General features: G+C 43.2%; 2 protein-coding genes across 4 annotated transcripts; one reads left to right on the top strand and one right to left on the bottom strand.

Moving 5' to 3' along the window:
* Window positions 1-637: 637 nt before the first annotated feature.
* Window positions 638-19,570, bottom strand: GPALPP1 (GPALPP motifs containing 1). Its single transcript, XM_005147684.3, has 8 exons — window positions 19,479-19,570; window positions 13,418-13,559; window positions 12,344-12,439; window positions 8,443-8,551; window positions 4,803-4,937; window positions 4,424-4,588; window positions 3,908-4,006; window positions 638-2,193 (listed from the first exon to the last, which is right to left on the bottom strand). The coding sequence occupies exons 1-8, from the start codon at window positions 19,561-19,563 to the stop codon at window positions 1,975-1,977; spliced, it is 1,050 nt and encodes a 349-aa protein (XP_005147741.1). The 5' UTR covers window positions 19,564-19,570; the 3' UTR covers window positions 638-1,974.
* A 150-nt stretch (window positions 19,571-19,720) lies between these two features.
* NUFIP1 (nuclear FMR1 interacting protein 1) lies at window positions 19,721-45,209 on the top strand. 3 transcript variants are annotated; one of them, XM_005147709.3, is made up of 10 exons: window positions 19,721-20,016; window positions 20,254-20,342; window positions 22,933-23,037; window positions 23,706-23,768; window positions 24,083-24,159; window positions 31,420-31,512; window positions 34,970-35,232; window positions 38,740-38,868; window positions 40,602-40,834; window positions 44,057-45,209. In XM_005147709.3, the coding sequence occupies exons 1-10, from the start codon at window positions 19,776-19,778 to the stop codon at window positions 44,396-44,398; spliced, it is 1,635 nt and encodes a 544-aa protein (XP_005147766.3). In that variant the 5' UTR covers window positions 19,721-19,775; the 3' UTR covers window positions 44,399-45,209. The 3 variants fall into 3 exon arrangements, with proteins under 3 accessions (XP_005147766.3, XP_030903612.2, XP_030903613.2); XM_031047752.2 differs by having other exon boundaries at window positions 19,721-20,004; XM_031047753.2 differs by having other exon boundaries at window positions 20,008-20,072.
* The last annotated feature ends 97,417 nt before the right edge of the window (window positions 45,210-142,626 follow it).

The following is a 142,626-nucleotide window of genomic DNA, read 5'->3' on the forward strand; positions in this document are numbered from 1 at the left end:
GCCAACATTTCTGCAGAAACGCTTTACAGCTTGTCCAAATTGTAGAGGACAACCCATCTTTTCCCACAAAACCTTACAGAGCTTGTAGTTTACCGAGTTATTGCTTGTTCTAATGACAGTTGGAGGGAATGAGTTTGCACCAGTAAAAATATTAGTTTATGTATTAATGCAATTCAAAAGTCCACTCAATTTACACAACATAATGAAAAGCTTAATCTGAACTCTCAAGAACTCCATCTTCCCCCTATCTCAAGTTCATAACAGGGATTTCATTGAGTCATTGCTTCAGAGCGGAGAAAAAAAGATGAAGCAGATAAGAGAAAACACATTCCCAGCTCACATCAAGGCTTCACTAATTAGAACCACATGTCCCACATACAGGTGTAACCTACTGCCACACAGCTGTGAAGGATCTGCCTGCACTCCTGTTACTACAGCTCCCCTCTCAAGCAAGAGCACAGAGCCTCCACTCCATCACATCCTTGGAGAGGGCAGGAGATCACGATGGGGTCAGGAAGGGTAGCAAGCAGACAGCAGGGATACAGCTGGAGAGCAAGGCCTGGCCATTTGCCACATGTGATGACCAGTCCTCAGTCTGGAGGGGGAGAGACTAAAGAACAAAAATGGAAACACAGAATGTAACAACAACAAAATTTTAATACAAACAGCCCTCATTCCTGCTACAGACTTGTCTGAATGAGGGATGCACAATGTCTGAACTGCACAATGTGCTCACGAAAGCAGCTCTTTCAGCATAAGGCAATGCTTGATAATTTATTTCTCAAGGCAGCAGGGTACCCAAAAGTGTATAAGGATCATTTTTGTCAACCATGGAGATTTAGCCAATCATGTGATGCTCACACTGGCATTGCTTTAGTTGCCAAAAAGACTTCCAAATATTCCTAATAGTGCCTTTCCAGTTTAGGAATCTACATTTGCTGAACTGCTAGACATGTTATTTAACCCCCAGCTGCAGAGGAGCTCCCAAAAAGGGGAAGGCAACAATCCACAAGGAAAAAAAACTTAGCAAGGCCTTGCTTGCTGGGCTAAAATCATGGGGCACTAGAGAAGCCTGTTTTATGGGAGGAAAACTAAAAGGTGCTTGTTTAAACCTTCCTCTTGCCTCAAAGATAAAAGACTCAAGAACTCAAAGCTGATTAAAACTAAACCTATTACAAAGCCAGTCACTCTTCTTCCTGAAGGCGGCAGATTTTTCAGGTGGCAAAATGAATTGTCTACTTAAAAAAAAAGCACAGAACCTAAATATATTTTATGTAATCATTGATTTGTGATACTGAACATTCTCAGACTTTGCAGCACATGAAGACTGTGCCGTGGGCTCATGCACATGGGCAATAAAATAAGACCAACTTTTTAGCCACTTATTCCTGGGGCTTGTGGTGCCACTGCTCCATTAACACAAACCAATCCAGACACCATCTGTCACAGTAGCCTTTTTACAGTGAATCTCATAGTATTTAACACACAAAATATGTCACATTTCTGAACAAGTTAGCATCTCTCATGTAAGACTATTTTCATACACAGATACTCTCAGTAACTCCTCAGAATGGATCCCAAACATTACTCAAGAGAAAAAGGATGTAAGTGTAAGTCTAATTTTAAATAAGTAACACAACTCTCCCTTCAACTTTGTCACATACACACAGGAGCTAAAGGAATCTAAGAATCAAATGTAGAGCTCCTTAAAATAATACCTATGCTAAGTATTCCTATGCTAGCAAAAAATATATTTCTCAATGTTTTAAATTAGCAAATTTACATTACCTTTTTTATACTAGGATTTTCCTCTACCAGTTTAGCTTTAGTAGAGATGATCCTCCCTAACAGAATATTTACAGACAAGGAAAAATAATTAAACATGAGGATATTTATTTTGCATACAAATATTTACAGGAAAATACTTAAAAAATTAAGTATTCAAAGTTTCCAAAAAAGCTTCATGCTTATATGCTATAAAAACATATTGCCTTTACTGTGCTCAAATTTACTATTCAGATCTCGGGATTTTCTTATAAGAGCTTTCTTTTGTGCTTCATCAAATCGATGAACTTTGAGATCCTGGTCCCGGTCAAAAGGCCTTCTTTCCTGAGGTTTGTTCTTTTCTTCAGATGCCTTGCTCTTTAGCTTTTTCTGATGTATGTCCATCAGAGATTCCGATCTCTTTGACTCCTGGAAAAATTGGAAGAAGAGGAAGTTAGTAGTACAAACTGCAAACTGTGGAGATAAATTATAAAAATAATACAAAAAGAAATACAAAAGTTGCTCTGTCATTCTTAGAGTCAAATGCAGACAACATGTCAAGAGCACAGGCTCAGTTTCTCATACACTTCCCCAGGCATCTGCATTCGCTCACTGCTAGGGGCAGGAACAAGCTAGATACCCTTTTGATCTTACTCTCATGTGCTATGATGTTTTAAGGTGTGCTCTTTTCAGTATTTGAATTACCTGTTGCAAGCCTAAGGGCAGCCACAGGTTTGAGCTAGAGCACATTTTGCCATGTCAAATACTTTTGTTCCATTTATTAAGCACACAATCCAGCTCAAATATTACATAAAACTTTTGATGATTTCACACAGGAGCAGAATAGTTCCCACAAGGCTATGCATCCCCTCCTTTACCTACATGTATTTGTGTACCTCACAGCAGCCAATTTCTCAGACTCTCAAACCATTACAGACCATCCAAAAGATCAGTCTGAACCAATTCTCTCATGATAAAGAGCAAAAGGTTATCAGCTCTGTTTTCTCACGTCTAGAAACAAGACATCTTTATTCCAGAAGTTCACTTTCCCTCACTCCCTGTGCAAACACTTCATCCCACATACAAATAATTCATACATAGCATAAGAAATGAAAACAGAAAATGGGTAATATTTATTCATGGTGTAACTGCATCAGTGCTGACAGCATTGCACTAGAGAATGTATATGGCAGCAGCACTGAGTAAACTAACTGTAAGAAACCAGTTTAAGAACTAAAGCTCCTGAAAAGAACTATATTCAGAATGATAGTGGAAACAGACAATACAGAAGGAATTTCAGGCAGTATGCTAATAACTCTGGATTTGCCAGCCTCTAAATGAAGAGGCACATGTGATTTAAGGTATGACAATTGAAAGTGCCAGATAAACTTAAATCATGTAATATAAGGCAAGGCTGTGATTCTCAAGAATTATACTCTCAAGAGACCAGACTGACTTGCAGAAGACATCAGGCCTTAAATCAAGGACGAACAGGAATGAACAGCTGTAAGACACCAGTCCATATTCTCTGGTGAACAGGGCTGGCAGACAGAGAAGTGGGAGGGAAGCTGACACGGAGTTCAGATTTCTAGTAACCAACATCAGCCTGTGAAAATGGTCTGCTTCTCCAGAGACTGAGGAAAAGTTCAAATAATAATGTTGTTGTAATGAGCAGTTAATGTAATTAATTAAGAAGTATAATTAATGCACTGACCTGCTTGGCCTACCAAGCTTCTTTTGGGTTAATGTATATTTTGTCATATAAGTTAAACTTTTACTACTGTTTTATTCCTGGAAAGCTGGTAACTTGGTGGAGCAAGCTAATATCTGAATGAAGGTTGTCTGCAACCATGTCCTGATGTGAGGATGATTTAAGGAAAACCCACCTAAAAACCAAGACAATACACACAAACCCCAATTCTGTAACACTGTTTTCAGCAGCCGTTGGCAGACCAGATCCCGCTCTTCTTGAATTCAATGGCAAATGTTCTAATGACTTAAACAGCAATAGGTTTGGACACTATAAGGGAAGACTGTAGTAGCATCATCATGGAAACCAGCAGTGCTAGGAATGAGAACCAGAAGAAAGTATGAAGAATTAAAAGAAATGCAGGAAGAGGAAGTATTTTACTATCACACTTACATTGTATGAAGTCACCTGCTCAACAAGCCTCTTATCTCTCCCAGATAACACGATTTCTTCATCATCCTTACTGGTTGACTTTTTTGCCTCTTCTCTTTCCTAATGAGTAGAAGCAATCACATGATACAGTAATCAGAATGTCCAAAGAAAAAAGTAAGGAAATGTATATTTACTTAATTAAATCTGAAGGTTAGAGGCCACAGTAGAGGCCACCAGCTGTTTTTTGCTCAGCTTGATAAAAGAAGAACACCACACTGTAACTGGAAATTGAATGATCTGATATAGAGTACCTGACTACTACAGAAGGAAGAGGGAACGAGTGTCAGTGTTACTTAAAATTGTTATTTCCTTGCCTTTATCATTAAGCCCCAATTAGTAAATTTTGGAAACAAAAGATAAACTCAAAACAAACAAAAAAAATTAATTGACCAGCTCAGGGAATCTTTACTTTGCTTTCACAGAATATCAACAGCATCCATACTGCCCACAGGTGTACATGGATGAGTAAACGCTCACCTTGGCTTTTCTCTCTCTGTCAGCTGGAGTATCTGTCCAAATAGATCTATCTCCTGATTTGTCATCAGCTCTTCTCTTGAATGTTCTTGGGCCAAATCCAAAGCTTTTCAATTCAGGTGGAAGCTCTGTCATCCATGATTCCCTGGTAATCTGCTTGGGTTCATCCTTTATGAAAGAAATAGGTGCAGAGGCAGAATAAAAAGAGCATAATCAAGAATTGCTCTCTGAATCTCTTGGCTTCCAGAAGAAATAATTAATTTTTCTTCAAACATTTAGTGTCCTGAGCAGAACTCCAACTGGGTTCACACAGAAATAGGCAAAGAAAAAGCACAAATACACTCCAGCAACAAAGTACTAGAAATTAAGAAATGCAACTTACGCTGTCTGCTGAAGTAAGTTTTTCCTTCATTCTCTGAGCTCTGCGTTCAAATTCTTTGGTGACATCAGACTCCACTGGTCCCTTTGCAGGCATCGGGCCTATAATTTCATCTTCTTCCTCACTACTATCTGTTACCTTCCAAAAATAAAACACTTCTCTCAACCAAAGCTCTAAGATCATCAAGAAACACTTTAGCTTCACAGGATTAGAATGATTTTATAAACCTAATGCAATGCACCTGTCAGACAACAAAAACCTGGATTAAAACTTTAGATTAGACTTGTTCTAGTACTTTAACATGGATACTTAGTGTCCATGTTACCAAAAGCATCATTTCTTGTCTAAAGCAAAACACCTGGTTAACAAGTGGCAAAGTCCTGCTACTTTATGTTGCTCTGCATGCACGCAGCCCCTGTGGCCCCAGATAAAGCAGCAACACAGAAACTTACATGTTTGATACTTTGCGCTTCACCATCATTAGCAACATTTGGATCCATCTCTGGAATAAGGATCACAAACTCTCACTGCAAGAAGAACTGTCTCAAGCCTAGATTCTGTAAGGGTGCTAGGAAGAGCTACATGCAAGTTAGGGCACAGTGATATGCATGGTACTGCACTCCTGGGTGTATAGTAATCTGCCAGTCTCATCTCTTGGTTGTTACTCTCTTCTTCAAACCCTTTCAACATCACATTCTAAGCAATTATTTGGAGAATGGCTAAAAAAAAATCCCCAAACTTTGAAAGGGACTAGGTATTAATAAGAACCTTTATGGATGCCAGAGATTGTACTGAAAGTTCACAGGTCCCTCCAGTTAAAACAGCACAGATATGGATAGAGGCAGAATTAGACATGAAATGGTGACACCACAGTGCCCTGGAGGCAAAGCTGAGGTGCCCAGTACCTACAAAAGTGAAAAGATTCAGCTACACCCTGAATGTGTGTAATAAAGCAACAGGAGTAGGATGAGGACAAGGCTGTATAGACAGGAAGCAGAGAGTGTTGTTTCAGAATATAAGCTGGTGGTAAGTAAGTTTCAAATGAAAGATGGCTGGGGGGAATGGCTTGCTTTTCTCATGCCAAACTTTGGTTACCTGGTAGGCATCTCAAAATCAAGATAGGACATTATCAGAGGATGTAAGAGCTCAAGAGTGATGAGCAATGGAAAACAAGTATCAGTATCCCTCTGCATAAAATAAGGCTCATGAGGCAGAGGTGACCCAGTGGAGGATACAATAACAGAGTACAGAACCTCAGTGGAAGAGTTACCTAATAGGAGTATGGGGAATGAAGGATGAGTGAACAGAGGAGGAGAGAAGGAAAGTTATCCCTATACTGAGTTCAAGCCTAATACTTCAGGCTGCTCATAGCTGGCATCTCTCTGCTGCAGAAGGATTTGCACTAAGGAAGACAGGAGGTGTGAAATTAGCCACTTCACTCCTGTGTGCCATTTGCAACATAAACACTGCTCCAAGCTGGTGAAGCCAGTTGGCATGTCTGCCTTTCAGAGTCAACGAAGGTACGAACAGTCAGGAAGGCAAGCTTCAGGGAGCAAGAGACACAGCTTCATGTGGCTGTAAACCACAAGGTGCAAGAAGAGGCTTGGCAAATTTAATGGCTGTATGACCAATTGCATGAAATGGATCTGAAAGACTGAGAAGGGTAATAAATAGATGCTCACTTACAAACACCATCAATGCAGTGTGGTAACACCAAGTTCTCTCATGATTTTTCTCAAAAACATTTACATAGCCAAGCTTTCGCTGATTATCTACCACTGCAATATTGCTTCAACTTTTAGAGCATGGGATAACTGCATTTTCTCTTTTTAAAGAAGGAGCAGGTGGGGAAAAAGAATAACCGTCTGGAGAAACTAACGTAGTAAACCACTTCCTTCTTCTGTGTACAAACAAATAAAAAATGCAAATATATAAGACTTTCACAAAAAATTGTAGTGTGAAGTAGTTGAGAATGAAAGACAAATCTCATGCTGAGTTTTAATTGAAGTGTGTCTCATTTCCTTTCTTATTAGTCTGAAGTTCAATTCACTCCATTACCACCTGCTTCAAACAAGATGAAATTAAACAAAGATTTAAAAATACTGCCTTCAAGTTTGAAGGGGAAATCAATAGAAGGTGAAAAGTCAGCACAGAATAAGCTGCTTCTAAAGATATGCTAGAATAGAAAATAAATAAAAATAAACAACCTCACTCATATTCAAAGGTAAAAGATACAGTATTATTAGGAAGAGAAAAAAATAAAGTAAGCCATGTTCTGTAATAGCTGTAACAAAGCTGATACTAGATCTAGTTAGGATTAAAAGAGACCTCTACATTTGCAAAATACATGAGCAGACCAGTTTTGACATCCCTGCCTCAAGAAATCCGTCATTATGATAAACTGTGTGTTATTTGGAGTTGCAAGACGATGAGTATCTTCAAAATGTCAGACAATCATTCTTCATGAAGGATTATGACAACACTTTGTTGTAGGAGGCTAGAGAATGATGCACTGCACAACTTCTAACTAAAAAAGTAAAGTTCCAGAGCAGCCTTTGCCTCATTCCTCCCTAGCATGTCTCATAGTGGTTGGGAGTTAAACTTTAAAAAAATAATTGTTTTAAAAATAAACACAGTAACAGTTAATTCCCACAAGGAATTAATATTTAATTATAGCATGACAGAGATTCAATTGCCTAAATGCTGGTATCCAACACGATTTTTGATGTCTTAGAGCATCCTGCCTGGCTTCGACATCCTGCTCAAGAAGGATGCAGGCTCCTCTCTAAGGTGCTACTCCCTATCTCCCAGGCTGCTGCAGACAATTCACATCCTTTGGAATGGTGCTAAAGGCCCCTGTTTAAGGGGCTGGATCTTCCCCATACTTCTGGCTGTATTTTATCACAGATCTTAGTTCTGAATGTTCTTTAAGGAGTACATGCACCATTTTGTGGCTAGGGCTTATCAGCTATAAGACTTCTAACCAGTTTTTACCCAACCTGATGAGAACAGTCAAAAAATATGACCCAAAAAATTGCGTCAGATTCACTGTCCTGCTCTACTTCACTCCCAGTTACAGGTATCACCTTACTATTGATAAGAACAGTTAGCGACACTGTGGCATCATTCTTGATTGCATTCTTTCAGATACACTTAGGTAACACATCTACTAATAAACATTTTTTAGGAGGTGAAGAGATGCGAAATATTCAATCATTTTGGTCCCCATCAGCAACAGAGTAAAAGCTTGAATTACAGGTAAACATTTTCATTTTAACAGCTTGCATTACTTCTTTCATGCCTTTAAAAATCTGAACTTTGCCAAGATGTTCACTTGTGAAGGACATCACACCAAAAGAAGTAAAAAAAGCACTAGGAAGTGTTAGTGTGACTGCAGTTTAGGATGCTTACATCTCTTGTCTTCACCAAGTGCATCATGTCAAACAGCAAAATCGCAACAAACCAGACAAGCCTTTTTCTTTTTCAAGGCTTATTTATGCTCCACTATTTGACTCAGGCAAAAAAATATGCCAGACGCTTTCTGGTCTGAAGTTAAACTGTCATTGAGAAGTATGTCTAGTTGACTTTTTCAGGCTCCTACTGATAGCTTGTATTAAAACAAAAGGCTTCTGTTTCCACAAACCTGGGTATGGAATTCCGATGAAACAGATGGTCCTATGGGGCATCTGCTATTCCCTGTGTCCTGTGAAGGTCTCCTAAAGCCAGGAGGTAATGCAGGACCTATAATGGGCCTTGAAGGAACAAAAAAAAAAAAAATTAATTTATCTTCAACTGGGAGGCAGGAAAAACCCAAGAAGCAACATAACCAACAGGGACAGTACACTCAGTGACAGCCTTCCACTGTTTGCTGCAGGAAAACATCTAATAGATTAATATAAAAATCAACTGTAGATGAGAAACATTATTCTCCTTCTTCCCTGTGCCAAGTGTTCTCCCTATGCACACACCCTAGAAATAACTGAGTAAGAAGAGTTTCTCTGTTCTCCAGAAGGACCTCTGCAGATAGTTGGGATGCAAGAAAACCAGGAAAGTTGCAGCATATACTCAAGGGAATCCGCATTTCTCTTCCTTCAGCAGATTCAAGAGCCACGAAAGGTGGGAGGTCAGATACACACTACTTTTTCCCTAGCAACAAAAGCAATATTGTTCATTCTTGTCTTGCACTGGTTTTGCTGCCCTTCAATAAACAGATTCAGTGAACTGCTCTGATTTTGAATTTATTTTCTCCTGGAGTGGGGATGAGAGAAGAAGTTTTGTGATCCCAGGTAACTTCACTGGTTTGGTTTTTTGCCACAGCTCAGCAAGCAAGATAATTTGATTTTCTCCAGGAATACAGAAAGGTAAGAATCTCTTTTCAGTCATGAAAACAGTTCAAAGTATACTACAGACTGTGTTTGCAGCACTGAAAGACTTTTTTTATACAAGTTCCTGTTAATAATCCACCAAGATATTCTTTACAGCTAATTAACCCCCAAACAATTAACACCTGAAGAGATATCTAAGTGGCAGTATCCTCACAATGTATCAGCAGAGACTTTATTATGATCTTCAGTTTCTGAGCTTTAGGGTGATCAAACATAACACAACATGAACTGAATTATGCTAATTATGGTCTTCTACTAAATCCTGCATAATCTAACCAGTACAGCCCTGCTGTAGTGATATTATTTTCAGGATTTGAAGAAGGGAAATAAAAAGGAGGAACTCCTGTCAGAAAGCAAATTACAGACAGACACAAGCAATAAACGTGCACTCAGGACAGGACAAGGGCACTGGTGAGGTTTCAAACCCAGACAAGAGATCTGGGTTAAATTTGAAGTTCCACCCCCACCTAGCTGCTGCAAAAAAGAAGCAGCTTTTACTTTCCTCCGTTCCTTTCTGACTACTTTCTTGTTAGTGCCGTATTTTAAAGTCCCATTATAATTTAAAGAGACTGAATTTAAATCTATGCAGATACAGCCAAAATAATCTTATTTTAGCACACAAGTATGAATGGAGAATGAGAGACATTTAAACCAAACTATAAAAAAGCTTTCTACTAAAATATATGAGAACATCAACGTTGTGGGCTGTATCTGTGCAACCTGTGAAAAAGAGTAGATGTCAAATACTCTGCCTTGCTTCTGTTGCAGCCCAAAGGCTCTTCCAAAGAATGGAAAAAAAGTTCTCATTTTCATCCCTCCCACACTTGCCATTTCTATGCTTTTGTTTTCCACATGAATAACCCTGTTGCTTGGGTCTTCCCTCAGCAACACACGGCCAACATGATTCTTGACAGTTTCCTGGATGTCCAAAGACTCTCTGAATGGGTAAAGTGAATCTAAAACTGTGAAACATATTCTGCTGCAGTTGGCAACTTTTCTACCTATATATACATGTTTAAAAAAAAAAACTCAAAAAATCTTAGCATGAATTAAGCTCTAATTTAAGGAATACTGGATTTCATATATGGCAAAAACCTCTTCCCTGTTGTTGGACTTGCAGTCCTTGCTAAAGGGTGTTTCAAGATGGGCATTTCAGCATTCCTCCGATGTATAACAATATTCTTTAAGATAACTTTTGCTCTTTAGCTTGATGTGTGAACACTTAGGAGTGCCACACTTCTGTCTAGCACTGCTAAACAGCAAAATCCTTTCCAAAGTTGAAGGAAAACCATTCATGTATATATTTTATGTTGGAATGATTCAAATAATCTTTAACAAGCTGCGAATTCCCACATGAGCTGCTCCTAAACATGAATATGTTGCTTTGGCAACTCTGGAGAAGATGTAACAGAACAAAAGCTTTTCTAAAAGAACAAGTATGTCACACACAGCTAATAAACATTTTGTCTATACATGAAAACAAACAGCTGGCATTTGCTTCTATTATTCACGGTTAAAGGGTGAGCTACCTAGCTGCTCAATGCTCACAGCAATGCAGCAGGGAGACAGTTAACCGCACTGTGTCTACACCCTGCACAGCTTACATGCCTCAGTGTGTCAGACTACCAGGTGTATGGGAGTGGAAGACAGACAAAGCTCTACCTACACATCACACCTTTCCCACCTATTCAGGGTGCAGAATGGCTCTGCTCAATCTGCCTTCTGTGGGTGTGCTGGGAGTAACTGTATGGAGAGCTAAGACAAAAAAACCCTAGCAAGCGCCTTTTACTGCTTTAATCTTTCACATTCTAGACACAGAGCAGACTCCTGCCCCCTGAATGTAAATGCCCCCTGAATGTAAATGCAAGTTACCCAACATTTTGGGAATAAACTAAGCGGAAGTTGGGTGAAGATACAAAAAAATAAGATTATATGAGGGGTCACCACCTGTGTTACTGCTCATCTCTCTAACCTCCAAACTACAAATTGCCTCTTTTCCTTTGCACACTTTGACATAAAATTTTACCACAGGAGGGGTCCTGTCAAAAATCAAGAAAGCAAGAAGGCTACCACTGCTGATATTAAAAGCTAGAAGTATTTATTCGCTTTAGTGGAGACCACATTAGTTTAGTGATTTCCTAGATTTTATGATAAACAATTATGCATATGAAACAGAAGAAAAAAAAATATTACCCTTGGGACCACCAAATGAGCCCACTGAGTGTGACAGCCACAATTAAGAGTTGGTCAGTTACAGCAAAGTGTAACCAAACAGATACAGAAAGGATGCTTACACAGCTCAACAACAAATTGAGTCCCTTTCCTAGAACTGAAAACTACCTGATAGGCAAGTATGGATTCATTTTATCTACAAGCTCTTTGTTGCTCTGAGCAAGGTAACAGTGATCAAAGAACTTTCTTACACCTTCCATCAATAAGTGTCCCCTTGGAAGGGCCAATTTCACAACAGATTATCATTTCAAGTTATAGAAGGAAGTGCACAGATTAATGTAAAGACTAGAATGCTGTGAGACATGGTTAAGTTCTGCACAGAAAATCCATAAACAGTTGTTTGGGGTTTTTTTGAGGGGGAGGAGGGAAAGTATTTTATAACTGCATGCAAACTGACAGAAAACTTCCTGATAGAGGCTACATATAATGTTTATTTACTTAGACCTGAGCTCTTGCTTTCTAGAAACCTACACTGTTCAGATTAGTTTTGTACCTGGAGACTCAAAAATAACCCGATGCATTAGCAAATGACAATCCCAATAACCTCCATTGCACTGCACCACACAAAAATTAATTGCCTTACTCATTCAGCCCAGAATTAAATACGGACCTGAGTCCTTGCACCCGTAATTTGTTTTTTCTGCACTGATCTGAGACCTACCATAAGAAATAGATTTTGAATGTCAAATTTCCTCTAACTCTGACAATTCATATTTTTAATTTTTCTCTCCACTCAGGACTAGGAGGGCAGTGTGCTCTATTTCAGAGGAATGCTGTTCTTGTTCTCAGAATGTGGAGAAAGCAATTCTAATCACCTGAACCTGAAGTGCACAACTGGAAGTGTTCTGTAATAGCATGACAAAATATTTTACCTTAAATAACCATGTTTCAAGGAAAAGAGTCTGAAAATAATTTAACTTCAATTACCTCTCTGGAGAATCATCCTGTTTTTTAAATCCAGGAGGAAGCGCAGGCCCGAAAAAGCCATCATCATCATCATCTTCCTGATTTCTTTTTGGCTTTCTGCAAATAAAAAGATTTCATTTAATAATTACCTTGACATGCACAGCAATTATCAACATTTTAAAAAGGAAAAAAAATCCATGAAATTATTCCAAACAGTCCTATGTACTAAATATCCTGTTGTTACCAAGGAAACAGTACAAAAGGATCCAAAATAATTTGAAGCAATTAAAGAACTGGGAGCATAAGCTTCACTCCAAAAATGCTCTGACATTTGAAAAAACATGAAGAATGCTTTTGCTGTAGATGGAAGAGTAGTGTAATGCTGAAATACCATTTTCTAGTCACAAAATAATTTTAAATTCAACACCTTTTTCTGCATTTTTATACACTGTCTGCATTCTGACTAGTAATTTCCCCAGTTCAGTTCTAATTAACTGAAAAACTGTTAAGACAAGAAAAAAGTAATATTTACTCTTAAGATGGCATAACACCCTTCAAGTGCTTTATACAAGGTCTAGCACAAACATATACAAGTTCTTAACACAGCAGCTGTAAGTAATCAACCCCACCAAATGAAAGTATATGCACACTCCTGTTATTTGCTAAACAACCCATGTTTTTTCATTAGAGTTGACTTATCGGAATAAATTCATGCCCATAAACAGTTCTTATGACCTTTCAGTGAGAAGTAGTATACCAGAAACAGGGTAAAATTCAAGTACCAAGTACATACATTATAAGTGGTGTCTGACCTTAGTATAAACCAAGCAAAATATTAAGGATTTTATTACTTTAACAGCAGAGTTAATGTAAAGACAGAGATCTGATTGCCCTAAATAACTTAATTCCACTGTAGGGTGTCAGACAGGTCAGCTGGACATTCTTGACCACAAAGAACATGCAGAACAGGTCATGAAGTTTCACACAGGGTTTAAATTTTTATTTATATAATACTGTCATTGTCTCATAATTTATACAGAAATATTTCATTTGCAATACAGTGTCAATATACAAATAACCTAGGAATATACTCACTTGGGTGCAGGATCTCCTGTCTCCTCTTCAGAATCTCTGTTTGTATCTCTGGGTAGAGGAACTGATTCTGAGTCATCATCGCTGTCAGGAGTTTCTGAGCTACAGCTGCTTTTATAGCCTGGAGGCAATGCTGGTCCTGCAACTGAATATCCCATTATTTGGGATACTTAGTAAACATTGCAAATAAGTATGATCTATTTTGGTATTCCCAAAACATCTACCTGGAATTAAGTTTATCCAATCATTGTTCTGTCTAGCATTTAGAGAAGACAAATAAACAAACTTCTAGAAGTTACTCTTTTCAGCATCATATTTCAATGAACAACCCCCCTCAACTAATTTAGTAAATTACTAATCCATTACTATATGAGTGTCTTCTGGAACAGGACTAGAAAGCCATTTTATCTAGCAACTGATTTACAATACATATGGCATGAATTGGTATACTTAAACTATCACCTTAGTAAAGCATTTGAATATTACTGGTGAAGAATCACTCCATTTGTGCATACACAACACAGGAGACCATAGATTAGTGGAATTGAATTGCCAACCTGCTTTAGAAATGGTTTAGCAATTACAGTTATTCCCAGTTCAGCTAAGCATGAACAGCAAGCACAGACTTAAGTACTCTGCTGACAAAAGGGATGATTTAGGCATTCAAATTTCAAAGAAACACTACCATCAGAAGGCTGGGGCAGCAGATGGAGCTCTTATCATCCAGTCAACCCTCTACACTCTGGAGTATGAGGGGGAATATCCCAGCAAAAGAAAGAATTAGATGCCAACACTGCTAACAGGCCTGAGCCATTTCTGGCACTGTCTCCACAAGCAGGCATGCTCTTTACACTTACTTGGATATAGTGCCATGTAAGCTGGGTCCAGAAGCAGCTTAGCCACTGATCCTAACACCAAATGCCCCCCAAATGAGACACTGTGTTAACACAGACACCCCCACAGGCTCAATCAAAACAGAGCCAGTTGGAGTAAGTAAAGACAAGCAATGGCCCCAAATAAGAGGCCTTCCCAGACCCAGGGCCAGCAACGATTTATACAAACAATACAAAAAGACATCTGATATAATGGAGATTTAATACTACTGAAGACTTAGCATCCAGAAACACAGGCACTGTTCTTCCTTTTAATATTTCAAGCACCAAGTCCAAGACTGACAGGACAGAAAGATGCTTTGGTGAGAAAAGACATTGTTAGCTTTATGAACTGTCAAGGGTTAGATGAAATGATGAGGTGCAATAAAACTACACAAATGAAGGGTACCAGGAAATTACATCTCCAGATAAAGAACTACGACTATTTGATGGTTCAAAATAAAACCTGATACAGACTATGGTTCCATTGTTAGCTGACAAAGGCCAAGCAGAAATTGAGTCCTTTGAGTGCACTTCATAAAGCTTTTACTGATCTTTAGCACAAGGCACAGAACAAGGTCAGTCTATTAGTTACAAAGCATCCAGACAGATCTACCACTTATTTTGTTTTCTGTTTTATTGGGAAAAAACTTTAATCAGGACATATAAATCTAGTTCAGCATAAGAAAGAAAAAAACCCTGCAACACCCCAGCCTATAAAGGTAAAGTAAGTTCAAGATGAGAGGGAACCAACAAATCAAGGATAAATAGGAATAAAGGCTGCTATTAAGAAGTCTCCCATCTTGGTATGAGAAACACCACTGGATAAAGAGCACTTAAAAAACAAAGCCTGAACAATGGCTTTCTCCAGCCATCTGGTGCCTTGATATCATGAAAGCAGAGCTCTATTTGTTCTGAAAACAGACGAGTGAGAGAAGGCCTTGGACTAAAAGGAGCAAACTGAGAGATGCAGTTTGAGGATTCTGACACTGCAGAGGAAGAGAAAGATAGGGAGCAGCTTTGTGAACTGAGAAGAACTCATAAAACCAAAACTATTTAAGGAAGAAGACTGGTCCCACTGACATGTTGGCTAACATGAGGGTTAACACACATGCTTCTTATCCCAATTCCTCTCTGTTTTGACGGCACAGCCCTTTGCGTGGGCTATGAAATAAACTGGCTCAGGGAACTTAAAAGGCATAAAAATAATACTGCAAAGTCCAGCACTCCCCTGAAAGAACTATTTGTTCGTGGAACTGCAGCCTAAGCAGAACTAACCAGAATCAAAATAAGAGAACAAAGAATGGTTCACAAAGGGAAAATGGCATTTAAACCCTGTGGAAGAAAAAGTCCTTGGATATAGTGAAAGAAGTGGTGGAGAAAGAGACTTGGGAAAATGGGGATTAAAAATTACTATTGTCCTGGTACTGACTGAGACTCTTATTGATTGAGACTCTTAATCAGTATGGGTAAGAATACAGCAATGGATCAGGGTAGGGAGCCAAGGAAAGAGTAGAGAGGAAGGAATGGGAATTGCTACGCATAGGTTCTAGAGGCAAAGAAAGGAAAGGGTAAAGAGGGAGGCCAAGATCTAATGGGAAGTTTGTGAATGAAATTCCCTGGAAGACATGGAAAAGTGAAAAGATACAGACCAAAGGAACAGAAAAGAGCTCAGACCCACAGCTTACTACAGCCTCCTTTCAGGCAGTTGCAGAGAGCCATGAGGTCCCCTTGAGCCTCCTCTGCTCCAGACCACACACCCCCAGGTCCCTCAGCTGTTCCTCAGCACACTTGTGCTTCAGACCCTGCACCATTTCATTGCCCTTCTTTGGACCCGCTCCAGCACCTCAATGTTTCTCTTGTAGTGAGGGGCCCAGAACTGAACACAGGATTCAAGGTGCAGCCTCACCAGTGCCAGTACAGGGGGATGATCACTGCCCTGGTCCTGCTGGCCACACTATTTCTGATACAGGCCAGGATGCCGCTGGCCTTGGCTGCCTGGGCACAAGCTGGCTCACATTCAGCTGTCAATCAGCACCCCAGGTCCTGTTCCACCAAGCAGCTTTCCAGCCACTCTTCCCCAAGCCTGTAGAATTGCATGGGGATGTTGTGTCCCAACAACCCCAACCAGCATTTTGCCTCATTGAACTTCATACCACTGGCCACCCATCAACCCAGCCTGTCCAGATCCCAGATCCAGAGCCTTCCAGCAGATCAACACTCCCTGCCAAATTGGTGTCATCTGCAAATTTACTGAGAGTGGAACTCAATCCCCTCATCCAGATCATCAATGAAGATATTAAAAAACACTGACCCTAACACTGAGCCCTGAGGAACATCACTAGATGTGATGCCGTTTACCACCACTCTTTGGACCCAGACATCCAGCCAGTTTTTAACTCAGTGAAGAATCCACCTATCCAGGCCATGAGCAGCCAGGAGAACACGGTGGAGACATTGTCAAATGCTTTACTGAAGTCCAAATAGACAATGTCCACAGCCTCTCCCTCATCAACCAGGTGGGTCACCTTGTCACATTTGGCACCGAAGAGGGCAAACTACATCCTGGGGTGCATCAAACACAGCACAACCACTGAGATGAGTTAGTGCAGCCTCACCTGGAGCACTGTGTGCAGCTCTGGGCCCCACAATTTAAGGACATGAAGGTCCTTGAATGTATCCAGAGGAGGACAACAAAGCTGGTGAGCAGGTGGGAAGAAATGTCAGTAGGAGTAGCTAAGGACTTTGGGCTTGTCTAATTTGGAGAAAAGAAGGCTGTGGGGTGACCCCATCATTCCCTACAGTTTCATGAGGGGGGGAAGCGGAGAGGGAGGTGCTGATCTCTTCTTCCTGGTATCTAGGTTTAAAGTTGCATCAGGGAAATGTTAGACTGAACTTTAGTAGCATTTCTTGTCCGAGAGAGTGGTCAAACACTAGAACAGGCCTCCTAACAAAGTGGTGGATGCCCCAAGCCTGTCAGTGCTTAAGAGGCATTTGGACAATGCCCTTAATAACATGCTTTAACTTTTGGCCAGCCATTAAGTGATTTGGCTTGGGGATCATTATAGGCCCCTTCCAACTGAATAGTCTGTTCTATTATCTTACAGTTCCGAACGGAACCTTTTAGACAGAAGTCTAATAATGGATATTCAAAGTCCTATTTTGTTGCTGTTGGCAGGCTAATATTATGAAATTAAAAAAAAAAAACTAAACAAAACCAAACACAAATCCCAGTGTTCTTAAAAAAAAACAAAGGTCATCTCAAGAATAAGCGAGACCACAAGGAAAGAACACATACTGGAAAATTGTTCAGCTTTAAAAGGTGAAGTATCTCCTAAAATAACTAGGATATAAAGGAGATGGTTACAGAACAACTTCTAGGCCCAGCCCGTCTCAAGACCCAGCACACATTACAGCTCAGAAGAGGCTTGTGCCAGCCCTTCTACATGATTTTGCCACTTAGAACCTTCAGGCGCCAGGCTCCATCTGCAGCTTTACCTCTACAGACTGTGTTACACCAAAGTATCTGCTCTTCTCTTCCTCCTCTGCACTGCAGTAGTATGCCTCCTGTGTTAAGCAGGTACACCACATTGTTAAACGAAGCTGTTCTAAGTCAGGATAAGCTTACAGAAGTTATAAAACCAAATAAACAACACCAACCCCCACCCCCCCAGTGTTTGGGGTTTGGTGGGTTTTGTTGTTTGTAGCTTTTGGGGGTATATTTTAAGGCAAATAAACTCCTTCACCCACTTCACATATAAATCCACAAGCAGATCTGCTACTGTAACTGCGGAGCTGATGTAGACCTGGACAAAATGTGGATACACCAGGCTGAATAACCTAGACCAGTTACTGACAAAACATTTGGTATCACGAAACCACAGTCTAACGGTAAGTTTAACTTATGTTGTTCAGTGAATTTGTACACAACATAGATATCTGTATTGCATGTATGACATATGAGGATGCTGGTGTAAAGAAACTAACTCATCACAACATATATCACTAGGAAAAGCTGCATTATGTCAGACAAGTGTGTTAGTCAGGACTGGAGTAGAAAGCCAAGCTGCAGACCGGAGCTTGATGTTGCTATGGTATTGCTAAGGCAGCACCTCGCTCTTCCTTCCTACTGCTCCCTCTTCTGGATTAAAAAACAAAAAGAGCAAATGAGCACAGCAAACCTTTCTCATTGGAGCTGCACTGTTGGGAATAACTGAATGATCACTGAAACACTGCCAGTAATTGAACATATATACACTAACGACTTGAGGATGGATTAAAGACAGCGAGTACTGACTCTCAAACTGATACTTCCAGACATATTACAGCACGTAAGAGTTCAGAGCAGGGGGATCCAAGCACCACTGCAGTCAGATGGCCCTGGAGCTATCCCACTGCTGTCAACATCAGAGACCCTAGGAAGCGCAGCACCACAGCCTCACTGCTCACAGGCCAGCTCTGCATCCTGAGGGAAACTGAGTAGAACACAGCAGTTTCACCACATGTTTTGGTCTGACACTGGAAAACACGAGGCAAGACCTAATCACTGCCCCGTTTTATTTTTCTACCCACTAACTTCACACTCTGAGCTGCTAATGAACAGGGGCATAAAAATACAGGAAAATCATAAACAAATCCATGCAGCATTAATTAAAATAAGTTTAGACCATTTCATGTCTGCAGTACTACATCACGTGGTTTTTTTTATAGAATCCCAGAATGGTTTGGGTTGGAAGGGACCTTAAAGCCCACCCAGTTCCAACCCCCTGCCATGGGCAGGGACACCTTCCACTACACCAGGTTGCTCCAAGCCCCATCCAACCTGGCCTTAAGCACTGCCAGGGATGGGGCAGCCGTAACTTCTACGGGCAACCTGTGCAGTGCTTCAACACCCTTGCAGCGAAGAATTTCCTACCAACATCTAACCTAAATCTACTTTAAAGCTATTCCCCCCACACGCCCTTGTAAACAGCCCCTCTCCAGATTCCTTGTAGCGCCTTCACCCGCTGGAAGCTGCCCCGAGGCGCTCCGGAGCCCGCTCCTCCCCAGCCCGAACAGAACGCTGGTTTCCCCCGAGGCACTCACTCCAACACCTCCCCGGGAAGCCCAGCACCGATCCCCACGGGCCGAGCCTGCGGCACCGCTGCGGCCCCGACCTCCGCGGCCCCGAGCCCTATCCCATCGCGCCTCACCCTGGCTGAAGTCCTCATCCGGGTCAGCCTCTGCGCAGCGCTGGAAACCGGGCGGCAGCTGAGGGCCGATGAGCTCGCGAGCCATGGCGAGGCCTGCGCAATGCGCAGGCGCCACAAGGCCTCCGCCTCCCCTCTCCAGCCCCGCCCCTCCGCCGCCACACTTCCGGCGCTGCCCTCCTCGCGAAGACTTATGGAGGGAGGCCGAGGCCTGGAAGTGACGTGTTTTGTAGCGGCCGCTGGGTCGGCCCCACGTGGTGGCGGGAGCACACCGCGGAGCAGGGAGCTCTCCTGCCCGACATGAACCCGTTCCCCTGGTTCCCCCCGCCGGGGTTCCCTCCGCCGCCGCCCTGGGGCCCTAGCCTCTGGGCTCCTCCCGCTGCCTTCCCGCCGCACGGCCACTATCCTTCTCCCGACGGCTACTCGCAGCCGGCCGAGAACTGCCCGCCAGCTGAACGCTACTCGCAGACAGAGAGCTACGGGCCACCCGCTGCCTGGTACACCCCGGCCTACAGAGAGCAACGGCAAGGCCCGTACGCTGGTGAGGGGCGAGGGGGAAGTAGTCTCCTGGGCCCATGAACTCACAGTCCCTCACTGGTAGGGACCTCTCTGACCTTTGGAGAATGGGGGACTTCCCCTCTGAGTGCGTGGCCTGCTGTTCTTGCTGGCTGTGCAGCCCTGGTTTGTCTTTCAGGCCCTTCCCTGCCACAGCAGGGGCTGTGTTTTACCAGCTGCATGTATAACCTGCTTTTCTTAATTAGTATTGTTTTTTTGGCAGGTGGAAATGGCAATTTCTCCCAGAAATGGCAAGGCGAGCAAAGGCCTGGATCCGGCAAATGTTATCCAGAAGAAAAGAACAAGCCAAAGGTAGGGACTGGATTCCCTAGCACAAGAAAGATAGGGACCTGTTGGAGTGGCTCCAAGGAGAACCACAGAAATGGTCAAAAGGCTGGAACACCTCTTCTATAGAGACAGGCTGAGAAAGCTCGAGTTATTCAGCCTGGAGAAGAGAGAGAGCCTGGAGAAGGCTTCCAGTATCTAAAGGGGGAATGCAAGAAAGATAGAAAGGGACTGTTTACAAGGGTATAGAGTGACAGGACAAGGGGGAATGTCTTTAAACTGAGAGAGTGTAGTTTTAAATTAGATATTAGGAAAAAATTCTTTCCTGTTAGTGTGGTGAGGCCCTGGCAGTTTGCCAAGAGAAGCTGTGGCTGCCCCATCCCTAGTAGTGTTCAAGGCCAGGTTGGATGGGGCTTGGAGCAACCTGGTTTAGTGGATGGTGTCCCTGCCCATGGCACATGGCTGGAACTGGATGATCTTGAGGTCCTTTCCAACCCAAACCATTCTGCCATTCTGTGATGGTGTCAGTCAGGTGGGACTTGCTCTGTGGTACTACAGAGACCTCTTAGTCTTGTCTAATATGCCTACCAGTGTGATGTACTCTAGGTTACCCTGCTCTTGCAGGGGGGTTGGACTAGATGATCTTTCGAGGTCCCTTCCAACCCTTGGGATTCTGTGATACCATTACAAGATAGCAAGCATATGACAGTCAGTCTGCAAATCTTGAGGTCATTGAAAGAAAGATACTTTACAATCAAATTCTAACACAAGCTTTCTTTGGAAAAACCCTTTCCATAGTGGTGCCTGGTGCCTCAATTACGTTAGTGCTCTACTGTGTTTATTATAGAGCACGGATTAGACAGCCAGATCACCTTGATGTGCGTAGTAAGAGATTGAAGGATCTCTGCTGTCCTGAGTGCTTACATGTCATGTGAGATTGGGTGTGGCCTGACTTGATAGGGAAGAACCTCTGGGCTGTAGCTTAGCTCTCCTCCCAGCTCTCAATAAATCTGTGCCAGTCTGGTACAGTCAGTCTCATCTCTGTGCCTGGCAAAATCTTGGAGCAGATTCTCCTGGAAGGCATGCTAGAGCACATGAAAAACAACAAGGTGCTTGGTGACGGCCAGCATGGCTTCACTAAGGGGAAATCCTGACTGACCAATTTGGTGGCCTTCTATGATGGGGCTATGAACTGATAGACAGGGGTAGAGCAGTTGATGTTATCTACCTGGACTTGTGCAGAGCGTTCGACACTGTCCCACATGACATCCTTATCTCTAAATTGGAGAGACATCAATTTATAGGGGGACCACTTGGTGGGTAAAGAACTGGCTGGATGGGTGCACGCAAAGATGGCCAGTGTCCAGGTGGAGACCAGCAAGGAGTGGTGTCCCTCAGGGATCAGTGTTGGGACCAGTCTTGTTCAACATCTTTGTCGGTGACATGGACAGTGGGATTGAGTGCACCCTCAGCAAGTTTGCCGATAACACCAAGCTGCATGGTTTCGTTGATAGGCTGGAGGGAAGGAATGTCATTCAGAGGGACCTTGATATGCTTGTGAGGTGGGCTGATGCCAACTGCATGAAGTTCAACCAAGCCAAGTGCAAGGTCCTACACCTGGGTTGGGGCAATCCCAGGCACAGCTACAGGTTGGGCAGAGAAGAGATTCAGAGCAGCCCTGCAGAGAAGGACTTGGGGGTGTTGGTTGATGAGTAAATGAACATGAGCCAGCTTCAGTGTGTGCTCGCAGCCCAGAAAGCCAACCGTATCCTGGGCTGCATCAAAAGGAGAGTGACCAGCAGGTCAAAGGAGGTGATCCTGCCCCCTACTCTGCTCTCATGACACCTCACTTGGAGTACTGTGTGTAGTTCTGCTGTCCTCAACATGAAAAGGTCATGGAACTGTTGGAACAAGTGCAGAGGAGGGCCACAAGGCTGATCAGGGGACTGGAGCACCTCCCGTTTGAAGTCAGGCTGAGAAAGCTGGGGCTGTTCAGCCTGGAGAAGAGAAGGCTGTGTGGAGACCTCATAGCAGCCTTCCAGTATCTGAAGGGGGCCTATAGGGATGCTGTTGAGGGACTCTTCATTAGGGACTGTAGTGACAGGACAAGGGGTAATGGGTTAAAATGTAGACAGGGGAAGTTCAGATTGAATAGAAGGAAGAAGTTCTTTACTGTGAGGGTGGTGAGGCCATGAAATGGGTTGCCCCTGGAAGTTCTGAATGCTTTGTCCTTGGCGGTGTTCAAGGCCAGGCTGGATGAAGCCTTGGATGACATGGTTTAGTGAACGTGTCCCTGCCCATGGCAGGGGGGTTGGAACTAGATGATCTTAAGGTCCTTTCCAGCCCTAACTATTCTATGATTCTATGGTATGTTTGCAGAAATTACAATTGATGGAAAGATGGTAGTGGAAAGAGCTGAGTGCAGATTGCTGTGTTTGGAAGAGAGGTGATTTGAACTTCATCTTTGAAACTGTTGAAACATGTTTTATTAACATGCTTTATTAACAAAAATACTTGTGGAAGTGTTTTGCACCTAATTAAAGCCATGAATACCTTGTTGTCTTGTAACTGTTCTTGACATGACCTCGTAATTTTTTTACTTTGTTTTGCTTTGCAGAACAAAAAGAAAAAAGAACCTGTCTTCACTCATTATTGTGATACCTGTGACCGTGGCTATAAAAACCAGGAGAAGTATGATGAACATATTTCACAACATAAACAGGTTGATGAGTTTGGCTTGTTTTATTTATGCATTGAGTTTCGACTCTGTCCCTGATAAGTAGTTAGCTGTAGTCACTCTTTGAATGAGTCTTTGCAAAGAGATTCCAGAGCTGCAAAAAATTTTAGTATGAGATTTTTTTTCTGAATGTTGTGTGTAGGGGAGGTCTCGGTTGTATTTTTGGTTTTATTGCTCAAGTTTTTTTATGTCTCTTGTGGATCATTGCTGAATGGTAGGAATTAAGTCATTGACATTAGTGTAGCATAAAAAAATTTTGTATGAGAAGACTTTGTGGAAAGCATATTTTAAAATCCATTCCTTTACTGCAAACTATCAACTGCAAGTATATATATACTTATATATATATATATATGTACTGCAAGTATCAACATTTGAAATCGGAGTCTTGCATATCCTTCTCTTAGGTTAACATTCTCTCCAGTTTTCAGATACACTGGCTTCACTGGTTATTTTAAAATTGGATGAAATTTAAAGTGTGTTATCCCTTCTGACTGTTTTTACAAACACCTTTGTTTTGAAACTGTAGCTTAAAAGTTCTGTGTAACTAAATGTACAGGAGTCTGGCACTGATTTTGAAGTGTCCTCAAATGCTTGTTTGTAATTTGATTACATAACTTGGTGTGTCTCAAGTTCATCACCTTATCTTGCAGTGCACAGAAGAAGGTTGCAATTTCAGCGCACATGAGAAGATAGTTCAGATACACTGGAAGAATGTAGGTATCCCCCTGAGTCCAGAATCTGGGTCTGTGCAATGTTTGCTGTAGACCCTTTTGCTCTTCAGAGGCTTGCTTTCATTCTGCTGGAAGGCAAACATATCACCTCTGACTAGAATCTGTTGTAAGACAATACTGTGGATGAGAATATGTTGAAAGCTATGACTTTCTTAAATTGATTTATTATCACTGTGTCTCTCCAATTTTGGAGATGTAAACAGTGCAATACTGCTATAGTTTGAGAGAATGATGCTTTTTTTCATGTATGCTTTTTCCTTCCCCTTCTAAACACCTATGAAATACTTTCTTCTTAGGCACATGCACCTGGTGCTAAAAGAATAAAATTAGATAGTCCAGAAGAGATTGCTAAATGGAGAGAAGAAAGAAAAAAGTGAGTAAGGCTTATACCTATGAATTTGTTTTACTGTATTTTCCCTGTGTGATTGTTAGATGACAGCTGAAGGGCAGTAACAGCACATGCTGGCTTCTGCTGTTCCTTGGTCTCTGCAGAACTGTGGTAGTGTTCTGTGTCAGAATGCTTGAGCCAGGAGGATGTCAGCTGTAGAGACTATAATAATTTGGATGGTTATAATAGAAGGTCAGATACCAACACCTAGGAAGTAGATTTCCTAGATGTTTGATTTGGTACCGCAGGTAAGGTGAACATCTCATTCCTGTTAGCTTGATCTCTGAGACGTTTTAGGTCAGAAATGTGTGTGTTTGCTTGGTGGATTTTTAATAGCTAAGAAGCCTGGAACTACTACATTGGTTATAATTGCAGTACCTCCAGCTGTGTGTAGCTTGTTGCAGGTTCCTTGTTGTGCAAGTATACCCCAGCAGGGAGTCTTCCTAATTTTCAAGATTTTTCCATATTGCTTATTTGTTTTCTACTTGAAAGAGAACAGCATCTGTGAATGATGCTGTTTCCCGTACTCTTAATTTACATTGTACCTAGGGTGTAAGGTAAAGTTACAGTGTAAACAGTATTTCTCATCATTTTTCATTCTGCGATGTCATGGTGGTATAGCTTCTTTCTGTTGACCAGTGTTGAAGTGTTAAAAAAACACACTGTACTTCCATAAGCCTTATACCTCTATTTTTTTTATGAGTTGAACAGATTAAAATCTACCCTTTTCTAGCAGGTGAAAGATGCTGTAGGCTTTCCTTACTACTTTTCCTGACTTAGAATATAGTCTTGTAAGTGATCCATACAGAGGCTTTGTTTTTGTGTGTAGAAGTCCTATCTACACAGTGGGACGTGATGCAAACTTAATTTCAAGGGTTTCTTCTAAATGAAAATAAACCTAGTTGCCTGATGCAGTCATAATGCATTCTTCCTTTGAACCTGACTTCTAGAAACATAGAATACCAGGTTAGTAGGGACCTCAGGTCACCTGGTCCAACCTTTCTAGACAAAGCATGACCTCAACAAGATGTCCCAGCACCCTGCCCAGCTGAATCTTAAAAAGTGCCCAGTGTTGGGGAATCCACCACTTCCCTGGGGAGAATGGAATATTATGTTACAATAGCTGATTGTTCTCATTGTGAAAATTCTCAATAATTCTCTTTATGTTTTTACATGGTAGCTTTGACAGAAAAATGAGTGGATTGTATGGTAGGAGACTTCTTTTATGGCCTTGTGTCACTTTTTGCTGTACTGAGAAGCAAAATTTTTCCTCATGTAAGTTGATCCTTGTTTTAACTTCGGACATGGCTTCAGCTTTTTCAGACTTCCCATGTTTAGACATGGTTAACCTGCTATAGTTAACCAGACGAAAATTGCTTGTGGTATGTGCAAGTGTAACTTTGGAATAAGGTTTTTTTTTTGCGCCAGGGTTTCCTTTTATTCATAACATACTTGAGGGCTTGGATTTTATATGCATGTGGTCTACATATTGTTATCCTTTCCCCCCCCAACAATGATAATTGCCACTTCTATTACTTACAATATGAAGTGCTAACAGGGTTAGCAGAAACCCAAAATGTCTTTAGATTTGTCTGTCTGATGGCGTACATTTAATTTCCTAACAATAGCTCTAAGGAAAAACATTGCTTGCATGCAGAGTCTTTGCTACTCGTTTTCAACTTTTAATACAATTTTCTGTTTTGGGAGGCATTTGGGAAAGTTCCTCTCTAGTGGCTGATGCTAAGTTTAACTGTTGAAATGATGTGTAAGGTGTGCATGTCAGTACATGCACTACTATATAGTAGAACATTAGAGAAGCAGTATCTGAATGTACAGTCATGTTTTAGATACTGTTGGGGAGTGTGTTCTGCAAATCAGAGCAGCATTTTATCTACAAATCAACATTTATCTACAAAGCAACAGTTATCTACAGTTAATCATAAGGATGATGCTCTGTCTGAGATTCTTTTTGTCGAGTTTCTGGAGAATCTCATGGTGGATACCACTGTTTTTTTTACAGGTTAGTATAATTTGGCTGCAGTAGAACAGTGCTGAAAGCTTTTATTTGCTGCAATGCAGTAAAATCAATGGAAATAAAGTCCAATAGTCATAACCAAAAACCAAAAAATGCAGTATAGGATTGGTACCTTTTAAGCCAGTGCCACTAGGTGGAGTAATTGTGGCTTATATTGGTACTTCAGTCCTGTGGGCATCTTATTTAGCTGTAATGGATGGGTGTAGAATGAGTACCTGGGTGTCTTTTGTTAGTCTTTGTACAGCAAGAAAAACTCTACTTGCATCCTGCCTTTTTCTTTTTTTTTTCCCTTTCCTTTTAATTAAAAAGGAAAAGGGAGAGAGAAACCCAGCTGAAACCTTTGTGAAGCGTTAATTGGGTCGCCAGCAAAACATCAGTTTAGTACTGAAGGTCTGTTGTTGACTTGTAAACATTGCATTGTACAGGAAGAAAGGACACCAGAGGGAGTCTGAGTTATTAGGTGGTTTTGGTTTATGGTGACAGGAAAAAGCCTTTTCCTTTCAAGAACCTCCAGTCAGAGCTGAGAATGAATCTTTTTAGGTCATTAGTAGTTTGTTTCTAATTAGGTTACTGAGAATTAACATGTGTGTTTCCATGCTGCATCGCTAACAATCTTGTCTTGTTCTTTCTGTTATAAATAATTACTTAGTGTTGAGATTTTTTTTTCTCCTTCTTAATTAGCTGCTGTGTTGCTCAGTTGTGTATCCTGCTTAAAATCTTTTAGAAAGAGCCTGTGTTTAAAGAGCAGCCTTACTGATGTAAAGTGAAGGGAGAGAGCTGGTAAGGAGCGGGTATCTCTGGATGAAGTATGCTGGGCTAGAATGCTGTTTGCCTGTCTGTACAATGTCCTGTTCATTGCTGCAGCCTTCATGCCTCTGCTTACTTAAAAGATTCTTTAATGGTTTGTGGCCTGTTGAACCTGCTGAGCCAGGCAATCTAATTAAGCCAACAGCAATAGAGATGAAATTCTGCAGAATCTCAGGGTTTCCCTGTGTTTTGCAGACAGATGGTTGTGAAGTCTGACATTAACTTCGGTGATTACAATCAGTTTTCATGTTTTGATTTGTCCTATCCCTTCCAAGTGTTGAGAAATGTGCTGTTTTCAGCATATTTTTTCTTAAACACAAGCTTGAAGGGAAGTATCTACAGTGCATTTCCTTGATGTGTCAGAATGAGGTGTTGCTGTCTTTGCTTTTTCCCAAGTGAGATCTGTGTCTTTCTAGCCCATCTGTTTCTAATCCAATTCTTCTTGAGCAAAGGTTATTAGAATGTGGCAAGGCTGCTCTGGTGTTGAAGTGAATCGTTAAACTTTCTTTTGTTCAGGTCCTAATATAACATTGGAGGATCTTTTTGATCTTGCGTGCTGCCTGTAAATTCTCCCTCTCTTCACCTTCTCTCACCTACTTGGTTTTCTTTGTTGAGTTGGGGATTGACTGCTGTATTTCCTTGCAATGCATCTCATAGGTTGAGCATGTCCTTAATGAATGAAGGCCAGTACTGTCAACCACACCACTTTTAATTAATTTGTGGTTTTCTAGTTTAATAATGATAATCCTAAAGTAGCTTGGAATCCTCCCTGGTGTAGCGTTTATAGCAGTTAAATATGTAATAAGGAAAATAATTTCTTGGCACCTAGTAAAAGTAGAGAATATGAAGCAAATAGGATGAATGTGTTGGTAGATCAAGGTAAACTTAGATACCGTAAAGTTACTCTGAAAGTTACTGCAGGGATGGATTAGAAGTAAAACTGCCTCAGCAGTAAGATAACTCTAGAGATACAATGCCTGGAAGTCTTAAACCAAGATTTTTATCAGCTATGTGTTGGGCCATCTTTGTTCCCTTTGGGCTGTCATGTCCCCTTTGCTGTTGGTTGTGCTTATGCAATCAAAACCAGCTCAAGAAATTATGGAGGCAATTTGATCTTAGCGCTGTTCCTATAAAGGTGAAAACTTTTATAGGTTTCTACTCAGAAAGTGTGTAAACTGACATAGAAACAAGTCTCTCTTCTGTTACACATTGTCAAAGCTCTGGTTTTCCACTGTTTGGTAAGGGCTAGTTTACTGTCATGTTGATGTGAGCAAGATAGAGTATGCTGACTTGTAAAAAATGTGTAACTTTGGCAAGTGCACTCATTACCAGGGACTGGGGGAAGGAGCACATGTTAGTGATTATGCTTAGTGTCACAGTTCCTGTCTGTGGAAGCTTAGAGTATCCTTTTCCTGCATGTCACTTTGTTGGTGTGTATGTAATGTATTCCTCTTAGGCAGAAAACCATTTTTCTGGTGGTATCCTGACAATTTACACTGAAAACTTTCCAGTTTAGGTAATAGAAGTGTCTATGCTTGGAAACTGCAGCTGCTATGAAATGTGACTGCCTTCTTGGGCAGTACTGGTTCCTTCATGAAATCTAGTGTGTCAGACCATTGCATCCTGGTTTAACTCCCTCTTTTACAATAAGTTGCTTAGGTTCATAAAGCCTTTGTGGTGACTGATGAAGCTGTCTGTAGTCAAGCTCTGACAAGTCATTTGCAGGTTCTAAGTGCTAGGCTACTTCTACTTCAGTGGTGTTTGTAGGTAGCATTTTAAGAACCTAATTTCATTAGGAGAGGAGGAGGGTATGTCTTATGAGAAGGATTCAAACACAAGTCACTTCATCAGATTTTAACATGTGGCCTTTTATGTGGAGAAGTTTAGTATAGGCTCTTCCTTCTGCATTGTCACACCTCTGTTCAGGAGCAGCCTTCCTGAATAAGAATCCTCTGTATATTAAAATAAATAAATTCCTCTCTTTGATTTATGATCTCTCTTGAGTAGTTTGTTGCTGTCCTTAGATAGTGAAAATTGCAAAATCTGACATAGAGTTGTACCTCAAGACCGTAATGTTTCTGTTGTAGGCATCTGCCTCTGCTTAGGGTCCAGCTGCGTTTTCCTGCCTGCATGGGTGAATCTACCTGATGCTAGAAGGTGCACAGACCCTTTGTGCTGGGGCTGTGATACCTGATGGGTTGTGGACTTGCACTGGGGCTGGTACATTGTGGTGGGTGGGTAACTCTGGTCCATGCTTCTCTGGTCCACACGCTCCTTGCAGGACAACTGGGGTTGACTTGGCCAGGATCCACTGGTGGGCTTAGCTTAGGCTCATCCTCACACAGCAGAGCGCCTATTGAGGAGTGAGCCCAGCCTACCTTGAACTGAGGCTGGTGACCTGTGGACTTGCACATCTAGAGCTTACTGCCCACCATGTCCTTAGAAGAATAAACTATCAGGTGCTTGTTTGCTCACTGAGAATGAAATCAAGCACTGCACCTGTGCTGTCAAAATAGATTCAGATTCTGTGCAAGGTAAAGGTAGTTACTAAAATTAACGTTTTACTTCACATTTGAGAAGAGCTGGGGGAAATGAACACAACCACTACCAGTTGCTTCAGATGTGCTTTTGCAGGCATACTTGGACTTACAACTTGAGCTCTCATCAGCTGTTAGTTACTGCCTGTATCAACTAGAAGGGTGGTTTAGGAGAAATCTGTCTGTCTTGGCAATGAATCGAACTGAAAGCATTCATGCCGTCCATTATGGTGGCTTGGTGGAGGGAGTGGTAACTCATAGGAATGAAAGTGGGAGGCAGTTACATCTCAAATCATGTTGTGAGAGCATGTCTGAATATGTCCTTAATCAGCATAACTACAGGAGCACTTTGAAGACTCCTTTGCTCCAGGATTAAGGGTCTTCTCTTATATCTTTAAAAGAAAAAAAGAAATTCTAAGACAAACCTGAGGCTTTTCTGAGCATAACTACTTATTTTGTAGTTCACTCTCGTGTGAGCTTTATTTGTGTGAAGGAAAGCATCTTGTCCAAAAACTGGAGAGATGCCAAGCACAAGGGTCTTTGCTAATGCGGAGCTCTTGAGATTAAAAAATTCACTGCATGCTTGCTGTGTGCTGGGAGTGTAACATCATGAACAAATGTAGCTAACAGGGCAGGGTGGAGGTAAAACATCACATCCCTAGGTTCAGTTTTGCTGTATGGCAGATTTCTGGGAGAAATCAAATGAAAATGGACATTGACAGCCCATGTTCACATCCTCTTAAAGGAAACAAGTTCTGTAGCATGTTTAGGTGTGTCCCATAGGAAACGCTTTCATCTTTTTCCCTTGGTACATGGTTGAAGATGTCTTGCATCGATGCGACACTTAACATTCATGTTGTAAAATGGAGAAGATGCATATGATAAGATTAAATATTAGGAGACAGATGCATGCCCTTCTTGATAGCTGCATACAGTGAGTAGCTGTTCCAAGTTTCTCATTACTCCATTTTAATAGATTTGTCAAATACACACTTTGTGTTTCTATCCAGAAGCTGAGGGAAGTGGTGGTTGTGCATATATGTTTATCATTTGCCACCTTTATCTCAAAGCACTGGGATGTAGCTAACTGATGTTTACAGAGCAACTAGCAGAGCCATTTTTGGGCTTTGACAGTAATTTGCAGCAGCGTTTGCATGCTAGAACCAGTGTGTATTTGTCTGGAGGGAGGGATATGGAGGGAGGTGGGGAATAGAAGGGTGGTTTGGGAGATGGTTGTAACAGTAAATTTGTTTTGATCTGCATGACTTAGCAATTTTTCTTGAAGCTGAATTAAAAAGGGGCAGTTATTTTGGTGAATTAGAGGTCAGTGTGCAAGCACAATACTGAATATTGCTAGAGAGGAAACTTGTGTGCTTTTCACTGACTGATGCATTAGAGGAATCTTGTGCACCCAGAAGCTGTTCTTACAAGCTCTTTTGATATTACAAGAACTCAGCAGTTGCTTTGCTAGAGGCATGTTGTACCTTTTAAAATCATTCAAATACTCCGATTGAAGCACCATAGAAATCAAATTGCAAGATTAAGTAATGCTGTTATATGTAGGGATAGGCAGAGGGTCTGTAAGTGTAACTGCGCTGTTTGTCTATAGCTTGTTTGATGGTTTGGTAGATCTAATCATGCCAATTTGGTATAATTTATTTTCTAATAACCTGAGTATGTAAGCTCAAGAGCACTCAGGTTTCTTTTCCTAACCAGTGCCTTTTTAAGAAGGAAACAGTCTGCTAAACTTCCATGAAATGTTTTAAAAATGTATTATGTTTATAGAGGATGCTGGTTTGGTAAAGGGGGAACTGGCATAGTACAATGAATCGTTTAAGATCCCAGTGAATCTGCTTTTCCTTCTAGAAATTTTCCTACGTCGGCAAACATTGAAAGGAAGAAGGCGATGCAGACGCAGAAGGAAGAAAGGGGAGAAGTGCTGACTACCCAACAGTTTGGGTAAGTATTTTAAAACAAGCTAGTTACTTTGCTCATGAGTGCAGAAGTACACTCTTAGTGTGGTCTCTCAGCACTTACTGCTTCCACTCTATACACTGTCTAGCTGCCCTTTGATAGGAACAGGTCATTTGACAAACTGCAGATGTAATGTTCTTTTGTGTACAGTGCTTCATAGTCCACTTCAGTTAAATTAAACAATCATTGTATTAGAAATCTGGTGTTCTTGCTGAATTCTGTACTCTGGCTTGTTTGAGAAAGCCATGTTCTAGTGGCCATTCATTAGATCAGCGTAACCTTGGTCTCTGAAGAAGGAATAATGGGGACGAAAGTCATGCAGCATAATGAATACAGATGGTCTAATCCTTTAATGCCTGAACATAGCCAAGGGAGATTTTATGAGCGGATTTGGCTTCTTACTCTCTCCTTTCAGGTGATAAATCAATAATCAGGTGAAGAGGGGAGGAAGATTTAACTTAATTTTCATAGCTTAAGTAGTACCACTTCTTTCTTGTACCCTCCATAATCTTTATCTACCTGTTACCTTTGTTATGAGCTTAATACTTACTCCTCTTGAACTTGTATCTGTTCTCTCCCTTTTATTGGGAAATTACTTTCCAGCATGGTCTTTGTTCTTTTCCCATCAGTGTCAACGTTCTTTGGAACCAGCTATAACTTCATTAGCTCTACTTTAGGGCCTGTGGGAAGGCTGTTTAAAAAAAATGTTCACAGAATGTCACCTATTTAAACTAGAACAACTCAGCTGGAAGGCAGGAGCAGACTCAGTCCTAAGGGCTCTTGCTAAATACCATTTACTGCTGCATGGAAGCGAAGCTGGAGCTTGCCTAGGGGCTTTCTTTGGTTGTTTTTTTAATAGGGATGACACCAAAGCAATAAAAACTTGCATCATGGTAAAGTGGTTGAAACAGTGCAGAAGAGGTTTCATGTCAGGCTAGTATAATTTGTTAAATGGTGATAAATGGTAATAATGGTGCAAATTGCATTGGTGCAGTTTGGGTTTCAGAAGATCCATTTATCCACCCCTTCTAGCTGGTTGTCTTTCATGATTTTGGAAGGAAAGATTTATAAAAGTCTGAAGAAAGTAAAGCTTCCTTTATAGGATATAAAGTTGCAGAAGTCCTTTGGGCCCAAGGAACCAAACCTGGGCATTGAGACTAAAGCTGCTAACACATAATATGTTTGGAGATTCTTACAAGCAAAGATGAATTTTGCTTGTCACAGTAACGAACTGGTGTCTACAGGTTTATTTGGTAACTTGTGGCTGTGAGTCAGATGCATTATGTAGTCTTAAATGTCAAATCAGCAACTCCATACTATTATGTTTGTTAGTGACTTTATATCTGGAAAATTGTTTGGAAAAAGAGTCCTTAAAATTATAGGTTGTTTGCTTTCACTCAGTGACCTTTAACACTGGTTGATTCTAGAAATATCTTTTTTTTTCTTTCCCCTGAGCTGCTAGCGGTATAGACTTGATGACTTGTCCAAAGAGCTGTCATTTCGGCTTTGTATGTCAACAGTGAAGATCCTGGAATTGGTGCTTATCGGGCAAATTTACTGATGCATGAGGCAAAAATAGAATACAGCTTATTCTCTGCAAGCTGTACTATTAAAGCAAATAGCTAAGCAAGATTTAGGAAGGATTAGATACTTAACACTTCCACAGTGCTTTCCATTTGTGGTTGTCTGAAGTGCTTTACACTGCTAATTCTCAGCATCCCCACGTGTGAGATTAGGCATGCAGAAGGACCACTTTGGTTGTCTGTCTGGTGTCTTGCAACAGCTGAGTAAGAGCATGTGGCTATTTATCCCGTCTGAATGGGATGTGAAGACTAGTATATCTTTCATGAAGGGAAAGCAGAGGGCACATGCCAGCCTGACATTTGTCAGGATGTGTTTATGACCTTGGAGTTGCCTTCTGGGTGTTTGAGGCCCCAAGGAAATCAAATGGTTGTTTTTAACCCTTGGTCAAGGATGGCACCTCTAGTTGAGTCTATATTTTCTCAATATCTTATAGGTTATGCAACAATATCCGAATTCAGAGTCTGGTTGTACAAATTCAGAAATGCAGTTCTCTGTCTAAATGGAGTTGAATTATGGGAGCAAATACTGATCTCCTTTAGTGGCTGAGAGAAGGTGATGGCTTGCCTCTTGTACCACAGGAGCTCTACAGTGGGTGATGCTCTCAGGGATGAGCAGTCAGTGTTAGACACTGTTATGAAATGACTGGAGAATTTAAATGTGTTTTGCGATATAAAGCCGTTTTGAATGCTATGGCAGGCCCAGTTATTTCAAGAAGGACTTAATTAGGCTGGAAAGGTATGGAAGAGAGGAGTGTTGGTAATAAGAATGTTTCTGTACAAGAAAAGAAGTGGGTAGCTTGGAAGGGCTGTATGATGGAGGTCTAGAAAAATCTTTATAGGTGGGAGGAAGTGAATATAATGCAGATGTGCATTAGGTTTTGGCAGCTTGAAAAGGATGGGAGGTACCAAATGACCATTTTAAACATCAGAATGAAGATAAACTAAAGGAAGTAATTTTTTTACAAAATGTTAGCACCTTGCTACAAGATTTCAGGGATGCCAGATGTTCACGCAGCATCCCACAGAGTGAGATGCAAAACCATCAGGTATCTTGGGAGCACCTCTAGTGAGAGAAAGTCTCTAAGTGGTACACTGCAGAAAAATAGGTGAGGAGAAAAGTGACCATTCGCCCTGCCACCCTGTTTTTATGCTTTTTTTTTTGTAATTTTCTCAGTTGTTCCACTGGCTGCTTCTCAATGAGAATGCACCAGGTTAGAAATACACCTGTGAGACCCTGTGTGCAGGTACATGACTCCAGACCTAGACAGAAATTTCAGTATGAAGCTGTTGTACCAAGTATGGTACAGTTGACTAGGAATAAATGGACCTCTGCCATGCTGTAGGTGAGGCTGAGGGAGAGAGTACAGGGCAGAATGCACCATGGGGCTCATCCAGGATGGTAGATCTTGTGTGTCTTTTGTGTTTGGAATGTGCTGCTGGTGAGATGCAATCTGGCTTTGCTGAATTAAGTTTCTGTTGTTTGAAAATAAGTATTTTCAGGAAGCTTAGGTTATCCCTTCTATATTGGCTTTTCTGTGTAGGTAATGTGACATGAAAACTGAGTGTCCTGACGCCTTAGAAGATCTAGGAACTTGCATAGCCTATGAACCCTTTGCCTTGTTAAAAAATAAGTTGTGAACTTCAAACTCTTCATTTAGGTTCCAGCTTTGTCACATTGTCCTGCCAATGAGATGAGCTGTGACTGCCTGTCTGGTCTGTCACCACATGTTAGCTGAGCTGGAGTAAGTCCTGGCATCATGCTGTGTTGCCAAGTCTTAAATCTAAGCCGTTTGATTATGTCAGTTAAGTTTATTCTCATAGCTTGTCATTTATATGAGCTTTGTGTTTCTATTCTCCAGCAAAATGAAGGGGATGTGGAAACCTTCAGGAAATGAAGAGAGGCTTGAGCAGCAAGGAAGACAGAAGAGAAGACAAAGGCGCCCATTTTGGAAGAAATTTAAAAAGAATGGTGATGATTATAATGTACCTAAAACTGAAAATGAAGCAAATGGGGCAGAAAATGGCATGTGTGAAAAGGAACATGAAAACCAGGATGCGTTGGCATCTCAGCCGTATGTGAAGGATGTAGACCCTCTTGGTCTTCTGGCAAACAGTGATGTTGGTAAGATGAAGGAACCTGGAGTACTTTTATTTGAAGTAGTACTGCTGAAGTGATTTCTGATCTTTATGTAACTAGCAACTTCTGGGGTAGTCAAACATCCCGGCACCTAAAGCTTGCACTTAGAACTTTTAAATGGAAATGCCCCTAAAGTTTGATCCTGATTCATTAGAGTGACAGAGCACTGGAACAGGTTGCCCAGGGGGGTTGTGGAGTCTCCTATTTTGGAGATATTCAAGGCCCGCCTGGACAAGTTCCTGTGTGATGTACTCTAGGTTACCCTGCTGTTACAGGGGGGTTGGACTAGATGATCTTTTGAGGTCCCTTCCAACCCTTGGGATTCTGTGATTCGGGACATGGTCTTCTAAGAAAATTCCCAGGGTAGTTATTGTGAGAGAGTGGGTCAGTGCTTTATCTAAAGAATTCTATACAATTCTGTATCATCTAAGAATGCTTAACCTAAAGGGGAAAAGATGTTGGTAGACAGGATGTTTGTGTGTCTTGGATTTGAAAATTAGCCATGCTGGACACTTATTATATCTTAGCTTTTTGTGTTTTAAAATACACTACTGGCTTTAAATCAATATTTGGCTAACAAACTGGAGAGGTTTTCTAGGCTGTTAAAGGAGCACCTCAATTCTGTCTTTGTTTTAACAAGTACTTTATCATAATAATCTTATTGTACCTATAATCCTCTGATTAGAAATGCTTTGTTGTCCAAAACACTTAGATGGGAGAGGCAGCAAATGGGAAGTGGTTTGGGCCATAGGGAAGTGACAGTGTAGTAACTTCAGGAAGAAGAAAAGAAACAGCATCTGAGTTCTGTGTTTAGATGCTGAAGCTTTTCCTTGCTAGTCAAGGGTCTGAAAGTGTGTACACGAAGTTTGTGTACAGTATTACATGTTCTGACATAAATACTGTGCAACAGTCTAAAGGACATGCACCAGCTTAGATTGCTAAACCAATGTGAAATAAAATCTTTATAAAGCCGGAGGAAGAATAAAGTACTTCAACAATCAAATTATTTTGAAAGACTATGAAATATCCTCTTGTGGTTTTAAGAATGTGAAAACAAATGGATTTACTTGTATGAGTCAAGTGAATTACTTAAAATGTCAGCATTTTTCTTTTAATTCTGCTTTTTTGCTGTATTATTACTCTTGATACTCTCCATATGTGTGTGTTCTTTGTAATATTGCTGCTTAAGGTTTTTTTGGTGAGCATGTCTTGTTTCCACATGCTGGCAGCAGTATGAACTCCAGATATAACTATTTATAATATAGTCAGCAGTGATGCAGTACTCTTAGAATATGGCATGTAAGCTGATTTACACTAGCTATTTTTAGCAACAAGGCTAGAATGCATCCCCTGGAAAGATGTCTGATGCAGAGTTTTTCTTCTTGAAAACATAATCTTCCATTAATGGGAACAAGAACTCAGGATCCCTATGCAATTTGTTTATTTCACTGATCTCTGCATGTTGGCAAAATGAAGTATGCTTAAATATAATCGTATTTCCCCACAGCATCTGTGCTTTACTTAATGTTAAAAAGTCTAATTATACCAAAGTACAGCTAGTAACTGGTGTTGTAATTGATAGAAATGGAATGGGGTACTTGCTTATGCATTATTAAAGCTGGGTGCTGTCTTTATTCTACCTAGATAATAACAAACATGGTGTTAAGTAGAACTTAAGAAAAACCATACAACTGAAATCTATGATTTTCCAGTATAGGTGTTCAAACCTTCCTAACAGCAGCAGCCCTTCCTCTAGAGGAATGTATGTTTTTTTTGTATAATGCATTCACTTAAGTTCTGCTTAGTGGTCAGTTCCTTCAAAGACAAGAAATTGAATGGGAGGTGACAAATATTTTTTTCCTCTTGATTTATAAACAGGAACAAGGTAAGATGATGGACCTGTCAGGCATAAAATTGAGGTGTGTACTGACCAGAAACAGTCAGTTGTATTCAGTAATACCTAACAGTTCCTCCAAATGTGTTACTCTCAAATAGAAAATATATTGCAGTAAATGTGTTTTCCTAATTTGCAAAAAAAACAAATTAAAAGTAATTCATTAAACTTTAATAAGAAGGCACCCGACCACACTGTGCACTCAACATTTTAGATGAGCTAGGAAAAAAGACAGAAATAAAAATTGAATAACTTGCACTAAATGCAGTTTTTATAATCACTTAAGTATATGCAGGTGCTATGTGTTCTCTCAGAAAAAGCCACTGTGTTCAGCATGAGCTTCCAGTGTAAATTGGCATGATTATTAAATTGGTGAGAATCAGCCTTCCTCAGAAAGAGCTCAAAGTTGAAAGAATGAGGTTAAGTAGTTGAGATAAATACACACCTATTTATCTGAAAGTTTTTTTACCCAAAAGTATGAGCTTCAATGAAACAAATTGTAAACTGTTAACGATACATTAGAAGAGCATAGAGAAATATTTGTGGTTTCAAAAGTCTGTATTCAGTAAAATCTTTTTAAGGAGTGTGAGGCAGCTTTCCTGTGGGGCAGGCTTGGACAGAGAGGGGATGGGAGAAGGCACAATTCTTTGTGAAAATAAGATTGCAATCAGCCTTCCCCTGGAAGTTTCAACAAGCTGGTTTGTCAAACTATTTTTGGTAGTTTTGTGTGTGTGTGTATGAAATTTATATGCAAGTATATTAGTGAAAAGCATTTCCTAGTTTTCCTGCTAATTCTAGCACTGTTGATCCTGGAGTATTTTCATGATTTTAGTGCATATGGATCTTTTGCTTCAAACTAAAGCTGTCATAGTTTTGCATGTTTATTTTTAGGAATCTTTTGCTGTTAGGGCTCTGTTTTCCTGGTATCCTCAATTTTAGCATTTTTGGGTACTTGCCTCCTATCTTCCTGACATTCTTTTTTTGGGGTTGTTTGAGACTGTAATACCTCTCTTCTGCATGTCTGTAATGCTCTGCAGGGATTGTCGTATCAAATGTTCTGAAGTACAGCTGAAATTTGATCATTTGATTTGTAACCTTGGTTCTCAATGTCCCCTGTGAAGTCTTCTACTATCAAAAAATTGCTTTGCTATTCAATTCTCACTTTGAATGAGCCTAGTTCTCCCCCGACTGGCTTGTGAATCATTCTCCCCCACCCCTCGCCTCCGCAGGACTAAATCCAATAAGACTTCAAAACATATTATGATATCTTCTCTCTCTCTTTACCTACACTTGATACTAAAAACCTATAATTATGTTTGGTATGTGAAGAAAGAACTAGAAAACCCAAGCTCTTGTTCAGGAAACTTTTTGCTACTGTAGTTTTGCTGGCAGGACTGTAAACCAGAAGGGAGATGACTTTGCTACTGAGTATCTGTAGAGTGTAGGCAAATGTGTGGCTTTCCTGTCAGTCCATGGTGTTGAACAGTGCTGCCCAACGTCAGGCTTCTGTAATAGTGAGATAGGGATTCACCTGCAAGGGTGGCTGTTGGCATGCAGGAGAACTGAAAAAACTCTTCTTGCCTTTTCTTTCCTTGCAGAATCTGACAAGGATGAAGCAGCAGCTGAAGACAAGAGGTTGGGTTTGACTGTTGTTCCCAAGCAGGTCACCTCTGCTCTGAGCTCCTTGTCAGCTAACTATGGCAGCGTGTCTGACAGTGAGCCTGAAGGTATGTAGAAGCACATCCCTTTTTCCTTTTCTACCCTGTGTCACTGTGCTGATGCAGACTGCAAGCAATGATAAAACCTGATCACAAATCACTCTTCTTTGATGGGGCTTCAGCTCTTCTGTGTGTATTTGGTCCTTTGTCAACGCTCATCTTATTGTCCAGCCCATGTGTATTCACAAATACGTCACATATGAGTGCAGTAGCCCTGTGGTAGCTCTTTATTGCTATGTCTCCAACTGCTGAAAGCAGAATCTATATAGTACTTACAAGTTCTTGAGGAAAAAAAAACTTTTAAGAGAAAGCAAGGGTGTTGCAGGAGAAATCACAATGTGTAAGCTGTGGCTTCCATTTAGCAAAGATGTTAAAGTAGTGGCAGTTCAGCAGCTATACCTCCAGAATATTTGGCTATGGAAATGCCTTTCAATTTCTGGCCTGTCTGCCAGCTCTGAATGAGCTGATTTGTATCTGTTGATTTTTAGGCTTGTGCAAGTAAAAAGTGAAAGTTGTTAAAGGTTATGCTTGGGGATGTTGTTGCAGTCTGGATACAGACCCTTTCCAGGTTACTTTCAGTGGCAGCCCATACTAGTACTGGTATAAGCCATGCATAAAGATGGGTTGGGAGGAGTAAAAGGTTATGCTGTTAATCTGCTCCTCTTGTTTCCCCCTTGCTCCCTCCTCCCAGTTTTGAGCACTAGCTAGGGTTGCTGAGTGAGCCATTACATGTTCCCAGTATGGTGATAACTCCCAGTCTCAGAGAAGCACCTGGACATAACACAGCATTTGTGCAGACATGACATGGGATGGCCTTTTCCACTTGGCCTGTATCACATCTCATGTTCCCATTCCCCAACCCTACAGCATACTCCAGAAAGCCTCAGAGTTTACTGGAAGGCTGGGTGGGTTTTTCCCCCCTTCTCTTTGCTTACCTTTTCTCAGCAGCATGTGCTGGATTAAAGGGGGAGTATAAAATGCCTTTGGTTAGTAATTGATGAGTAATTGAATTTCCCAAGCCTTTTTTCCTCTTAGTTGGGAAAATAAAAAAGAAACCTGTCCTCAGTCTCACTTCAAATCCTGTTTGAATAGTGCCAGGAAAAAGCTGTTATGCTCACCCTGTGAACAAATTTCCATGTCCTTAAGACCTTTTTCCATGGATGGCTGATGGGTGTTGCAGTAAGATGTGAACTCTATAGTACTCGAATTTTGTGCTTCTCCTGAATGTATGCACCAGTGTATGGTATGGAAATGCTGCTGCTGCTCCTTGATTTTGCAGGTAGTTACTCTGCTTTATGTGCACTAGATGGCTTACCCAAAGTTACATGGAATATCTAGCGGGCAGAGAATTTAACTTGGGCATTGTCTGCCCTAACTGTATCATGATTTTCTCAGCAGCCAAATTTATGGCAAGGTATTTTGTGAAGCAGGAGTAATGTACTTTCTAAGTAATAAGAAGGCAGAGGTTGGAAAATCTCGTTCAACTCTTATTACTTCTGTTTTTGTATTGCAGAATATAAATATCTTATTTTCTTTCCTGTGAATGTTTGGAGATTATTCTTTGTATTTTAAAAGGAACTCCAAACCAAACAAAACCCTCCCTTCCCTCAAGTAAACCTTGAACATCTTCACATCAGGTTATGTGAGCAAGAAGAGTGCTAACTAACTGCCAGTGCATGGGGATATAATGATGTTAAAAAGGCTTTTAAGTTTGAGATGAAAGTGTGTTCTTTTTCTTTAAGAAATCCCTGTCAAGACTGCAACAAAAACTGAGAAAAACCAGCCTGCGCTCAAAACTGCGCCTCAAACTACTTCTGTTCCTTGGAACCGAAATCCGAAGCAAAAACGTCCAGAACATGCAGGCGCGATGTTGAGAAGCTCAAATTCAAATGCACGTCCCCCCAGAGGGCCTGATAACTGGGGCAAGAAAACATTACCTCTTCTTCCGAAGCGCCGGCCAACTCTGCTGGAAATGGTAACAGTCTTAGTGCTAAAATAATGCCTCCTTGTACCAGAACAGCGCTGTACGTGAGCTGTTCTCCCCTTCCCTCTTGGAAGTCAGAGCAGTCTGTTAGCAAAGGTCCTGTCTTAACAACAGCAGAGTGAGCATTTCACTTGGAGAAGGTGTAGACACTTAAATACACAGGTAGAAGTACCCTAGTGAGCAGGAGATGACAACGTAAACATGTGCCTAAAATGAGCTGCATAAAGGACTCCTACTCCTCCCATATCCAATAGATTTTGTTTTGTGAGTGATCCCATCAGCTTTATTCTGATCCTTCTCCCTTTGCTCCTGACTTGGCTATTCGGCTGCCTTCCTCTGATCAAGGAGCACATAACTTTCTCAGATGCAGTCAATAAGATCCTGCTGGTAAGGGTGTTGGTGTCTTAAACTGTAGAGTGGTGTTGAGCTGCGACCTGCATGTACATCAGGTAGGCATGTTTATATCAATCTGAAGAAGAGACAGTGCTGTTACCTTGAAGAGCTTGTTGGTGTCTCAGAAGGTTAAGAAGAGGTTTATAGTCTGAGGTGTTATGATTCTGTTTTCAGTAATAGTTCAGAGCATCCTATTTGAAAGCTTGGTGGCTTTCTTTGAAGCTTTTATTGCTTTTAGGACTCGGAAGCAGTATCAGATAGTAGGCTACCCTTGCGATTTTGTGAACAGCCTACATAAAGCTCCCCTATCAAGGGAAAACTTGCTCTCGGCAGAACACAGTGGAAAGCAGGGTGCCACTGACATCAGGGCTCTGAAACAGCACAGGATGTTTAGACAAGAGATACCTGATAAGGCAAATCCCAAGCTGCAGATGCAGGAGAAGTCCCTTGATTGTCTTTTTAGCACATAGTGCTGTTTGCTGCCAAGAATTAAAGCTCCTAGTGACTGAAAAGGAAATGTTTGCCCTTTGTGTAGCTCCCTAAGCATGCAGTTGTCTTTATCTCTTGCTCTTCAAAGTTGTTGGTGATCAAAGCAAAACAGGACTCTGAAATAAAGTCAGATGAAGTCCCACAAGCTGAGAGAAGCTGGCAGAACATTGGAAGCCTGAACTGTAGCTTGCCAGTATAGTTAATTTTCAAAACTGTATTTTGGTGTGTGTTTTTTTAATCTTTTAATGTTGCTCAAAACTGTAGTCAAAGGATGTGTACTGTGGCTATGAATCACAGAGGAGTGCCTGAGACTCACAGGTAGGCTGCCACTGTCAGAAATGGTCATTGTGTTAAACCTTTGAGGAAGCAGAGTTGAAATTTTACAGTGAGTTGTTGCTGAGAATTCATCCAAAAAGTGAGGAAGTAGAATTGCTATGGAAAGGATGTTGTGTCAGTGAGATGATACTGTTATTCTCCTACCTCCCCTTTTGCTATAAAAGAGCAGGTAGGAGAACAGCTGCAGATGTCTATTGCAGTCATTCAGCAGTGGGCTTGGGCACTACTAAAGCGTGCTTATTGTAGCCATGCACAGTAATGTGTGTTTAGTCATTCTGAATGCTGACAAAATAAAAGGCTTGGATAGCATCACTCCACTGATACCTATTCCTGAATTAAAAAATATAATACAAAGATGAAGTCTTTGGTAGGGTGATTGTGTATCCAATCTGTGCTGCTATTTGGCCATTTGGGAATTCAGCAGTTCCTCCTAGTCCAGCAAAGAGAACATGGCTATGCTGTCCCATCTCTGCCCCAATGTGCATCTCTTTCTTCAGATGGGAGGTTTCTGAAGACCCATTTTAGGTGTCAGCTGCTTTTAACACCTTGTAGTAACTAGCCTAAATAGAAATATGCACACGTTGAAGTGGTTGGTTAAACCACTGTTGAAACTTGCAACAACAGAAAAGCTTCTCTGTGAAATTACAAGCCAGATTTTGCCAGATCTCCTGCAACGTGTGAAATAATCAGGTAGCTGCAGATACAGCCATTTGCTTTAAACTTGTTTCTACAGAGTACTAGTTCTGCTGACACTCACAATGACAAAAGGTCCTTCAGCCTTCTGGCTGATTCATATTTTTTTAACATCAAGTAAACTTAAGTGAAGTTAAAGGAGATGAAGGATGTCTCTAGCAGTTTAAGATACTGTATTAGTGGATTACAGCCTAAACCAGTTATTGCTGTTTAAATCCAGTCTAGTACTTGATGAAACATGCCCTTTCCTTGAATTCATAACTGTCTTTTACTTAGAGGGGTTTTCTAATAAAAAATGCATGGGATGTTAAATTACAGATACACTATAACCTGGGAAGTGTAAACGATGCTAATAGACTTGCTGTCCTGATGTACTGAAATGTGTGGCCTAGTGTAAGTCCATGATATGAGAACCTTGTCATCTGTGTCTGCACTTGGATAATTGGGGGCGAAATTCTTAATATAAGAATAGGTATATTTAATGAGATTCTCTACCACTTGAGCAAAATGAAACCATCAGCTTAATGCAGAGATACCATCAGAGTTACCAGCTTGTTCTACCTGCCTTAGTACATTAATGGTGCCAAATGAGCAGTGCTTAAATATGTGCACTGTGGGCACATAAGTGGTTTTTGTCTTTTCAGTGGTACAGCTGTGTGCCAGTACTATAGCAAATCATGGCTGTTAATGAGCCTCTATCAGTAGAAATTGTGTTTGACCACTAACCTGTGCTGCTGCCCAGAAGAGCAACTCCCTCCTTGCTGCCTTTTCTCTGAATGCCTGGTCCCACCTCTTTTTCTCTGCTGTTCTGGGCCTTTTGCTGACCCTGTTCAGTTTTTGACACAGATGACCCTAAAAAAAAAACAAAACCCTAAACAAAGAGTAAAAGAACCCCAGAACACCCGCTACTTGCTGCTAGTTGTCAGGCTCATTTTATTCCTGGCAGGTGAGTTGCACTGATGCAGTAAGGGGTCTGTCTGATCTCCCCTTAGCCAAGGGGACAGCAAGCCCTTAGACTGCCCAGCCCAGCAAGCTGTGTGGTAGTGCTGTCAAACACACTCACTGGCTCTGCCAAAGCCTCAGTCAGTAGGAAAACACCAAATGTGGGATTATGTGGCTTTTCTGTGTTATGTCTGGTAAGGTAGTCTCCTGCCCTGTGTATCCAGGACAGGACTCCTGTGAGAAAGCCAACTATTTTAATTCAGAGATGTTCAAAATTACTGACTAGAGCTGTACATCTTCCTAGGCTTATATCAGAGCAACAGAGGGAAATGTGTATCATCATCTTTTCTTTCTTTCCAGTTACTGGCCCAGGACATCCGGCATGAAAGGAATGTGATTTTGCAGTGTGTTCGATACCTCATCCGGAATAACATATTTGGACTTCATTTTAAAACAGAACCACAAGCTGAAACAGAGACTGAACAGCCCTCTACAACAGCTACAGCAGAGTCTTTGGCAGACAAACTCAATGAATTTAGTTGTTCTTGTAGCTCTGACCTTCAGTTAGCAGGAGGAAGAGAAGATGCATTATTAATAGCCCAGGGTGAGAAAGCACCCGAGGATCAGGCTTCGCAGATGGCTCACTTGGCAGATGAGGACACATGGGAAACCCCATCAATTCAGTGTGAACAAGTACTGTAGATGATGTCTGTTCTGGACAGTAAAGCAGAGGCTCATGTTTTCTACCTGACTGATGCTTTTTGAAAAACATCAGTATAACAAAATGATCATTAAATTACATACTGAGAACTGTTAAAACCACTTTTCTGATCTGTTCTGCCTGAGGTAGCAATTTCCTTGTGAAAACATCATCTGCTCTGAGTAATTGCATTTCCTTGTGGCAGAAAGGTAGCACTGGCACAGAGCAGGACCTTGTCTAGAGTAGGTGCAGATCCTCACTTTTGAGCTTCAGAGCTCTGAATGTTTTACCTGTTTAAGAAGTGTGTGTCAGTCTATCACCAGAGCCAAGTAATGATGTGGTAGGGTGGATCTTCGTGTGAAATTGTGGTCTGGTGTGATGTGTCTGGGAGGAACTTTAGTGTCCAGAATTATTTCAGTGTCCTTCTGATTTCAATTCATTGCACATTTTGTTTTTCCCGGCTGTTATTGATGCAATACATCCAATATAAATGCCATATACAGTGAAGAAATTAAATGGAAGATCCAGCTGACCTGGCTCTAAAAGCATTGCTTGCAGTAGGAGTCTCTTCCTCTCTGAACCAACTTACCCAAGCAGAGAAATGAAAATGAGGGTGCAGACTGATGCAAGAAGCATTTTTTTATAAATAAATAAATAAAGATGTGGCTGTTAACTGCTTGCATCACTGCTAGGTTGCTGGTTGACCTCAGGTACCCAATATTAAGCCTTAACTTCTCTTACAGTCATTGCCTGGCAAATCTGACTCTTGAAGCAAAATCTTAGTATTAATACTATTAAAGTTCAGAAAGTTTACCAAGAGTTACTGGTTTGACCTTTTTTAATGTGCATTGGGAGATTATCAGTTGGCCTCCTGGAAGAATTTCTTCCTTGGTGCATTATTACGGTGTTCCTGCAACGTTCAGTGATCTGTTCTGTTTTTCATAGATCTGTGTGTACATCCGTAGTGTTGTGAACACTAAAAGCATCAGCCAAGGTTTAGAAACAAGTTTAGCCCTTTGATTACATTGTGCATTTGTTTGTCAGAATGCTTCTTGTCAAGGGCAGGTGTTAGCTTGTCACATTGACACTGAAAACATCCCACAAAAATAATCTGTTACCAAAACCTCCACTTCAGAGTCTGTTCTTTGTCTCTTAGTCATGGTTAAATCTGGGACATGGTTAAATCTCAGGGACTGCTTTATCTTATTTTTGTTCTTTGATGGAAGTCCAGCCTTCTGTTTCACCATCTAAAATGGGGAGACTCACATGGTTTGTCCATTTTTGGCCTAATAACTGTAATTTCTTTACTTCCTTAACTTGTGCCGTACATCTCATTTGTGGTGCACAGAAACAAGAAATAGTTGAAAATTCTGTCCCACTGCTTTGCTATTTATAGCTACGACTGCATATTGTGTTTGTAATTCACTATCTAAATTTATGGTATTATATAAATATCAATACCCTTGTAGAAGTTGTGTCTCAAGAATATATGTGCAGAATAGAAGCAGTAATGATAAACATTTATATTTTCAAGGCAGATGATTCATTCTTCCCATAATAATCCCACAAGCTATCTCAATCTCACTGGCTTGCTTATGGCTCTTAACAGTTTTACCCTGAGGAAAATAGCAGCAAAGGACTCTAAGCCACAGAGATCTGGCACTTGGGCAGAACCTGATTTCAGAGTGGAGTGGTACTGATGCTGTTGAAAGTGTGGGTAACAGCTGCAGGAAAAAAGTGGATGTTTTAGGATTGCTACTAAATTGCACTTTAAACACTCTTTAACATGCTTCTGTCTTTATCAAGTTGATGGCAGAGATTTCTTTGACTGTACACTCTGACTTTTTGTTTAAAAAAAAGGAAAATAGCCCAAACCTCCTTTAATCTGAATTCTTTTTTTCTGTTGTCATTATGGATGTAAGAATATTAAACTTTCACAAAAAAAAACCCAAAAGCTTTGTCAGAAGAAAATCTGTTATGTTTCATGTAGATAGGAAGAAGTTGGTTTCCTTTGAGGGAGAGCTGTACATGGCATAAATTGGGAGTTTTAACCTAGAGTTTGTATACATGTAGAATTGCTGTTGCTGTTCTTGTAGTGAGTTCTGCCAACTCATTGCAGGCATGTAGAGACACGTTAAACCCTGAATTGTGGTCTGGTCAACAAGTGGAAGGTCTTTTACTTCTTATCCTTTTTCTGTTCTTCCAGACGATGGTCAGACCTCACCTTACCCCCTCCTGTTCTTCAAGAATATGCTTTCTTAGTACTTTGGATTCAGCCTTTGGAAAGGAAAGGTGCCAGAGTGACTCTGGTATGGTCAAGTCCTTATAGGCTTCTCTGGTCCCTGTGGCTTCCCTGTTCTGGGTTGAGAGGTGTGGGTTTTGTTGACTCCTTTCTAATAAGATGCTTCTCTGTAAGGGAAGCCTGTTGCTTCTGACATTCTCAGGAGCCAGTGTCTTGATTAAGCCTCATGTAACTTTTAACTTTCTCATTGTTTTGGTGTGGTGGTAGTTTTGTGTTGATTTTTTTCTTTTTCAGTTTTTTTTCCCCAATGTTATTAGGAAAAAAAATCCTACTTCAGGCTTTGTGACTCACTTCAGATAAAAATATTCCAGTAACAGCCTTCACACTCCTTAAATCTTATTTTTATCTTTCTTCTTTTCTAACTTAACTGCTGAAAATGTAATTGTGGGTGTCTAGTTTCAATTCAGTACCCTTGGGCTTTGGTAGTGTTTTTGTTTTAAATTCATCTCACCTACTGAGCTAGAAGTTGGGGGAAATCAGACTTTACTCTGTTGTGATGGTGCAGCTCAGGCAATCTAGACTTTGCTGTGAGCAATATCACAACTTCCTCACACGAGGGTGAGGGAAACACGTGTGCATTTCTGCTCTGTATAGTATCTTGGTCAGTGAGGTCTTTTGCAGCTGATTTTACATGTTGATGTTTTCATCCTTGCTTTGAGAGCACAGGAGATGGTGGTTTGATAGAGATGCTGTCCCTGCTGTCAGTGCTCTGATCCTTTTTGTCAGCTCTTTATGGCTGGGTGTCCTTCCCCTTGTTCCTGTGACTACTAATCCAAGTTATGTGGTGCAGTCACTATTCAGGAATAATATTCTGCAGTCCTAGCAGATCTTAGATGTTTATCTAGTATTGAGCAACAAATAAAAACTCTTTGGGCCAGTTGTACTGTCTGGGCTGCAATACTGCATTCCCCAAGCTATCTGGAAGTGGTGTTTTGGCATACTGTGGACCTGTGTCATCAAGAAGGGGTATTCTTCAATATCTTTAAAAGCAGCAGGCAATTGGAAAAAAAATCCTGAGGACTGGAAGGAAAGGAAGTAGGAAGTATCAGTTCAGGAGGATCTGGGGACCTAGAGGCTCGTCAGCTTCATCTTGGCCCCAGGGAAGGTGGTGGAGCAGATGAGTGTGGAAACTATCTCCAGACATAGTAAGGACAAGAGGGTGATGGGGTTTAGTCGACATGGAAGGAGAAATGCTTGATCAGCTGGATGGGTCTTCTGTAGTGAGATTACTTGTTTGGTGGCTAAATGGAGGGCAGGGGATGTTGCGTATTGTAGCTTTAGCAAGGCTTTTGATGCTGTCTCCCATAAAACCCTCATTGGTGAAGTATGGGCTAGGTAGGTGGATGATGAGGTAGGCTGATCACTAGCTGAAGTGTCAGGTTCCAAGGGTTGTGATAAGTCACCAATAGGTTTAGGGAGGTGGTCCTGTCTTCTGATCAGCATTACTGAGGTGTATCTGTAGTGCTGGGTTCAGTGCTGGGCTGCCCAGTGCAGGAGAGACATGGACATACTGGAGGGAATCCAGTGCAAGGCCACAAAGATGCTGAAGGGACTGGAGCACCTTTGAAATGAGGGGAAGCGAAGGCTTAGGGGGATCATAGCAGTGTGGATAGATATATGATGGGGGAAGTAAAGAAGGTGGAACCAGGCTTTTCTCAGTGGTGCTCAGGGACAGGACTTGAGGCAAGGAACACAAACCAAAATACAGGAAATTTATTTGAACTACAGGAAGAAATGCTTTAATTGTGAGGTGTCAAACACTGGTACAGGTTGCCCCGAGAGGCTGTGGCATCTCCATCCTTGGGAATATTCAAAGCCCATCAGACACAGCCCTGAGTAGCCTGCTCATGGGCAAGAGTTGTGCTGGGTGATCTGCAGAGGTGCGCACCAGCCTCAGCAGCACTGGGGCACTGTGAGCTGAACAGCATCTGTGCTGCTTGAAATAATTTCTTGGTTTAAGACACCTCTTTGGAAGCTCTGCTCCTACTGAAATGACAGAGCAGGCCAGCCCCACAGGCTGCCCTGCCCACACAAGGCTGATAGGCTGCTTCCAGAGCTGAAGAGAAGATCCAAACTCGACATCCATGACAACAGATGCGACTCCATGGCCTACATTTGTCCATAGCGTTTGCCTTTGCACAACCTTGGACTAAGCTCCGTGTATCAGTTTACAGAGAGGGATGCTAAATCCAGTGTTTTAACTGTCACTGAGATACAATTTGAGATGGATGAATGAAAAATGCTGTGCAAGTGTTGGGTTTTGCTGTTACTTGGTGAGGTGGAAAAGAGTTGTGGTGTTCTGGGTACTCACTGATGCAGTCTGTGAGTGCTCAGTACCTGAAAGAAACTCTCACTCTCCCCCTACTTTTCATCACTCTCTGGCTCCTGCTGTGTGACTCCCTTCCGAAAATGTCCTCTGATTTCTAAATATACCCTTCAGGCGGCAGCTCTCGTTTGGTAAGACAGCTTTCTTGGCATGGTATAGTTCATATACAATCTCCATTGTATATGTAAAGGAAGCTGTATAGACTGTGTATGTGTATGCGCTCATGTATAAAAGCAATACCAGCTCAGTAAAACAAAGCTTGCACACACACTTCACACAGTCCCAAACTGGTTGCAGGAGCAGTTGTTTTGGGTGAGGGGGAATCCAGCACGGATTTCAGCTGAACATATTTTCTCTCAGGTTAACTAATATCATCATCATCAAGATGATATGGACAAGAAATTGGAACAAATTAATAATCGGAGGAATACAGGCTGCTTTGCTGAGGGGCTGCATCTTTCACCTGGGAGGCTGGACCTCTGCGAAATTGAATTAAAAAAGAAAGCAAGCCAAAGGATGCTGGAGAGGTGCATTGTGATGCCTGGAGCACGTGGGGGTCCAGGTCCTTGGGATGGTCCCTTCCTAAGCAAGTGCTTTGGCAGACGTGCCTGCTAATTAAAGCTGTCTGCTTCCTCCTCCTCCTCCTCTGCCTGGGTTGGGGAGTCTGGTCCCTGGTCTCTCGTTTGCTGGAGCTGTTAAGTAAATTCAACCTGAATTTGAAAATAGCAGTGGGATTACTTAAGCCACATTTCTGGGCAAGTTTGCTGTTGCTAGAACTCCATCCTGCTGTACTTAAATCTAACCCCTCTTCATTTTCATTTGCTTTCTCAGCAGAGAGATTTTTTGACTTGTGAGGGCAAGATGTCAGTGTTGTACCAGGCAACATTGAAGGGAGGTGATTGCATCATATAGGGACAAAATGTTATTGCAGCTTCCCAAAAGTGGAGGCTGCTTCACAACCTTTCTATTAAAGCCGATTCATTCTGAATTTCAGTGCCTGTCTGGTGTTTGGTGCTATTGGGTGATACTGTTGGTAGAGGATTTTCTAATTAAAGGAATTAGAGGAATTAAATTTGCCTGCCCTTGCACCACGGAGAGAAAATACCAACACAGAAAAAAGATTCTTTTGTCCTTTGGTTTCATTGCCAGGACCACGTTTTCCACCTCATTTTCAGATGACCCTTTCCAAGAACCTGCTGTCTGTTTGCCTACGGGAGGGCTCCCCAACTTCTGACATTTAAAGTATCTGGGGAATCCCTGGCATAATCAAGCAGCTCACGGTTTCGGTGTGTGTGTAGACAATGATGCTCCATCCTGTGAAGCGGAGGAGGTGAATACATCAGCCCACTGACGCTTCTGGGTCACAAGGCCAAGGCGACATCCCTGTGACCCACTTTGAATTTACCACTTAATTCATCTTCACCAGCACTATAAATAATTCAGCCTGAGGCCAGTCAATGATGATAAATAGGACAATAAACCTTGTACTGCAGTGAAGGCTACAAAGAGAGCAGCGCTTTTTAATTGAGTGCTTCACAGTGACTAGGAAAAGCAGAGAAAACTCACTCAAAGCGCTGCACACAAATGTCATTGAGCACAAGTTCATTTGCTGGCTTTGAAGTTTCGTGGAGTAATTCAGCCTTTAAAAGGACTGTGTTTCACATAATGTTGGAGGCTTGAACCAGGTTACTTGTGATCCCAAAGACTTTGCACAAACTAATTTAACCTCATGGGACCAGTGTGAAGATCCTGGTTTATAGCTGGTAAGGTCTCTCCTCCATCTATTTCATCCAATCTGTCTGGTAAAACCTGAAGGCTGTAGGTGGGAAGGTCGTAGCTTTCTCCATTAAGCCTTGTGTTTAAACCACTGTGCAACACCCATCTCTCAATTAAAAGGCATTTTCTTTGCCCTTGACACCCAACTAACAGTGCTGGGTGTCCGTACAGCCCAGGTGTGAGCCAAAAGCACAGGAACAACAGCAGTGGCTTTGCAGGATTGGACCAGGAACTTGTGCCTGGCTGCTGGTCCTGTTCATGGCTAATTGCCACCAACACCCCTAGTCTCAAGGCAAATACAACCTCCACTGTCCTCTGGGATGCAAGCGAGCCTTGAAAACGGGAGCGAGCTGCAGGATGGTAGAAAGGATAGCACATCCTTGGGTTGCCATGAGAGCTCGCTCTTGTCTGAGCATGGAAAATAACTAGGTGTGCAGGAGGCTGGGTTTTCTGGCAGTGGAGCAGTGGCACAGCAATTGTCCCTGTGGTTCTGGGGAGATCTGGTTAAAGCTCTCTGGCTCACTAGAGCTGCAGTTGCATCGTCTGAAGAACATCCCACGTGTTACAATTTTCCGCTCCCTGGTGGATTAGGCTCAGAGCCTTAGAGGTTTTATTATATGTGCCTATATTTAGCTTAATTTTTAATGGTCTGCTAGACTGCTCAGTAGTTAGCTAATGAGATCTGGTTCAATAGGTTACTGTGCTACATCCGTGTCCGGTTTGACTTGCAGCTATGAAAAAACACTGTGCTGCTCCTGCAGCAGACGTGCCTCCACTCCTTCCCCTGATCCCATCTAAGCATGGATGGCTCGTGATCCCAGGCTGGCTCGTGGGAATGGCCTGTTTAATTTTATAAGCCTGGGATTTCTGCTTAGGGTCATGGGTGGTGGAGATGTAACCAGAGAAGAGCTGAGATCTGGCACAGATCACTTCTTGACTGTTAATGAGTCCAGGGAATAATGATAGTAAAGGCTTCTCCAGCCTGAGTGTTGAGCTCCCCTGAGAGCTGGGGTTGCTGAGTAGCCTGAAATCTGGTCTGCTTCAGCAGGATCATGGCCTCCACTAAGGGAGGCATAATGGGTCAAGAAGTGGGAGAGAAAGGGAGAGAGGAGAAGCAGATGGTTCAGTCTCAATAGCCAGCCAGCCCAGCTCTGATAGGTGGCTTTGGGAATGCATTGCTCTATTAAGGGTAAGCAAATGAGAGGGTGCTAGCTTATAAATACCCACAATTTCTTGGGAGAAAAGACCCAAGAGACAGATGGTCAACCAGCCATCGGTTTCTGATCAAGAAGATGCTGTTTAAACCAGCAGCCAATGACAGTATCTAAATATGTGTCTTATATCCAGCAGTAAGCACCAAAAGGGTTAACCATAACAAAACCCTAGCTTGTCATTCTGTCTTTTCACTGAGAATCACTGAAGTAGAGATTTTCACTCTGACCAGTGTATTTGGGCTCCAGTCACTTGAAGGTCTCTTTAAATTCAGGCCAGCATTCCCTTGAGACAGCACTGATGTTTTCTTATAGCTCTTTCAGATTTGAGTTAAAAGTGCTATACTTAAAGCCATTGTGATCAACTGCTGTTTGCCATGTTCCAAATGAGGAAGCAAGGTTCCACCCCACCTCATTTTGGTAAAGTGAGACAGTTCTGCTCATGGGCTTTTTTTTTCCTTCATGGTTTTAACTGCACCACCAGAGAAAACTTCATTACTGCCTTCAGCTTCATGTAGCAGTAGGTCAGAGGAGCATAAATTCAGCAGGCTAACAGGGACAAAGGGTCACGGGAGTAGACCTTGGCAGATAAGATGATGCACAGAGCCTGGTCAGTACCTGGGTAGGTAATATATCACTGCTGCTGCAGAGAGAGAGGCCACCCTCTACTGCAGCTGAAATGGAAACCCCTGCAGTAATGGAGGTGGGGTTTCTCAGATGGATGGTGGTGGGGTGAGGTAGATACAGGAGGGGGAGTTGTAGGCACTTGCAAGGGCACAGATGGAGGGGCAGTGCCTCTATTTTCTTCACTCAGGTGAGTCTAATCCCAAAAATCGACTCCTGATCTCAACTAGAGATGCCATAAATTCAGTATTAATCTTCAAACAATTTTGTCTCCTCAATGGACAAGCTTTGGTCTCCAGCAGTGTAGGACCTGCTTCTCTTTGGAACAGAAAGGCCAAACCCCTGAAAACAACCATTACCCTGGTCTTTCTCCTGGACAAAGCAAATACCTCGCACTTTGTCTTTCCTGTGTGACGTGCACTCACCCTTCATACATCTTCAGGGGACAACGTGTGCCCCTTTGAGTACCCTAACCTGGAATTCCTCATAGACTCACTTTGGCTTTCAAAACAAGGATCCCTTTTTGCCCTGTGAAGGTGATGACCTTATAGTTCCTGCATTTATGGGTTCTCAGCAACAAAGCTGATGGGTGCTCTGTCAGCACCACTGTAGGCAAGAAGCTCTGATAGGGTGGTGTTGACATAATCTGTAATCAATCACATCATTTGCAAGTGGCTGCGTAGCATTTAGGTCATGGCACCAAAACACTGCCTGAAGAATTTAGCCTTGGGTCTCTCGTGTGTTCCCCCTGCAGCAGTGTCTGCCTGTCTGGCAACCCTGTACCCATTCTCCACAGATCTTCAAGTGAGTGCTGGGTCTGGTTTGCAGGTAGGACTCCAGCAGCTCAGGAGGTTGTCTTGGAGGCCTTGAGCAATGCTGGTGGGGGCTTTTTATCTCATGGAGGTATTCACTGGTGTAGAGGCAGGAGCACAGAGGTTGGAGAGCAGTGCAAATGCTAGCAGGCAGACAGGAGGGGAAGGGGTTTCAGAGCAGGGTAAGACACTCCTGAGGTGAAATGCACTGAACCTGCAAAGCAATCCTTTAGCTCCAGTGGGACCACAGCAAGATGTACTCTGCACCAGTACCTTTCTCTAGCAGGTCCTGAGAGCAGAGCTGATATGAGTTGTTGCTGAAAGCTCTGAAAAACTCACCCCTGAGTGCTGAACTGGATAATTACCCCTCACAGCCCAAATCAAAGATGGTTTTGTATGTGGGAAGGAGTCTTGAGAAGACCATGGAAGGGCTGTGGATTTTTCCTTTCCCTCTGTTAACATTGCCCAGTATGGCAAGCTTTCATGCAAGCAGCTGCTGCATGCGGTCTTCCTCCCTCCTACTCCCATCAGCACTGCAACTGTGTCTAGCATGGTAGCTTCCCATAATAGCAGCTATAACCAACCTTGTAAATCAGGCTCTGTAATTATGGGACCCAATATGGAATAACAGGATGAATATATTGGTCAGCAGCCACTTCGTGGAAAACACACAAACACACCAAGGGGCCCCAGTAGGTGCTGAAAATAGCTCATACAAAAATCCTGACCATCCTAACAGGTTGTCTTAGTGGTGATTTGTGCTTTTGCTGTCTCCAAACGTAACAATCGGCTCACTCCTCACCCTCTTCTGTTACCTTCTTGAAGTGCAGTGGCAACTGCAACCACACATCTCTTTGCAAAAGAGTTTGGAAGTTAAAACAGCAGGCAAGGCTTCGATTTCCCTCACTATCCTCTACAATGGACCTTTGCAAAAGTGTCCTTGTAAAAGGCCCTGGTATCCTGCAGAGCACTGATGCTGGCGCCTGAGAGCTCAAACTTCGTGCTTTCAGGCTTTTAGTCACTGATAGAGAGAGAGATTACACTCTGTTTCTGGATGTGCTCTCTCTTCTGCAGAGAAGTTGTTTGTTGCCATGGATATTGCTTTGTCTTGAGAAACACATAACCAAACCGGATTTAAACAGACCCTTGTGGGTCAATATTTCCATAGGAGTAAATGCACATCTTGAGGCTTCCTAGAGTTATTTGATTTGTCCCTGGTGCAAGGAGCATGAAGCACACGGAACTTCAGCTGGAGAGGTCATGGATGCCCCTTAACTGTAAGAGAAGGTGGAATAAATTTTGTCAGCTATTTTACCCAAACGCAGAAGGGTGAAGGAGCCCCTCTGATCTCAGCAGCCCCAAAGCTCAGGTAGAAGGTTCTCTATTGTTTATTCTGGACAATTTGAAATGTCTTTTTCTCCCAGTCCTAACTTCTTTTTTTTTTTAATAAAAGAAGTGCCTTTCAGTGTGGGGTTTCCAGGACGTGTCATATTGCAGCTCATAAATGGACCTGTGTGCTGGGCGAACAATAGTCGTTACTGTTTAATGCAGAGATTTGATAAAATTTGCTAATGACTGCTGCAGAAAATGGGCAGATCAAGTGGAGAGAAGTTTTCAGTTTCTACCCAGGAGCAAAACTCCCACTCCCTGGCTTATGAATTTCATTAGGTGGAACTAATTAAAGGGATGTTTCTTATTACCAAGATGAGAAGCAATCCAGGAGGAGTCCAGGGAGGTTTGTATGCTGCAGCACAATTGCTCTGCTTTTAAATGCTGCGAAAGCATTGCGTCCTATTTAATCTGACATTCCCTGTGTTTGTTTCTCTTCGTGACTCATAGCACAACACTGGCAGCAGGCCTAGGAAGTAGGTTATGGGATCTGGCGTGGGGACACTGGTGGATTGTATTCCAAGTGTTGTGCTTACATTGCACCACCAGCCATGAGAGCATCCAGCAAACTGTGTTCATACTGCCTAGCAAGCTGGTGGCTTCAAAAGTCAGATGAACAGCTGCAGCAGTGGAACAAGGCAGGCTTGACTTAGCACTTAATTTGCCACGTCTATTAGCCCAGCTTGTTTAATATGAAACAATTTTAGCACGTGAATAAAAAAAGGCTCTGCAAAACATGTGCTGCTTCTCCTCAATGTCGCATTCTGGTTTTAAGCAGCAGGTCGATCCCTCCCAGCCTCTCACACGTCCCCGGACAGAGGCGCTGCCCTGCAGTCATCAGGCCTGCACAGAAATGGGGTGATCAAGTAATTGTTCACAGAAATTGCATGAGGGCTCTGATTTCACCCACTGATGGGGAGTAAACACGTTAATTTTCTCACTGATGGGGACTTGATGGCAGGGGGAAGATTAGGGCAGCTCTGCCTCAGCTCTTCAGCTCTCTGTCTCTCCAGTATAGCTCAAGAGCTCAGATCTTTGCTCCCTCTGGCTTAAGCTAATTAAAAGCCAAGGGCGTCCTGCTGCTCTTGTGGACTCTGAAGCCAAAAATGCTAGCAGTATGTCTTGGGAAAGACTGGATCATTTATCTAGCTGTGCTCTTAGTTTGGTCTTCTGCAGCATAAAGAACCTACAGCAAAGCAATTAAAGTGTTTAGGAGGGTCCTTTGGCTTTGCATGTAGATTTTGTGATCAATAAAGACAGCAGGGCATAAACACAGCTGGATAGTAGGTTGTGTCAAACCCTGCTTCCTTAACTTGACCAACTCCTCTCTGTAAAAGGACCAGGGTCAGGATTTAGGTTGTCTGGTTTTTGCTGGTTTGTTCTGAAAGAAGACAGATGGTTTCTTGCACTCACTGACAGAAAATGAGTAATATTTGGGAAAAACACCAGGAGAAGTGATCATTTGCAAGCAGAAGAAATAAAAGCATCATTAAAAGATATGTTTATAGTGCCTACCATAATCATGTTAGTGGATTATTGTGTCACTTAAAATGGTGTGGGCATTTTGCAACACAGATACCAAAAAGATGTGTGCATGCTTGTATGTGTTCTGCTGGATACAAAACTAAGACCTCAACTAAATTAGATTTAAAGTAGTTTTGTAAATTTAAGCAGAATTTGCAGAGTGGCAGGTAGAAGGCAAGATACAGCATTTGTGCTGGCTTATGACTATCTGAATAACATTGATTTTGAGTGATTCAGGAGTGATTTTTTAAAGTATTAACCTGAATTCAGCTAAGCAATGAGGCAAAAGAAGAACTGTTCCCTATTGCCTGTTCTTGGACTTGTTTTCTTAGGAAAAGAGTTTCTAAAAAACAGGCCTGGCCTTCAGTGCCATGAAGGAACAGGAGTTTCCCTAGGAATCCAAGGCATCATTTATCCATCTTCCCAGGTGTTCCTGGAAATGCTTACCTGCATTTTATCATGCTCTGAATTGCTCAGGGAAAATGTCAGAGAGCACTTAATTCTCCCTGAACTGAAACGTCTCCTTTTCTACTTCTTGCAAACTGTATGTATGAAACAGCAGAGTGTTATTTACTGTTGGTGAACTCACACCAGCTCTTCTGCCCTCTTCCACAGTTAGAGACTCCTTTGTTTGCAGTTACAGAGTGAAAGATCTCTGGGGCTACATGAATACAGTGCTGGAATACACAGGAAAAGTGAAATTAAGCAAGCCATCAACACATTACTTAGGTTTTCAGTTTTATGGTTATTTTGCAGCTCGGAAACAAAGAAGAAAGCCAGGGCCATACCATCAGCCAGCTGGAGACACACACGGACACTCGCACACTGTCTCCTTTTAAGTTCTTGACAAAATCTTTTCCAAAGCTCCTCAACAGCTGTCTGGCTTCCCTTTTGGAGAAGCGGAAATGGAAAATGGGAGCCATGGCCGAGGCCATCGGAAGTGCTTGCTGTCACAGTAGGCTTTGTGCCCAGGTGATGCTAGAAAACAGGTCCCAGGAATGGCTTCATCTGGTGTCTGGGCAGCTTATCCGTCTACTCCAGGGGGGAAATGATGGAAAACCCATGGTCCTTGGAAGCTTCTTCCAGGTTTGTGTTTTTAAATATCTTACATGTTGTGATGGTAAGTGCAGTAATAGGGCAATCTTTTTGCAGCTCCTTGAGTTGTGGAGCAGATCAAGCCCCATAGATGTTACTCTGGTTGTCATATGGTCCAAATCAGTTTAGCACTGGTAAAACATAGCATTATCAGTGAAAAGCAATCTCTGCCTCCAGCAAAGGCTGTCAGCTCTTCAGTGATCACTCTGGCTTTCTCTGCAGTAATACGTTCTTCTCCAAGGCTGTAATTTTCTATGAAGAGAAACATTAGATAGAGGTCTGAATTATCAATTATCCTGATAGAAATCATGTGGCTTCCCATAGTAGGTTGATATTATTTTTAGAACGACATTTTGCCGCACACTGAAATAATAAACACCGTACACTGATGACTTCCTTTTCTTCTACATCTTGTGCACATGAAATCCATGAGTTTATCCTACTCATTGGGGGAGTAATTCCTCATGAGAGGAATTACTCATGAGAGGAATTACTTATCTTCTTTCTTACTCTTCCCTCCTCAAGCACTGCTTCTCCCACAGGGAAAGGTGGTGTGTCAGCAGGATGCACATTAAAAATGTAAGTGCACTTTCTTCTTGAAGCTTTAGCACAAGGTCAGAAATATCCAAGTGGAATAACCTTATTGCAGGGCTGAAAACTGCAGCCTGTCAAAGCATCAACCCAAATCCAGCACGGGGCTCTTGACTACAAGAAATACATCTTAATGCTTTTTACTCCCCTGCTGGATAGTGTGTTTTAAAAGTATACCTGAACTATCAGGTAATGCCACATATTTCATCCTCTCCACCTCAGCATTGGGTGGCTTCACAGACAGAAAAAAATCAGTACTCCTGCTTTCCTGAGCTAGAAGCTCCAGCCATCTGCAGTCCTGCTGCTCTGTGTTAAATAATGCACACATCTGTATGTGTATGTAATTTCTGCATGAGAACAGGATCTCTAATAGCTAAGCAGTAAACTCATAAGAAGCTCTGCCTCACCTGAAGGTATAATCCTTTATTTGTGACATGCCAACTAGTTACCACTGGAAAGCATTATGTTCTCATGTGAGAAATGAACAGAACCAGTGGAACCTAAGAGGCTAGGAGGTGTTTTTTTCCCACAGGTTAAAATGTCTTCAAGAGACATTTATTGAAAAAGAAGGAGGCACTTGTGTGAAGCTTTGCCACAGGAATGCTCCTGAGTAAGTTTGCTCCTGATATATCTTGATAATGTTTACCTCTGTCTGACTTGGACCTTATTGCCAAAGAGAAATGGATCAGCTTTATAAATTTTAATGTAAAGAAACATCTAAAATAGCAAAAGGCACCCATGGTTTAATCCTGTAGAAGTAACAATGATGAATGTTATCTGACATACTTTTACTGATACTAAAATGAGGGTCTTTCCACTAAAACTCAAACCAGCTGAAACAGCAGAGACTGAATTTAGCACTGGGCAGTTCTGCCCATTCCCTGCTGAGCCCTGCCATAAGGCACTGGTTTGCCCAGGGAAGGGGTGAGGTATGCCTGGTGGCAGTGAGGTGGTGTGTCTCACATTCAGCTCTTCTGTGCAGTGCAGATCTGCAGACCCAACCCTGCAGGACTCCACTGGTAATTCCTCATCATCCTGGGGACCCTTGGAGTATCTTTTAGTGTTTCAGGAAAGCGTAGTCTCCTCCAGTGACCTGGCCCCACTCAGGTCTTGTATTATAAATACAGGCTTGACCTCATGGCCTGACTCTGTCCTCAGATGTTCATGCCTGCACTGTTGGAATGTAATGCTATACCTCCCCATAGAAGTAGGATAGGGGGAGGCTTCTTGGAAACTTCTAGGGCAGGCACCAAAAATAAAAGGCATCTGAGTAACAAGTGGAACCACAAGGACACAGAGCTCCTCTACTTGCTTTTCTGGTTGGTGCTTCTGTGTTATCTTTTCCTCTTCAGGACTTTTGTGGGAGGCTATAAATATATAGGGCATGTGCAATTGTTACTGTGGAAATGAGGTTTCCCATGTCCCTGTGATTAGGACTGAGCACCAAGGTGTGCACCAGGCATTGGTGCTGTGATGGGAGGCTCTGCTGTTGGGCTGCTCTGGGGTACCTCTTCCAGCAGCTCAGGAAAAGGAAAAGAGAAGCTTGATGCTTTGACATTGGTACTGCCCATGTGGCACAACTGGGAACATTTCTCCTAATTCAGGGTTATAATATATAGCTATTCTGTCTGTCTTCATCTCTGCCCCACCATCGCTTGCATGGAAATCCCAGTGTGCCCACAGCAGTGAGTGTCTGGGACAGAGACTCGGCTTGTTCTAAAACATGCAGTGAAACATCCTTATCAATTACCCCAAAATACTCCAGCCTGGGAAGCCTTCTGCCAGGGGACCCTCCTATGTGGCTGCACAAAGTGCACACAGGAGTTCTCCTGTGCCTGTTTTACTGGGAATGCTACTTGTAGCTGTGAGCAAAACCACAAGATTAGTGATGAAATGCAACCTCTGCTGCTTTTCATGGCCGGGCACTGCAGCGTTAGATGGTTTCAATTACAGCGCTAGGACCTGGATGGCCTGTGCAGGCATGCCAGGGATGTGTTTCCCTGTGAATGCCATGGGGCAACTGGTAAAGCAGATCAGGCCCTTTCTCTCCAAATGACGAGGCACCAATTCTGTCTGGGGCTGGTGCATGCTTCTGACGTGAATTTTACCACTCCAATCTGGCTCCAGAGAATCCTCTCTGCTTAGATTCTGGTTACTGAGTCCAGGGAAAAGCAAACCAAGCCAGAAACATGACTCAGCCTTCTGCTTGCAGACTGAACCTGGAAGCTGGTACTACCGAGTGGTGGCTATCCATGGGATGTTGTGACCTTGTGCAACATCTGTAAAGTCCTCTTTCAGCTTGGGAGCAAGGACAGGGAGGTTCTGCTCCATGAATAACTCTGCAGCTCAGTGGAACAGGCCAGCCAGTAAAATAAGGCTAAATGAAAAATTATGGGGTGAATTTGGCTTCATAATCACACACAGATAATTTGTTGCTTGAACAGAGTCAGCTGAACATAAACAAGTCTACAATGTGCCTCATTATTGGAGCTATTTTTCTAGCAAGCCCCATAGAAATATGAAGTGGCTTTGCTCTGCAATTCGTGATCTAGTTTGCTATTGAATGCATTCAGTTTAATTGTGGCAATGTGTTTCAGTTTGGAAGCTTTCTCAGCCACCACATAAAAATAGCAGAAGACGGCAGAAACCAATTCCCCAGCACAGATGTCCTCCTCCATTTGCTGCGTGCTGCTGGAGCAGACAGGTGTGCTGGGCAAACCAAGGCTGCGAAGCACAGTAGTGCTGATGGCACCGAGAGGCATTTTGGGACAAGTGGGTTTCCTCTATGGCAGCACCACACGGGGTAGGATGTCACAGGTTTTGACTGCCCAGACAGTCACAATGCCCTGTTTGACCTTCATCTGACTTTGGCTCTCCATCTGTAGTCACAGCGACAGAGCCGTCCATCTCTGCACTGTTACAGTGCCTAATGTTAATCGCATCTGACTGTTTTATGCACTAATCCTGTGACCTCCCAAAGATGAAATCATGCTGGGCTGCCATATATCAGACTCACATCAGCCTCTTGTTGACTTTGGCCATATGGTGTCAGAGTGATGAAAAAAGAACATTTCTAACTTCAACATGCTGGGCCTTATGGCAGTAACTTAAATCATTTTTCTGTAACTGGGGGTAAAAAGCCTTCTCTTTAAATATACCTTTTATTTTAATCTGCATGCTTTAGATTGTACAAAATCCTATGAGTAGGTATAGGCCAAAGCTGATTATGAGCCTTCTGAGCTTGCCCAGCCCAGAGATCACAGAATCATAGAATAGTTAGGGTTGGAAAGGACCTCAGGATCATCTAGTTCCAACCCCCCTGCCATGGGCAGGGACACCTCACACTAAACCATATCGCCCAAGGCTTCATCCAACCTCAGATGTTTGTTTTGATGATAGAATATGGCCACTGTATCCCCAGCCATAAAAGTCTATACTTGGTACAACCAAAATAGACCTGCACAGTATTTGAGTGATTTGGTTTGTCACTCACACTGCATGGACCTGGGCTTTCAGCAATCTGAATAGGAGTAAAAAGGGATCATCCAACATTTTCAACAAGCTATGGTCTTGGTGCTGGCAAGTGGTATGTAGGCAAAAGGGGTTAACAGGAATGTGGGTTTGGGAGAATGCAAATGGCAGTGAAATATTTATCCAGCCTCTCTCTTTTACCCTTATTGCAACTGCTAGTGGTGCGCAATCGCTGTGCTGCGAGGAATGTGCCTGAAGCAGCTTCTGGATGTTAAGGAGCCTGTGATGGATGATGAAGTTGTGGCTTTACTCACTGCCTTGAGGAGGACAGGTCTCATTCATGAAAGTGCGGAGGTATCAGTGGGAGAAGGTGCCCAGAGGTCTGTACAAGCCAAATGCACGCATGGTTCAGTGGTGATCTGTGAACTTGGTGACATTTGGCAGTGGAGAGCTTCCCCAGCCCACAGTCCAGCTTGGCCATGGCGGAACAGATGAGCAGCCTCTTGACCAAGAGCTTCTGATTGTGTTCTCTGTGCACATGAGCAGCTCATCCTGGAGAGCATCCATGCAATTTCACAGCATATATTTCTCAAGGACACGTCCTGTGATGACACATGTCAGCCAGTGTCATCTGTGCCTGAAAAAATACGGCTTTCAGGAGTAAACACTTGGCAGAAACAACAGCACAAGCTCAAATTTAGACAGGAATAATTTATGCTGTGCAGACCCCAGCTTGCTGGAAGGGGGCACGCTCTCTGGAAGGCAGGGAGGGAAACGTGTTGCTAATTTTACTAGACAACTTCTGCCTTCCCCTCCTTTTCATTTTGTAGTTGCCAGCCTCCCTGGTTGCTCCTAAAATAGAAACATCTGACGCCTTGTTTAACTTACTCTGGGGGCCTGCAGGGAGGAGGATGGGATAAATCCCCTCTCTGCAGCGTGTCAGTCAGCCTCTTCCAGCCAGCTCTGCTGGGAATTGCATCCCAGTTTGCCACCTGCCCCCAGTTTCACAATGCCCTCCCCACTCTCCTTTTGCTGCCACAACTTTGTGCCAGGCTGGGAACTTCCCTGCCATGGTACCACTGTCTCACATCACTCTGACACCGCTCAGGCACGCTGCTGTTGAAGGTGCAGAGCTGGTGACAACAGACACAAAAAGGGGGTACTTGCCACACAGGCAAGGCACCTGCACCAGCAGCAACAAGAGAAGCTTCAAATGCAGAAGGGGTATTTCAATGTGGTCAAAGCAGAGCTCTCCTTGCATTTCAATGAGCCTGTTATTGTTGCCTGCTTGCTCAGAGTTAATCTCCTCCTGTGACATTAGCTTCGTGGAGGATGGCTCGGTGATGTTGCCATGCTACTGAACACACTGAGCTATCTGTGAGGGGGGCAGATTGTGCCTCTGAACATTTCAAGCCATTCCCAGTGTCCATACAGCCATTATAATGATGTAATGATTGGGGTTGTTATTCCCCCTTCCCATGGGGATCTCCTTTCCCCTTATTACAGATGAGAAACCTGGCTTTATCTTTGTTTTTCTGGAGGAAATACATAGAGAAACCTTGAAGGAGGATCCATGAGACATCCTTATGGAGTGGGTGTTTTGGCTTCTTCCTCTGGGGAAGATGATCCTCAGAAGCATGGAGCCTTCAGTGAAGTGCTTGAGTGCTCTTTATGAGCCCAAAGCAGTAGTATATCCTCCCTGGAGGAGACATGCATACAGCTGAGCATAGTGGAGGAGCTCCAGCCCACGGGACTGTAGGTAGGTATGTGCCCACGTCCCCTGTAGCCATGTTGCATCTGCCTCTGCCCCATCCTGTTTGTCCCAGGGACAGCCATGGGGCAGTTCTGCAGAGAGGATGCTCTGTAGGTGGTCTGGGGGCCGCTTTTTTTTGGAAGGGGTTGTAATGCAGCCATCATGTCATTGAGCTAAATTTCATCCAAGCCACGTCCTATGTAATTTTCTTGTTCTTGTTACCCTGCCAGCTCAAAAGTTGTCCTATCTTCTAAAATCCATAATTACACAGCAATGGGAAATGTAATGGAGCATAGAAAATGCCAGTGAGGAACACATGGAAGGGGGGGGAAATAAGAAAACTTTCCTGGCAAGAAATCCCCTGAAGTCTGGAGATACAGAAATTTCTCTCCTTGATTTCTCTCTTTTTATTGTTTAACAAGCTGCTCCCAACCTCATGTTTGGTCTCAAGCTGAAAAGTCTGGTCAGGGCTTGGGAATGTAGGCTCCTTATGCCCATCACTTCTCTGTTTTTTCATGGCTTTGCCACAAGGGCAGAGGAACAGGAGACAAAGATTAAGGTCCAGCCCCAGTTGTATTCCCACCACTTGGCTAAGGACCACCCCAGTTTTGCAAGAATTAAGGAGGATCGCTGCAGTTTTGGGAATGCTTGTGCATCGTGACAGAGATCCGTAAAGCACATAGACATGCTAGAGCTCAGATGGTTAACAGGCTTCCAACAAAGCAACATTAGAAATTTCTATTTCAAAGGATGTGACAATGGCAGAAGCATGTGACAAACCCATCCTAGGTCTGCTCCATGACAGCAAACATAGTTTGGGCATCTGGCACCTGAGAGGATGAAGTTTAAATTGGATTTTAATAATACATTGCACCATCTGATAATGTGAGGACTCAAAGGAAACCCTCTCTGCTTACATCTTGAAGACTGCAGATGCTTTTTGAATCCCAAAGCATGGAGGAAATCTGTGGTTTCTGTTCAGAAGGGTGTCAAGCAATTTGCTATTGAGAAAAGGGGAAAAAAAGAGACAATAAAAGTCTTGGGTTTGTCATTTCTGTTTTACAGAGGAAGTGGCAATTAGGTGACAGGTGTGTAAATTCTCCGGCAATACTGCTGAACACAAAACACACCCTGACTTGAGTCTGTTCTTGGAAATCCTCTACCAGCCCATCTAGAAGGAAATGATCACACTAAAGCCATTATTTCCTTCTGAGCTCTGAAAAGGCTTTTTTTCCTCTCATTTGTTTCTCCAGAGAAGCTGGAAGGTTTGGAGATTGAAAATGTAATGATGGCTCTTAGAATAAGCTGCCTTTTAAAACTAAACACTAACACAAGAGACAGGAGAGATGAATGATGGTAGCTATCGAGGTTTGCCACTCCTCCAAGTTTACTGATATTCTAGATTGAAACAGCTGTAAATCATTTCCACCTCTGACCTACGCAAATAATCATCTGTGGGTCCCAGTGCAGCATGCACGGGTTGCACAGCTCCCTTTCACTTCCTTCCTGGTATTACCCAGGTAAAGGCTTCAAGTCCTAAATACCTGGGGTAAATTATTAATCACGTATGCTATTTAACTGGCTACCACGTAGTTTTTACTTTCCAGCTGAAAACAGCTCTATTTCCTAACTGAAACCGTTCTATTTCCTAACTGAAACCAGCTCTATTCCTTGACTGAAAACAGCTCTATTTCTTTTCTTCAGGATAAAAAAACTCTGGGTGCAGCCATGTGGGCTTCTCTGCAGGTTTTCTATGTCTTTGTTAAAGAAGGCTAAAAAAGGTTCTGTTCATCTCTGTCTTCTGTACCAGTCACAGTTTGAATTGCTGGGGATGGAGGGAGAGAAGGATGGGGGTGCATGAGCTGTGAAACAAAGTCCATTCTGTCTGAGTGCAGGAGGAGCTTCAGGTAACCCCTGTCCAGATGTATGTCCAATGCCATCTTCACTGGTCAGCAGACCTTGGCACTGGATGTGTGCAGAGTGGTTGTGAAATACAGCGGTTAGGTTCAGGGTTAGATCCTTATGTTGAGAACCATTGCCCGAAAGTTCTGTAGCTGGGCTGGAGAGGCATTACCCCTTGCTCCCTCTCTGTCCAGACACCTCAACTCTCTCTGCACTGTCAGATTTGGCATCACAAAACTCTTTGTGCATTTGGTCTGTAAAGGAACCAGCCAGCATCCAAGCTGTCAGGCTGGTGTTCTTCTTGAGCAGTGAAATTCAAAAGGAAACAATTAAAGTTGGAGGTCCTGCTTAATGTTCTGTGTCTGGTTGTGCATTATCTGAGTTGGCATAAGACCCTGAGCCGTAATGTAGGCAGCACACACAAATAGATACAGTGAAAATACAGCTATTCCTGCTACCATTCATGTCACCTCTCAAAGTCCTTGACAGTCAATCAATCCTGGGAACACGAGGCAGTGGAGAATACAGGACACCCAAAATATGACTTGTTTATAGCTTGTTTCTGGGCTTGGTGGGTTGTTTTTTGGTTAGTTTGGTGTTTTCTTTCCAGGACGTGGGTGGGTTTCTTGTGGATTTTTCAGGGAAAGAAAAATATTTTTCTGCTTTTGGAAACTTCCTGTTGTTTTGGTTCCCCTTCTCCTCACCTTGAGCTCTTAACCTTAAGAGTGATTGATATATGTGTTTTAAGTGCATCAATCAGCATTTCAATCCGCTGAGCGGGAAGCCTGAGATGACAGCTCCCTCTGCTATGACTGGTATGTGCAATTGGAGTCTGCTTTGGCTTTCATATTTGTCTGACAAAGAAGAGGTGGAAAAATCTCACTATATATTCAACTTTATGAGGGCTTGCAGGCTACATCCCTGTGGCTGCATGATGACCTGGCTGTACTGTGCCCTTACAAATGTTTATAGAAAGGATCCAAAGGTGGTACTAAATTTAAGACCAAACAAGTTGGTAAAGACAGTATCATTATGATTTTGCAAACAAACAAGCTGGTATTAGCTAGATCATCTTTTGGAGGTTGTCCATCTGCTGTGTATCTAGCACATTGCTTCAGCAACCTACACATCAATCTGAAGGAAGGGATGGAACACCTCTGTCACAATTTTAAGGCTAGCATTCTGGCCCCTCAAACTAGGACTTTGGTTTCATCCCCTGATCCCTTTGAAATGCTGCCTGTTCCAGGGCATGCACCCACACCCCAGGGTCTCGGGTCCATCTTCTGCACATGGGCAACATCATTCCTGACAGATGTATGCCCACCCATCAATGGTGGAGACCTTCAGCAGTCAAAAAACCACAGCTTTCTCACATAATCTTCTCCAGGGCTTCTTTATCTGCAGTTTTAGGAAGCCTTCCAGGCCCTAATATCTAACTTGACTCCTAATGTGGAGTGCCTTTCAGAACTGGGACAGAGCACAAAGACTGCTACCCAAATGTCCTTTCAGTCTGACTGTGAGGTGACACTATGACACTGTGAACTACTCTCCAACTATGATTTTCTAGCCACTCTTGCAACTACCTCAAATAATTTAATCTAGACTATACTTTTCCAGCTTTGAAAGTCAAGATACATGACATTTACTGATTCTTCCACTATCTTGTTGTGAAAACAAATTTAGACTAGGCTGACGTAACTCAGTACAATTAGATGAGTTTGATGTGCTCTAGCTGCTGCTAATCTCCTTGTTTTCTCCCAGGCACTTACAAAATTGTGTGTGATTTGTTGCAGTGCAGGAGGGTTCATGAAGGTGAAATTGAGCAATGTGAGCTACTGGAGTTAACCCTGAAGTCCTGAAGTCCTAAATTCCATGGAGCCAAACCACCCTCTGCCAGGAGTACCGTGGTCAAAGACAGGCTTTAGGTTCTGGGTATTTTGAATTTTCTCTATGTTGTACAATAATGGGATCTTTGATATTTACTTAAAGCAATTATCTTTCTTACCCGTGCAGAAAAGTGTCATAAGTATTTTGCAGGTAGAATAGGAATTTTCAATAGGAAACACTCGAGCAGCTCTGAAAGCTGGTGGCAAAGCTGAACTCACGTCCCCTTCAGGCAAAATTAACCCCTTGAAATGTAGGATCCATGCATGGCTTTGGGGGAGTGGGCAAGAAGGAATCTCACGACTGCCTCCAGCACGGCTGTGATGCACTGCTGGGGCTTTTAACCCCAACAGCTTGGTCTGGAAAAGAAAAGGCACTGCTTTCACTGCTTCCCTTATTGCTGATCTAAGAATGTGTTTCAGGTCCTGAAGAGTGATAGGAAATACTCCGGATGAGTAAATTGCTCCTTAGCTCTGATGAACAGGCTGCTCCTTTTACAGCACTCGCAAGCACACAGCATGTTTTGGCTTTTCACTTCTGATGTCTCCCCAGACCAAGCCCAAGCACTCTTATTTTACTTTTAAGTTTTATTCTATAACCTGGTGTGTTTATTCCTATATATCTTTATCTGGAGATCCCTGCAACAATACCACGAAAAGGTCTGTGCAACTCTGGCCAATGACAGGTGCATTCAGCTGCTGCTGAAGCTACGTAAGGCATCTAAAACTAAGTAAAACTGCCAAGTTCCAGGGTGAATCTAGTTCCTCGGGATCTACTGCAGCCATCAAGGAGAAAGAAGCTGAACACACCCCCAAGACCCCTACCTCGTGCCAGGGTGTGCTGAGCTTTGCCCCTTCTCACATGTGTGCAAGGGGAGCTGCTTTGTGCAGTGGGAAACCTGTGGCTGGTGTTTTCAGAGGAAGGTCTGGCTTCTGCTGTGCCAAACACTGGCTTTTGACAAGCCAGGCAGTGTCCTCCTGGTATGTTTGCCTCTGCATAAGCCTTTTGGTTTATACTCTGAGGATGTGTAAGGATCACGCTTTAACTATGAAAACAGTTCTGTTCTCACGTCAGAGGCTCCAGCGCACCAGCACATGGGAGTGCTTGTCCCCTTTGAGCAGCACTGGTTTGTATCAATAAAAAAAGGGAAAAACAATTAAAAAAGGCAAGCAAGCCACAGTTTTGCTTGTCATTGCCTAAAATACTCAATCTGATGCCAAGCAATGGGGTGCGGAATTTCCATATACCCTTTCTGGGTAACTTCCCTTCCTCTTCTCACATCCTCAAGGATTGTTCCTGATTTTGCATAACCACTGTATTAGGGGTTTTTCTTACACTACTTTTTTTTGTTTGTTGTAATGGTATCAAATAAGATTAAAGAATGTAACTGTATTCAATCAAAAGTGATTATTCTTGCAAGGTAATCTGACTAATAAAAGTTTAATTGTATTTCAGGAAACTGTATGCCACTGTGGTGCATTATTTTTGTACCTCTTGGCTTGTGTTATTAGAAGATTGCAGCTGATACAAAATGATATGGGAGGGTGCGAATTGGATTCACGGTATTTAATCAGATTACTTTGGCTTTGAAATATCTTCACTGGTTAGCTACAAAACTTCCTATTAATTTTAGGGCATTTCTGCTCACTTCTGAGGGTTCTAATAGCATTAGCTTGAAAGCTCAGAAATTCTTTGGGAAGGAAGAGATATTTCATGTCCGTGTTCTTATTCTGTTTTCCTCTGGTCATTTTTTCCTGAAGTTTCAGCTTGTGTAACTTCTAGATGGATACTGAATACCTTTCAAAAGCACGCAAGAGCAGGTCAGTTTAAAGGCTGTTGTTCACATATCTGAAATAATCCGAAATTCACAGATTTGAAAGGCTTGACTCCATTTTCATCTACAGCCCTTTGTACAGCTTTTAAATTTTGAAGACTCTTGTTTGAATAAAAAGCACACAAGTGGGAAAAGCTGTAAAACACTAGTTATGCATTCAGTCCTTCTCCCCACTGATACACTGGGGTGGAAGGAGCTACTGGGTAGATAACACTTGGGTGGAAGAAAAAAGGCAATTACAAATGCTGGGTACCCCAAGCAGAAGGAAGAATAAATGAGTGATGCTTAACAGAAGCCCAACTGAGTTCATGTTGCTGGAAAAAAACATCTACCAGAAAGGGCATCAGATAACAGAGTACTTTGCCTACTGAGGTAATTATGGTTCAAACAGTAAACGCATTCAAGGCAAGATGAGATAAACTCTCCCGAAGTATGGTGTAGGCAGCACATCAGTGTGTGGGGAAGGCAAGGGGCTGGGAGCCCCCCCCCGGTGCCATTGACCTGCTGCCCTTCCCATGTCTCCATCACCCTCAGCCTCTCCTGTTCATGGGGTGATGAGGGCAGGAGGCTGGTGGGGCAGAGGCAGTGGATCCCACTGCATTTCACAGGAAGGCGCCAAGGCCAAGATAATCTCCTAATAAAAATAAAATCAGTGATGTTTTGGACACGAGACAGACGGATACACCAAACAAGGATGGCCTGGGCCAGATTCCCAACGGTCTGAGCTTTATCTGAGCCTGTTTGCTCACTTCTTATCGGGTAGGGGTGTATCTGGTGCCTGTGCCAGCGCCAGTCCTGGCTGATTTTTTTTTCAGCTTCTCAATACAGAGAAAAAGAAACTTCTGCTATGTTTAAAGAGCAGGGGTGCGAAGAAAACCCTACTGGCAGCATATGCCTTATGACAGCACTAGCACATTCATTGTGAAAGTGATGGGCAGCTAATGGTGTCAGTGCAGGAAAAAACCCAAACTGTGTTTGTTTGTTTGGTTTTCTCTCTCAAAAGCTCTGGCCTGAGAAGGGGCTGCAGAAACAGTCACAGCCTGTGAAATCAGGACAGTATTTAAAACAGAAGAGGTGGGGGGGGGGAAAGAGGTTTTATAAGTAGTGCCAGCTGGATGTGAAATCAATCCAGCTTTTCAAAATAATGAAAATATCTCTTTCCCATTCATTCGGCCTGGCATGTCACACCAGCGCTGCTGCCACATCATCATTCCAAGTTAGCACGCCAGAAAGCAGACACCAGCAGAGACCCGATTGCCACTCAGTCCCCAGAATAGGACACTGTCGTGGGACGGTGTCGCAGATATGGCACCACTGGGAAGGATGCTCCCAGCAGCAACTACCCAAGCAGGAGAGCTCCCTGGATCCAGGGCAGCAGAAGGAGGGGAGTACTCATTAAAAAGAAACACTTAAATTTTGCAATTTGCAGGTCCAGCCACTGAAAACAGAGGGGTGGCTACAGGGGAGAGTAAAGGGGGCTGATGGCAATGACACAGCCTTTCCTATGTAAAATCTTGCATTATTTAAGTCAAGCCTCGTTCAACCTAACCTCTCTTTAAAGGCAGGCATTTTAAATTTGAGCTTCCCATACAAACAAGATGAAAAAAATCTTTCCGCAATGTAAAGCACAGCATTGAGTCAGGCTCCGTTGGATGGTGTGAACATCCCGATTTGCAACAGGAAGAATGAACTTTAGCTCAACCCTCATTTCCATTCACCTCTCTGTTTTGGATTTACATTACCACAAGTAAATGCTGTTACAGCAATGAGAAAAAACAACTTTAATTTCTCTGTGCTTTAGACATACACACCTGCCCCCTTCTCTTCACCTAAAGCTAGGAGCTGTGTGAGGATAAAGAGCCATTTTAATAGATGAGGCACCTTGCTGAGCAAGCAAACCCCAGACCTGGAAGTGTTGAACAGGGCGATATGTTTCACACTGTGGTTTAGTGCCTGCTCAGGGGCTGCTCTGTGATTAAGATGAGCCAGAGATGCTGGCGAGCAGGAAAAGCACATCTAGGGGAGGACGGCAGCATTGAGGTGCAGGCAGATCACTTCAGTGAACTGGACAGACTTTGCAAGGGAAGGTTCCAGACTTACTTGGACAAGTGACAGAGGGACATTGAGGAGAAAGGGGGACAAAAACAAACTGGGAAAAGCAAAGAAAGAGGTCTCCATGTTTGATATAAAGAGAAAGTTGCTGTAAATCAAGCTGAGTTGCTGTAAATAAAGCTGTTGCCCCTGCAAGGGCAATAAGCAGCTAAGTCTTTTCCTATGTATAAACAGAAAGCTGAGAAGAGGTGCATAAGGAGGCATTAAGGGGAGAAACAAGTACAAAAGATGTTCATATAGAACATCAAGTTAAAAAATTCCCATAATTCAGTTTTCTATAGCAGACATTAAATACTTGGGGTAAAACCAGGGAAGCTGTTAGGAACTGGGGCATGAAAATTAAAGAGGCTGCACCAGTATGGTCAATGCATCTTATCACATAGACAAGATAATCTCCATCCCAGGACCCTTAAAGGCTCATTCATCAGATTGCATGAAATCATTAATCCAACAGTAACTACTTTTTCTGTAAACCTACTCAGCTAGAGATACTAACCCGATTTACAAAATGGGAAATGGTTCCTAGCCAGTTGACCATTGTGGTCTTGATGTTAGGAGATGCCTCGAATGAAATTTGAAGGACAAATCAAAATTAAAAGGGTGTTCAGGGTAAAAAAAGTATAATAAAACCAACCTGTGGCATTCAGACTAGGTTTATCAGGAGTAGCTCAAGCCAGCCTAGTCTGATAGACAATTGGTAGATGGGTAGATAACCAACAGGAAATTGATTTTCTAGGCACCAGGCATTAAGTTGATCTAATACAGCTGAATCTCAACAGATGATTTTGATGCAGAGATACCTGGAAAATTATCAGGGAAGCTAATGAAGATGGGTATTAGTGTAAGAATGGTAAGACGGGTAAAGATTTGGATCATAGTGTGAAACAGCTTTTATACTTTAGGAGAGCATCAAGCCAGAGGGCACGGGTAAAAAAATTACCTAAATGATAGAAGGTGAATCCAAAGCTTTGGCTAGCTTTCCTGAGCAAACCTGTGGCTGCCTATCAGAATAATGCCAGTAACCCCACAGGAGGAATGCAAACTATTTAGGCTGGAGAGATGGTTGACACAAAAACAAGTGGGTCCATATTCTCTACAATTGACTAAGCCTGGAAACTAGAGGATGTGTCCAGCCTGAGACCAGTGAGGCTCGGGGACAGCCTTCAGACAGAGGCAAATGTCCAGTGGGCATAAAGATGGAGTCTGAGGGTGAAAAAGGGCTGTAAGCAACAGGGCAAGGCTTGAGGTTATACGAATTTAATTCCCACCCTATCTTTTTCTATTTGAGTAACCAGTAATCCCTGGATGAGCCTCGCAGTGGACTCTGTTTGCTCTGTCCTGTATCAATGTTTATCTCATTTGCAGCAGAAAAAGCAATCCCAGGAAACAGGAAATTCACTTGGAGGAGAAACACTGCAGTGCCCTCACTCATGAGCTTTGAAGGGCAGATCTGCCTCTGGGTTTCAGCAGACTATTCTTCAGCCATCTTCCATTCATCGTTAGGAACAACAGCTAAATAACTCCTAGCCTGTTTCCCAACAGGGAGACTAGCCTAAGAGGTAAGACACTTCCTTTCTTTGCTTGAAACATCATGAACTTTCAAACTTGGCAAGGCTCTTTTGAGTTCGATCTAATAATAAACCCAAACCTTCCATAACACAAAAGCAATGAGGCTGAACTTGCCTGAACTTGCTTCAGGGAGCTGAGATCCAAAGCTCTGTCATTCCCTCAAAAGCCATTCTTCTCTTTGCAAGGACAGGATGTTGTTGTAACAAGGCATCCTTGCGATTCGCTCAGCCTCCCTTCCTCGTGACGTAATCCCTCTATAGCGACTCTGGAGGTCCTCCTTCAGATCCAGTTTTGGGCATACAATGGCTGCCTAAGTAATCCCTGCTCTTTTCTATGAGTGATTTATGGAGACTAGAAGAACATTGAGACACAGCACATTCTCTGTTTTCCAAATGTTGGTGCAGCGAGAGTGGTAATTTTCCTGCCAGTGAGAACCTAAAAGACCTGGTGGGCTTTTCTGGCAGGACTGGATGTCAGTGAAAAGGATGCCAAGCTGCCTGCAGAGCAAGAGGAAGCATAAATGTGTGTTTACTTTGACTTCCACTGGGAACCATGGAAAAAATATTTTGACTTGATTTTACAGTTCAGTTTTTCATTAGCACAATGAGAGCGCTCAGCCAGTGATCAGAAATGCCCTTGCTTAATTTGCATCGGTTCCTGGTCACTTATTAGGCACAACTGACATTGGAGAACAAAACCACAACGACTGCATTGAAGACAGAGTGAAATACTTCTTTTCTCATCAATTCTTTCTTGCAGTACTGGCTTTCTTACGAAAGAGAACAGTCTTATGTCATCATGGAGTATTTGTTCTGGGAGTCTGTGCTGTTTGTTCTAGGTATCTAAATTTAAATGGCCAACTTAATCACATAATCCCCCTAGGCTGCCTATAAAAACCACTGGAGAGGGAAGGGCTCCTCTAGTGAGCAGTTCAAAGGCTCTTGCTTAAGTGAGCAGTATTTTATTAACATGCCATGCAACATAACAGGTGTTTGGGGTTATGCATTATGCACCCTGCTTGCATGCTCCTGGTCTCCAGGATGATGTGAAAAGCACAAGAAGTTCTCTGTATATCTGGATTTGTTACCCACCATTTTCCAATTGCAAAATTACTACAGTATGAGGGAATGAAATAGGTGACTTCCTTCACCGTGTATAAAAACAAAGAGGCCACTCGAGTCAGTGTTGAGTTTAAAGCTTGGTAATTTTTACCTATGCAGGAATGGAGATTGACAGTGGAAACCCATCTCTTATATTTGGAGTAGAAAAGTGAACTTGGACTCATATGGACCCAAATCTCATGGAAATTTGGAAGCCCATGATTTAGGAACTGTTACACGAAATTATTTCCAAACCCATTTTGCTCATCATCCTATCTGCAGTGTGGACCACTAGCAGATGTTTTAGTGAGTGCTGAAATGGGTTTGCAAAAGGCTGGCTGTTACATTTGGTCACATCATAATCTCCACAAACAGATGCTGGCTGAAGTCAGGTCTGACACATGGAAGTTAGTTTCCCTTCTACTCGTTATCTTAACATTAACTATTAAAAATATAGGTTTTCCTGCTGCCCACATTATAGGGAGAAGCTGTAGATATAATATATGGCCTTTAGAGAAGCATTGTTCAAGGGAAAAAGGTCCGGATGAAATTACTGAGGGTACTCAGACAGCAGTTACCAGTTGAACACCGTCAAACTAGAAAGATTTCTTGAGCTGGATCCCTAGGGATATGGTCTGGGTTCTGGAATATTCAGTGTTTTCATTAGTAATTTGGATGGAGAAGTAGAGAATCCCTTTGTTAGAGTTTCAGCTAAGAGCAAGAGACACTAGGGAGGAGAGGATTAGCATTCAGGATAAGTCAGTAATTAGAGGAATGGTCTGGAAATAACAGGATGCAATTCAGTGAAGACAAGTGCAAATCTGCACCTACACTGAAATAATCAGCTCCGTAGCCATGGTGGGAGAGAGCAGCTCTGTCATGAGGGAGCTGGGGTTTACAATGATGAGACAATGACTCAGCTGTGGAAGGAAGAAACACCAGGCTGGGTTGGACAGACAGGGGTATCGAATGTTAGGCACACAGGGATAAGCCTTTCAGCTGGATCACTGTAACCAGTTTCTGTCATTACACCTCAGGAAGGATGCAGCTGCAGTCCCAAGGAGAGCAAGGCTGCAGAGAGCCTACAGAACAGCACCTATGAGGAGAGAGGCAAGGCTGAAAGGCAAAACAACAATCTTCAAGTGCAGTTAATCTGCCAAAAAGAGGAAGGTGGTGAACTAGTCTGTGTCCAGAAATTATCCTCTGTGGTTTAACCACGATTTTCTGTGGTTAGAATAAAAGAGAGGGAGAGAGAAATTGAGATGGTAGATAAGTTGACTTTACTGCTTTACTTATGAAGTGCCTTGGGGCATAAAGCACATGATCATAGTCAAGCTACTGCAGCTTAATGAGTTATTGCCTGTTGGCTGAACCATACTAATTAACCATGTGTGCGCTCTTAGCCTGCCTCAATTGCAGCTGAAATGGGCTCGCTTAAATACTTGTGCTTTACTTTGCAGGCAAGGTAGGCTGAAAGCTTGCATAAGATCAACGATTACAGCTCAGCTGATGGAGGGTGACTTCTAAGGGATGAGAACTTGTCCTTAGTGCTCAGTGGTAACCCTGGCACTATTGTGTCTGGGAAGGGATTTGGCAAGGAAGAATGAGAAGAAAACAGACCTAAATATATAAAGTATGTTAATTTGGAGGCGTATGTCAATAGGAAAATGTTTCCATACGAGTGTAGAGGAAATGTATTAACACTGAGTTTTATAAAAGATCTCAGTATTTTTTTGTTTGGGAAGGCTTGTATTATGGTAATTTTAAAAACACATCATTAAGAATGCTACAGAGCATTGCACACACATCTCACAATAGTGCACAGCTTTAAGTCTCTCCTGGTTTTTTTAGTGTTTTCCAGTAAATTATTCTTTTTGACTCGTATCCTCATGCTTCCCTTCAATTGTAGCTCTTAGCTATTGGTAATGGCTGTTGTAGATTTTCCTTTTGATGAGCCATCTTCTTTCTTTTACTGTGAAGAGTAGTAGCTGTTGGAGCTTTACTGGTGCTGGTAAGTGTAGAGCATACAGTACTTCAGGTTTCTTCTGATGTCCCTTCCTGCCTTCCTGCCTGCCTGCCTCCTTTCCTTCCTGCTTGCCTACCTCCCTCTTTCCCTCTCTCCCACTTTTTTCCTCTTTGTGGTTGTTTTCCACCACTGTTGTTTTGAGAAGTGCTTCCATGTGAAATGGAAGCAGACTTCTACTTTATTAGTGTGCTATGTTTTATACAATTGGATAAATTAGCCTGGTGAGGACCTTGGGAATTTATCTCATTCCTTTCTGTGCTCAGGGCAGGATCAAATACATCACTGCCCATTCTGAGTGATGTTTGTCTAACCTGTTTTTGAAACCCTGCAGTGGTGCAAACTCCAGTCCCTCTGGACCACCTTTCCCTGTACTTTCCTATCTTCAACCACTCCATCTCATCCAAAACACAGAGCTGATGACAAGTTACACACAGTCCAACGCAAACCAGCCAAACTACATTCATTTACTATCGTGAACCTTCCAATTTTCTGTAAGAAAGAGAAATGCTAGAAATCTTCATAGAGATTATTTGATAGCATAAATGTTTTGTAATCTAATTGAATCTAAAGAGGATTGTTTTCCCTTTAGGACATAGATTCTTGCACTGGCAGAGAAACTGCAACATACCAGGAGCTATAATGCTACAGTAGTAATTTATGCACTACATTTCTCAAGTGCCTGCAATACGGAAATGGGTTTTCATAGATGTGTTTTATGTATGTGGAAGGAGGTGCTATTATGTACTTATTCAGTGTTAGGCTTCCTTGTTATCCCAGATGCACACTCTAGACTGAGAATATGTGATTTAGTTGGAGTTGAAATTCAGTCTGGGTCGATCAAGTCTGTCTACTGCAGCACAGAAATAATTAGCATCTGTATGAAGTTCCTATCCAGATGTGGATCTGCAATGGGGAAAATGTCCGTGGCTGATCTGAGCTGAGGTTTGTCTTATCTCTAGTTTCACTGCAAAGAAATTTTATCTTAAACCAGTCCTCTTGTGGAGTTTTGCCAGCACCGTTAATCCCCCTCTGGTATTACCAAGGAAATATCAGACAATAATGACTCCTTGGAGATCTGAAATGAAACCATCATACAAGAGGAACGTGAGAACTGCTGAGCAGACTGTATTTCTAGTTATCTGAGAACAACTGTACATCTACAAGTAGCTGAAAATTGTGATGCTACTGTGATTCTCTCACGTCCTTCAGCAGATACATTTTGTACAGACAGACGCTGGTGAGGACAGATAGGTTAAAGAACAGACACACTGTTTTCTCCCCCTGCATGCAGGGGGAACTGAACTCAGCCTGACAGTGAGGGGCCATGCTTGAAAAGTGATGATTGGGCTAGGAGGTCATCTTAAAACAGGTGAAAGAAAGCTTATTTCATACACAATGAGTAGCAAGCTTCTGGGATTTATTCCTGCTACGGGTACCAGCTAGTTTAAGAAGTGGTTAGATAGACAAATTCATGGGCAACATGGGTTGCCCATAAAGAGACACTAAAGGGAATAAGCAAGTTGCACTTAACTAAACTCCCTACTCAGCAAGTCCTACCACTATCAACAGAGGCAGGATATGGGGTGTGGTGGGGCATCAGACTCACCCCTGTAGCACAAATCTTATGAACTGCATCTCCTCCCCATCCTATCTGTTCTGCCCTCAACTCCAGAGCCAAACCTTGTGATACAAGGGTTAAAAGGTTTTTTGCTGGGCTTGCAACAGTCTACAAAACTGGAGCTGGCTGGTGGGGAAATGGCTACTTGGGGTCATTAGCATAAGGGATAATAGATCTGGACCTATTGGCATCATTGTCCAACGACAGTTATAGAGAAAAGCTGGTGATAACAAAACACAGCCTGGTAATGCTTAACTATTCCTCAAAATGGGCTGGAGTTTTCATCTGGATTCTTCATTCGCTGCTCCAGAAGGCAGAAGAGACAGGCTATCAAACACAAAGCTTGCCTATTCTTGCTTTCAGTGGGGGCTGGAAATGTGATGTGTTTTCCAAATCTCACAGCATCAAATAATTCTCAGTAGTGTCACAAATAACATTGTTTCAGGTCTGTGAGCGATTTATGGACAAGAGAAAAGACCTTTGAAATCGATATCAGTAATTCTGCTGCTCAAGCTGAAGGCAACTCTCCAACAGCTGTCAGGGGCTGTGGTTTTTTATACCTCCTCTAGCCAAAAGGAGGTAAGACCATCATAATTAGCTACTAATTGAGAAGCCTGCATCTGAAAGGCACAATTTCAGAGAACAAAGAGCCAGAGAGACCCATTTCCAGAGCTAATTAGAATTAATTCATAGCTATAAGTAGAAGGGCTCCCACAGTCCTGGGAGTCTCTCTTGCCCTCTCCTGAAACACTAGTCTAAACATATGCATACCAATCAAAGAAGGCTCAGCGTGACTTGTGTGGCTCTTGTGTAATACAGAAACAGCACTGCTTGTTAAAAATCAGTCTGATTTTCATCGTTTTGCAGCCCTGGGCTATGTCTCCTTTCTGCAGCCTCTGGCACCTGTGCTTGGGTATGAATCCTTTGGGGGTACCATGGTGTTTGTCCGTGTGGGAACTCCAGTATGGCAGTGCTCACCCAGGCTTGTGGCGAGCACCCAAGGGGCTTCCTACCTGTCCTTCCTTCCTTTTGTGCACCTGTTTGCTAATGAGAAAAGTGACAACCTCAGCACTTTTTCTACTACTGCAGGAACAGAGCTTTTAAAGACAAAAAGATCTACAAAACCCAGCCACTCTTCCGTGGCACCCTCCTGAAGATGGCTCAGGCAGGGCTAACTTCAGTCACCTCCCTGAGCTGCTGCAGTCCGTTCGGTTTTCTCTCAACAGGTCCACAGCAGCTATTCCCACATAAAATGGGGGGCTCCACCAGAGTCCTCAGTAGCCATTCAGCTGGTAAGGATGCAGGCTGCAGCTTCCAGTCTTCATGTGGTCTCATAAAAGCCTTCAAGAGCTGATTTTATTCTTTAAGACCTGAAGTTAAAGCCCTCCAGAACTCCGTAAACATCTCAGTCACAATATTTGTGTTTTATTTGCAATCACCATCTCTCTCTTATTTGTGTTTAGTCAACCTCTCACCAGTCCCAGCACCTCTCATTACTTGAGGACTGAGTCAATGCAAGGGCACTCCAGTGAGAAAATGAACCAGACAATTCACTTATGCAGCCAACATTTTCAAAATGCCTCCATCTTCAGTTGGCCAATATGAGGTGTTTTTAAAATGAGCTTGATTCTTTTCAGGACACCTTTCTTTGAAAGACTGCAATTAGTTGCAGTTGCTTCAAGCTAAGGATCCAAAAAAGAGCAAGACAGTAATTGATTTGGATAACACATTCTCATTAGTGATGATCTTGTTATGGAGGAGGTGGCCTGCTGATATCTGCTGTGCTGGCCTCCCTGTGTAAGGATGTCTAACAAGTCTTAGAATCTTCACAGTTTAATTGTGGGTGTCAGAAGCTGATGCTCCTAAAGCAGACAAATGGCTTAATTTGCAGGAGAGAGGAGTCAGTACTTGTGAGGTGCCTCATTTATGGCTCCAAATATAGCTGCACTTCTATATCTTTAGTTACCAACAACTGAAAATCTGGTGTGTTATACCTCTGCGAACATGTACTGGGGCACATGTGAATACCACGTTACTGAAGTGGAGATGCTCTGAGCTTCCCGAGTACCTTTAGATTTCCTGTTGAAGGAAACTGATTTTCTATAAAAGGATTATCCAAAGGATTTTCTGCCTACAGGTACTGACCTGGACCATTAAACTGCAAGAGTAGACTTTTGGGGTTTTTTCTACATGTCTTAGAAACGTACTCCTTTCTGTGAGGTGTGTGTTGTATGTTATCACACAGTTCCCATATGAGGGAAAGGGCAGTGTCTACTGCTGTCACAAGTGAGGCCAACTCCCTTGCCCTGACTTCATAGCCCACTGCTGAGAGGGGATCCAGCAGCTGTAGTCTGTGCCTGCATTAAGGCTTCAACTGGAACCAAACCTAACTGTAAGCCCTCTGCTCCCCTTCCCCTGCATCCAGGGCCCTTCTGCATAGCAGCTTCAGCTTGAGAGCTGGAATGTCACATTTCCATCTGACTCAGAGGACCAGACCTGCCTCCTCAAACTTTTTAGGTTTTATGGATAGCTTGAGCCTCCAGGTGCTGCATGCTAGGTAAAAACAATTCAGTAGGCAGAGATTTGGTCGGTTACAGGTTGCCAAACACAGTGATGAGGCAAAATAACACCCTTACCTTCCCCATCACTTCTGCCTTCCCACCCTATGCCAGTGCAGGCAGTCTGCAACTTACTGTTTCAACCTGGCTTGTGCTGCTACAAGCCCAGGTGCTCCTTGTGACAGGAGCCTCCCATCGCTTTAAAGGAGACTTCCCCCGATTTCCTTTCCCAAACAGCTGGATTCCTTGTGCAGTCTTCAGTAACTTTACACTGCTCCAGTCCTGCAGGCAAATGGAGACAAGGTGGCTTGAGGAGGACCCAGGTAGCTCACTCTTGCCAATCTCCAGAATTTCCTTCTCCTTTACGCATGTAGTTCCTGCTGCACTGCCTGCAGTGCTACCTTCAGCTGCTGCTTGAAACACTGAGAAGCAGTCACAGTGGGACTCGCGCTTTTCTGTTTGGTCCTGCTGGCTCATGCTTGCTGGATTTATCTGTATCTACAGTGGCTCCCATTTCTTGCGTTAGCAAAGCTGAGTGAGGTTGTATAAAAGTCCAGTTTTAAAGACCTCAAAGCTATTTTTATTTATCATCTCACTGACCTAGCCCGTAGTAGAGCAATCAGATGACTACAGAGCCAACTTCTTGTTGGGCATTGTTCTCCTGGTGACCTTAGGTCTCTTCCTCTTGAAGGCATGAAGCATGTTATCAAATGAAAACTCATTCCATGGGTTGTAAAAGTTTCTTTAACACTTCTTTTCCCCCCTCATTTTATGCACAAATGAACTGATTTATCACAAATGAATTGACTGATTGGGGTTAGAAGTGGAACCAGAGATACTGAAATACCATTACGATGGTGTTGGGACTGCTCTGTACCTAAGTGATACCATATGTTGGCCTGATTCTAGCAGTGTTTACAGTGTGACTACATCCGCTCAGTAGGGATCTGTCTGGAAAAACCATCAGGGTGGAAAAGAATAGCTTAAGAGAGCCTCCCTGAGCAAATGCTGAAAGAGCTGCAAAGGGGCAATGCCAGAACCATCATCTTTGATGACTTTGTTTCCTAACCAGCCAACCTGAAGAACTGGTTATGACCAGTAAAGGAAGAAGACTGTTCCAAAATGCACTCAGAAGATGTTTTTGCTTCTCGTTACTTGATCTATATGCAGCGATGAACATCAGTCCTGGGAATGGCACCCAGCCAAAATGCCAAATACCACTTTGGCTTGGATTGCACGGCAAGGGCTGTGATCTGCAACAGGAGAGAAACTGGAAGTTGGCATGTGGCTCTGAGCTTTGTATCTAAACCCCACCTGCCATATTAGGAAGTGCCTGTAGATTTTAATGCTTGCATGTTCCTGCGTTCTGTAGGACAGTCAGAAAAAGTCCTTACACCCAGTCTGAAACCAAAGATGGCAATGACAAAACTCCATTTGCTAGCTTTGGATGTAGGCTTAGCCATCAGCCAGCCACACTTTGGTCTGTTGTGAAGCGAAATAAACCCCATTAAGTCCTTATAGTCACACACATGAGGAGCATGGTGATACCTCATTTATATCTCATAATTACTGCAATTATAAAATTCCTAACTTTAAACAGAACTTCTTTTGTACTGTTCCCTAAACATTTCCCTTTGAAGTCCATCATTTACTCCTATTATGAAGCTCAAAATCTCCCAGAATCTGAAAGATATTTGATCCAATCCCACAACTGCCATTCCACAAACATGTAAATAAAACAAAGCTTCTGTGAATGGGGAGCTCGAGCAGTTGTGGGGAGAATAAGGGATTAGTGAAAGATGACTGCCATTGTTCTCCTAATTGATAAAAGACATACCACTGTTATTTTGCATAATGCTGTTACCACAGAAGCCTCAAGCAACTTAACAGAAGATCCTATGTAATCGAGAACCATTTCTGGATGCTGAAAATGTTCCTATGAAGTTACTCCACTCGAAGTGCTTAAAAAAAAAGGAGCAAAGTGAGTGAGGCAGTATCTCTGCTTCCTCTTTTTAATTGAAAAAATGGCTTTCAGATGAATTCACCTCATCTTTCCTCTGCAAATTGCTTTTCCTGAGCTGCATTTCTTCTCTGAGCTCCTTCTCAGTCATGCCACAGCTCCGCTGTGTGCTTTGGTGCTACATCACTCCTGCCTGGTAGGTGGCTCCTCTCCTCCCAAACCCAGAAGAGCTGGAGGAAATATGAAAGCAGCTCTATGTGATCCCCTTCCCACAGCAGTCTGCCACCCAATGCTTCTTCATCACTTGAACTTGGCATCAGGCACGTTCGTGTTTGTAACAGTGAAAGCAGCCAAGTAAATTGGGTGAGATTACAAACAACTCAGGATAGCTTTACAAGGGGTACTGATAAATGTACACATACATTTACTATGATGATTAGCTCTTCTGTTCAATATTGATGCATATTTAGAAGAAATACAAAGGAAAACGTGCAAAAGTGAGCAGCACTCTTGTATAGTGTATGAGTGTTATCCTAATGCAGAGGTTGTATCTTAGATGACAAAAGGAGGTCCTGGCAAGCCAAAGGAATCATCTGTAAATTCAAAGGGGATTAAAACATGGGATTTCAAAGCTCATTTCTGCAGGGTGTCCAAGCAAATCTTAACAGAGACCTTACTAAATTGGCCTTTCAGGAGCTCCCAAGAAAAACAACTGCTGAGCCATAAAGCCTCTCATGGAATCATGGTGGGATCATGTATGCAACACATTCTGAATAGGGCTGGTCCTATATGAGCTTTGATCAAATGGCACCGTGCAAGCCTCAGGGGTAAATGTGCAGGTTGAGGACCAGTCTATCCCTTTGAAGTTAAAGTGGTGAATGCTGGTTTAGAGCCATAGCAGCATCTGTCTCAAGTAGGGGAGAAGGAGAAACCATCTACTCAGTGAAGCTGCAGCAATGAAGGGCAAGAGCCACCAAAGCGCTTAGGAGGTTGTACCACTCTGTATATGATACCATAGCAGGTTAGACACTGCACTGAGTGAGCTCCCATGAAGCATGCCTCGTTTCCTTCCCAGCTCTACCACATACCTATTTATGTCTTCCCAGGGCTGCTCTAAACACCAAATTTGCCTTTTGTGTGCAACCAAGACACAGTTTAGGTTGCATTTTGGGGAAAAGCTCCAGGGAAGTTTTAGGTCCATGCACATCAGATGAAAAATGGCCATCTTTGTACATAAATTATTCTCCTTTTCTCCCTTTCAAAAAGCAAGTGTGTAAGCAAACCAGTCAGAGGCAAAGGCTGTGATTTTCCTTGCATTCTTCTAGCTGGGACCTCCTGTCCTTTTCCTCCTGCCATTGAGGAAAAAAGTGCTGTGCTTGTGGTTGTTTGTTAGCTGCTCACAGGCTTGCATGAGAAATTATGTGCTGGGGAAATCTAACTTCCAGTGCAACAAGGATCTTCAAGCAAAGGCAAAACTGCCACATGTGTATGGAGGAGCTAAACAGTCACCAATGTTCCCCTAAAACTCCAAGGAAGGTGTTTGGTATCCTTTAAGTGGACAGCATGAGTAGTGGGGTGAAATGAAGAAAAGGAAGCTATAGCTCTTGGAACCTGGGAGCTCTTATTGAGATACGCTTTCTAATAGCACCCCAGGAGAAAAGCAAAAGCTGTGTGATTTCAGAAGCTTCAGGCTGGACAAGACAAAGCCCTAGTGGATGCAACAGAGTCCATCAATTAAAAAGAGTCAATAATCTTGCTCGGGGATGGCGTGACCTGTTGGCCTCATGTCATGTGTTCTTTCCATTGCCCACTCCTGTGATACTCCAAAAAAAGACTGACCCAATCCAGGGATTACACAAAGAATGCACTTCAACAAAGGGAAACACGTGGCCTTTCTGCTCACCCTCCAGTAGCATTCAGGACCAGAAGAGGGGATGGTCTGAATAGTCAGGATTACATTCCTGGCTGTGTCTAGCAAATGCTGTGTGCCATGAGAGTAAAAATAAATGCATCCTTTCATTAGAATATTTTCTCTGTGTTCTCCTGTAAGCTGTGTGTCAAATGGAGGCAGTGATAGCCATTGAAGCCATTCCTGCTTAACAGCATGTCTGAGATGTTAGTTATTCCTGTATCTGTGTGAGAACTGGCTAGTCCCAAGTGCAGCTCAGCAATTAGGATATTAATAGTCCTATTACTCTGCACCATCTAGTTCACTTTAAAATTCATGGTGCAGTTAGCCGAGGCTTTTTCATAGCAGGAAAAGAACAGAGATGCAGGAAGACTGAGTCAGAACAGTGTTTTGAAATGCATTGAGCAACCATTTAATTAAAGAAGTGTACTCTAATATTGTGTTCCAAACTATTACTTATTTATATGCTCCTCAAATAATTCTATTTTTAAACCAGATTTTGAAGAGAAGACAATTTGTATTTTTACATGCAGGCAGTCCTGAAGTTAAATGAGCTTCCAGCACAGTGCTGCCCTAGAGCAGTAGGAAAACAAAAATCTCCATGCCAGTCCTTCTGTGTCTTCTTCTGCCTCATGGCAGCATGAGTGCTACAGATCAAGATAGGCACCTCAACCTAGGCAGGCTTGCCAGCTTCTCCGCACTGTCTTTCTGCAGCAGCTCATGGCCTGATGTTGTTAGGACATGGGTTTGGAGGTGCCCAAAGGCCTGGGGAGATTAACAGGAAGAAATGTATGTGTCTGGGGAGGGTGAGGTGGCATTGTGCCTCCTGGTGAGAAAGAGGGTTTTGAACTTCTAAACTGTGGACCTCTGTGGGTTGAGGTGCCGGCAGGGGTTTTGTCTTACAGTGCTGAAGTGAAATTGAAGGCAAACACTGCGCCCAAGTGAAGAGCTTCATCCTTCACTCCTCTGATGTTTGCTGAATGCACCGGTGTGGAGTGTGAAGTTCATTAGAGCATGATTTTATGCCCATTTTTCACTAGTCTGAATAGCCACACAAGTTGCAGGGAAACAAGATGTTGGCTCCACCAGATGTTTGAAAACTTCAGTTTTTCTTAAGAACGGAGCTGAGGAGGGCCTGTGTGGGGAGCAATTAATGTTTGCTGACTTCCTAAATAAATTTGAGCCCAGCTTCAGAGACTGAAAGCCCAGTGGCTTCTCCCAGTTCCCTCCCTAACAAAGGGCTGGACCCAAGTGCACTGAAGTCAAAGAGAGAGACTGTCATTGACATCAAAGGCTGTTGCATCAGACTCAATGAAGGACAGTCTCAGCCAGAGTCCAGCAGAAATACTAGCGTGTGATGTACGTGACCAACTGCCACTAACCAACCACTCAGACTCCAGGCATTAAGTGCTGCAAAGAGCAAACTTGCAAACAATTCATGAAAATGTGCCAAAAAAATCAAAGAAAAATGTGTAAGGAAACTGCAATGTGTTTGTGGGTATTCTGTGAGCAGAAAAATATGTTGTATTTGTGGAATGAATTAGACCCTGAGAAGTGTTCTCTCAGCTCAGAGTTGTGGGCAGTCAAGTCAGCTAATCGAGCTAAAGCTTCTTTTCTCTTGCCAAAGGAAGCAGGTAAGTACAGAGACATGGATGAAATGAGTTTGATTTTATTTTTAATATGTGAGTTCCCAACTGTATCTCATTTCAATAGTTCTCATCCTTTGGATGATCGCTTTTGCTGCTATCTGGACACTTTGGTTTATTCTCTCATGAATGCTGACAAGCTTTGGTCTGGTGTTTATCCATATCAGATGCTGTAAAGCTCATCCAGCCTCTTATCTCCTTCTGATGAGATTACCATAATTCCCTGCCACAAGGTTTGCCAGCCTGCTTCCTCTGGCAGGGAATGCCACCACTGTGAAAGCATCACGCGTGGGACAAAATCCAGTACATTTTATTCTGACCACACCATGCCTTTCACTGGCTATAAACAAAAAGGATTAACTAAAAATGAGACTATCTGCAGCTGAGACCCAGGTCAATTAGGAAATGAGGTAACACCAAGAGCAGGTATCTCTAATATGATGAGCAATAGCTGTGTAGAGGCAGCATGGTAAAGGCAGGAGGGTCAGGCTGGAAGCCTTGACTCACATTTGGTCCTCTCTAGACAGACATGTTAGGGCTGCTTGGGGACCGGTCTGTGCCTCATTTATGGGCTCTCAGGAAATCAAAAGCACCCATTTAACTCTTTCCTGGGAGGATTTGCATTTGGTGACAAGGAACAGGGAGGAGTTGGGACTGTCCATGCCTACAACACAGGATGGTGCTTCTGATGGTGGTTAAAAAGAGTCTGTCAGGAGCCTGTGAGGTACCTATGTTTATTCACACATAGGCAGCCCACACCTCCAATAAGTAATTCAGGATCAGAGACAAAGGAACAAAGTGATTTTGAGGCAGATAGAAGCCATTTCTGAAGAAAGCTACAGAGGTTTTTCAGGTTCAGACCCTTAGAGACAGGGAACATTGAGAAAGATAGGACTCTAGGATAAACTTCTTGTTTGCTTGTGCATGCTGGCAACCACCACAGCTGCTTAGTTGCAGGCTTGGGTATGAATGAAGGTTACAGCTGTATTCAATAAAAACTAGGCTTCAGTTTGGCTTCTAAGGTAAGATAGCAATACAGCTCTAGGCACTGTCCCAATGCTGCTCGAGCTGCTGAAAGCTCCAGCTCTCCTTACAGACAGTGGTTATAAATCAGATGGTTATAAATCAGGTGGTCATAAACGCTCTCAGATGCCAACCAATTCTCAATCCCAACAGGCAAGTGCTGCTTTCTATCCAAACATCGCAAAGCACTCTACAAACCTTCACAGTCACACTCTCATAAAGGCTATTTTATGCCCAGACACTGAAACAGGCTGGATGACTTCTTCAAGGTCACACAGGAAACCAGAATGGCAGAGGCTGCAGGTTTCTTCAATCCCCAAAGGTAACACATCTCCTTGCTTCCCCAGAGTGTCTCTGTCATTGAGCATCAGTCTTTGGCCCTCTTTGTCTTTCAGCTGTTCAATGGACTGCTGCTGCTCTCTGCATGATCAAAATCCTGTTTGACATGGCTCTCTTGCTACTGGTGTTATTTATAACTGCTCTTACCTTTGACCAGACTGGTGGGTTCTTTTAAAGTGTGTTCAGCCCTTGGTTTTGCTTTAAGTTCTGTGAGCGTCTTTTGTGCAGCAGGTGCTGCTCAAAATTAATTGTTTGCTTTGACATCATACTCTCATCTAGTGATTTTCAGGTACATCAGTTGTGCCATTAGAGTTCTCACTTCCTACATGCTTCTGGTGAGCACCACATTTTACTTCTCTCACAGCCAATTTCTCTTCACTCTGGTCTCCGTAATACAAACAGTTTTCTGATTGCCAAGTCTGACAAATCAATACCTCACCCTTTTTGTCTGTCAGAGAGAAAAGGCTACTGAGTGTGATTCTGGGGCTCATTGAAGTTCACAGCATCACTTGTTTAAATGTGGGGGTTTCTTAAGTTACCATGTCAAATGTGCTTAGCGTGCAGTGTTGGCTTGCTGCAGGGGTGGGTGTCTGCAAGCTCTGCCATGCTTCTGCTGATGGCAGGCAGGAAAGCGCTTGGAGAGCCCTTTGGAAGAAAATGGCTTGGCCTGATGGAAGTGCTGGGGACTTGCACATCTCTGCCAAGCCTGGGGATGGTCTCTGCACTGCAAGGCAAGCACCCCTTCCCCACCTCTCTGGAGATGCAGCAGAGAAATGGGAAGAGAGCAGGCCAGTCTGGACTGTGACCTCACTGAGGACCTTTCTACCCAAGGCAAAACTGCTGCAGCAAGCACTTGGCCTGAGACCTTGGCTTGGCACTGTTACAGGAGTGGATTTACTGCTGGGGATTAAGTGGGCCTTTGCCATTCCTCTCCATTAACACCATCCAGCACATGGGTGGTGTCACAAGATGACACAGGAAGCTCTGCAACTGCCCCCTTTGCAGCAGTATCCAGTTTTGGCATCTTCCTTGTGTACATCTCCAGAGCCACGCTGGCCACTCAGTAGTGGATTTAAGCTCTTTGGTCCAGTTTGAGAGTAGTGTAAACAGACAGAAAAAATACATACTATAGAATCACAGTGTCATAGAATGGTTTGTGTTGGAAAGGACCTTAAAGCTCATCCAGTTCCAACCCCCCTGCCATGGGCAGGGACAGCTTCCACCAGACCAGATTGCTCAAAGCCGCATCCAACCTGGCCTTGAACACTGCCAGGAATATTGTCTCAAACCACCTCTATACATGACAGAGGTTGGGTGAGTCTGCTCTGCAAGGACTGTCTTGTGAATCATGGTCTCACACTTTTCAGCTAATGCACTGTACGATGTTGTCTCAACTTCTCTCCTTCATGACCCTGAACTTTCAGTGCAGCAGGAAATGCTTTTGGTCTTGCACTGGCAACAAATCTGCCTTGTACTCTTGCTTCCAGCTCCTGGGAGCTATCCAAGTTATTCTTCAAAAAGCACATCATAATACGTTTGGTGGTCTCCAAGTCTTGGCTTTGCTTTGCTCTGTGGTTTGCACTACAGGGAAGCCAAAAGCAGAGGGGAAAGTTGGGATATTTCTAATAATTATACAACCTGAAATCAGACCTAAAAGGTAAAGACTAACATACATAAGAATGGCACAAACTTGTGTCTCTGTCCCTTTATTTGCTTGCACTGTTCTGGAGCAATTTGGTTTCTTGTTTCCTGAGCTATGCATGTGCCTAACATTGCCTGGGTGAAGTCTCCCTTGGCTTCTGTATTCTTCCTGTAGCACAGCAGCAGGCTGGTTCCTTTGAGTTCTTTTGCCTCTATTTACAGAGAAATGCAAACCAACAATTTTTCCCTCGTGCCTTCATGGTGCAAAGGAAATGCTGCTTCCCACTTCTCCTTGGAATCCATCAAAGTGACTTCAAATGATGAGTGGAAATTTTACTGATGATAATTTGCACTCACTTAGTTCTTAGCATTTCTGTCCTCAAAGCCTGAGAGAGTTCATTTCCCAGAGCACCAAACCAGTGCATCTGGGACAGGATGGTGGGAGTTAGCCCTGGAGGTGAGCAGGACTTGTCAGGGGTTTCTCATTTCATTTTCCAGGGATTTGGTTGGGTTTTGTTTAGGTGTATGTTTCCTATTCACCTGCTCTTTCTGATCTCATTTTCAGCTTTAAAAGCTCCGCTGTACTTCTCATGGTCGTTACTCTGACAGTTGTGTTCTACCTTGTTAGCTTCTGCCCCTGGCTGAGGTGTTTTCCAGGTGTATCCCTGAAGCATTCTTTTGCCTTTACCAAGGTTAAAAATGGGCAGAAAGCTCTGTGTTCAATGGCTTCAAGGAGCTGACATGCAATTCCCTACTTGCAAATTAAGTGTTCTTGATTTTCCTGTGCTGAGAGAGGGTATCTGCCATCTTCAGACACTGCCCACTGCCAAAGGTAGATTATCTAGTTCAGTGGTGCCTTTGCCATTTTCTTCCTGCCTTTGCTTTGCCCTGCTTTGCTTTACCTGAGGGAAAAGGGCTCGTTAGCTTTGTAAGATCTCAAACAAGACAGGTCTCGCTTGCTGGGAGCAGGTTAAAAGCTATTTGGTGAGCAAAGCTTCAGGCCTTTGCCTAAATGCAGCTCATGCAGTTGGGCTCCCTCAACAGTGCTGGCATCTTTGGCTTATCATGGAACCATGAAAAAAGGAGAAATCATTCCGTTCCAGTCACAACGAGCAGCAAATATTGCAAGTCAAAACCACATAACGCTGTTGTGAAGTGCAGACAGATCCTCCCCCCCAACCAGCCCTTCTCAAGCTGTCATCTGTGTAGGTGAGCTTGCAGCTGAGAGGTCTGTGACCCTACTCAGCAGCAGCAACTTTAGATGGCTGTAACTGTGATGACTAGGAATGACTTCCTGGTTTCTAGCTCTGAGAGTGGAGAATCTGGTCTACAGAGCGTGTGGGAGCTGCCCCTTCCCCCCCTTTCCTTCCTTTTTGAAAGAAACTTCCCTCAGAATAAATTGGTTTGAGTTCTGGGAAGGGTTTTTGTAGGCTTTTATTAAATCCAGAGGCTTTTGGAATTTTTTTTGTCATTACAGGCCACAAAGTTGCCTTTTCTTCACATTACTGAATCAAGTAAGAAATCCAAAGGCAGCAACTACTGTGCAAACACTGCAGCTAATGGCACACATGCGAACAAGCTCTTTCTGGTGAAAGGTGAGCACAGGGAAACAAGAGGAAGAGAAAAACTGAAATGAATGAAATAATGCCAGCAAAAAGCAAAATCTGAGAAGAGCTCCTGCCTTCTGTTAGGTTTTGGTGCTAAGTTTCTCGTTATGTGCTAAGATAACCGTACCATATAAAGCATACTCATTATACACATAGTATGTATGTATATAAAGTATATACCATTGATTTTTGCATGCATTTATTCTAGTAGCATTCCTGTTTCATGGTTTTACAGTGTTGTAGTGGTGGGAAGGTGAGTTTAATGAGACTAAGGCTCAAACTTACCCAGGTGACATGAGAAGTCAGACAGAATGGGTTTCCTGTATCCTAGGCTGGTTTAATTTCTCTGCTCTCTGTTGCAGATATGGGGGATCTCGAGCCCTGTGCAAGCACCTAATGTCTTTGGAGGAGAGGCCAGGTGGACAAATAGCAAGTAGGCATTCACAAGCCTCAGGTGCAGTCTCAGGCTCTGCCACAGGCTTGCCCTGAGTCTTTGGACAAACCTCTTCACTTTCTAGTTTAGTATTTTTCATCTGCTGAAACACATAAAGCAGCTTACCTGGCTTACTGGAGGGGGGAAATTGATCAGCTCCTATTTAAGTGGAACTTGGAACAGTTGATGCTTAACTTTGTTAAAAAGCTATCGAAGAGGAACAATTGAGATAGAAATCACATAAACTGTAGCCAGCTACTTGTATTATTATTGATTTCATTTTGCATTTCTAGAGTAATTTATTCTAGAGGTCTTGGAACAGAAACAACAAACCTTTACGTGGTTCTGTCCTAGGAGACGATAGACCAGAGATCCTATATCTGGCTGCACAATACACTTACATGCATAGATCGCACAGCATTACCTTTCCTTGTACCCTTGCCTGGCTCACATCTCTAGACCATCAGTGTTACAGCTGAATAGCTGTTGTTATTGCCAGTGTGTAGAGCCAATTGCCTGCCATCATCCTGTCAGGCACTTATACCTAGTTCTCCTAATGTAATTTATATTAAGCCAATTTATATTACACAGTGAGTGCCTGGTGGAGAAGGTACCCACAGGAGGCTTGTGCGCTGTTTTCCCTCACTGGTATTTAGCTGATCTTCTGACAGGTATTATTTCTCCCCATAGGCTTTGCCTCATTTACATCCCTAGACCATCAAACCTGCAAGAACACAGTTACTTCAAGAACAACCCCTGTTTTTCAGGAATTACTTAGCTGTCCTCTCTGTGGGATACAGGATAAGTATCTATCAGCTGGCCCTCCAGAAGCCCCAGGCAGTGCATTTTAATTTTATTTGGCCTCAGACCAGTCCTGTTCAGGTCTGTTTGCATTTCTATTTATTTCAGTTCTGGTTGTGTTTGCTTCTCTTTCTCTGTTTGATTTTCTCTAGGAAACATGCAATTTGCTCAGCTCCTGAAGGTGCCATTCTTTTCACCATCTTCCAGTAATAGACCCAATTCTAATTGAGATTTTTGCCTATATGAGTTAGTTGACCTTTAGTTCAGAAGAATTACACTGGTGGAAAACTAAGCTGATGACAGCTCTTCCAAATCCTGTTAGGTTTCTGTTGCTGGAATTCAGCTTTTTCACTTATTTTTCATATATATTTTCATCTTTTAGATCCATATAGTGCTTTGCTAACTGGTTGCTTTGTGAGTATTAGGAAATGGTCTAGCACACAACCCAAAAATAGATGTAAGCCATTTCAAGTAATCTGAAGGGGTTGGGCAGGAATAGGTATCATGGCCATTACATTTACCTGAGAGAGAAACAGTATCTGGTGCCTAAGATGGAAAGACAAAGGAGGTATTAATCCCTTCTTTCTGCTTTGTCCTCTATTAAATCTATGCCAGGCTATGACATAAACTTGCATTCACAGACACATTTCTGCCAGGTTTACCTACAAAATCCTTTATAGAGCAAATGTGATGAATCACTGCTCCCTCATTGCTGTTGTTTAGGAGCTGAATGCGTTCCTCTTCTTCTGCCTTGTCCCTCTGCAGAGGGGTCAGTTAAGGTGCCTACTGAAAGGCACTGCCCATCACACTGAGTATAAGGAGTTTGATGGCCAAAGACATCTGGACGTGATGTCCTCATGTGCTGCAGGCTGCAGCGTGGGTCAGGCAGCCCAGGGAGAGGGTTCAGCCATTTATTTTTCTTTTGACCTATTTTCTGAGTGACATTTTATGCTTCCCCTTATTGTTTTCCACCAAGTCAGCACCATGACAGCCTCAGGGCAATGTGCTTTCAAGATCCCAAGGGCCAGCACAAGCCCACCGGTGCTGGACACCCTGCCAGATCCCACCGCACTGCACTGATTTCAATAGCCATCAGATTAAATCCTCCTGTTTGCAAATCCTCTTTCCAGAAGGCAGCCTGCACTGCACAGCAGGGGTAGAGAATACCCTGCAAAGTCCAGACCAGCACTTAAGCTGAAGATGTACCCTTTATTTTTTTCAGTGGCTTTGATTTTTAGCTCTGTAGAATTTTCCAGGCGTTGGCTCCCAACCTTTCCTAAAGCAATTATGTGACTTTGAAAAAAAAAGACAATTCATTTTTCGCCACTTCTCCAGCTCTGCCAGCTGTTCATGGCTTTATAGAGAATCTTGCACTATTTGGTGTCTTGCCTAAAGTTGCTTGTGATTAATCAAAGCAGCTCAGCCTTCACTGAAAAATAAATCCCCAGCTCCATCCCCGAGCCCAGTGCTTCTAGCTGGCCACAACATGCACATGATGCCCTGTCTGCACCTCTCACCAGCTCCAGCCCTGCAAGGTGTAGCCCACCAACACGACCCAAGCCATGGACGTGGCCTGACCAGTAGTATACACAACAATTTTCATTGTAGCTGTCTGCAGGGCTCCTGTGAGTTAACACAATGCGACATTTACCAGCACAATGTGACATTTACTGGAGGGGCAGGGGGGTGTTAGTCGTCCCCCCTCCACGCATGTTAGCTCCAGCTGGCGTGGCACGTGCTCCCCTATCACAAAACACGGTCTTGTAGATGCACATCCCCCCCATTCAGATCGGGGCCATCGCTGGAATAACAAATAAATAAATAAATGGAAAGTTCAGCAAAGGAAAGATTAAGCTTTTCAAAAGGAAGTAAATTATTGAATGGAAGTATTTCAAGGAAATGATTTTATCGCTGTGAAATTTTATCCATCCTTTAAAAAACAAACAACCTGGGTAACTACTTTTTCAGGCTGTGTTTTGCTGGCAGTTTTTATCTGCAGAAAGGATTAGCTTATCCGTGGATGGAACGTGCTGCACACACCCTGTTCCCATGCAGCTCCATGCAGCCGGGAGCTGCATTTTCAGCTCAGCTCTAGGACATTTTTCTGTAGCTAACTCAGATGACTGCAAAGACCATTAGAACATTTTATAGTTGGAATTTGCAGGAACACACTGTACCCAGAAGGAAAACGATCATTGATAGGGGAAGTGCAAGACCTGTGATCCCTGTAATTATGCAGATGATCCATGCCAGAGGTCTGTGGTATGTGAGCAGGTCCACAATGATGGCTTTCGGCTGCAGCACTTTAATAGTCCACTGAAATCCAGCTGTTCCTGCTCTCAAATCCACTTGGCTGCAGCCCTGACTGGCACATCAACATGAATGGTTTTGTCTCTCACAGGGGACATGCACAACATCCAAAAGACACCCTGAAGCGATGCTTTCTCAGGACAGTTTGTGTTGTTGCTCTGTTGAGCCCCAGCAGAAGTTTGTACCTTGCAGCTCACTGGTGATAGAGACATCAGGCATGTAGAGATGGCTGATTTTTGGAGGGAGATGCCACCATCACCAGCACAGGTTGGCAGCATGCAGGGCAGTCACTTCCTCCAAAAATCTCCAGTCAAATGCTTTTCCAAGGAAGGATCCCTTGGCATAAATACCTGGGTATAAAGAAAACCTTCTCATGGTAATGTTTCTGTTCAACACGCAACCTGGTGTGAGAGCTGCACGTTTCCCAGCATGAATCCAAACTCATTCATGCACTAAGACCTTGGAAGGATCCACACAAGAAAATCACCCAGTGGTATTTACATTACAATCTCCTGAAGGGCACTGCAGAAATCAAAACAACTGGGAACAGAAAGAGGTTCTCCTCAAGGGTTTGAGAGCTGCAGCACTGATTGGTGAAACAGATGGTGCAAAAATGTCTAAGCTTTACTGCTGGTTCCCTGCCTTGCCTGGTGACATCCATCCTCCTCCTGTAAACACTCTATTCCCATAAAACCGTGTCCTCACAGGAGAAACCAAACCATTCTAAGGTTAGAGGGCTGCAAACTTCTAGTGACCCCAGGGTGGCTTTTTGGTGGGGAATGTGATCCCTGTTGATCCTGTGGAAACTATAGCTGTTCCTAACTCTGGTGGTTTTTCAAGGAGCTGAAAGAAACATCCAGCTGGGTGATGCCTCTGCATTCAGTGAATGATCCTGCTATTCCCCACTCATCCCAGATCAGGATCTGGCTGTGCTCTATCCATCTGTAGCAAGATGCAGCTCCTTCCCTGTAAAACTTACTCCTCTGGTGGGCAGGATAGGTTGGGAATAAGGAAATGTTGTTCCAGTGTTCCTGATAAGGACCCAGAGGAAGCATAGAAAAAAGTGCTTTTTGCCCAGAGCTATAAAGGACAACTGTTTCAAATCTGGGAAACAAGCCTGAATTTCTTGACTCTTAGTGCTCTCTCCCTTTTGGCAGTAACCTAACGCACTTCTCTGGTTTCAGGGAGCTAGGACTGCCTATCTCCAGGGCAGAAGACGCAGCCAGGCTGACGCAGAAGGAAACTTTGGTGGCTCCTTCTTGGAATTGCTCATCAGGCTTTTTTCATATGACTTAATGCAGCTGGCTGCAGCATGGAAGCTGCAATGGCCACAGCCCTGCAGTTTTAGTAGGGAAAATAGCCTGGACTTTAGCTTTTGGTAATATTTTTACCCCAAAAGCTGTGCACCCAAAACCTGCACTATTCCCAGTGCAGGATGTCTGGGACTGATGTGAATTCACATGTGCAGCTCACTCCACAAAAAAAAGCTGTAGGAGGTGAAAATGAGAATTTCAACAGTCAGGCACAGAGAAGGGATGGCACAAGTACTATTTGCTTACTGTCAGGTAGCATTAACGGGAGCCAGAAAGTAGAGGACAGAGTCCTTCTGCAGTGCCTAGTCCCAGAATAAGAACTAGATAGATCCATTCCCAGATGCCATTATAAAATTGCAACAGGCAGCTTCAAGTCAAGAATGAAGGTCGTTGTGCAAAAGCATGGTTGGAAGATAAATTGCTAAAGGGCTTGGTGAATGTGCGGGGCAGAAACCAGGATTTATAGGCAGGACAAAGCCTCTGTGTGTGTTTTATCTTCCAACAGTTCGTTTATACAGGGAAAGGCTTAGCTGAGCTAAACCTGGTGTTGGAAACCTATGGGATGAAGAGCTGCCCGTTCAGGAGTGCCCCAGAGAGACATAATCCTATGGAAATGCATTTAGTGGGGATGAAACATTTCCTGGTATCTGGGGGAGGGTGGAGTGGATCTGGAAAGAAACCACAGGCAAACCACAAAGCAGAGGAAGCTGCAATGGCACAAGGAAGTCTGGGTGGCACCATATTTCACTGCTCAACAGCAAAAGTGTGGGGATGGGAAAAGGAATGGGGAGCTCACTGCGGGAGCTGGAAAGCAGTGTGGGAGGGGGGTCCCCTCATATGAGGGAGAGGAGGGTTGTCAGTGGTTACCACTGTGCTTTTGGGAAGGAGGAGCAGGTCAGAAAAAGCAGCTTCACTCCCCTTGCCTGCTTGCCAGCTTTAACGGGAAAAGAGTGCTGGCTGCTAATAAATGTTTCACGTTTGTGAATCAGCTTTTCTGGCTGCTCTAAACTTCCCTCTAAGCCCAGTGATGGCTGGCGATCCTCCCTTCAAGCTGTCTTGGTAGGGGGTCAGGGTATTTGGAATATCCCAGGGGAAGCACCGCTTCTGCCAGGGAGACATTGAGGCACTGACGGAGCATCTGCTCGCATCCCCGGGGATCCTAGCTCAGCAAGACTTTAGCCTCAGGACTCACTCACAAGGACGCTGCCCTGATGGATCAGCAGCCCCTCGCCAACACAGGACTCTCCTTCAGTTGTGCTGCAGATCACAGTGCTCGAAACATTGAAATATATATGTATACGTATATGTATGTATGTATATATGCATGAACATGTAAGAAGTCAAACAAAGCATTATAAACGTGCAGTGAAAAAATAACAATCTGACTTCTTCCATTAAACATTTTGATTTACTGGGATAAACAATAGGTTTATTACTCTATGCTGTGTAACAGTTATTGGAGAGCACATCTGGTCTCTTGAGTAGAAATGCACTTTTTGTAACGCCAAAGCATTCTAAAATGTGAGGGAGAAACAACTGTCATAGAATCATAGAATCATAGAATAGTTAGGGTTGGAAAGGACCTTAAGATCACAAACTGGATCTATATATTAAAACCAGAAAAAAACAGGACAGAAATGTCAAATAAATTTTGAGTTATATATACTTAAAGAAGCTGTGGAAGGGCTTGGCTTTTGAATATTATTGTGGCCAATCGATGACATTTATAGCTCTTCTCTTGCCTGGCCACTGGAGGCTTCTCCATTTCTGTTGAGCAACGGCAGCCACTGTGACACGATACCAGAAAGATTTGCTCTTTTTCCCTAAGTTCCGATATGGAGCTGCAGCCATTTGTGATTCAGGCCATGCTGGAGATCACATGGAAAAGTAATGAATTCTACTAAGTACATGGATAAATGCAGGGAGCAGAGTGTTTGTGTCCAGCTTGGTGAACCTGGAGGGAGACACAGCTCCTGCTCCTCAGCCCTTACTGCTGGATGTCAAACCAAGGGTTCAGAAATGTTGTCTCAGAAATGTTGTCTAAGAAGTGTTGTCTCATAGTTGTCAGGACTTATCATCCTCACAAAATGGAGAAAAAAACCCAAACAAACTCACAGCAAAGTTAAGGAGATTAGAGGGACTGAGCAGGGAGACCTCCCTTGGGTCTCTTTCAGCTCTTTAAAGAGGCATAAAAACGGTCTTCAGAATATTGCAGGGGGAGAGGTATCTGCTGCTTGTTTTGCTGCATTAGAAATTCCGATTGACCTTGTTTTCCCAGGAAGACTCAACTGATGAAGGACTTCCAGCAGCACAGGAGCACTGCAACTACCAGCGGCCTCCTTCCTCCAGCCACCAATGGCCATGGCCCTCAGCTCACTGCTCTCCCAGTCATCCTTACACATGGACGACACTGAAAAGCCAGGTTTTCAATGGTGACCAGCACTTTGCACCACTCAGCCTGCAACATCCTAAAAGGAGATGAGAAAGGACAGGCTGGGCAGGGCCTTGAGCAACATGGTCTAGTGGAAGGTGTCCCTGCCCATGGCAAAGGGTTGGAACTAGATGAGCTTTAAGGACCCTCCCAACCCAAACCATTCTGTGATTCTGTGATTTCTGAAAGCAATGAGGACACACACTGTGAAAGAAGCCAAGTTGTCTGGAAATCTCCAATGTGGCAGCCACAAATGAAGGCTTTCCACACAAACAACCTAAATAAAGCTCAGACTGGGTGCAGAATTCACCTTTCTCTTTGTAAAAATTTACTTATAAAGCACTGTTAGCCTGGAAGAAACATGGGACCTCCTAGAGCTGTAGGGCTGTGTATGTACAAGCTGCATTTAAGGGAAGAGATCCATTAATGTTCAAGGCCAGGTAGGACAGAGCCTTGGGTGGCACAGTTTAGTGTGAGGTGTCCCTGCCCATGGCAGGGGGGTTGGAACCTGATGATCTTAAGGTCTTTTCCAACCCAAGCCATTCTATGATTCTATGATTAATGAACACTGTGAGAAGAGGTTTGTGTCATCTTTAAAAGTACACACTCACTTGTGCAGATATCTCACACAGCAGACAACCACATCATAGAGGAAGAAAGCATCTGTTAAAACTGGTTTTCTCTTACATGAACTGGGGTTTTCAAGCTGCTACACTTATGGCTGTGTGCTACCAAGTGGTATTGTCACATCCAAGCATGCAAGAAAGCATGAGTCACGTCCCTTTGAAATCAGGAAATGAGCTTCTAAGTACCCATTTTCTACAGAAAACACCCAGAAAACCCTGTTGGTATGTTTTATTTTTCTCTCTGTATATATGGGGGGGGGGAGGTCACAGCTTTGGAAAGAAAGTGAAAATTTTTACAAAAGAATCTAATGTAGTATTTTAATGTAATCCTCTGATTCCCAATGATGATGACTTATGGGATCCATTAAGTGACACTTGCACTTAATTTGTGAGTCTTAGTGCCTGGAAACTGGATCCATGATTGTCTTGCAAAAATACAAACAAATCACAAAGGTCCACAGCAACAAAAGAACTTAATAAAGAAAAGATGTTAATAATACAACTGCTGTATTCTTGCTCTTGCTCTGCTTCTTAAGCCAGCTTTCATCACCTTCTGGTTTCTTCTAATGAAACTAAAAAACTAAGGGGCACTTTCTTCCCCTCTTCCTGAAGTCCCTCTTTTCTATGTAAAGAAAGTTAACAAAACAACAACATCAACAACATTCATGGCAGAAGAAAATCTTCTTTTCTAGTTGCACAAAGCCTGGTTTTGGGCTCTGCCTACCAGATCTCTTGGTGGTGCGACAGAGGTGGCATCTCATGGGGAAGGTGCTGTCACCCTGACTTCTTCAGCTCAGCTGCCCCCCTTAAGGGCTCTGGGGACACCAGCTCCTGGAGGGTGTCCAGCGATGCTCTGTGGGGACAATGACCAGAGCAGAGCTGGGAGGTTTTCATGGGACCCTTCATGTTTCATTCTCACAGAGGTGTCAAACACAGGCAATGAAGTTTTTATCTCTAGGTGAGCACGTGGGCCTTTCTGAGCATTTCTTGTGCAGGTGCATCAGTTCAAGAAAACCAACTCCTGCCTGCCTGTCATCTGTTTCTAGCAGATGATTGATGTTAAGAAGCGTGATTGTTTTCGTTTCAGTGTGTTAGGGCTTATCACTCATTATCGTTGGAATGCTAAATGTATATTTTCAGCTATGGCAAAAGTCTGGATGGAGAAATACTTGGACATACTTTAAAATATGTGAAATAAAGGAAAAATAAACACTGGACACTTTCTAACACAGCTGTGTTCTCCCTGGTGCTGCATTCAACACGGTCAAACTGCTCCCCAAAACCTGAAAAAAAACAAATGAAATCAGAATATGTGGAAACCTCCGAATGGAAAAGTAAAGACTGATCCTGAAAATCTCATGGACATGACTGCTTAACTTGGAGCATGAGAAAAACCCGTAGGAGCTGAAGGCATCCCATAGGAGACCTACATGAAGCCCAGGGTGCAGCTTGATGGCACTTTGCTTCCCGCTTTATCAGCAGCACAGAGGTGGGGTGAGCCACGGAGCCAGACCAGCAGAAGACAACTACCCATTACGTGAAGGATAGTTTCTTGCTGGTGGAAAGGCTGAAGCTGCACACTGTGGGGCCATGAATGCATGGGTGCTTGCCCGTGGATGAGATGGGAGCATGGGGATGGAGGGTGTAGCAGGACAGTGGCACCCCTGGCTCAAACTGATGAAAGTTGCACCCATGGAGAGAAAAAAGCATAATGCTGAAGCTGTATCCCCACCTCATGTAATGGGTTGCCCTTGGCACTGCACTAAATACATTAAGTGATGATGAACATACATACTTAAGATTAAATCTACTTCCTAATGGAACCTTTCACTGACAGCCTTTTCTTCTCGTGCTTTTGAACTCCACATAGCTGAATAACCGCCTCTGGGTGGAACAGCTTCCCAGGTCAAAATAGCATCATCAGAAGACTGAAGAAAATTCACAGTTTTCACAAAGTAGTTTTCATGGATAAACCAATGAAACAGTTTCCATAAAGCTCCCTCAGATTTAGGTCTTGATCTGGGATTTTGGTTTAAAACAGCTGAATTTTCTCCCTGGGAATCCTGTTACAGGTGGTGGGACTACATGCAGGGGAAAATACCCACAGTACAAGACTATTCCTTTTTTATTGATGTTGCAAAGGCTTCTGAAATCTGTTTCCATGCTAGATGAAGACTTCAGAAGAGTTAAGATCTATCTGCAGAGGCCCAATTCCAAGCTCACTTTGTCTCAAAGGCAGAATAAATGTTGCAATCTTTAGTCAAGAATCAGCAGCTTCATGATGGGGCATTACAGGGATATTTTCCCACACAAGCATGTTGAGGCATCTGAAGCGTCTGAAGACATCTTTCTAATGTGAACTTATGGTGCACTATCACCAAATCAAGCCTCGTCATACAGACTGCAGCCCTCTCATACCCCCCCCCCCCCTTCTCTCTAGCCCCAGGTATGTCCAAGAGCTAGTGGTGGTTTCTTGGTGAAACCATGGTGGCAGCCTAGGTCTTCTTTCCAGTAGAGAGCACTGATTGAAGAAGATATGAAGGGTTGTGAGGACAACCCCAGCATGGTCCCAATGGCACAGGGTGGCTGCACCAACCTCCTGCCCAGGACATGATGTAAAGTAGGAGGAATTGCATCGGAGCTAAGACAGAATGTGAAAAGGCTGGAAAACTAGGATCCCCACTCTGCAACCCCGCTGTGCATCCATGATGCTGGCCACATCTATGCTGGCTCATCCATCTCTGCATGCAGGGGAGGATGTATTGCCACAGTCACCACTAAGGATTTCACTACGAAAGTTTGTGGAAACCATTAAACCAAGCAACCCCTTTCCCAGATCTCTCATCCATCTGGCCTTCAGCTTCCTCTCTGGAGCAGACCCAGCTGAAGGGGACAGTCCCACAGCTTTTCTGAGGTCATTTTGGGGAGCACCAGCTGCATCCAGCTGGACCTGCTGACTGAGGATGAATCCTATAGGCTTTCTGCAGTGCTTTCTTGGGCACAAACTCTACTGCAGACAGCAGCAGCTTTGCTGCAGAAAGCTGGAAACAAGGACAACAGAACAGGATTTTCTCAGAGGCAGTAAGACTTTAAAAAAGGTGATAAAAAGTGAGGTTTTAACAGCAGGGAGATGAGGGGCTGAGTCTGGCAGGATTGCTGACCACACCTCTGCCTGCAAGCTGGGAAACCCAAAGAAAATCATTCCTGTGCTACAGAAATACCTAATTATCATCTGCCATCTCACGTGCCTCCAAAGAGAAACTCCTGCAGAGACCTTTGAAGCTCTTTTAATACAGAAAGTAGGAAAACACTCTGTCGGACTGAACCAAGATGCAGAATGTGATCATACAAATCCCATGTATTGGAGCACAGCCCAGGCGTTTCTGACTTTGTTGTTTTTCTCCCAGTTCAGCAATTCAGCAGAATCACGTCTGCAGTCCTAGATCTACTGGTTTTGGTAGTGGTGGTCCTTGAACTAATCACTTGTGTAAATAAACATTTAAAAACCTAGAGGGGGACTAAGGCAGCTGTAAAGAAAGAATTACAATTAAATTCCAGCAAGGTATTTCAGGTTTACGAATTATCATTATTTTTTGGATTCACATAGGCTTTATTGTTAGAGAGGATAACACCCGCTAAGCCCTCAGTTCCTGATGCATCTCTTTGGAGCAAGGAGAGAGTGACAGCAATTAACGGGGAGGTCTCCAGCAGTGCCAATGGGCAGGGGCTTGTCTCTGCGTTTTAATTTTTCAGCCCCCTAAGAGAGAGGAATCGGTGAGGAAGACAGTGCACAGCCCTGCAGAGGTAATTATTGGTGATGGAAACAGAACAGCACTATCATTACTTCAGCAAAACTATCCCATACAACACAAGTGGTTCTGGGCTCATTATCAACCTTCCAGAAACCCTTGATGGTGTTCTCTGGAAGGGGGTTGATATCAGTCCCACAGGATTGCCACTGTCATTGGCACTGGGAAGAGTTGCAACAGGGATGTAGGTGCAGATGAACTGTGCCAAAAATACCTTTAGTGGTCCAGACCTTCATTTTTCCTCATTGGAATATCTTTTACTTGAAGCATCTCCAGCGAAGAGAAGAGGTCGAGCAAACATTTAGAACTGTTTATTGAATAAAACGAGATTTTAAAAGCCATATTATTGTTCCAGGACACAATGGTCGTTACTGTTTTTGTTAGTAAGTACCCGTGTGATTTAAAGCTGCTGACAGCACCAGACGCGTACAATGAAATCATCTCTCCCTCCCCTCCCTGCAGTTCAGGCAGACACTCATTTGTATGTATGGGTTCAGCCTGTCTGCTGCTGCCGGCCAAAGAGACAGATACTAATGGCATATGTTAATTACAACCCAACAACTTCCTTTCATTCGGGTGTTTATTAACATTCTCACTTCTGCCCATGGAGGAGGCAGCTGGCGGGAGATGCCAAGGCTGCCAGGGGGGTCACATGTGATCTTCAGTCTGGGACCATGATGTGCACCAGATTACACCTGTCAGTTGGTCGGTCCATCCAGCATCCCAGCAGAGACTATGCAGTCTCTCTGCAGAGAGGTTGGAAAAGAGTTGGGAGTAAATTCCCAGCTCGGGATGCCAGTCTCTCGATTGCTCCAGGTGTAGCTCTGCTCTGAACCTGGGACTTCCCTCGGAACACTGTTGTTTAACAGGCCAAGCAGCTGGAAAACAGCTCAATAATTTGGAATTTAGGGGGATTGTAAAGTATCTGGTGCAACTGGTGAATGCAGCCAAACAGGTTTTGCTGGGAATAAGAGGATTTGTCGTCTCACGTAAAGCCAGGATCTATCTACCTTCCTCTCCGATTCCTGAGGGTAATCAGAGACAAATATTTCACAGGCAAATGGAAGAAACATTTAAAGGGACAATTAGGGAGGAATGGTTTAGTGTGAGGTGTCCCTGCCCATGGCAGGGGGGTTGGAACTAGATGATCTTAAGGTCATTTCCAACCCTAACTATTCTATGATGATTCTATGACTTTCCCTTATCTTTTCCTTCACAATGGTTTGTGACATTGGAAAAATGAGATTAAAAGTTATTTTTTAAGAAGGGATACCTGATTCTCATTTCTAAAGCTCATCGATACTGAGGGTCGTCTCTCTCAATGACTTTTTACAGCATGGTGGTCCAAGGTGGTCAGTTAATTCTACATTATAGTTTTTAAAAAACTTTTAATTCCTTTTCAAGCTGTTGTGCTTCAGTTTTTTGCAACTTTATTCATATCACTGTGCTGGCCAGGAGTCATGGCCAGTGCAGCAGGACTCCAGGCAGCCGGGTTTTGCAGATATATAGAGCAAACCCACCAAGCTCAAGGTATTAAACAAACAAAGTCAGACACAGGACCACAAAGGAGAGCAGGAAGAACAGACTTCTCTGCTGCCTTTAAAAAGCCTATATTAATCAAAAGGCATTTTCAAGAGCAGTTTGTAGTGGCAGCTGTGTGGCTAGTGGGAAGCTTCGAGGCAGTGTGAAAGGAAACTAGGAGAGTCCCTCTGCTTTTGTTTTGAGGCTGGTTATGATGCGTGTCAAACCCTGTGCAAGGTATGCCTGAGGACTGGTGGCATTCCTCTCTGCACTCATCAGGCTGCGTTTGGCATCCGGGGACTTCACATTGCATTGTGCTGCTCTGTGACTATGAGTTGTTAAGTCCCTGCATAATTCCCCACAGCCTTCACTCATCTGGAAGTAAAGCATAATTAGCAATTTATGTTACCTCACTCTTTAATCCCTCTGTGGCTTTTTGTGTGTGTGCTGCTCATTCACAAATATCCAAGCCAGAATAGTACATCTGCTTTTATTTGTTGAGATGTGCAAAGTATTATAGTAGATTAGTAAAACACAACTGTCCTTTACAGCTGGGTGTTTTCTTTCTTCTGCATCCTGTTTACCTTCTTGAGGTTTATTATTTTAGCTACTGCTTTGACCAGTTTTGTTGCACAACATTCATAAAAAACTAAAAATGAAGTAGAATAGAATAGAATAGAATAGAATAGAATAGAATAGAATAGAATGTTTTATACCATGTAGGTCCTAACAAAATCACCAGTCGAGGAATAATATGTATTTTTGTGCACAGTTCATTGCCAGATTTCAGTCTTCCATTTGACCATGAAAGCTCTCATTGAATAACTCAGTGTTGCCCAGGCAAGGACCAACAGGGTGAAGGCAGGCCAGGGGATGCTTTGCCATGGCCTACTGCACCTTTTTCCCTAAAGGAGGTAGAGAACAACTCCTCTCCTTCTCTTGCAGGACACAGGAAAAGAGCATATCCCTGCCTATGCAGAGCTGCCTGTGCATTGTTTCTTCTTTGTGCTGACCCAGGGCAGAGCTGAAAAGGGTTACCCATGTTCTCTAAGGCTCTCCACAGGACTGGAAAAGCCATATCTGGGATGAACACACCAGAAGAGCAGAATAAACAAGTTTTTTTCCCACTGTTTGCATCCAGCAAAATCCCCACACAATCATTTGTCATAGAATACCAAACACAGCCCTGAAAGCACATCAGATGAGCAAGGGTGCTTGGTTTAGCAGCCTCTATTGAAACGACTTTGGTTTATTGTTCAAAGACAAGACATTTAATTATCTGGTCATACATTGTTCTCACTCCCCATGCTACTGGACTGATGGAACATTTTAGTTATTTATTGAGATGTAGTAAAGCCAAAACCTTTAAATGCTACAACAACAAGCAGTTTACATGCATTGTACCAGTCCTCTGTATCTATCACATCGAAAGAGACTGTCCACAAGACAGAGGAAAATAATTTCTTTCTTATTAAAAGAAATTTAATCTTATACTACAAAATGCATGTATCCAGAAGGTATGCATGGGGATAGGTTTTAACAAGAACTTTTAACAGAAAAAGCCTAAATCCTCTGTCGTTGCTGCAGCACAAGGGCAATAAACCCATCTGCAATAAACTCACAGGCAATTGCACATGAAGGGATTGTTTCAATGCTCTGTGGCTTTGACTTTACTTTTATATTAATAGAAATGATACAGTTAGAGTGGGAATGTCTTGGATGGCTCCTGCTGTGTTCTGTGGGAATGTGCCCTATCCTAATGTATTTCACAGGACAAAGTGTCTCTGGTTGGTAAATCCCAGCCATCACACAGATGTTCTTGCTCGTGTCCCTTGTCCTTAGGTACCTAAGCACAAACCACACTAAAGAGTCCCTCTGTGTGTGCATCCACTGAGAAACTGTGATGCAGGCTTTTTCCAACCATGGGCTCTCCACTATTGCAGGTATATCCCCCACCCAGTTCAGTATGTGTAATTCATCAGGAAAAACACATCAAACTGATAGGCTGAAAGAAGAAATACAAGAGGAATTAGTAAGAGTTTGTTGTTGACCACTGCAGAGAGAAAGCACTTGGTGAGGCAAATGTGGCCCATCTTTCCAGCAGAGCCTGGTGATACCCACCAGTCCTCTTCCCAGCACTGTGCTGACCAATGTCCTTGCTGGTCCTAGATGGAGCCAAGTGCTCCAATCACCAGGAGGTGCTGCTCCTGCAGAAGCCCTCAGGGCAGCTACCACACTCTCTATCATGACCCTGAGCTCTCTGACCTTTGAGGCAGGACCTCAGATATTGTCTCCTAACCTGAAAGCCCTAGCACTTTGAAGGCTCGTTACTCTTTTCTTTCCTCCTTCCTGCACTGTGTATCAAACAACCAAAGACTGGAACTGATACAAGGCTGAGTTATCAGTAAAAACATCCCCCCTGAGTCCTAAAGGAATTTGGGATATTTTTCCCCAGGCTGCTAAGCCCCTCCAAAGCACAGTGATTGTAGCAGTCTTGAAAATAAAAGCCGTGGACTGAGAAGTCTTGAATCAGGAACAGGAAGCACTGGCTGAACTGATAACTGAAACACTACTTAAAAACTATCTGATGAATATGGCAGGATAGCAGCAGACCTGCATGGCTTCTGCAAGGACAGGTTCTCCCATCATCTATTGTGTCACCTCCAGCACACAGGAGAACTAATTCAAAACCAGGCTTATTTTCCCAGTAGCATTTTAAAAATGCTCCTCAGAAATCTGGAAAGGCAAGTGGGTAAAATTCATTCATGGATAGAAGTCACTGACAAAAGTGTGAGGCAAAGGTTCGCCTGCAATCTGGCAAAGGCCGCACATGGCTACAGGTCTCTTGGTGGGCAGAGCAGGAGGAGGGGAAGGGAAGAGGAAATATGCTGAAGACACCCATTTTCCCAGGTTAATTGAAACTAGAAAAACCTGTGAGGCACTTCAGAGATGAGGTCAGAATAGTCTGAAGGAGTATAGAAAGAGCAATAAAAAGATTTGAGCAGCGCAAGAGACTGAAAGATGAAAAGGCTCTGGCAAGAGTGATGGCAAATATGAAGGAACTTGACAGAATGACTTGAGATAATATAAAACATGTCAGCTGAAGTAAGACAGAATTTGAGCTTAACACATGATTTCTTTTTATTTAACACAAGACCAAAGTGACATCAGACAAAAATGAAAGACAATGGGTATAAACATCCCCAAAGAAATGCTTTTTCAGAACAACACACACCTCAATTACCATTTTCATTCTGTCTGTGTACAGGGCCATGTTCATATGTGTGTGACTTCTTGTTTCTCTCATGACACTAACAGCAAATTCTTCACACATGGGTATGATTTTCATAATGTTGTCTTGGAAGTGATAATTCAGCTGGATTCCCCAAATAGAATCTCATTCAGTTCCAACCCCCCTGCCATGGGCAGGGACACCTTCCACTAGAACAGTTTGCTCCATATCCCATCCAACCTGGCCTTGAACACTGCCAGGATGGGGCAGCCACAGCTTCTCTGGGCAGCCTGTGGCAGTGCCTCATCACCCTCACAGTAAAGAATATCCTTAGCAAATATCTGCAGTCGGGTGGAGATGCAGCACACATGCTACAACAAGCCAAATAAATTCCCCTTTTAAAAGGCTCCTCTTTAGACAGTGAAAATACCTGCAGACCTGATGGATGAGACTCCAGCCAAAGCACTGCCCCTGTGCATCACCCTCGAGCCCCAGGAATTCCCACAGGTTAAAGAACTGTAGGGTGTTTGAAGGAGTGGCTGGCAGCAAGGGCCACAGGGCAGAGCATGTGTGACTCAGCTGCCAAGTCCTTGCTATCCTGCAAGACTAATTCAAAGCCACCAGTGAAGGTTACAAGGAGTGGAAAAGCTGCCAAGCAGTTGGATCCCAAAGGAAGAGGAAGTGAGTGTTACAGTTTAGGCTTTCGCTATTATGGACAGGGTGCTGGGTCATACAGTCTAGACAGAAGGAAGCACGAAAGACTGCACCAGGTGATCCTTGACGTTCCTCCCAAGCTGGTATGCTGTGATTCTATGATTCTGTGATATTATGATGTTGTTTACCCAACGCATTCAAATTTCCTTTCTTCCCTTTAATAAGCGTATTTCTTGTTACCTATGTAACACTTGTTTGAGAATGTTTTGAGAATGACTGCCCATTCTCAAACAGAGTTTATCACAGAATCATAGAATAGTTAGTGTTGGAAAGGACCTTAAGATCATCTAGTTCCAACCCCCCTGCCATGGGCAGGGACACCTCACACTAAACCATATCACCCAAGGCTCTGCCCACTCCCGCCTTGAACACCACCAGGGACGAAGCAGTCACAACTTCCAGGGCAACACATTCCAGTGCCTCCCCCCCCCACAGTAAAGAACTTCCTCCTTATATCCAATCTAAACTTCCCCTGTCTACGTTTTAACCCATTACCCCTTGTCCTGTCACTACAGTCCCTAATGAAGAGTTCATACCGGCATCCTTATAAGACCCCCCTTCAGATACTGAAAGGCTGCTATGAGGTCTCCATGCAGCCTTCTCTTCTCCAGGCTGAACAGCCCCAACTTTCTCAGCCTGTCTTCATATGGGAGGTGCTCCAGTCCCCTGATCATCCCCGTGGCCCTCCTCTGGACTTGTTCCAACAGTTCCATGTCCTTTTTATGTTGAGGACACCAGAACTGCACACAATACTCCAAGTGAGGTCTCACAAGAGCAGAGTAGAGGGACAGGATCACCTCATTTGACCTGCTGGTCACACTCCTCTTGATGCAGCCCAGGATACAGTTGGCTTTCTGGGCTGCGAGCGCACACTGAAGCTGGCTCATGTTCATTTTCTCATTGACCAACACCCCCAAGTCCTTCTCCTCAGGGCTGCTCTGAATCTCTTCTCTGCCCAACCTGTAGCTGTGCCTGGGATTGCTCCCACCCAGGTGTAGGACCTTGCACTTGTCATGGTTAAACTTCATGAGGTTGGCATCAGCCCACCTCACAAGCGTGTCAAGGTCCCTCTGAATGGCATTCCTTCCCTCTAGCGTATCAACCAAACCCCACAGCTTGGTGTCATCAGCAAACTTGTTGAGGGTGCACTCAATTCCATTGTCCATGTCACCGACAAAGATGTTGAACAAGACCAGTCCCAACACCGATCCCTGAGGGACACCACTCGTTACTGATCTCCAGCCAGACATTGAGCCATTGACCACAACTCTTTGTGTGCAGCCATCCAGCCAGTTCTTTATCCACTGAGTGGTCCATGCTGGTTCTCAAGCTGATGCTTGCTGAGCTCAAGCTGGAGTGGTTGTAGAGATGCCCTTACACTTGAACCAAGCCCTCACTGCTGCCCATCAAGTTACATAACTTTTATTTATTCCTGGAAATATTGGACAGGCATCCAAGGACAGGCTTTGACTCCATGAGCAGGCACAGTATCTCATTGTGTTCTGGAAGGATCATTCTCAGGGATTCAGCGCTGGGATGACAAATCCATAAACTCCTTGGGGATCTGTTTCTTTGTAAAGATGCAGACATGACTCACATTATACTAATGTAGTTATGTGTGAAAATTCGGGGGGAAAATATAACCCCAAACCACCCTCGTAAGAAAATAAGCTGCAAAGCCAAACGTTTGCTGCATGTGTTTTTTGCCTGGCTATCAGCACTTTGCAAGTTTTCTCTTGTTGGTCCTTGGGAAACAACACATCCTGAGACTATGAGCACCACGCAGTTCAAAGCAACACCAGTGTTCTCCAGTGTGATGGAAAAAGCAACCTTGCAAAACTTTACTGGTATTCTCAATTGGCCTAGATGGTCCATTACATCCTCCCTGTATGCCATGCTGCCTTATCCTTGCAGGTGTAAGTATTCATCCCCTGGGACACCTGTATCTCTTGAGCTTGCTGAAGGCTCCCAGATCTCATCCTCCTCACCAGCAAGCCTTTGGAGGATTTTATGTTGCAAGTCCTCTGCTGGTGGGCTGTGCACTGGTACTCAGGACAACAGAGCACTGCCCACAGGGAGGATGGGTCACTTGCTATTTTCTTAACTAATTCAGGAAACAATGATGTGGTGGCATGCTCCAGAAGTCAGCCCATCTAATGACTGAGGTAAGAAGTCAGCCCAAATCTGTTCCCTCTGCATTCGCCCCTGGGTATTTTTACCTGCCCCTTGTAACTCATTTGAGCAAAAGACAGTAAAAAGTCTTGTTCCACCAGCTGCTTGTGTTCTCTCTCATGGCAGCTCATCCTGTACATTAGCTCCTTCTGCTATTTTAAATCATTTGACATTCCTTTTGGGCCCACCCATCCTGTATATGCGGAGCTTAAATTCTTGACCTCTACTGGGAGATGACATTAGCTCTCCACTTCACTGCCTCTCCCCTCTTACTCAAAGCTTATCTAAACCCACACTTGCTCATTCTTCTGATTTTTCTTTTTCTCTTGGTCATAACACTGTAATTAGAGCCTTGAAGCATACAGGGATGTGATTTGCATGAAAGGCACTACTCGAAATTAAACCGAATCCCAACTCATGCAGCTTAGCAGCAACATCCGAAGGCATTAAGTTATTTAAACCCCTCACTTCCTTTCATTATGTTCTAAAACATTCAAAGTCCCCTTCATTTGTTTGTTTTTTTTCTACAGGATAAGAGCTAGTTTCTCTAGTTTTTCTGGATGGGTAGTAACCTCATAGCTCTGTACCGTGTTAAATAGACCCTGGAAGAGTTTCCACATTCCTCTTCAGTGCGTATATGTTTACTTTAACGTGTATCACCTGTTACCCAGCCCACATGGTGGATGTCTATCTTGTATGTTAAAGGACACAATATAAGTCCATTGGGATAAACATGTGCTCACCACTTTTTTATTCCTCCAAAGCTGCTTCCTGGAAAAAAAAAAAGACAGGAAAAATTTGTCCTGTCGGAGTAGTAGATAACTTTAAATTGGAATACTAACAGAAAAGAATAAAACATCTTCATAACAGTAATACAGTTAATGAGTGTTATTAAATATAAACTGTAACATTAAACATGGGAAGTTTGTAAATACCCTATTTGCATACCAAAGTGGTTGTCTTACAGTCAAAACCTCCCCTCAGAGGAAAAGCAGCTGCTGGTGCCATTTGGCACAATGCGGACGTAAGTTACAGAAGACCTGACATGAGGAATTTGCGCTGTGGCTATTCATGGTTCTGATGTTTTCCATGTAACTCTCCATTCGTGGCCTGCCTGGGGAACGGGATGTGTCCCAAACACTGGAGAAAAGCCAGAAAAGGGCCATTTCTTGGTAGCATATTCAAAACAATATTTGCAAAACAAATTCAGCACACATGCAACATATTGGTTTGCTGTGCCCCTAGCAATACTGACAAACCAGGCACTGTGGCTGTGCTTTGTGCAAGTCCCACTGCCTCTAAGGATGTTCTCCCCATCCTAAAAGCTCCCAGTGTGCTGAATGCATGGCTAATCCCATGGGAAGCTTTCTGTATTGTGCTGTTTCAGCAGCCAGCTAGGCAACTGCAAATCAGTTGTGCAGACCCAAGCATTTCCCCGTCCCCCTGGCCTTTGAACGGGGAAGGATGGAAAACAAACTTACAATGAATGAACTTCAGTGCCTTGAATGAGCCCCTGGCTGGACTGGTATAGCTCCGCTGGCCTTGGGGAGAAATGGTGCAGAGGAACAACATAAGGAGTTCTCACATTTCAGAGCTGAATTTGGCCCTGTAATTTTGATCTGAGGCAGCACCAGGTTAAGCTGTACAGCTCTACATGCAAAACTGAATGCTGATACCCCAAGGATCAGGAACAAAAACTAGGCCAAGGCTGAACAGAGTAGCTTGTGCCACAGCAAGGGTTAAAAAATGATAGGAAGGAGTCTGAATGGAGAGCTGAGATTGCTACATCTGCCCGTAGGATAGGAGAGCTGAGCAGAACAGCTCCTGCTGCTGGCACAGGCTGTGCCCCTGTTCAACACTACACCCCAGCCTCTCCTTCTGCAGCATCAGCAGCAATCCCTCTGGTTTTCAGGGCTCTGCACAGGCAAAGTGAAGAGCAGAGTCACAGACCTCGAGCTAGCTCCTTCCCTCCTCCCTCCTTCCCTCCTGGCCCTCTTTTGGGTATCCGATGACTGTGCCCGTGCCTAGAGCTGGTGATGCACTTATTGTTCTACATAAAAGATATTGCCAAGAAGAGCAAGCAAGAGAACATGTCAGAAGAGGGGAAGAAACGACTTTGTAACTCCAAAGAAGTGCATGCAAATGGGGAGAATTGCCAGTGATTACTCCCAGAGCTGTGACTCCCAGACCCACCACATTCCCATCCCGTGCTGTTTGCTCTTCTCACCAGGATGACTGCAATCATTATCCAGCAGATATTGTGGAATTTCACTGCCAGCTAGTAAAATTAGGCAATAGAAATGAGCTTCCTCTGTAATTACTTCAGATTCCTCAAAGGAGCAGATGTTGAGGCATGTGGGACATATCACAGTATCACAGGATGGCTATGGGTGGAAGGGACCTCTGGAGGTCATCTAGTCCAAGCCCCATGCTCAGACAGGGTTGGTTGCCCAGGTCCACGTCCAGATTGCAGTCCCAAGCTCCAGCAGTAGGAATAGTTCCTGGGAAGATCTGGCTTCTCAGAGGGAAGGGGAGAAGACTTCTCAGAAGTTGCACCAGCCAGATGGTAAAAAATGTCTTAATGGTTTCTGTATAATGAAGAAGAAAAGGGAGGGAGAATGGGGTTAAAGTGGAAATGGGTTTTGGCGACAAAGAATTAGGTCCCACAGAAGTGAGGCTGCACCAGGGTGGAACAATTATAGTCTTAACTCCTGTTGGTGCAATTTTATCCATACCCATGCAGCTGTGTTAAGGGTCATGCTTTACAAGGAAACAAACCAGTGCAGGGAAGCCAGTCCAGTTGCTGTAGCTGGATGGGGACCCAGCACTCATCAGAGTGTGTGGGAGACCCATGTTTATGTTTCTGCACTGCGTCAGGCTTCCTATAATGCCTTGGGCAGATCTCTCAGCCTGACAGTGCCACAATTCCTCACGGGAACAAGGAGGCAAGAGCTTTTCTCGGGCCCACAGCAGCATACATGGATGGGATAAACCTTAGATACTGTGTTGTGGGTGCCAGGCAAGTGGGGGGTATTTAGGTAGACAAACAAAACCGTAAGCAGGTGCTGCAGGGTCACCCTTAATGAAGACACCTCTAGCAGCCTTAGAAAAGAGGAGGCTTGAAAACCTCCCTGAAGTGTTTCGACAAATAAATCCCGATTATTTGGGCTTTGTGCAGACAAAGTGATTGTTACCCTAACTTCTTAATGCACATAAGCATTTAAGCTGCCTTAAATCTTTAAGGTAGCACAATGTGAGCATTAAAGCCAACTTAAATCCTTATTAAGTCTTCTAGGTGCTTAAAGCATTTAAGCCATTTTTAAGTCTTTTGCGAATGACTGCTGATTTCCATGGGAAAGGATGTAATGTTGAAAGACACTTTGTACACAAGGTCCCCTTACAGTTCACCCTGTCAGACAAGCCAGTATCTCGTATGTAGCCTTACCAGGGAAGTTCAGAAAAATGTCTACACTTTCATTTGTTTGCCATTTAGATTTGGTTATGGTTTCATGGTGATGCTTGTAAACATGACAGGGATTTGAGAACACATCAAGTCATCATGGTGGTTCATATTGTCCCATATTGTAGCTTTACCACATTGGTCTGTGATACACACTTCAGAAGACAGTAGAGGAAGTTGGAAATGAGTGAATTCCTTGCACATACAGGGAAAATCGCAGCTCACAACTAAATAAAAGCCTTTTGCTCTGACTTTTCAGCAGTGACCTTTGGATTCCAATCAATTTCAGAATGTCCCATCTAAAAAGGCAACATTTTTGGCATGCCGTGAAAGCAAGGCTTTATAGTAGAAACTACTTTTGCAACTTTTACTGTATGATTTGCACTCAAGAGGATGCCATAACAAACTGCTGAGCATAGTGAATCTTTCTATGAAAACGGAACCAATCCAGCAATCCCTGTCCTATGTGTAGAGCTGAAGAAACTTAAGAAGAGCTTAACCCTTTCAGTAAGTGCTATACATGTGGCACATGCTCTAGATACTGGGTCGTTGATTGACAGAGTGCTTTTCCATTTACTCCTGCTATAATTCTGACCTTTTCTGGTTCTTAACTTCCCTTGCTGGATCATATCACTTATGCAGGTTAAGAGTGGTTGATGAAGTTCTCCTGTCTCCTTCATTCTGGACTGCCTCCTTCAGGCCCTTAGCTTGTGCTTATATTGCAGGCACCCACTGAAACTGCCCTCCAAAACCAACAGAGGAGACCCTCAGCAAGGGCAAGCAGGAGAGACATCTCACCTAAGTGTAGACCACTGTGCTGGGACACAGGCTCCTCTGCTGGAATCCTTTAAGGGCTGAGGCACTACAGGACTCCCAGGGACTAGGGTAAGATTCCTCCTTCTGTCTCCTAGTAGATCTATTTTTACTAGGTGGGTCATCTGGCCAGACCTAGTCACCCTTCATAGTCAACAGACATTTTTAGGAAGCCATTTCCCTGACCTGTTTCACACATTTCTGTTAGTAAAAAGGCAGCTGCACCTTGAAACAAGCTCATTGCTCTTCTCTATGAATCCAGACAACTAGTCAGGTGTAGACATCTACAGTGCACATGTGAGCAGACGAAACCATGCACTTCACACCTAGGTACAAGCCAAGTGCTTTAATTGGCCAAGCTGTACCTTCAGTGGGCACAGAGAAGGGAATGACTTCCTCACCCACATCTTGACATCAGATTGAAGTTCCCTTGTCCTCTATAAAATGCTATTGAGTCATTGGGTTAGCGGAGTTTTTCCTCCTGTCACTTATTCACAAACTGTTAGTGTGTGCCATGAAAGGTTTCTGCAGGCGTACCTAAGTGATTTTGAACACTTTACACATCCCTGCATTTGCACGTGAGAAGCTGCTAACTCCCATTTGCAGATTCTCAGCAGATCTGGGATTTAGGACTGAATGCCTCCAAGCTGCGGTATGCAAATGGATGGCAGTGTTTGGAGCCACTGACCGCACTCTTGCCCATGATAATCATCAGCATGTACAAGCCACAGGGAATTGTTAAAATGGAGACTAATTTGACTATAACAAAAGTCTCAACCATGTTTTGTTATAAAGTGCCTCATTAGTCTGACAGTTTTTGTGACATCCCATTGGTAGTAGACATGAATAGAGGGTTTTTTCCTGCCTCACATATGAGCAATAGGCACAAATTCCCATGTCAGCTGAAAACAGGCCTGCTCTCCACACCAGAGCTGTGTATCTGAAGGACCTGAGCTTGCGAGATGGTGAACATCCCCCACTGATGAGAGAAGCCAGGTAATTATTTGCCTCAGCCTCTGGGATAATCTAGCCCAAAAAGGGAATGGAAAGTTCAAGAGCTTATTTAAGAGCTCTGTGCCCAAACTTAGCTCGTGCAAAAGGAATCTGCAGGCTGAGCAAGTGCAGTCTGCTGCACAGCTCGCTCTCATCCTTACCTACCAACAAAGGTTCAGAAGTATCCCACCCCCAGCAGAGACTGTCCCTGATCAAAGGAAATTGCCACACACGGAGTAGCATCAGACAGATGCTGTAAACGTGTAGTATGTATGCTTGGTTAGGGCAGGCCAGCTCACGAACAGTGGAGCTGGAAATCCATCAGAGAGCACAGGCAGCAAAGTGAAGAGGGCTGGCTGCGCTCCTGCTCATGCAGCTCAAGGTGATGCTGATCTCTGTTGCCACGAGGTTCTGCTGGTTCATGGTCACCTTTTGGCCACCAGGACTCCCAGGTTCTTCTCTGCAGAGCTGCTTTTCAGGTGGCTGCCCCCAGGATTTACTGGTGCACACAGCTATTCCTCCCCAGGAGCAAGCTTTGCCTTTCCTGTTCTCAGCTTCCTAATGTTCCTGTTGGACCACCTCTCCAGCCTCCCAAGGTCCCTGCTCTAGAGCTTACTGACTGCTCCCCCTGACTCAGTACCACTGGTGACCTCACTGATGGGGCAATCTGTCCTGTTGTCAAGTCACGCTCCTGAATCAAAACCTGACAAACTCCTCCAGCTGGGCTCTGAACCACTGCCCACCAAACTTTGACTCTAATCCAGCCAATTTTCCACCCACCTTATATACCAATCACAATAATTAAAACAGGCCCTACCGAGCATTAACTTTACATATGAAGCCACCATGGTCAGGCATTCAAAATCTACCTTCATTTCCTTTTGAACACAGTTATCCTTGTTTGAAAGAGAGTCTTCCCTTTTCTCCCCCACTATCTAGACAAGCAAAATGATTCAAATTGCTGATCCCATGAGAAACAGCAAATGTCATCAAAGACATCACAGAAACTATTCATTTTGCTCTGTAACACTAATTCCTACTAGTGAGGAGCTATAAATTATATTTAATGGATTACAGATCAAAGGCCCTCAGTATCACCTCACTTATTACTTGGCCAGAGGAAAGACAATATTCCTGGTACAGCACCACATCTCTGTTTATCTGAATGACCTGAAAGAGAGATTTGTAGTTGTTCCAATGAGTTTCATAAAGAATATACCGTTCCAATGAATTTCATAAAAATATACTGCTTTGCTATTGCAGAGATGGCAACCATGTGCAGTGCACCACTGTTAAATTACTGATCACCTGCAGAGACAATGACCTCCATTCTATAGCACCCTCTTAATAGCTAAGGCGAGTGATCCTTTGCGATTGCAGTCGGGAGCTCATTCTGTTTGCTAAGCCATTACTGTCATTATTCTAATTACCTATCGAGGCCTATTCTTGTGTGGTGCTGCACAAAGACAAAGGGAATATTGTTTTCTGTCTCCCAAAGTTTGCTTTCTCAATCAAAGAAGGAAAGCATTCAGGCACCCAACAAATTGCATAAGTTAGGGAGGGTAGAGATTACCCTGTGAATTAGCTGGGCAGCATTTGTGAGAAAAATGTCTGGGTGAAAAACTGATGTGTTCCTGTCAATCCCAGTCCCTATATCCTTGCAAAGCAGAGTGTGGGAAGACTGAGCATCTAATAGCCTGGTTCACAGGCAGTAATTCCTCTGGAAGATGGTGACTGATTTGTTTGACATTTCATCTGGTGTGGACAGTATTAGAAGAACCATCAGGTAATTTCTGGGAAGCTAATTTGTTCCTTTCTACTATATGCTGATAAGGAACAAAGAGACGTTAAATGCTCAAATCTCTCAAAAATGCAATAGGATCTGGATGCATATCTCAGGAATCTTTTCTACAGTCTAATGTAAGAATTCCTGTTTGTATAATTCCCTTTTCTATTTCATTAGCAAATTTTCCTTCTGGCAGCATCCAAAATAAATCTGAGGTCTGGTATAACATATAGAGATGACTCTACAGAAAATTATTTTTTTAATTTAATTAATAATATGCCCTTATATGGAAATCTTGACAGAATATAATTCTATACCCAAGCAAGTGAATTGCTTCATGCTTCTTTATAATACTATAGCAGAGCAAAGCTGGGAACTGAAAAGGAACTGGGAGGCTTCAGTCCCTACGCAGATGAAGTCCCAGTGCTAGTTTGGCAGGGCGAGGGTGTCACTGCAACTCTCTTGTTTAGTATAAGCAGCTATTTGGAAATTCTTTTTTTTACTCTTTTTTGGGTTGTGGCTGAGATCATGCCAGTCCCCACCAACAGATCAGGTTAACTAGACAGCGATCTCCTGGCTTGGGTTCAGACAAGGCTGTACTGAATTAGATGGCTTGGCCCAAGAGACTGACCTGTTTACTTCTGTCTATATGCCTAACCTTTCTGTTCCTGTTTTTGTCACCTATAAAGCACTTCAGACACAATACTTCTCCCATGTTTATGGTGGCTACCTAGCAATACTCGGCTTTTTTTCAGGGCTTCTGCTGCACAGATAGTGACTACTGACAATAACACATTTGAGAGCCCACAGCTGTCTGTCCACGGCAGGACAGCCCTTATCCTGATCTGTTGGAGTCAGCACAAAAGCTGAGATGGGTGCTTACTCTGCAGAAATATGCAGTGGTTTATAACTATGTCCCTTCCCTTTTTCTTCTTCCACCCTCTATTGCTACCCTGCATACATCTAGGTCTTGGGCACAGAGTTAATATTTCCTGTTGCTTTACCCAAGGTGCGTGTTAGACACACAGATGCACAAGCTCCTTCCTATGTGCAGGAGCCAGTTGGGCTAATTAGCTTATGTGAAAATGAGCTGAATGGCTTTCAAGGTCACCTCTATCTGAGAATTGCTTTTGAGCTACACAGAGCTCAAACCTCCCAGCAGACTTCTCCTGCTCTATCCCCTTTCTGCATTTCCCATTGTTTGGTGAACCCAACACCCTTGCTATCCTGGATCATAGATGGTTGACTTCACTTGTTCTTCAAGCTCAATGGAACGAAAGGTTTGGGCCCGGAGTCCCAAGGCATCACTGAAATGCAGGTAACAGGGGTGACGAGCACACTGCATGCTTTGCTGTCTGCTGCAGGTTGACGATCAGTGCTCACTGTGTGTGAAATCAGTTCCTTGTGGAAGTCCAGGCAAGAATTCAGATTTTTCATCTTTTAAAAGCCACTTATTATTTACGAGTACAAGCATTTCACAGCATTTCACCTAAAACATGGTATTTTTTTTCTCTTCAATAATTTAAGGAGAGGAAATATGCTTATAAGAATAAATTAGTGAAAAAAGACTAAGCCCCAGGTGTAACTTGAACTCAGACTCAGACTATGAGTAGATTTACAGCAGTGCAGGCTGCTGCACTCAAAGCACAGGAGTGTGCTGGCATGACTTGGAGGATGTTTAAAGGCATGCACTGAATGATAAGAAAATCATCAGTTTACTGATGATGGTTCTGCCAATACATTTATGCAAAACTTGTCCTTTGATTCTCCCAAGGCATGAGCAAATACATGTAAGCAATGTTGATGATTAGCTACAGGATGTATTGATGACTGTGAGCTCTTATTTTACCAGCAGTGTTGCATGCATAGGCAGGCATAAAGCTTAACTATCTTATTAGGGAAGGCCAAAGGGCTGGGATCCACAGAGGTGTTTAGGCACTTACACCACGCATAGGGGACTCTCCCCACCTAACACCAGTCATGTTACCGAGGTGCTTATACTTGGAGCTTAGTCACTCAGGTCAGTGAGAAAAGAAAGGTGTTTTTGGGGGTGCTTCAGGCCTGAGACAACCCTCAGAGCCACACATCTCTGTCAAGGGAGCCTACTTGCTACACTGCATTGGGTGCCTGAGAGCAGCAAGAGCAAGTTCAGTGCTTTGCAAATGAAGATAACCACTCTCCTGGAGAGTGTGGTCCATAAAGAAGCCCAGGGAGAAACTTTGTGTGGGAGACCGCTTCTGTTAGCAACGAAACCATGAAAAACAAAAGATGGTGCTTCACTCTGCAGGAGCGGGGGATAGAGACATCAGTGTAACCCAAACCTGGGAGCTGGACGGCTGTTGAACCTTCAGTTCTGCCCTTCAGACTATTTCCATTCCAGTGTTTGAGTGTCTTCCTGAGAATGCTGGAGTGGTTTTTTATGCTGTGAAGAAGTTTCAAGCTATGCCCATTTCTTAGAGGAGCACTGACTCCTGTGCATTGCTTGTGCAGTTTTTCTTTCTGTGAACCACCTGGCATGGAGAGGAGGAAAAAGGCACATTACCTGTAGCCAGTGCAAAAGAATACCCAGAAGCTTTAACCCTTCATAGAGTGTGTCTGTCCAGTACCTGCAGTTTAATTAGCTTCTTTCTAGAGCTGTGCTAGCCTGTTTTAGAGCACACCAATACAAACATTTATTTGCAGATGACTGCAATGAGGTTACAAAGCAACTAATGATATAATGTTTTCTCTTGGAATTTATTCTATGAAGATGATTCATGCTGGACAGCTAAATGCCATCAGTGTTGTCTCAGCTTTTACTGACTAAAGTATTTTTCCATATGTGATAGTGGACTGCTCTCATTAATGGCTGAGCTGTAAAATCTTGCTTTCTCTCTTATTTATGATACTGGAAAAGATCCAGTGCAGCACAGTACATGTGTAAGTCATTATCCTCCCTCTAAGCTCCCCCCTAAGTATGGAATGTTACTGTATTTTAATATATTACAGAAATAAACAAATGTTATACATGTGGGGGATAAGTATAAATCAGACATGACTCACAGGGCAAAGGGGCTAAACAGAGTTTGCTGGGCTTGAAAATCTCTGGAGCACAAGGGCTATCATTGTGGGGATGCTGTGCCATTGCGCAGTGCCCTCCCCTCACCGGTTTAGCTGTGTCCAGCTCTGGATATTGCCAAGTTTCCAGTTCATGCAAGTTTTGGAGGCTGGTCTTTAAAGGTCTCAGTGTGTCTGATGTGGTTTGGGCCCTGTGGTCTGTGCTACAGGCAATGAAGCTCCAGTGAGGTTGCCTGGTGTGCGGAGCCTTTCCTTCCCACCAGCTGCCCACATCTCTTTAAAGGGCACCAAAGCTTCTGTCCCTGAAACCTCCTGAGAACCAGATCCAGACCCTGAGTACTCCTATTCCTGCGGCAGTGGCACCTATTGCCGTGGTGTCTGCGTTCCGTCTCACTGGGACAAGTAAGGTTTGTTGGAGGTTAAATGTACAAACAGCCCTGAGAACAGGCACCTCCAGAGTGCCTATAAATTTTTGCTTTCTTTCCTTCTGGTCCTTCAAATCTTACATTTCCACTTGCATTAGTGGCCCAGTTTGCAGAGGAGAGCTATGGTGATGTCCTTTCCGGAGGAGTTGTGGCTTTAATGCCCTTACTCCAGGGAGTGACTATCCCTTGGTTGTTGGCATTTGCCATTGACAGTGTCACCATTGAAAGGGCAGGAGTCTTTGGAGAGGTCTCATAGCCCCACAGGACTGTAGCCTGTATATCAGCAGGTGCCATCTGTACTGGAAGAGAAAAGGAGACACTGAAATCCGATGTCACACGCAGCTTCCATCCTTCTGCCTGGACTCTTCCACCTCTCACCAAAATAGGGTGGCTTCATCCACCCTACCTGTGGACAATCCCAAGCCTGTGGCCTGGGCTCACCAGCCTAGCTCTAGGCACCAAATCCACTCTTAAAAATGCACTGTAGGTAACTCAAGCTGCCTAACTTGGGCCATCTGCAAGAGCTGATAGGTGGCCACCCAACTGCTGGCTGTCACAGCTCCTATCCTGGAGGTGCCCAGCACCCCATTTGGATCAGGCCTTGACTTTGCGGTGGCAATCTCCCCAGCCCAAGCATTTATGCTTTGATCAACTCTCTGTCACACAGAGAGCAAGGAAAAAAACTATTCCTCCTGCAAGAGCATTTTCTTCCCTCTGGATCAATGTGTACAACTTCATTTGACATCAGTGTGAGCTCTGTTGCAGATCAAGAGCAGTAAATGGCCTAATGGAAAGAATAATAGTGTTATCATGTGTGTGTAGGGCTTCTCATCCATCTTGTGGTTTTAAAGATCTTCCTCTTATTGTGTCTGCTGGTCATAATGCTCACCTTCAGCTAATTCACATCTTTTAATTATCTTTTCAAAGGTGTTATCAAAAATCAGGGGAAAAATGAAAAAGCCCAGAATACATAGATTGCAAGCTGAAATGAGATGCTCTCAAAGTGGGGGCTTTCATTCTTTGAAATATAATGGGTAATAGAAGTTAAAAAAACCCAACTGTAACTTTTATTAGAAGCACTATAATTTAAAAACTGTGAGCCTGAGATTTAATTTCATCCATAAGCTGCAGTGTACTGCTTTATTGACCTCAAGTTTTTTACACTGTATTTTTCTTTGACCTCTTAGTGCTAAGAGGTACATCTTTATAAGCCACTGGATTATTTGCTAATGCAAAGCCTTCCTTGTATTTCAAGTGGGAAGAAAGTCTATTTATTGTGGGATTTTATTTTTCATAGTGCTTTTTTCATGGATATTGCATATTTGTGGGTATGTTTTATCTAATACAATATTAGCACTCATGATGGGGCTGACTGCTTCCTTGATATTCACTTGAAGCTCAATAACAAAGTGGGAAAAAGTAAGAGAAAGACAATATAAACAGAAAAGTCTTGCATCTATGTGATGGTTACTCGTGTAGCAGCAGCACCATTATGTCCCAAGAAATTGTTTCTGTGTCTGAGATTTTAATCTAGTTTTGATGTTTAGTGGCTTAATGGACACTTAAAATAATTACTGTTATTTTTTCCCTTTGCTTGCATACCAAAAATGTGCTGTCATTCACACATTTAGTGGTCTCATTCACTTACAGTTCCAGAAGTGGAATTACCAGAAAATAATGTTTAGGATATTGTGCAGTGACCCAAATAGCACACATAGAAGGGATGTGAGTAGAGCTAAATTATTTTTCTACATTTACTTTGACATCCAGAAAAATATAAATCATTATCTTGTTACTGTAAGTGGTCATTAGGAAGAAATGGAGAGTTTCTTGATAGCATAATTGATAAATTCTTAAAAATGAGGACACTGAAAGACTGTTAACAAATTGTAATGAATTGATTTTCAAGAATATTCTATGTCAGGTATCACCATATATGCGCATTATGGAAGACTTCCTACACAATGAATAAATAATAATAGCCTGTGCACTAGGAATTGCAATAGAAGCATTTGTCTTCAGTTTCAAAATGTACCAGAGAGCTAAATTTAAACATGTGCTCCCCCTCCCTCAGCCGATTCATCTTAGTCTTCAATGGGGAAGCAGAAGTACATCAGTACGTGACACAATAAAATGCAGAAATGGAGCTTATTGACAGAAAATTATTTTAGGTTAATTGCTGTTTGCATTTAGTCTGCTCCTTGGAGATGAGCAAGTTGTTATTAACCAAATGTTCAAAGCTGTGACTCGTAAATCTGCCTTCCTCATGTGGCCTAAGAGATGAGTCTCAGGGAACACAAAGGGTTACTAGGAGGAAAGGGACATTTTACCATGAAACCTGAAGCAACTGCTGTAGTCCTTAAGCAAAAGAGACAACCTCCTTCGTTGCAGGAAAGGATTTCATGCAGGAACTCTGAAATTTTAAGGGTGGGCAATTAGTGTTTAATTCCCACAAGGAACAGCACATCAGAAGGTGGGCTCTTCAGCAGAGCCCCGTTTTCCACTGGGGGGTTGGAGAAACCTTGGATTGCCCAGCCAAGGTCTCTCCATTTGTCCTTAGGACAAATGAAAACATTAAAATGTTTGATATTTTCTCCACCAATACTTGGGTATCAGGGCAAAAACCTGAAATGACCCTTGTTTGGGACCCTGCCAGCTGCTGTGCGGCAGGGAGATGCATGGCTCCTATAGGCTCTTTGTTAAGGGCTGGAAAACAAGCATGCCAGGTAGTAGGGCACCACTTCTTGGCAGTCTGGCACAACTCAGATAACAAGAAGGGTTATGGAGACCATACACTATTTCCTCCTCCATTTTGATCCCTTTAAGCTCCCATTAACAAGCAAAACCATCTCGTTTCCAGCTTCCAGAGCACTCCTTGTGTCAGGCTCTGAAACAATCTCCTCTGCAGAGGTCAGGACTGAGATTCAGAGAGGTTAAGTGCCTTTCCCAGGACTGGAGGGCAACAGCAATCAGGGCTATGGGGAGTGATGACGAAGATAGGTCATGCAGCAAAACAATTGCAAGTCAGGAAAGGAATCTGGGCCACGGGATGCTCAGACCCCCACACAGCTGGACATAGGCTCACCATGGTAGGAGTGAGAAAGAGGATATTGTTTCCTAAAATGGCTAAGGCCTGAATGTTTATCAACACGGAGCCATCTTCAGATTCTTTCACAACATGGTTGAGACCAGGGCTTTCCTGGACATCAGGGGACTGCTTCAAATGAATTTGTACAGAATGATGAAGACTTTGGTAGGCTTTATGGGATAGATGTCAGCAAATTAAAATAATATGAGAAAACCACAGGCCCTGCCTTTATCCACAAAATAGAATCATGCAATGAAAAAACAAAAAAATCACAGAAAACAGGTGAAACGTGAAAAATCCCAGAAAGCATGATTATCCATACCCCTATCCATATTCCTCTAGAAAACCATGAAAAAATATGAGATCAAAGGTAAAATCAAAAGATCTAAAGCTAACTGCCTTAAACCATGTTTATACATAATATTTTCCATGCATTCAGCTTTCAAAAGTAGATTAGGATTGGAAATTATTCAAAAATTTCTTTGAAATGAGCAAGAACCCTTAGAACAAGGATATAGCTTTAGGAATACCAACACCAGGATCAGGAAATGCATAGAGAAAGATTCCAATGAAGATTAAGGTCTGTAAGGGAAGCTGTTGTAAAGCCCTTCCTTGCAAGTTAGAGTTATGTTGGAAGATACACAGTCATCTGGACACAGGGAGTTGCTTGTGTCACACAAGAACCTCATCCATGAATACAGGCAACCAGCAACGGCAGACCAAGGACAAGGAGACTTATGCTGAGCTCCTGGCAAAGAGAAATGAAAAGAATCTCAGTGTAAAATCTCTTATTCCTTTTATATTACATTTTGTTTGCAAGAGGAAGACAGAATATACATTTAATATATCTTTTAGTATGATTTTTCCTTTTTTCTCCTAGCACGTCACAAGAATGCTCTTATTAATGAGCTAAGGTAAGCCTGGGAAATGAGAGTGAAGCCAAATGCATGGAAGGAAGCAAAGGGAACCTGACAGTAGCTCCTTGAGGCTAGGATTCACTGGAGTTTTCTAGCTTATACAGAGTCACAAACGTTCATCAGTGGCCTGGTTTCACTAGAAGAGTCAGGTGCATTATATTATCCACAGGGAGTGTATAAGAGCTTCTCTGCAGACACCATGCACATAGTTGGGAGAGAAAGAGGCAACAGAGGAAGATGTCTGCTTACAAGATGATGATGCTTCCCTGACCATCTTTAACCAGTGCATGACTTGAAAAGGATGAAGGGAATGTGCCCCAGTGCAGAACAGATCCTAAGGAATGGTAAGTGTATTTGCATCTAAGATACACTTGAAACACCACATCCCAGACCTGCTGTTCAAAGAAGCACTGCAGGTCCTGCCTCAGCCCACCTCCTGAGCACATGTTTTACTTAGAGTCTCACTGAAATCAATTCCCCTTTGATGTGTACTTTCCTACATTTCCAAGAAGCACAAGGGAAATATTGAAAGGTTAACCTAAGGTAATGGCACTATAAGCTATAAATTTTAAACTTTGATCTCTAGTCTTTCCATCAGCATCCGTATAGACGGGTAAGTTCCTTTTGATGACTTCAACCGTGTTGCAGCACACCAACATTTAGAAACTGTGTGTTCTGATTTATTGCTTGAATTTCTCTTGTTGCAACACAGGGCACAAAGGAGTTTCTACAGCCCTGGCCAGTTCAAGGACTGGTCTGGTCAAAGCAGTCCTGCTACTACCTGTGTCAGGAGAGGACTTTGTCACCGTGTGGCACAGCAGTCATGGGTGGGTGGGAAGGCACCTAGGTGCAGACAGGAGTACTTGGACTGCTGGAGTGTCAGTGTGTAATGCTGAAAACCTTCAGGGGAAAGTAAATGGCAGCAATGGGGATGCCTCATTGTGCTGTGCCTTCACCTTTGTGGTCTGGTGTCATACATGAGTGTGTGGGCAGTGGGCGCCAGCACATACCACTGACATCACCCTGTCTGCCCATGGGATCATGTAACATCAGGTCAAAATCACCCTGAGCGTTTCCTTTTGCATTGCCTGGCAAAGCACACCCCTCACTTTCTGTCACCACAGAGCTCTGACTTTCTAGGTTTGTTGTCCCCTTGAACATCTGCCTTTCAGCTGGTTTTTCCCTAGATGTACTGTGTTTCATTCTCTGGGTGAATGTCACTGTGTTATATTTCAGCTGGTATGTGCAGGCTCTTTCTATCCCCACTGGTGTTTGCCACACTATTGTCTGTGAATCTTAATAAACCTGAGTGCAGGCAATCAAAGACAAGCACTTGGGCTTTTAGGAAGCACTGCGGTGATGAAAGAGGAAGGCGAACAGCCTGCCTGCAGCCCTGGAGGTGGGTTCAGACTCTGGTGACACATGGAGCATTTGAGCTTAAGCCTCATCTGCAAGGATAAAGTTTTCATCTGTTTGAAAAGAAAACAGCAGTGACAGTAAGCCCCCCAACCCCGACGGTTTGTATAAATGTACGTCAGCAAAGATGAAAAGCAATACAGATGGAAGAGGAAAAAGCATACCTCTTAAAAGCGCCATTGCCATTTGAGAGTCTGCTTTTGCTTTAAATTTGTGGGTTTTGGAAATGAACGCACGCTGGTTGACATTACAAAAGATGACTTGTGCTGAGTGGGCAAGTCTGGTGGTGTGCAGAGGAGCTGAGTGAAGGACAGGCACTGCCTGAAGGAGGTAGATGCTCAGCCTGGCATTGCTCAGGGCACCCAGTGCTGACCTTTAAACCAGACATGAGCCCAGGGTGCTGCCTGAGGCCACTGGGATTTTCCTGGCATGTGCTAGGTTCTGGGGATTGGCTTGGGCATATTGATAGGAGCAGGTTCAGACTGCCCCATAATAACCATGTCTATCTACACTTCAGGTTGTTGCCCATTGAGGCAGCCTGGGTATGGCATCTCCTCCACATGGGAATCCTCTTTTCCCCTTGGAGAAGACTGCTTTACCCAATCCCATTTCAGTGTGCATCTGCATGTCCTGACTGCTCCTTACCCATTATAGACAGTGGGTAAAGGGTGATTTTTAAACCAGCACTGGTGTATGTCTTTCAGAAATACCCCTCCTTCCCTCCTCTTTTCACCTTTCCCATCTCTTTCTTTGCTGGCTTTCAGGGTGAATGGTCAAGGGCAAACTTGATTTCACAGACTCAGTATTATTTATGGTAGGCTGGAGAGCAACAGCTTTCTTAAGCAAATATGTATGGAAAGTCTCGTGGGAAAAGAAAGGAAAGCACACATATAGAAAAAAGGAAAGCAAGGGTGAGTGAAAAATAAAACACTGGGGGTGACTTCCTTGTGGCTGGTGAGTACTTGTTTAGTTTACCTTTTAGGATAAAAGCTATTATTGTAAAATGCACTAGCTAGCATGTTCTAACTGCTACCTCTTAACATTCATATTAAAGAATATTTTTACTATATTATCCTATATTTAAAGGTATGGCTCAGACGGAAGAAAGGCTAATGAGGAGCTAACATTGCTCTAGCTGGCTAATCTGTGCTAAAATAGTTTTCCTTGTCCGGATTAAGGACATAGGTCCATGACCGCAAGCAGTTGTAGTAGCTGATCAAGTTGCCCCACATCAGCTGATCTGCAGTACTAGTTGAGTGCCTACTCTTAGCTCATGAAGACATGGAACTCATGTGATTTTCCCAGAGTGAACCCTCACGGAAAATCTGAGCCACAGTTTATGTTAAGGTGTATAAGACAAGTAGTTGCTGTAGCTCTGGGAGGCACTTTCAGGGGAGGATCTGCCTAATTTTTGCATCAGAAGTGCATCTCTTGATGCCATGAGGCCTTGGATCTGGATCGCTCATCAGACCTTTGATCCCTTAAGAGTCACACCACCTACTTGAGGCAATGCTGATAGGCAGTCTGAATAAAGCCCCTTTCTCTATCTAATCTGATCGGACTGATGTAATGCATGATACGAGCCAGCATCTTCTCAAGATAGGAATCCAGGAGCTGCTTATGTGGCTAAGCCTTATACCAGACACTGCCTGGTAATGTTGACTGGATGGAAGAATTAACTAGAGGAACAGTTAAGGCTCTTTGATTAAGGGATTGCATCAATTGTCATAAGATATGTTTGCAATAAAGATCTGTGATTCCTGCTAGTAGGTCGGTATCAGTTGTGGCTAAGAACACTATCTTGCCATCTGTTCTTGGCAGGAACTGTACAATTCTTTCTTTCAAGTCACAGATATTGATGCACTTGCTCAGCCTTTGTCAGCTCAGGACTTGACCATTATAATGCTCCCTGCAGGATGCTGCTCGCTGCGACCGTCTGGAAAAAGAAGCTAGATGAGTATATAGCTGCTTGCTTATTCAGTAGCATTTCATACCGCAAATGTCTTACACATCTGCCTTATCATCTGCCACAGCTATTCATTTGTGGGTGTGGTAGGAGGTGTTGCTTTGAATCTACACAATGCTGTGCATACACACACAAAACTATGCTAACGGAACATCAGGGTGCAAAGCGGGGAAACATTGGCATGAAAGTGGACAGGGAAATTTCTAGTTTAGAGGCTTTGCAATAAGCTTCTGTGTGGGGTTATTAATCAGTTTATCCTCATAGCCTTATTTATGGGAGACAGTGGTTTCGTCTTCATCTTGGCTGAATGTGATTGCTAAATTCTCCTAAGGCCTCACCCACTTTAAGTGTGTTTCACTCTTTCATAAGCCCTCACATTCCAAGCACACTGCAGAGCCATCATCCCTGCAGTCTGGATCCAGCTGAGGGCCAAAGGTCTTTCCTCACTGTCACCATATCTCGCTGCTGGTGTCCAGGGTGGCTGTCGGTGCATGAGTGGAGGACATGGTGTCTGTCTCTCCTGGCCTTTTGACATTCCCCTGCTTGGTGTCCAGGTTGCATGGAGAAGGAGGTGCCCACATCAAAGGCAGAGGAGACAAGCACAAAGATGGAAGTTAGTGGGGAAAGTATCTGACAACTGGGAAGTAGAGGAAGAGAGAGAGGAACAGAAACTGTGACTGAAGTGAGACCACTGGCTTTTTGGGATGGGGTGCTGCAGACTGCACCAAGGACTGGAAGGAGATTCTGGGTGAAGGATAAGTAGCTCACAGATTGGAAGATAGGAAAGGCTGGAAAAATTAGGAGACCAGGACAAGAAGTCAAGGGGTGAGGGAAGAGACTGGGAGAGACTGGACCATGTCCTCCACCATGGTCTTGGACAAAAGCCATCCTGGCACTCCTCTGTTGGTAAGAAACAGCCATGAAACTCACGAACAAACTGTGCTATCATCCTCATCTTCTCGCTGGTCCAAGGATTGGATGGCAACCTATTGCTGCTATCAATTACTCCCTCAGATCAAGTGTCTGAGTCGCTTCAAGCCTTGGAGGATCAACCTACCACAGACCACATCTAACCTATTGGCTTTTCAAGGCAGATCTTTCCTATGGAGACAAGGTAGAAGCTAAAATTAAATTCACAGTGGAAAATCTTTGGAGCTGGTGCCATGCTAAGTGCTATACTTTCCTGGGTAGCATTCATGTAAGTTGTAGCAGCAATAAACATGTAGCTCTTCTGTATGCAGTTACAACTGCGTGAGGAAATCACACACTCTTATTTGCACAGCCTGTTAGCTGCATAACTGGTCTTTTGTACACAAAACCTCTGATTCAGCAAGTTCTTTAACCGTGTGTCCCACTCTAAGTATGTCTCTGAAATTTGGGCCTTATGTCATGCACCTCTGAAAAATTGGGTTTTGTATATCAAATTGAAGCTTTTCTTGTCATTTTAGCTCTCTTGTTCAATTTGTCTGAAATTCTGTGCCTGAAGTAGAACATCAAGCAAACACGAAAGTTCATGTAAATGAAACACAATAATTTATATGGACTTTATTTTCATGGATATTTATCTTTTTATGGTTTAAAGTGACACTACCATTGTTTTCCATTTTCCTGCTTTATTACCCCACAAGAAAGTACTACCACTGTACTACTCATGGTTTGGGCGGGGTTTTTTACCTCCTTTTGTTTAATGGGAATAAAACTAGACACCAGAAAGCCACATTTTATGGGATCTATCTACCTCTATGTCTTCCCTTAAGCTCCATAAACTGTATGGGCATACCATATAGCTTCACAAGTTTGTTTGCACTTCTCCAACATGCTACATAGACATGATCCCACACAGTTTATCATGCACTACATCCAACCACATGGTAAGAATCTGCCCAACTAACAGTTTTATATCTAGTCCATGTGCACACTACATGGCTCATAATTCAATGCCATCTGCTGAGAAATGGGAAAAGTTATCTGTATTATTAAAACCTAGAAGTTTTCCTCTGTGTCTAGTGATGATATTTTTGATTGAAGTTATCTAAATTCCATCGTGCTCTCTTACTCCTTGTGTAGGAGGCAGCTTCATTGATGGCTTCCATAGAGATGATTGATTGTACTTGGGTATCAGAGAGCACATTCCCAGGTCTCAGGAAGTTTTTGAAGGCAGGCAGTGCTTGGCTCCCCTGGTGACTCTCAGAGGATGTATATGCCAGTCACGATGGAAAGAAATGGTGACCTCTCTTTTTGTCTTCAGAAACTTTAGAGATCTGTCCATGGAAAGCCGATTTGGGAATCAAATAACCTTTGCATTTTCTAGGCTGCAGCCTGAATAGGCAGCAAAGGAAGAAACCACTGTCAATAAATGCAAAGCTAAAAATAGGCAGACCAAAAGCCTCAGTAGTGCTCTGGAAAAATTCTGAAGGTGGAAGTAAGAGTTATTTATAAGGTTGGGAGCTGAGAGGGGAGAAACAGGTCAGCAGAAGACTATTTACATAGCTTGGGTTCCAGAAATTACTTTCTAGCGCACACAGCACCATTAGGAAGTGTTTCTGCTCGAGTCATGAGTCCTAGCTACATTTGTGCCTGGCCTGCACTGTGCTGTGCCAGGAAGCAGGTTTCTGGACATTCCCGGGATGCAAGAGGGACAGGACTCAGAAGCTGCAAGTCCACTTTCATAGCAGAGCTTCTTACTTGCAGATATATGTTTTGCAAAAGCAGTTGTTGGAGTCCGAAAGCAGGTCAAGCTACCTCCATAGGCACGATACTAATTGGTATGTAGGTAGATACAATTATAGATAGGTGCATGCAGGGTGGAATCATATTCTTCAACCTGAACTGCAAATAAGTGAGTGTTCTAAGTCAGCTAGGGTGTATCCAGACATCTCCATGATAGCAGGTGAGCTTTGAGGATTATCATTGACTCAGGCCGTGTACACTTAAGCAAGTAGTACAGTGCAATAGGAGCAAATCGAAAGAGGAAGAAATGCTGCTGATAACTCAATGTATACACTATACACACTGGTCTTGCTCTAGTCTCATCCCATGAGCACACCAGATGTGTCCCTAGGGCACATCTTTTGGTTTAGTTTCATCAGCAAGGAATCCGGCTGGTGCCTCTGAGACCACTCCATGGTGCAAACCACAGCATGGAAAGTGAGGATGCCTGAGAGATGCCTTTCAGAAGCACTCTCCCAGTGCAAACAAAGACTCTGATAGAAACACATCATTAGATTAATAATTTTTATACATCTAAAATAGCTATCATAATGCCTATCCTTAGCGTAAGTAGTCCAGTGCAAATGTAAGGTCTGAGAAGAAACCAGGATTGATCTCACACTTTTTAAATTCAAAAAATGCATAGGTTTTCACCTCCCATTTCCAAAGGAAAGAGAGGGAAAGTTTATTTTGCAAGAGATCGTGGGTTTTTTTCTGTTTTTATTCTTACAGGTAACTAAAATATTTGGTTAATTTGCCTGAGGCAAATAACCAGCAAGAACAAATTCTGCATTATGACAACTGTTACAATTTTATTTAATGAGAAATCTCGGGCAAGCTTAATAACAGATGGATGGTCCAGCCTAATGTAACATAATAGAATATAAATGACCAGTGTCTATTTAAATATCTCCTCTTGGGTGTATTTGAAATTGGGTATTTACATTAACTATGAATTTAATTGCTGGTGAATTTCACAGGGCATTTAATCTAGTTTGCCATATATGAGAATGAAGGACAACAGTTATGAAGGTGCAGTGCCTGCCTGGTGGTTTGAGTGGACCTCTTGGCAGCAGAAGGACATCTCTGAGAAGCTGCCTGTGCAGAGGAACTTCACAAGGAAATGCTGGGACAACCAGCTTCTTGCCCAGCTCTGGGATGAATTCATCCACAGAATCCCATGGAGGATAACATTTCAGTGCCCTGATTTACTGCTTGCTCTCACAAGATGGGGTTACTGGTACAAGCATGGGACAGTCAGCTGCAGTGTGGCGGTGAGAAGGAGCAGGTAGGGCAGAAGCCACTTAAATCAGTTGTGCTGCATGAGAAAATGAATGAGATAAGGTGGGAATGTCTCTTGGTGAGGCTGGAGCTTAAAAAGCAGTAGTCCTTTGGCAGCTAATTTAGCAATCATCTTGCATATCAAAAGGATCCACTGACTTTTGGAGTGCATAGAATAAATGATACCTCATGAAGAGAACTATCAGGTCTCAGCTGTCAAACTGATGGGAATTAGCCTCATTGGAGGGGATGTTTGCAGGGCCAGACCATATGCGGTAGTAATGCTAAGTGATTTGGCTGTGACATAATGCAGAAGTTAACAACATGTCAACATTTTGTTATAACCATTTTACTCCCTGCTCTTCATTAAACCCTTTCAGTGCCTGAAACGCCATTTCTTCCCAGTCACCACTGCAGCCTGGTTACAAGGCTTGCTGACTGAGGGGGTCTCCCAGTTTTCCTGCTGGAACAAAGCAGCTATCTGGAAAGCATGCAGGCAAGAGGGACCCAGCAAAGGCCACTTCCACTGTGAAGCTTCTTCAATGTTACAGCATTAGGGAGTGAAAAGACTGGAATTCACTTTTAAATTAAAGGCTCAGGCTTTCAAGGGGTAGGATCCTGCAAACAGCACCTCAGAAACAGGATGCCTTCTGTGGCACCAACTGGTTTGTGGGTAAGGTCATGTTTTTGGAGGGGAGGACAGGCTGTACAGCTGTTGCTCAGGAAAGCCTGGATCACAGAGGCTTCGTTAGCCTGGGATAAATGCTTCACCAAAAGAAAATCCCATTGTGGACTGTTTGGTCAGTCAGTGCCTTACTGCTCAGGAAATAAACTGTGAGTACACCATAAACCGCAGGGAACTGCTGTGAAACCAGTAAGATGGTGAGGGAGGTTTTTCTATGAAATGGCTATGGATCTTGAGCCGAGTCTTCAGTCCCATGCTCTGGATGTACCTGCATGCTCCTAAAATTTAGATATGAGATTTTGCCAGACACCTGAGCCAGAAGGAAAACAAGAGTCCAGTGCACTACATCCACAGCCCCTTATTTTTACCAGCCAGCTCTGCATCAGAAAAAGGAGGAAATGTTTTAATTTGTCAGGGAAATTATTATGTTACTAGACCTGGGAGCTCCTGAGTATCACAGTTATGACTGCTGAGACCAAATCTTTTAGGGATACAGGGCAAAAGTACCCCCCCCCCCCCCCGGGTCAGGGGCTGAAAGCTCATAGCACCTCTTGCTCACACAGCACATTGCTGCAGCACCCAATTCCAAGCTCCAGCCTGCAGCTGCTCCTCAAAAATCCAGCCCAGGTCATGGGCTCCACCTGGGACTGGCTGGGAGCATGCCCCAAAGCCTGGCCCTGCATGCCTTGCATACCTCAAGCCCCCTGCAATCAATGGAGGGGGCGGCTGTGGGGAAACAAGGGTCAAGCCTGTCCCATTAACTACTAATGAACAAGCTGGCAAGGGAGAGGGTGGTTTTTGGCTTCCTCCTGAGGGGAGCTTAGCATAACTAGATAAGGAGTAAAGGTGACAAGGTCACTCCTGCTTTTGGCAGCCCCATCGTTCCACTGATGCTGGGTCACAGCCTGTGCCAACTGGGGGAGCCGGGTGGAGCTGCAGCACTTGCTGGGTGTCAATCAGGGACAGGGCAGGGAAAGGCCACATGCTTGCTCCCTCTGTCCCCTGAAGACAGGCTGTACTGCACATCACCTTCAAGTACCACTTGGGTAGTGCCTGGAGCTTGGAAAAGAGTTTGAAGAGGCTGATGTTTTGGAAATAGGGAGGTCTGCTTAAAAAATGGTGAACCCAGATGTGCTCTGCAAGACCTAACCCTGTGGGAATCCCCACCTTGCAGTCTTTACTGCTTTTAAATCCCTGGAGCTGATGTTGGAGGGGTGTTAGGAGTGATGTAGATTAACTGATGTTTGGTTGAGATAAGCAAATGGTTGGGAAATTGCCACCTTGTTAGTCAGCAGGACCATTTTATCAAAGTTTCTGGGAACCTAAATGCCATCAGTGAACATACCCTCCCAAAACATGCCTGTATTGTTCTCTTAAAAAAAACCCAAACACTGGGAGATAAAGTGACTCACTGAAAGTCACACAACAGACCCATGGCCTTGCTTTTGGTATTTAAACTAGGTGCATACGCTGGGAGCAGTCTCAGTCCACATTCCATTGAACACCCCAAAGGCTGAGCTCTCAGGAGGTGCTTATCTCGCCCCTTTTCTTGCAGAGGGAGCCTTATCTGGGGACAAGGGAGGAACTCAGACAACTGAGCCTTTCCTGAGACAGTGTTCAATATCCTTATAATGATATTAATCACCATTCCCAACTGTGCTATTCTGTCTGGGATCAGGATTTAGCTTGTGATGGAGCATGTTTGCATTTCATAATCTGCCTCTGAATTCTAACAATAATCCACCATAACCACTGTAATAGACTCTTCAAATTAAAATGCTGTTTAACAGGAAAATGAAGTTCTAGAAATATATTGCAAAATTAGAATTACCCACAAAATAAAATAATTTTGACATTACATATCTGGCTGTAAATTTGCCTTGCAACAGAAATATTCATAATTACAGTAATTTGCAGCTCAGCCTCTTACTGTAGTTATATGATCCCGTAATTGCTGAGTTGTCTGCAAAGCGCTGGTTGTGCTAGCTAAACCAGTTTGCTGCTTTAAAGGAACAGCCTGTGAACCAGTTCCAGTGCATCCTGAAGCCATGGAAAACTTCCCAGAGACTGGAGAGCAGCGGGCTGGTCCTTGAGCTGCAAGGGAGGATATTCAGCCTCCTGCAGAATAGTGATTCTCTAACATCTGTTCAGAAGTGTGTCGTACTGGGATGGAGACAGATACTGGTTAAAACTGTAAATCAACCTCTGCTATAAATCACTGCCTTAACTGAGTATTTCTGGGTTTATACCCATCTTAAATGAGCATACACTCCCCCACCCCCCAAAAAATAAACCCAGATATTGACTATTTGCACTCTATTGTAATTAATGTCCTTGAGAAGATTGGCTGTTTCTGCTGCTCACATATAAAATGGCACAACCCGCAGAGGTTTGTTCTTAATAACGCCAGTGAGCAAAGAACTTGCATAGGAAAGGAGAGCCTGAGGTTCAGGTACTTGATCCTACAGCAGTATCTGCATTTAATGTTGGGTAAACCACAACATGAGTCCTAAGATCCTCTGTTCCTAAATCCTGAGACGTCAAAGCCATCCTCAGCCTGTCCTACCATCTTGCTTCCATGCATCTGTGTTGCAGTGGTTTATATTCAGCAAGAACAGATATTGTACTACCTATAAAGCTAGGTTTTCTCCTGGGATATGGACAGTGAGGATTTGAACTCCTCTAGATTGAGGTGCAAGGAAATTTTCCACCTCCTAAGAAAGTCCTTTTACTACCAAGCTGTCAGAGACAAGCTGTGCTGAATAGTCAGTACATAACGCTGGTGGAACCGTAAATAACAGTTTGGGGTGTTCTTTATAAAGAATGAGAAACAGGGTGTTTTGGGTTTGTTTGGGTCTTTTTTTGTTTTTTTTTTTTTATAATTAATTTTTGTTTTGTTTTTTAATAATGAGTATTACTATTTCAGCCATTTTTCTTCTGGTGTGTAAAATGGATGTTACATTCCATCTGATATTTTATGACACTTGATAGAAAAAGAGAAACTTGCAACAGATAGGTTTTTATATCTATGCCAATGTTACAGCCATGCTTGTTCAGCTATCTTTATTGATTACAGTGTTTGAATGGTAACTCCTCTATTATCTAATGTATGTTAGTAACGATCACTCACTTATGAAGCACTTACTGCAGCCAACAGCATGAGATTTCTTCAATAAAATTCTATGACTGAGGTTGGCCAAGTACCAACTTAATTCAGCTAAGAGACATACGCAGTGAGAACTTTCTGCTGTGCCTGGGAAAGAAACAATAACACTACTTTATCTAGGAGCTTAAGAGAGCAAAAAGGCCCAGTGTCATAATACCTGTTAGCAGCCTGAATCGTGCTGCTGAGGGGATGACTGCTTTGAAATGCCCCATCCATCCAGGCTCACATGTTACAGCATTTCATTATGTTCACTGTAACTTAATACCTCCTACAGTGAGCAGGCTTCTAGCACATAAAAATGTGAGCAGCTTGCATGGACTCATTGCTATGATGAATCCTGAGTTGCATACCACTGTATTTTATACTACAAGTTTTATGACAGTTAGTTACAAATGCTAGCATTATTAGAGAAATATATGGCTATTCAGCTTGTGTAAATGCTTTCAAAAGCCTATTTCAGTACATGACCTCTGGAAGGAGAGCTCAGATGCACGTACTGCACATTTTGCCTTGCAGTGGGCCAAGCAGGGTAGCTGCCAGTCAGGCTTTGCCCAGTATGTTTTAGAAGTTTGTTCCTCCTTTTGACCTCATCCCACCAGGCTTCTCTCATCACTTGTGTTTAACTAGCTTTTTGTCACCCTATTATGAATAATGTTGTATGTCACTGATCAGGAAGGAATCCAACTTCAGGAGCTAACACAGCTGGATGTGGGATTTGGGGTTGTTCACCCCCACTCTGCAATGTACCCTCTTCTTCCCTGAAGCTGCTTGTCCTCCTCCCTTTTCACCCCTAGCAAGCCCTTACCTCCTCCTTGCCAGCCCCAAGGGTCAGGACTAGGATGCTGCGAGCTGGGAGGAGAAAGAGGAGGTGATATCGTGGTTGCTGCCACACAAGCAGAAATGGGAGCTATGTGGACAACTGCTGCTGTTGGGAAGGCCAGCTCCATCCCAGCCAGTCTGTCCTCTGCAACCCAGTGGCCGCTGCACTAGTCCAGCACATGCAGTTCAGCTACAGCAGGCACTGTGCCACTTTCCTTTTAAGAAACAGGCCAGGGGGAAGGGATCTGCAAACTCTCTTCAACCTGGAAGCCACCTTCAACCTGCAAGCCCATGGACAAATGCCTGTGAATAAGCCCAGTGTTTCTTCTGAAAGTAAGGGATTGCACTACAGGTTCCTCCATCCTTTGCCCCATCTCTTATGAGTAACAATCACCATGCCTGCAGTTTTTAATTGCAGATACCTTTGTCCTACCTGAAGAGCTGTCAGTACTGATTCCTGGTGTCTAACACAGTGGTTCCTATACAAGGAGATGCTGGTGTCTGCAGAGATGGAGCCAGAGCCCACAGACAGGCTCTGCAAGGGGTCCCACAGTGACCTGCAGCACATGATACCAAGGATCCTCCTTCTCAGAAGTATTTTTAGCTGTATTCCAAGTTCTGGGTTAAGCTTATGCTTCTCCATGGACAATCAGAAATCACTACATTAAGTTATCATCTTGTATTGTCTATTTTATCCCTCTCCAAAAAGAAAAAATAAAAGAAAATAAGAAAATCTACATGACAAGAGGGTTGTTACATCAGAAAGAACAGCAATAAAAACACGGACTTTGTGGAGTCTCCTGCCCTAGGCTATATGTTTTGTAAAGCACTTTTTCAGTCAGTGCCAGGTTGGGATTACTGAATATGATAACCAGATGCAGATAACCTGCGTATACAACAAGCTGAATAACTGGACAGTGCAAAAGACATTGATTATTGTCATACTTCATGAAAGTTATTATTCTGACTTTAACGCTTCCTTAACTTTCAAAGAAGTGCATGGTGGTTTAGTCCAATGGCTTCCTGGCCCCATGTTGCTCCCACATTATGGAAGACAATAGGAATTTTATCATTGATTTCAAAGGGAACAAGCTCAGACCAATGGTGTCAAGAGCAATTGCACCATAAGGTTATTCTCTGGGAAAAATGAGCTGCCTTACCAGGCTACTTCTGACCACAAAGTACCACAGCACGTGTGATGGCACCAAATATTTACTGTGTGACATCATACGGCTCTGCATGCTTCCTCAGAGTTTTCTCAGGAGTATGGCAGTGAGTAGATGCATAGCTGGGCTTATTTTCAGGTGCCTGTTTCCTCTAGATTGAAGCCAAAGTCCAGATTTGTTGGCAGTGACCGTAAAATGTCGGTAGAGCTTATGCTTCTGTGGCCAAAGGTAGATTGAGTCATTCTTTTTAATGAAATGTTCCTTAATTGCCTTTATTCCTTTGAATAGTGTGAGTTAATAGAGTATACATAAAGAGATTATAGAAAAGGAGAGTTGCCAGTATAATTATATAAACTTGCAAATCCTAAACCTGAAATTGCCTTTTGTTTGCTGTTTTACAGCACATCTTTCCTCCCTTCCCTCAATAGCTGACAGAATAGTGTTTGTTTAAAAATATATGTGACAGAAAATACCATGGGAAAAAATGTATTGTTACATCTCAGCCAACCCGCGGGAAGGCTCAAGCTGGGACTGTCAACACAAACAATCCCAATTCAATGTCTGCTCCTTGCAGCAAAAGAAGGCAGTGCGGAACTAAGCAGAAATTAATTAGAGGACTGAAAGGAAAGAACAGGGCAAATCTTTCTTTCTGAGCCCAACCCAAACCCAGCTGGCAAATACCTGTCTACTGTACAGGCATATGGTTTCATTTTCTAGACCCTACCTTGTGAGAGCTATAAACTAGTTTACAGTGAAATATATACATATTTTAATCCCAAACAAAACTCCTACTGATTTCAGTGGAACTAAGCTTTCATTTGATAAGCTTACCTTGTTCTATTTCAGCACTTCAAGAACCAATTTTAGTATTCTTTTTCCAAATCATGCATTTCTTGGTCTTTGTACTTCAAGGCATCATAAACACTATGAACATACAGCATGATGATATATATTTCTCAGAGCTGTGAGATGTCATTTTACTGCTTGCCCCTCACCAGAAACAGTCTAGATAAACCAGAGAAAAGACTTTTGTGTACCTCTCCTGGCATAAAGCAAGACCATTTCTTAAACTGACCTTTCTGAAAGGAGATTGTTGTGGTTTAAAACCAAACTGCACAGATCGTCAAATCACACCCCCCCTCGCTCCCCCAACTCCCAGAGAGTTAGGAAAGAGAATCCAAAGAATGTGGCCCCCACAGGTTGAGATAAGAACAGTTTAATAACTAAGGCATAACACAAATCACTACTGCCACTACTACTACAAACAATAATGATAAAGCCAATAACAAGTGAAGAGAATACAACACCTCACCAGCCACCGACCCATAACTCACCCCACCCTGCCCGACCGAGCACTGACCAATACCTCCTCCATCCCCCCAGAGCTCCAGCCCTTCCAGGTCTCTCCCGGTTACCTCCTGGGTATGACGTGCTATGGTATGGAATACCTCTTTGGCTAGCTTGGGTCATATGTCCTGTCTCTCCTTCCTCCCGGCCTCCCCTCCTCCCTGGCAGAGCATGAGGCTCAGAAAAGGCCTTGGACAAACCAAACATTTGAGCAGTAACTCAAAACATACTTGCTATCAGCAACCGTTCTCAGACTGAAAGTCAAAACACAGCACTGCACCAGCTACCAAGGAGAAAAAATGACTGCTACTGCTGAACCCAGGACAGAGATGCACGTTGGGATTGTGGAGCTGCTGAGCACCGCCTGCAAATGCCTCTTTGCTTGGCTTGGTTCCACCAGAGAATACAAAATTGTGCCTCACCCCATCAGATTCATCCAAATCCATTTTGGATGCTTTGGACACTCTCCAGATAAAAGCAGCTACTTTTGCTATGGCTAAGCAAAGGCTTACACCTTTGATTACGTGTTGGAAACATTGCTGTGGAAGCAAAGCATTAAAAAAAAACCCACCCAGGAACTTAAACCATGTTTGACAGCTGCATACACTCTTGCTGCTACTTAAACTTCCTTTGAAGCATGTTGTAAACCACAGGAATCTAAACCAGAACTGGTGAGCAGCTGCTTTCTGAGGTGCTGTTCTGCTTGGTACCTGTCTTTCCACATTGCCATTGCACCCAAGAGCATCAGGGTTTCACTGTGTTCCAGTGAATTTCAGAGTTCACAGAATCCTTTCTTCTACTAAGCTGCTAAGGAACCCTGCACTAGTTTTGCATGCCTTTAAAAGTGGTCCAGACATGGGATGTACAGTCAATGCTTCCTGCTCCAGAATGAGACTGCCCTTCCCAGGTGGCATGACTTGCACGGAGAACTTCTGATAGCGTCATAGCAAGGTACACATTGCTTATCACACAGAGAATTACATACAGAGCGTTTTGACAGCCTCCGGATTTGTGGGACTAGTGCGGGCTTTCCATCGAGATGTGATGATGTTACAGTAGGTGTGGGGCTTTCATGTGTCACCTCCCCACCTACCTTACGTCAATGGTATAAAGACATCATCACATATGCTATTGTGTTAGTAATGGCTATACAACCACCCTGCACAGCTGCTGCAGTGCCTGCTTCCCTGCAGTTGTGAGCCTGTGCAATCTGCCAGACCTATGACTATAGGGTTTTTATGCAATGCCCTTAGCTTTTCTCTCTTCCTGTTACACTTATCTCTCCATCTTCATGTCACATCAGGATTGAAAGCTGCACTGTAACCTTTCTCATCTGTTTGCACCAAACTTGTATAAAGGTGTTTGTGACCTCTATATTTTTGTCAAATATACAAAAAATCTCATATTGCTCAGAAATAAGAGGAATTGCTGGTGGTTGGAGGAAAAAAAAAGGTAAAATATGCACTCACAGGTGTTCCAAATCTTCTGGAAACTGGGTTAAAAAGTAATACATTACACATAGGGCTTTCACTTTCTACCATGCTGCTGAACAAAAGGAGTAAAATGGTCACAGTATTTTATTTATAGACAGTGCTAGGACAGTACTGCTGGGCACCTCACTGGCAGGGGAACTTCTCCATCGTTTCCCTACAGAGATGTTTCTAGCTACTGGACACACTGGAAACAAGAGGCACAGGACTAAATGCTGTCTGTGGTATGTTGCCACCAGACTCCGGATATAGTTATAGCCACCTTATTAACTCACTGAAGGTATTCAAGTGCCTTTCTGAAAGATGGGGTTTTGCACAAGACAGAATGGAGTACTGCTAGGACATGATTTCCTTAGGTCATGAGTAGAGGAAGAGGCTCTAAGATGCCTGGTATTCCCACAAAACTGAATATCCTTGGATTTGTTGCCCACACCCTTCATTTATGATGTCTTTTCTACTTCTCAGGGTTAGCAGGTAGTCTGCATAAAGTCTGCTGCTTCTGAGCAAGAAGAATCCCTCTCATAGTGCAGAATAGGGTCTGGTTTTGGGTTTGGTTTTTTTTTTGCTAAATATGCACTTTTCTTTGCCCACCAGCAATTTAACAACTGATTCTGTGGCTTTCTAACAAATCACTATCTTAAAGAATAAAATAACAGAGCAGAGAGATTCAAGTCCTGTAAGACTCTAGTGGAGATCTCTGCCAAAGTAGGTCAGCGCGTTTGCACATCAGTTTTAGCAAAACTGCTGGAAGATTCCTGAGAGAGGGAAAAATCTGAAATTGCTTTATTTGTTGCTGGCTTTGCAATCTGCTTGGGCTTTTTTAAAGAAGTGGTTAAAAATACACTAAAACAATTCTTATGGCAACTGAGACAATAGCAGTCATGGTGAGAAGAGAAGCAACACATAATGATTATATAATTATGCAAAGCTCTAAATGATTCCTCCAGTAGGCTGCAAATGTCTCTGAATTAATCCCAGACGTTTTTCATACTTATTGTAATTTTTAGCCTTAAGAATTAACAAATTATGAGAACTTTCAGAAGCCCACATCAATATTTATCATAGTAGAAAAGAAATTAGTTTACCTGGGATTTCCTGAAACAGCAGGAGAACTAATAAAAACTGTCTGGGAAGTTTAGTGAAAGACGTGCCAATCACATCCTGGTCTGTATCTTGGAACCACAATATTTTCAGCATCCTAAATATACATATGACTGGGTGTACAGGTTTGGATAAAATATTATTATACTAACATACTGTGCAAATTCTTTGTGTCCTAATATCCTTCTCTCAAACCAGTATGGTTTCTACAAAGATTCACAAATTTCCTTCTCTTTTCCCAGTCTCCTGTAGCTAAATTTAATTCCTGTGCTTTTTCAGCTTTGCTAAACAGCTACAACAATTCTAATTTTTGAGCTGTGTTTTCAGCCAAAGAGATGGATTTAGGGCTCTGGAATGTAAAAACTCAACCATGGCATTTGTATCACATGTGATTGCAAGCCTTTCCTATAAATACCTGGGGCAGGAGAGCACCTGTGCTTTTTCCTCCCAGCAGTTTGATGGGTAGCTTTGTTAGCATCTCTGCAATAGACACTACACTAAATTCAAAAAAGAGGCTGAGTCAGTCCTAAGTAATGGAAAGCATCCAAATTTTCCTTGGCTTTGATTCTAACAGAGAAAGACATCATTTTCTTGTCTCCTTCCAGATTAAACTCCATTCCATTTTCTGCTGCCCTCAATGCACACTCCTGAAAATCCCACAGATGCATTAACATTTAGTCAATGAGATATTTCTAGCAGCTAGACTACTATAATGTTTAGGTTCTACAGTAGTTGCAAGGTCTTGATTTTAGCCTGCCTTTGCAATGCATAAACTGTCTTTAATTTTGACAGCCAGAACAATACCATCTTGACAGCCTGTAATGTCTTGTACCCTTGGTGGCTGCAGCCTTCTGTCCTTAAAGCTGCCACTTTGATCTTCTGTTGTTTTCTGAGATGGAAAAAAAAAATCATAATCACCACCCAAATCATGAAGAACCTGGATTTCCATGAGTCCTCATAGAAATTCATGATGAATTTTTCCCATTTCAGTGCAGATTGCTTGGAAACACCTCAGAATGCGGGTGAAAACCCAATGTTCACGTGTTCTTTCTTCTCCCGGTGCAGGATAAATAGACATCCCCCAGCTGGTAGCATATCCACAATTCAATACTCAGACACCGGGGGAGCAGGATGAACGAATGGATAGTGTTTCAAGGGAAGCATGAGAAGCAGGTTCAGGCTGTGAACATAAACTATATCTATTGAAAAGACCAGATGTGAAACAGATAACGTTGTTGACCTCTTAAACCCTCCTGTTGAAGATTTCATGCTACAGAAAGTACAAGCTATTTTCTTGCCACTTGCAACATTTGGTTCAGTTGCCTGCAGACTCAGGAAGATTTGCTGTCCAAGTTTATAGCACATTGTGTTTTCAAGGTTTTCTTTGCAACTTCAAAATTTAGGAGGATACTTCAGGCTGGAAATGGACTGCAAGAACAGCACAAGCTTTAGACTCTGAAGAGTGCTGGCACTGTTCAGGTCATTCTGACCATTCACTGTGCAGGTCATTCCGACATACTGCCGTACCTTTAAACCATGTATGAGCCACCTTGCATATGCTAACATATGCATTAGCTCAGG

Source organism: Melopsittacus undulatus, chromosome 2 (genome assembly GCF_012275295.1).
Source record: "Melopsittacus undulatus isolate bMelUnd1 chromosome 2, bMelUnd1.mat.Z, whole genome shotgun sequence".
Lineage (NCBI taxonomy): Eukaryota > Metazoa > Chordata > Aves > Psittaciformes > Psittaculidae > Melopsittacus > Melopsittacus undulatus.

Excerpts from the sequence above, each read along its gene's own strand:
- GPALPP1 (XM_005147684.3), bottom strand. The coding sequence starts at position 19,563 with ATGGCTCGCGAGCTCATCGGCCCTCAGCTGCCGCCCGGTTTCCAGCGC. Across the intron at positions 4,938-8,442 it reads CATCGGAATTCCATACCCAG|GTAACAGATAGTAGTGAGGA; the intron begins GTTTGTGGAAAC and ends TATTTTTGGAAG. Across the intron at positions 2,194-3,907 it reads AGCAGGTGACTTCATACAAT|GAGTCAAAGAGATCGGAATC; the intron begins GTAAGTGTGATA and ends CAATTTTTCCAG.
- NUFIP1 (XM_005147709.3), top strand. The coding sequence starts at position 19,776 with ATGAACCCGTTCCCCTGGTTCCCCCCGCCGGGGTTCCCTCCGCCGCCG. Across the intron at positions 20,017-20,253 it reads ACGGCAAGGCCCGTACGCTG|GTGGAAATGGCAATTTCTCC; the intron begins GTGAGGGGCGAG and ends TTTTTTTGGCAG. Across the intron at positions 20,343-22,932 it reads AAGAAAAGAACAAGCCAAAG|AACAAAAAGAAAAAAGAACC; the intron begins GTAGGGACTGGA and ends TTTGCTTTGCAG.